The sequence below is a fragment of the Marmota monax genome, unplaced genomic scaffold, assembly GCF_021218885.2.
Source record: "Marmota monax isolate L192 unplaced genomic scaffold, Marmota_monax_Labrador192_F-V1.1 WCK01_AAM20220418_F8-fsc00105, whole genome shotgun sequence".
Lineage (NCBI taxonomy): Eukaryota > Metazoa > Chordata > Mammalia > Rodentia > Sciuridae > Marmota > Marmota monax.
The window spans coordinates 2,056,168-2,200,346 of record NW_026692947.1 but is presented as its reverse complement, the minus strand read 5'-3'; the positions used below and the strand labels follow the sequence as shown (position 1 = coordinate 2,200,346).

At 39.1% G+C, this 144,179-nt stretch overlaps 6 protein-coding genes across 21 annotated transcripts; 1 reads left to right on the top strand and 5 right to left on the bottom strand.

Moving 5' to 3' along the window:
* Positions 1-2,959: 2,959 nt before the first annotated feature.
* On the bottom strand, positions 2,960-8,319 carry LOC124097611 (apolipoprotein R). Its single transcript, XM_046452100.2, has 4 exons — positions 8,121-8,319; positions 4,933-5,103; positions 3,788-3,963; positions 2,960-3,272 (listed from the first exon to the last, which is right to left on the bottom strand). The coding sequence occupies exons 1-4, from the start codon at positions 8,203-8,205 to the stop codon at positions 3,099-3,101; spliced, it is 606 nt and encodes a 201-aa protein (XP_046308056.1). The 5' UTR covers positions 8,206-8,319; the 3' UTR covers positions 2,960-3,098.
* Positions 8,320-25,387: 17,068 nt separating this feature from the next.
* LOC124097610 (zona pellucida sperm-binding protein 3 receptor-like) lies at positions 25,388-47,684 on the bottom strand. The gene is given in 11 exon segments (XM_058581923.1): positions 25,388-25,712; positions 26,241-26,416; positions 29,982-30,182; positions 31,721-31,912; positions 33,229-33,435; positions 35,427-35,621; positions 35,803-35,888; positions 41,607-41,706; positions 42,295-42,474; positions 43,434-43,566; positions 47,560-47,684. Coding segments are annotated over 10 exon segments (1,656 nt in total). The 5' UTR covers positions 43,543-43,566; positions 47,560-47,684; the 3' UTR covers positions 25,388-25,502.
* Positions 47,685-54,829: 7,145 nt separating this feature from the next.
* On the bottom strand, positions 54,830-84,754 carry C4bpa (complement component 4 binding protein alpha). 2 transcript variants are annotated; one of them, XM_046452152.2, is made up of 11 exons: positions 84,576-84,754; positions 77,307-77,479; positions 75,899-76,081; positions 74,617-74,716; positions 69,496-69,581; positions 69,144-69,338; positions 66,417-66,599; positions 59,683-59,865; positions 58,043-58,222; positions 56,644-56,819; positions 54,830-55,248 (listed from the first exon to the last, which is right to left on the bottom strand). In XM_046452152.2, exons 2-11 carry the CDS (start codon positions 77,467-77,469, stop codon positions 55,075-55,077), a joined length of 1,623 nt encoding a protein of 540 aa, XP_046308108.1. In that variant the 5' UTR covers positions 77,470-77,479; positions 84,576-84,754; the 3' UTR covers positions 54,830-55,074. The 2 variants fall into 2 exon arrangements, with proteins under 2 accessions (XP_046308108.1, XP_046308109.1); XM_046452153.2 differs by having other exon boundaries at positions 77,307-77,476.
* Positions 84,755-88,864: 4,110 nt separating this feature from the next.
* On the bottom strand, positions 88,865-96,212 carry C4bpb (complement component 4 binding protein beta). The gene is made up of 6 exons (XM_046452151.2): positions 95,954-96,212; positions 95,204-95,374; positions 93,982-94,158; positions 90,959-91,049; positions 89,677-89,791; positions 88,865-89,062 (listed from the first exon to the last, which is right to left on the bottom strand). The coding sequence occupies exons 1-6, from the start codon at positions 96,012-96,014 to the stop codon at positions 88,931-88,933; spliced, it is 747 nt and encodes a 248-aa protein (XP_046308107.1). The 5' UTR covers positions 96,015-96,212; the 3' UTR covers positions 88,865-88,930.
* A 4,087-nt stretch (positions 96,213-100,299) lies between these two features.
* Positions 100,300-125,718, bottom strand: Pfkfb2 (6-phosphofructo-2-kinase/fructose-2,6-biphosphatase 2). 15 transcript variants are annotated; one of them, XR_009227485.1, is made up of 18 exons: positions 125,403-125,545; positions 124,292-124,402; positions 117,486-117,611; positions 116,861-116,957; positions 116,160-116,226; positions 115,966-116,040; positions 115,558-115,614; positions 114,539-114,663; positions 112,700-112,931; positions 112,112-112,258; positions 111,252-111,356; positions 110,335-110,464; positions 109,528-109,590; positions 109,213-109,277; positions 108,410-108,601; positions 107,727-107,799; positions 102,570-107,504; positions 100,300-102,274 (listed from the first exon to the last, which is right to left on the bottom strand). XR_009227485.1 is itself a non-coding variant. In XM_058581917.1 (17 exons), the coding sequence occupies exons 2-16, from the start codon at positions 124,380-124,382 to the stop codon at positions 107,728-107,730; spliced, it is 1,644 nt and encodes a 547-aa protein (XP_058437900.1). In that variant the 5' UTR covers positions 124,383-124,402; positions 125,403-125,545; the 3' UTR covers positions 100,300-102,274; position 107,727. The 15 variants fall into 15 exon arrangements, 6 of the variants coding, with proteins under 6 accessions (XP_058437900.1, XP_058437902.1, XP_058437899.1 ...); XR_009227487.1 differs by having other exon boundaries at positions 108,422-108,601; XR_009227484.1 differs by having other exon boundaries at positions 107,727-107,795; positions 108,422-108,601.
* A 1,516-nt stretch (positions 125,719-127,234) lies between these two features.
* On the top strand, positions 127,235-134,548 carry Yod1 (YOD1 deubiquitinase). The gene is made up of 2 exons (XM_046452150.2): positions 127,235-127,741; positions 128,828-134,548. The coding sequence occupies exons 1-2, from the start codon at positions 127,399-127,401 to the stop codon at positions 129,529-129,531; spliced, it is 1,047 nt and encodes a 348-aa protein (XP_046308106.1). The 5' UTR covers positions 127,235-127,398; the 3' UTR covers positions 129,532-134,548.
* The last annotated feature ends 9,631 nt before the right edge of the window (positions 134,549-144,179 follow it).

Here is a 144,179-nt window from a genome sequence, read left to right as displayed (position 1 = left end):
CCTCCTCTTCTTCTTCATCTTCTTCTTCCTCCTCCTCCTCCTCCTCTCCTCCTCCCTCCTCCTTCTCCTCCTCTTCCTCTTTCTTCTTCTTCCCCCACTTGATTAATCACATATCTGCAAAAAGTTTTGAATATATACACAACAATCCACCAAGGATGTCTGAATATATAACATGCTTAAAATATCAATTATTTTGTTACCTCACCTCAAGGAACTCAGTGAGTTTTTGCATGCAAAAGATAATGATATGGTAATATAAATTACAAATTAGGTTTTCATTCCACTCTTTGAAAAACATTTATTCTAATGTAAATGAGCATTGAAATACTTAAAGATTATTAAAGATATAAAACCAATTCTATTAGCACTTAAAAAGGAGGTAAAATAATAAGTTAATATTTAAAATTTTTATTTAATGAATGAAGACCTCTTGATGAGGTGTGGTTATAGAAGAGGGAGAAGAGGGGGTGGTCACTCTTGGTGGGAGAAGGTGAGTGAGAATTAGCAAGAGTGAATGAGGGGAACAACAACAGATTCCTATCCACATCTAACCCTGATTAACTGGCCAGTGTCTTCTCCTCCAGTCACTGGAAGCAGATAAGGACAAGCACTGCAGGAAGCCACAGACACAGGCACAGTGGACACACATTTTACTGCCTTTGTGTCCAACCATGCAGCTCCTGCTATGGGAAACCTGTGCTGGAAATTCAGTTTTTTGAAAGTAGCATATCTGCCCACCTCCTGGTGAAGCCAATGGTGATTATTTTTCTGTGCATTCTAAAATTTATTCAAAAATTTTAGTGTAAAATCTCCGGAATCACCTCCTTCCTTCTATTAATGAGCAATAAGATGAACAAGTTCCTCCACAGTTAATAGTTTCATCCACTCTTGTTTTTTCTTTAATTTTTTAAAATTGCAGATGGACATACCTTTATTTATTTATCTTTATGTGGTGCTGAGGATTGAACCCAGGACCTCACATATGCTAGGCAAGCACTCTACCACTGAGCCATAACCCCAGCCCTCCATTCACTTTTTTATATCATATTTTTGATATATAATGTTCAAAGGGTGAAAATTACACTACCCAAGGCATTTAAACATTGAGAAGAAATGAAGATCCTAATAAGAGAAAGTCTGAAGCCAGGTGTGATGGCGCAGGCCTGTAATCTCAGCAGCTTGGGAGGCTGAGAAAGGAGGATCAAGAGTTCAAAGCCAGCCTCGGCAACAGAGAGGCGCTAAGCAACTCAGTGAGACCCTGTCTCTAAGTAAAATACAAAATAGGGATGGGGATGTGGCTCAGCGGTCAAGGGCCCCTAGTTCAATCTTGGGGACTGCCCCCCCCAAAAAATAAGGAGGAAGTCTGAGGTGCCAAGGAGGCTCATGATACATACTCTTGCCCAGAAAAAAAAAAGGCAAAGATGGGGAATCAAGTTTGTTACAGTAGACTGTTGTCTTGCCAGTAAATTTTAATTAAGTTGTTTTGTAGGCCGCTTTGATAAATTTTTTATTTGGGCCCAGAACACAATGTGAGATGAGAAACTACATAGCTCACTCTACAAAGTGAAGCAATTGTGTCAGGGGAAAGAAAAGGCATAATGACCCCAGGATCTGACAAGGGAAATGAGATCTGTGCAGGGAGAGCGTGATGGGCAGGAACAGCATGTCCATCAACGAGACCATACAGAAAAGGCGACTGTAGAGGAGGCCGTCTCTGCCCTGCCCCTGTGCCCTTGGCCTACCCTGGAGGTCACTGCATATAGCCATGGGCGCCACTGGCTATCAGTGCCTCTGCCTGAGGGTGATCCCTGTCCCCAGAGCCTGCTCTGCTGGTGCACAGTGTGAGTCCCTTGTGCCTGTGGGTCAGGGCTGCTGGAGCAGCTCTTCTCCAGTCATGGGGGGAAACACCCAGGTCCTCAAGGTCAGGAGGGCAACTTGCGATGGATGCACACACTCCCTGAGGGCTGACAGCATGAGCGAGCCTCTGTTAGCAACAGCAGCAGCCCCCTCCATAGTGGTTTCTTGTTAGCTCTCCGCCTTTCCCTGCTATCCAGTCACTCAGGTACTTTCTAGAGCCACTTTCCAAAGAAACTAGTGGCCCATCCATCCTTGTCTCAGGAAAACCCAAAGATGAACATCAAAGGCATTCCTGCAGCCTCGTAGGTAGTGGCTCTTAAGATCAGGGGTTGATACCTTCCATGGTGGGTGGGATTCTCTAGCCCTTCAAGCCCAAGGTCACATCTGAAGTTCAGTGAAGCCTGCGAAACCATGGCCCCCTTTTATTATGCTTGGGGAAATTAAGTCAAAGAGGCTAATGATCTCCAGATTTCTGCATAAAGGAGAGAAGAAGCAGCAGGAGGTACTGGCACAGGAAGGCAAAAGAGAATTCAGAGGCAGCAAGAGGCCGAGGGAGTGATGCCTGAAAGAAATACAAGTCTCCAGGGTACCCAGAGACATGAAGGAGGTTGGCACCAGGTTGGGGTTTCTCCTCATGTGTGCAAAGGTTGCTCAAGAATACATTTTAATATTAAGTCAAGTGGTGACCAATTAGGATGGAGGATTTGGGAACAGGAGGTAGCTGACCTGTGGGCTTCACACCTATCTGTCCTTTGGAGTTCCCTCCCTGGGGTGGGAAGAAGGAAGTCAGACCCAGATGCAAATCCGCATTATGGAAGTTGAGATGTGATGGGAGTGAAAGAGATGGTGTGAGTTCAAGGAGGGTATGACTCTCTAAAGCGGGGAGGAGTGGACAGGGGTTAGGGTGCGTTGACATTCAATCTGTGTTCTGGAGGCCTGAGTGATGAGCACATGAGGAACTGTGGAGTCCAGGGTCACCTAGGTGTGACCCCAATTACATACTTCGTAGGTCTACACAGTAAATAAAAACATTAAGCTATGTAATGGGATTGTTTGGGATAATTATTTGTTGGGATCTTAAATGACCACAAAGATAAAGTAGTTCTGATATATGAATATTTAATTTCTTGAATATTGGTGTCAAAGACATAGTAGGATTGCTAAACTGAAGTGATTCACATTGAATTGACAGGCAGCAAGCCAGTCAGCCATCTTTTTTTTTCCTATTTATTTTGGGAAAATTACAGCGGTGTCTCCAGAATAGATTGTCTTGCTTTGTATCTCTGTAATTCCAGTAGTTCCGTCTCCAGAGACAGCTTATACATTTCCAGGGCCACTTTCACATCCTCTGGGCTCGGGAGACGCTGCATAAGTTTTCTGCCAGAAAGTACTTGCTCGCAGCCTTCAGGGACCTCCTGAAAGAGACAGAGATGGTGGCCGTGGTAAAGAATCATCTCACCAAACCATGAGGAGGTACATCCTGATGGTCAGAACCAAGACCAATCCCAGACTGGTGGTAGAGCAGGGAAAACCAGAAATCGTGTTGGGGCCCACCAAAGTCTTCCCAGAAAACACAGGTACATTCTGAGATTGCTGCCCAGACAAAAGGGGCAGAAGCTATTTCTGCTGATCATGCAGAGGGAGAACAATAGTATATTGTGTGGTCTCTAGAAAGTCCATAGGAATGGAGTCAGTACTCTTGGGTCCATGAGCCCTGCTCTCTATGGGGTTTAGTGTTTCCCACTCTCAAGGACTGGAAAACTTACCATTCCTAAATGTGCTTCAAGGAAAAAACAAAGAACTTTTTGAATGACTCAGAAAGGAATCCTGAAAAGCCAGATATTAGCATTACTGGCTGGGAGAGAGCTTGGCGGGAACCACCATTTCTATAGTTTGACAGCACAGAATTTCCTTGAATTGTGCCACTTACCCACTCACACTCAGGCACCTCTGGGTGCCAGGTTCTGTTTTGTGAGCAGGTGATCCTTTGGCTACCCACCACTCGAAAGCCAGAGTCACACTGGATGGTGACACTTTCCATTTCAAGAAACTGATTCTTATCCACAGACAGCTTCCCATTTTCAATCTCTGGTTTCAAACAGAGAGCTATAATGGAAACACATTTTTAGGCAATCTGTAAATCTAAGAAAAAAGATATAATAATAACAATGGTAGACAATAATAAGAATGAACTTTGTTTAGGTGCTAATTGTTCTTTTTTTCCATTTTTGTAACAATGATATTATTGTTATTAAGCATAGCTACCTATCAGATTCACGTTAAGTACCTTATGTGACTGTCTCATTTAGGTCTCACAATAACCCTATGAAATGAGTATTGTTATATTTCCATTTTTATCTAGGATAAAGTTGAGATACAGAGAGGGTAAGAAACTTGCCCTAGGTCATAGAGATTTTTAATAAAGGGATGGAAGGTAAATAAATGTATTTGACCCCAGGTTCTTAACTATCAAAGTAGCTCTCCCTCACAGCCTATGTTTCAAATTTCCCCTCTTGCTTCTTATTCCATGTGCAATGGAGACAATGCTGGCCAATAAGTGATGCCTGCAAAAGTCAGACTTCATCGTGACTCCTTCTGACCCCCAATAAGCTGTGAACCAGAAGTCCCTCTCTCACATACACACCTGCATCATAGCAGGTGGTATCCTGTATATAACTCTGATGGAAATATCTATCGCTTTATGAAATTTGGAATTATTCCAGGAGAGCCTACAATCATGTTTGAACAAGTTTCCTTGAAGATTCTTCTCAGGACCACAGGTACACTCGCATAAAAAGTGATGCTTCTGAAATCAGGAAATATATAAGAGAAACCAAGAGCAAGAGCCATCTGGAGGCTCAACTTTGTGACTTGGAGAAAAAAGTGGAGGGGAGGCATATTTGTGTAGGTTCTTTGTGCTTTGTGCATGGTGTACCGTATGCATATATTATTTTAAATAAATCAAATCAAATCAAATGTTTTCATAGCTGCCTTTCATAGGAAGGACTTTCATCTTGATTGTCTCACGACAGCTCCACCAGCATCTGTCATGGGCTGAGGAGACAGCTGAGTTACCTTTACACTGAGGGGCTTCAGGTGACCACTGAGAAGAACTGCAGGAGAGTTTTGCTGGTCCAACCAGTCGATATCCTTTATCACATTCATATGCAATCTCATATTTGAAGAAATTGTATGAAATAACTCGTTTGTGACGTCCGTGGGCAATGCTAGGTGGAAAATTGCAACCTGATGATGAGACATGAAAGTGAGAGAGTGTGAATTTCTAGAATGTGCAAAACAGCACATCCCAGGGTTTGTGTAATTCCTAGAAGGCTTCACTTTGTCCTTCCAACTTCCCCACCTATAAGATCACTTGGCCAAACCAGTACACTTGCGCTGCCCTCCTGTAAGCCTCGGGCTGAGGAACCAGCAAGGTTAGAGCTATGACCCCTAAGGCTCCCTTTTGTTCAGTTGGTTGATGTATTTACTCAACTTCACTTTGTTTAGGAACCATTTTTAGCATGAAGGCTGGATTCAGCCCTAAGTCATATCCTACCAGGGGCATGGTTAATCAGTTTCAGGAAAAGGTAAAGGTGCTCATCCATGAGAAACTGTAAAGACGTTAAATCAATCCACAATGCCTGAGACCTGGTTGCCCAATCAAAGCTGACCATGCACCTCCACCAAGAAGATACTGGCTTTTAAAGGACAGCTCATAAGAGGAATAAAAATGGCAACCTGAACATTGGAATAATAAAGAAGACAAGGTGCAGAGCACCTCTCTGAAAGGGACCACTGTCAGGAGCCACAAACACTGCATGAAGAAAGCTAAGAAAACACAGGAGTAGGAATGTCCGGTGAATTACTTTGCAAGATTCCCTCTTAGAGTTGACACCAAGTAATGATTATTTCAGAAGTATAAATTTAGTAGAAACAAAAATTTAAAAACATTTTCCAGCACATTAATATTTAGAAAAAGATTTTCTGGACTTTCTCATAGATACTTCAACCTTAAAGATCACTATTTTTATAGGTGTCTTTTTCCTAGGTTAATTGATTCATCTAGCCGTTGGTCCCAAGTATGTCATCAAATTCCCAAATCTCTACCTGTGCTCGTATCTTCTCTCCTACCTAGATGCCGTTCTTTCTTTATCTGCCCCTCAAGGCCCATTTGTTCTATGAAGGGTTCTCTAACTTCTCCAGTAAACAGTCATCATTTATTTCTCTGAGCTTCTACAGCAGTTATTAGAAAGAGATTACATATTGTATCCAACTACTTATTACATCTCATATCCAACTACAGGGAGAACAGGGAATATGTGTCCAGTCTCTGTATATCTTTGTTCTTGACATTGAAGGTCCAAAATAAGTGCTCACCTATGTACCAGTCTCAGGTTTACAAATGGAATTTCCTAAACATCAAATGAAACACATCCAACAGGAAAAGCCTTTTTTTTCTGAATTAATACAAAAAACATTCTGTAATTCATCCATATAAGTCTGTTCAGCAGTCAACAACTCATACGCTTGCCATAATGTAAGAAAATAAGTAATGACCACATGAATAGTAAAAACCACAATACAGGTCAGTTTACAATCCTGACCAAAGACAAGGGTGGCTAGCAAGAAAAGTGGAAGGAAGGAAGGAAGGAAGGAAGGAAGGAAGGAAGGAAGGAAGGAAGGAAGGAAGGAAGGAGAGAGAGAGAAATAATGCACAAAGGGAGAAAAGGATAAGATAACATTTCCTAGAGGAGTCTGGAAGTATATTCTGAGGTTTAGATAAAATTGCTTAAATGGGTGAGATATAGCAGGCATTCATGCCAAGGTAGTAGCCTGAGCAAAGGCTTAGAGGCCATAGAAAGTTGGTATTGGTGCAAGAAAAGGAAGCAAGCTCAGAAACCAGATGGACACTGATTTGGGGATAACTTACACTGGTTCGGGTTAAGGGCTGTGGACCAGGATAAGGTGGCACATTGAGGGAGTGGAAGGGTGAAGGATAAATGCAGAGAAACCTGAAGCAATCACGCCACTCTGTGACCTGTTGGATATTCTGCCTTCCCTGGCTTAGAAAGGAAGAGGAGTGCTGGAAGGTCAATGGGGTTGTTGCTCAGAGAAGACCATGAGGGTTAGACTGGATAAGGGCTTTGGAAGAATAGCAGATTCAGCCGTCTGAATTCCCAAGACAGCAGAATCATCCAGGGTAAAGGAATTATTTTACCTAACCTCAATTTTCCCTTAAAACAAAATTTATTTGGTTGTAAAAATCTTTCAAACTAAAATACTCTTATGCCACCCTTAGGAAAATAGCTCTGAAGTCACTCTGTGATATTAGAAAAGTTCAAAGTCTGGACAACATAGAATCATCCTGGGGCCCTAGAAATCCTGACAAATTGTCTCTATGACAACGAGACACAAAGAGACTCCAAAGGCTTGGCATTTAATTTTTGCATCATCAGAATTGGAAAATACCCTCTATTACTTGAATATGAATGGTAGTCTCCATAGGAACCAACACAGCTATTGATGCAATGTTTTCTTCTCTGTTGGGTGAGTTTGAAATCCAATATAAAATGATCTACTTTAAATGCTGTGATAGATAGCATTAGGGGTATGTATGTAAATATTTTTAATATGCTTAGTAATTTTTCTCTTAAAAAGAAATATCAGAAAAATAAGAAATACTACTTTTTCTTATCATACTTCTGTTTATAAATGAAAACAATTACATGTATTTATAACCAGTTCTATCCTAGTGGGACCTGTAGGTCCTCATAAACCCTTTCAGTATTTATCAGTTAGGGACAATTCTTCTCTAAATTATAACTCAATACCCCACACTTAAACAATATAATCAGTTTATGCAATGCCTTGTAATTTTACTCTAGCAAATGAACTCATTTTTCATAATAACTTAAAATTTTACTTTCTCAATGATGAATATGTTCTGCACAATTCTTAATGTAAAAGAAGTAGAGCCTACAGAAAAATTAACTTCTATATGTATGAGTATTCACTTAAATATCATACATTTACATAAAAATTAATTTTTTTCTGCTAGATCATTTCCTCAAGGATTTGTAAGCTTTTCAAGTAATTATAGCCAATATTGAAAGGAATAAAACTATTTAAATGCATTTCTTGATAATGTATTCATTGTATTTATCCAAAATTGTACTGATTTAGAGCCATTGGGTTAATTCTTAATCAGAATTCTCTAGATGTTGATTTAAACTATCTGCTCTTTCTCATTGTTCTGTACTCACCACACAGGACAGGTGGGCACCACAATAGAGACAGGACCCCAAGGAGCCATAGTGCTGAAAAAATTCTCTGGAATTTAGAGGGCATTATACAGAAACTCAGAGACAGAGCACCGGGGCTCAGCGTTCTCAGATGCCCTGAATCAGGCTAAAGTTGAAGCTGTAAACCACTAGCACATTGGCGCCTGAGTCAAGGAACTAAGTCCTGGCAAGGTCACAATAGTGAGTCACGGAAGAGGAGGGGCAGAATTGAGAAGACCAGGTACAAGACGGAACCCGATCCAAGCCATCCAATAAACCTGAGGGAGAATAATGTGAATCCGACATGAGGGCTCTCTGGGATTATGTGGCAATTTATACTCACACCCCCAAGATTTTCTCCCCTGGCAATATGAGCACTCATTGAGTTGTTATTTCTACATGTACCTCATTTCTCTCCAGGTAGTCAAGGCAGGGTGTGTGAGGCAGGTTCCACAGAGAGGAGGCTGAGATGCTGAGGGAGACAGTTCTGCACCATTTCCTAGAGGTGTCAGCTCTTCAGTTGTGTGTGAATTCCCAGTAGGAAAATGGGATAGGAAAAGGTTCATAGCTAAGTGTGGCCCCTAAACATTTCACAGCCTAATTAGATTAGAGAATGCATACAAATTTAAAATTATGAAAAGGCAAAAGTTCAGTAAAAACAATTATTCTCTCAATATGTATGTGTTTCCTGAAGTATTTATTGCACCAATAATGGGGCCACACTAGTTGGAAGGTAAAGGGAAATTTCTGAGAGTCAGATAAAGCATGCATGGAAAAGTAAGAGGTAGAGTATGGGGCATAATTAATGGAGAAAGTTTCATGACAAATTTAAGAAATTTTCAGTAGTGCTGGGTCAGAGGGAAGAACCTTCCATACCAGACTTATTCTTCTGGTAAAAGCATGAAGAGAGTTGTAGAAGACATATTTGTTAACCCCAAGTCTTAGTTCATTAATAACAATTTGTGTTAAAGCTGGTCTACTAAAGAGCTGGGTCTTATGCCCAGATTATTTTAGTCGCCATGAAGCAGGAGAGGGAGTTATCAACCTGCACTTCATGTTTTGCTCTTTGAACATGCTATAGATATTGGTTACTTGGAAATACACAGATGTTTATCCTGAGATGATGGTGAACACTAGAAAATGTCGGACAATGACCTTGACACCAAGTTGACCTGTCATGAGTGCAAAAGGGATATAACAACCAAATGCTTAGCTCTCAGAAATAAAGAGGAACATTCCCCATAAGTAAATGACTGGACTCCTCAGGAATATTGGTGACCATGCAAATAAATTTCAAACTGTCTAGAGAGAAAGAAAAGCAATTAAACACATCATGTGGTCCCTTCATTTTATAAGGAAGAACTAAAATAAATAAGAGTATGTCAGAGAAAAAATGACATTTAAATAATTGTACAGAAAATCATTTTAAAAACACAGCTTTTGCTTATTAATCATGTTCTAAATTTACTAAATTATTGCACTTAATTTCTTAAAACAAAATTATAGCATCGGAATTATTAGTCACATTTTACAGATGAGGAAACTAATTCAGAATGACTAAGTACACTTCCTAATATCTTTTTCATCAATGGCTAGCTAGGTCAGATTCTAAGTCTGGATCAAGTCCTAAATTCTTTCCATTATGAAAAACTGGTTTTCACTGAATCAGACTACAAAGGTTTCTTTTATGTGACCCTGAGCCTGTCACTTTGAGAGTATCTTCCTAGGAACATTCTGCTTCTAGTATGATGGGAAAGACTGTAGACTGTCTGCTCTATCAGGAAACCCAAACCACAAAACATCTATCAGGAACCGTGTGGCTTAACCAGCAGTCCCAATAACTCAGGCCCTAGTATCCCCATAAATTAAAGAGGGGTTTGAGACTACAGTGATCGTTGTGACATATTTACTTTAGAAATTCCTGCTCTGATACTTGAGTTGGAAACCTCCACAAAAAGAAATAATAATAATAGGTTTTGTTTTTTTTTCTTAAAGTGCAGAAGGACAGGAATGGGGTTAAGATCTTGAGGGATGAAATGCTCTTCCAATAGCCCAACTCACCATAAAGGACCATATCAGGACTCATCTAAGTGAGCAAAAGATATCAATGGAAAAGGTGCTGCTATTTGCTCTAGTATGCCATAAAGCAGCTCTTGAAATGACTTGAATTCAAGAAATTTATCTGAGAGGTAATCCCGGAATGCACCATTAAAAGAAAAGGGGTGAAAAAATGGAAGAGCAGAAAAATGAATGTGGTTTGGTAAGTTGCCTTTGCAGGAACTTATTGCTCAGGTAACCTCAGGCAGATAGTGTAAAAATGCCACTGAGATATCCTTCCTGCTGGAAAAAAGAGCAGGTATTTTAATCTGCCCAAATCCATTATGGCATCACATCCAAGGAGGCTGGTCAATCAGCTGATATCATGGCAGAGAGTGATTTGCCTTTGTAGAAGGAGGTTTTAGTCTGGATTTGGACTTACATCCTTGAGGCCAGGCTTCTTCCAGACATGCCATCTGTGAGCTTACAAATGCCTGTTCCCTGTCGTGGTAGAACATACAGCATTGCCTTTGATCAAGAAATTCACTTGACAAAAGCAAAAAGAAAGTCAATAGACAGGTGTTCAGGATCTTCACTGGTCTTACCTGCTATCCCATACCAAGGAAGGAACTGACCTTAGAAGAGAGTGGGATGGCCTATTGAATGACCAGGCAACGGAGAAAGGATACCATGTGGACTGGAGTTTCAACCTATATAGACACTATATCTTCTAAAATAGTACCTGGTAGTAGGAGATCCCTGAATTGGCCCAACTAGGGAGAACAAGGGCAGATGTCACATAAAGATGGAGATGGCTGTGGAGCCCTGGGGACTCTAGTCCACAGTTTGTGGAGTTTTCCAACTCAGGTATCAGACCTGCTAGTGAGTCAGCCCATCTCTAGAAGATTCCAGTCCCCAGTTTTGATAACACTGCAGATGATGCTGAGTAGAGCAAATTCATCACCCACCAGATGCTGCTCAAGTTTCATTTATGAACAAAGTAATAGTGTTACTATTTTAAGTCGTAGTTTTGGGATTTACTATATAGCAACAAATAACATTAAAGCATTCTCTCCATGACCTGAAAAATGTTTTTGATCAATAGATGCAGAAGAAGCATTTGATAAATCTCAACACACGTTCATGAGAAAAGAAAAATCCTTTGAAAATTATAAATGGAAGGGAACTTCTGCAATCTTATTAAGAGTTTCTACAAAGTACCTATAATAGACATCCTACATAAAGGTAAATGAGTAAAAGATTTCCTCATGAGATCAATAATAAGACAAGGACTACTACAATCACCAATTCTATTTCATATGGAACTGTAGGTTCTATCCATGGAAATAGAGTACCTATTGATAGGGAGAGATAGATAAAGAGACAGACAGATACATAGAAAGAAAGAGAAATGAAGAGCAGAAATGGATTCTTAAGAAAAATAAAAAATGTTATAATAGTAAAAATTGGTAGAAAAAGAGAATATACAACACAACTGTCATATACTATTCAGACGTCCCAGACCTCAAAATTCTAATTCACAAAAAGTACTTGGTTCCACATGTTGGAAATGTGAGGGCAGGAGAAAAGGGAATAAGAAGGGGGAAAAAAATCTCCAAGGAAGCAACAAGGATTGTTTTGGTTGGAGATCAGTATCTTTCCTGCTTCCCTTCTCATCCAGTAGGTGGGGTCCTCTGTTGTTAGCTGGTATCTCTGCCCTCACGATGGTGAAGGTAACCAGGATGTCACTGTGCCAGGTTGGTGGCTGCTGGGGAGAAGGGGGAGTTAGAAACTGGGTACCTGGCCAGCTGGAGTTCCAAACTGGGAGTGGCCCCCACCAAAGATGGTGATGAAAGTGGCCCCAAATGTAGGTGGCTGCTTTCAGCCATGGGGTGTCCTGTCAAGTGGTGGGGAGCTGGGTGATGGCATTGGACATGGACAATGTGTTCAGAGAGAGCTCTGTGGCATGCAGTGTGTGGTTTCGGCTGTCTTCAGAGCCTGTGTGAGGTTCCCAGGTGCAGGCGTGCTACCGCGCATAGGGGACTATCTCTGTTGCTGCAGAGTCCAAGATGGCAGCCACCAGGGGAGCCCCACATTGGTAGATGGGGGTCCACGTGGGAGTGGCGGCCAGGGTTCCTGTGCATGGGTAGCTGCTGGGTGTCCTGCATGGGAGCAGCAACCGGGATTTCTGCTCAGGTGGGTGGCCAGAAGTTCGGCAGGTGCTAATGGTCTCGCTTGGGCTCCTAAGTAGTCCTGTGTGGGCCAGTAGTTGGGAGACTTAGTCTCACACAGAGGCCTGGAGCCCTGCATGGGCACGGTGGCCATGATTCCTGCACAGGAGCAGGAATATCACTTGCAGAGAAACAATATTCTCACTGCTTAAGTCCCAGGTCTTGAAGTGACACAGAACGCTGCCTTCCACTGGCCCGCCATCTTTGGCATTGTGACATTTGTATAGCTAACCAAATTCATCAAGGATTGACAATGCAGAATCAAGTAACAAAACCCCAATATATGTCCTCAATTGACTTATGACAAAGTGACTCCACAGAGCAATGACAATGGAAGGCCAAATCAATTGCATATTTGTATGGAAGAAATGAATCTTGGTCCTTTGCTTCATACCATAGTAATTCCAGGTGGACCATAGACTGAAATGCAAAAGTGAAATTATGAAATAATCCTAAAAGAAAACATGGGTAAATGTATGTGTTACATTTGAGTAAGTATAGATTTCTTTAATAGAACCCACCAGAAAGTATTAATCAAAGGGGAAATACTTGGCATTTTGTACAACATTAAAACTGGGAATTTGTGTTTATAAAACACACATTATAAAAGTCGTATTGAAGTTAAAAGGCATGCTATAGAATTGTTAAAGGAATTTACAATGCACATCTCACAAAGGAATTTAATCTAGACTGTATTAAAATTATGACAACTGAATTTGAGCGAGACAGATGCTGCACAAGAAAAATGTAAAAGATTGGAACTAGAAATTCACAGCAAAGAAATCTCTAAACAGTCAACGAATCTATGAAATATCATTCAACCTCACTTGTCATGGTGGAAGAACAAATTTAAAATACTGTTTGAAAACACTTCAATCCTTTCTAAGGAAGGAAAAGCATGAACAACAGCAAGTGTTGTATAGAATGCTCACTTTCTGCTTGTGTCGCCACACTCGACTGAATCAGTCAGAGTCACTCCAGGAGAATTGGGCTAGCGAGGAAAACCTACACAGACACAGAAAATACCTTTTTGGAGTGCAGTGATGGCTCCTCTGCCTCAGCTCCCAAAAGGGAGGCGAGAGAGAGAGAGAGAGAGAGCACACTCCGAACCCTGGTTTTTACTGGGTAGAGCTGTTCAATAGAACATTCCATCCAAATAGGACAAAGGGTCGGTTTTGGAGGGTGGAGTCTTGCTTGGTGATGTCTTGTGGTTAGCAGTTTGACTGACATCTTGGAAAGTCACACCCATTTCAGGTGCTGTGTGGGGATCCTAGGCTGAGCGAGCAAAAAGGATACATATGTCGCACAGCCCAGTCAGAGCAGCAAGGTCAGTCCGGTCCCCTCTTGTGCTCAAATGCATATAGTTCACACACACAGCCCATGGATGGCTCGCGACATGCATGTGTGAGTGCAGTTTCCTGGAACCACTTTGCAATGTGCTGAAGACATACGAACACCACACACCTTATGACCCAGCCAGTTCATCCTTTATGTATGTAAATATATATGTTCAACAAAAGACATGTACAAAAATTTTCATAGAAGCACTATTAATAATATCCAAAACAACCCCCCAAATAACCCAAATGTCTATCACAATATTATAAGCAAGTAAATAGTGGCATATTCCAGATTGGAATGTTATATAAATAGAAATGGAGTGACTGCCTTTGAGTACATGCAATATGGATAAGTCTCACAAATATAAGATTTAGAAAAAAGATATGAGTGAAAGGATGCATAATGTATGATTCCTTTTATATAAAGTGCAATAACATGTAAAACTGCTACAAGTGAGAATTCAAGTCTTGTCAGGGGTGGAGTAGAGTGACCACAAGGGGGCACCAAGTACCAATGCAATTTCAATGAGGTTCTTTTTCTCTGGTTTTTAATTACAAAGGCGTGTTTACTTTGAAAATCCATTGAATTTTGGGACCTTTTCCCTGAAGGCACAGAGAGGCAGTTCTGGACGGAAGAGTTGTGCAGTAAAAGCACCAGGGGAAGGTGGTAGCTGGAACATTTTGAATTTTCTAGCTTTCATCCTTTCTGAAGGACATAAAGTTAATTACAGGCAATGTAAGCAGCAGATTTGTGAACTGGGTGTGCGATATTTATGTGACATGCTAAGATGACAACACAGGCAAACTGATATTTGATGGATGATTATTTAACCAGCACAGTGAGTTAAGTAGACATTGGAGCCACAGCTGCAAGATAGTCAATAATTACCCATTTTCAGTGATGATAAACAATTGAATTCTCCAAGCCCAGAAACATGGTGCTCAAGGAAGAGTAGAATTGCTGAATGAAGTTTCCGTATAATGATTTAGAGGCAAAAATGACTCCTATGCTTCCTCTTTCTTGGAAAATTTTGATTAGTATTCATCCACTTATTTTTTTCTTGTTCTAATTGTTCAATCTCTAGAGACAGTTTATATATTTCCAGGACTATTTTCATCTACTCTGGGTTTGGAGTTTTTGCATGAATTTTATGTTTATGACCACATGTTCACAGTCTTCTGAAAACTTCCTAAAGGTGACTTAAAGAAAGGAGTAGGGAGCCAGGCGCAGTGGCACAAGCCTATAATCCCGGTGACTTGGTAGGCTGAGGCAGGATGGTCACAAGTTCAAAGCCAGCCTAAGCAAAAGTGAGGCATTAAGCAACTCAGTGAGACCCTGTCTCTAAATAAAATACAAAATAGGGCTGGGGATATGGCTCAGCGGTCAAGTGCCCCTGAGTTCAATCACTGGTACCAAAAACAACAACAACAACAAAACCAAACAAAATCCCCAAAAACCTGGAGGAGGGGGTGCATTCTGAGAGGAATAATGGGCAAAAGTGAGATTGACCTGAGGATTGGTCTATGAAAAGGAATTGGGAGAGACTTTTCCTCTAGCAGGTGTTCACAGTCAGGCCAAACATTATGTCTTGGAATATGGCATCTCAGTGTTTGAATAGTAAGATTTTTAGACCAAGGACTATGTTTTCCTCTTTCACATGCCTTCTCATTGTCCCCAGAGGTCAATGAATATAGCAAGTGATCACCAAAAAATTAATGACTATATCAAAAGTAATAAAAAAGTCAAAGAAGATTATATCCATCATTCCCTGAATAAATGATAATATGTCAAAAAAATAGATGAATAGAACGGAATTTCATTATTCTCTGATTGCCCACATCTGCCTACGCAGAATCCAGATGTCTATGTCATGCCATTTAACTTGCCTTGGTCAAAACATTTGTTTTATTAATAAAAAGCATTATGTAAGATTAATTGCTCAGGAGTCTGAGACTAAAAGAAGCCATTTTATTTACATTTTTTGGACGTTTGGGGTTTGAATAGATCGCGTACTCAAAAATGAAGATTTTTTTTTCAAAAGCACCACATTGTGCCAAACTCTTGGGAAATAAAAATTTAATTTGACTTCCTTAGCAAGAATTAAAGTACTAAATTCCTTTTTAGAGGCCCCAGCAGATTATCCCCACCTGCCCTACATTCTGCATACCCACACAAGTACTGAGCATTCTTGATGGTCAGACTGGCAGGTAATATACAGTTATTCCAAGTCACGATTGCTTTGAGGTTGAATTGTTGGTAGATTGCTGGAGAGGAAACTCTTAAAGAGAAATATCAAGAACATCTATGAAGCGCCTATTTGTGGGATTATAGCAAATTTCCCTAAACTCCAGGTCATACATATGCCCCATGGTGTACATGAAGGGTATCTTTTAGGCATCTGTGAAAGTAGTTGTGCAATGAACTCATTGTGCTGTGACTGACTGGTGACTATCTGGCTTGTCACCCCACTACTCACCAAGAACAGAATCCAGCAGAGCAGCAACCAAGGTCATTTAGAAGAGAGTTGGGCCAGAGAACTTCCATAGCCCAGGGATGGGCCAGGCTGCCACTTTCCCTTTCTTGTGGAGAGCAGAGCTTTGGCGAAGCCCCCTTGGAGCTCCTGGGGGAGTGTGGGATCTGATGTCTATTCAATGTTTTTCTGTGAAAAGAACTCAGCTTAGTAGCACAATTCACAATAGCTAAACTGTGGAGCCAACCTAGAGGCCCTTCAGTGGATGAATGGATTAAAAAATGTGGCATATATACACAATGGAATTTTACTCAGCAATAAAAGAGAATGAAATCATGGAATTTGCATGTAAACGGATGGCGCTGGAGAAGATAATGTTAAGTGAAGTTAGCCAATCCCCAAAAAACAAATGCTGAATGTTTTCTCTGATATAAGGAGGCTGACTCATAGTGGGGTAGGGAGGGGGAGCATGGGAGGACTAGATGAATTCTAGATAAGGAAGAGGGGTGGGATGGAAAGGGAGGGGGCAAGGGATTAGCAAGTGTGGGAGACCAACCTTGCATGTGACTGGGTCACACTCCCAGGCTGGGTGCTGAGGCACCCAGTCACAGAAATGTGGCAGAGTTTTCCCCACACTTCTTGGGTTTGAGAGTTGATGTCTTGTGCATGGGTGTGTCTTGCTACAGCCCCATGGGTGAAGCTGTGCTCACCTGTCCCTTTGTAATATAACCCCTTGCCCTGTTTAGGGTAGAATCTTCCATGGAAATATGTGTATATATACATAAATATATGTATACACACACACACACACACACATGCACAACACGATGTAATATACTATTCATCCCCTTCTCTTACTGCGCCATTGGGTGTGACCTACCTAGATGTCTGTTTTTACCTTATAGGATTATAGTGCCCCTGTAGTGATCCAATACCTCTCCTTTGAGGTATAGAACAATGTTATCAGATCCCAATATAAACAGTATACACCCTAGAAACAAATGTTTACTAGTAAGACATTTATAGTTTGGTCACAATGTACAGAAATGGTAAACTCAATTATTATCTGCAATATATACAGTGGGTTTATAAAAGGGTTTACAATTTCTGACAGTAGACAAAGAACTGGGGGTGAGGAGTAGGATGATATGCTGAGGAGGCAGGAGGTGAGGATATGAGTTGTTATATCTTAGGTAGTGTGAAAGAGAAATCTAAAGAGGAAGATTAGTAGCAGGAGAAGGGAGAGGGAGTAATTTTGGGTAGACAAGTAAGTGGGAAGACAGTAGAGTACATAAAAAAACACACATATATATTGAGAAAAATAAAAAAATGTTAAAATAGTAGAAATTGGTGGGATAAAAGAAGAAAAAAAAAAAAAATATATATATATATATATATATATATATATTACCACACAACACAGCTGTAATATACTATTCCGACATCCCAGTCCTTAAAAACCTAATTCTTGCAAAGTACTTGGTTTCACATATGTTGTGGATGTGATGGTGCGAAAATAGAGAGGGAGAGGAGGAAAAAAATATCTTGAAGGAAGAAACAGGATTGTTTTGGTTGGAGATCAGTATCTTTCCTGCTTCCCTTCTCATCCAATAGGTGGGGTTGTCTGTTGTTAGCTGGTATCTTTGAAGCCAGAATTAGACAGGCAGTCATAGTAGATAGGTAAATCAAAGCAGGTCAGGTCAAGGAGGCCAATTTTAAGTGAGTCTGGGAAGTTGGAGACTGAGGATCTTATCAAGAACCTGCCCCAACCTGTAGCCAAGGTAACCTGTCCCAAGAATTTCCCTGCCCTACAGGGAGCTATAAGATTGTTACTGTGCCCATGTCTACTCCATCCTGCCCTTCCCCCTTCAGCCCACCTATTTCCCACCTTTTGGCCATCCCACTGAGCCTTCCTGGGCCTAGTCACCTTCTCACGAAGGAGAAAGATATGGGGAAAGGCAGGAGAACAAAGGAAGCCTAGGACATATAAAAAGGGCCGAACCCTCGCTTTGTGGGATACCAGGATACCAGCTATGGCCCCTTCTCCTTTCTTCATAGGGAGAAGTCTGTGTTACCCCCTTTTAAATAAACCCTGCTTCATATGCTTGCCTCGGTGTGCTTCTCTAATGTTCAAACTTCAACATGTGGGGAAGCAGGGCTCATCACCAATAACCAGCAATATCATCTTCAGCCTCTGGGTGGTGAAGTTAACCAGGGTGTCACTGTGCCAGGGTATGGGGGGAATGGGGGAATGGGAGAGTTAGAAACTGGGTACCTGGCCAGCCGGAGTTCTAAACTGGGAGTTACCCCCACCGAAGATGGTGATGAAGGTGGCCCCAGATGGAGGCGGCAGCTTTCAGCGATGGGGTGTTGGGTCGGGTGGGGGGAGCTGGGTGATGGCATTGGACATGGACAATGTGTTCAGAGAGAGCTCTGTGGCATGCAGTGTGTGGTTTCAGCTGTCTTCAGAGTGTGAGGTTCCCAGGTGCAGGCATGCTACTGCGCATAGGGGACTATCTGATGCTGTAGAGACCCAAGATGGCTGCGACCCAGGGAGGCCCATGTTGGTAGATGGGGCCCACGTGGGAGTGGTGGCCAAAATTCGTGTGTGTGTGGGAAGCTGCCAGATGTCCTGTGTGGGAGTAGTGTTGGTGATTTCTGCTTAGGTGGTTGGCTGAAAGTTCTGGGTGGGTGCTGATGGTCCTGCTGGGGCACCCAATAGTCCTGTGTGGGCAAGTAGTTGGGAGACCTACTCTGATGCTGAGACCTGGAGCCCTGGGCAGGCATGGTGGCCATGATTCCCACGTGGGAGCAGGAATTTTGCTCACAGAGAAGCAGCGTTCTCATAAATTGAGTCCCAGGTCACAGAGTGACACAGAATGCTGCCCCACTCTGGACCGCCATCTTGGATCCCCTTCTCCCATGTTTTGTTTTAATAGTTTTATGGAGTTGGCTCATTTAGTTTTAAACTTATTTAGGGTTAATTTTTGATGCTTCTGTTTCTTCTTTTTTATTTTCACTATCATTTTACTGCTAGTTTAGGTTCTGTTAAGGCTCAGAACACAATATACCAAAGAATGGCCTTGGCATGCTGAATACTTCCAACTGAAGGAAAGAGGCTCAGAAGCAAAATCTTTCTGGCCCTCCCCTGCCCTTCTTTCTCTTTTACCGTAAATCCTAGAAATGTTACTCTATCACCTGCCTTTCTTACAAGAGCTGTCCATAAAGTCGTTCTCTGACCTACCTTGTCAGATACTAAGTCATGAGACTCTTATTTCAAGAAATTTTTCCCCATACTTCAGAGGAATGAATGACACACAGAGAGACCACATTAACGCCCCTGTTAATCTCTCTGTGTTTTCTCTTTCAAACCTCCAGGAACCTCATAAGTGTTGAAGAAATTTTCCCTTCCCTACAGAAGTCAGTCGAAGACTGACAAAGACAAAATGATGATCAAAATATCCCTGTGCTATGCTCTATCAAGGGAGAAGGGAATTTTAGGAAGCAGCAACAGATTGCCAATTCTGGAAAGAGAAGGAGAGAAAAGAGGTGAAGAGGACTAATTTTATTGATTGAGAGAATGGGTACAGGTGACAGGTGTCCCTTTATCAAATCTAAAGATCTTTGCTCTCAAAGGCTGAGGGCTTGTGGATGGAGTCTACAAAGAGAAACTTTATAATATATTCTGCTCACTGGAGTCTCTGAAAACCAGGTCTCCTGCATCCCACTTCTAACTCCTCCACCACCCACCCTGGGATACTTCTTGTTTCTATTTCCAGCTATGGTAGGTGAGCTGAATACCAACCAACACATTTATATTTCAGGATGGTAGAAATAACAGCACCAACTTCTAATTCACTTTCCAACTGACTTCATTGGTAAGCATTATTATTTCCCCATTCACAAAAAACAAAAACATTAGGTCACACAATTCATTTTCTTTTTAGCAAGTGATGCAATAATCCCAAAAGGATTTCTGATGAACATAAACTTGAGGATATCTCTCAGTCTTACCCTTTGCATTTTGCCCTCCTCAAAATGACAGAAGACTATTTTCCCCACGAGGTAGTTTGAGTGTTTAGCAAATCACTGACCTTTAGGTGTCTGAGTGAGAAGATTCTGTAGAGCTGCCTTGGGTTCTTTCTCTCAGAATGAAAGAATTTATCATGACAACCTTTCATTTCAAGCTCTACTAAAAATCCCAAGTTCCAGCAGTGTGGTTGGTGCATGGCTGGTCAGGTGGGATGAGTGGGAGTAAAGAAAAATAGCAAGTCATTATCCCTGCAAATGATTAGCTACAGAAAAAAAAAGTCACAATGTGTGTAGTTATCTCCTTCTACTCCTTAGCTTGTCTTCAATTTCATTAAGATGCTATAGTGGGGGCTGGGGTTTGGCTCAGTGGTAGAGCGCTCAAGACCCTGGGTTCAATCCTCAGTACCACATATAAATAAATAAAATAAAAGGTATTATGTCCAGCTACAACTAAAAAATAAATATTTTTTAAAAAAGATGCTATAGTGCTTGTTTTCTCTTGTGACTCCCCTCATCCATGAGAGGCAACTGGAAGGAAGGATATTTCCACTGATATATCCAAAAAGGAACACAATATTTATTGCACAAAAATATGGAAATAGAGGCTGGAAAATTTAGGTTTTGAGATAGTCCTGTCCTGTGTCTCAACCTTTTGGCTGAAAAATGAGAGTGGATCAAGGCACCAGGAAGGAGGGCGGGGGGGGGGGGCGTGGAGAGAGAGAGAGAGAGAGAGACTAAGCTCAAGTTCACAAATACACTCCAAAGACAAGCTCCCAATGATCCACCTCCAGCCATACCCATTTGCCTACAGTTATCACCCAATTAATCCCTATTAGAGGATTAATGCACTAACTGATGCTAAAAGATATTCTGTTTGCAGAACTAGTACTTTTATTTAGAACTAGCATTTTTATTTACCAACATCCATTATGATACCACATCCAGATACAATATCCCAGCCAATCACTTGATTTCCCATCATGATGAATAATGTTGGCTTTTTTAGCAGTAGGTTCTTTCTGGATTTAGACTTGCATTCCTGTGGCCAGATTTCTTCCAGATATACCAAGTGTGAGCTTACTGAATGCCTGTTCCCTATCATGGTAGGACACACAGTATTGCCTCTGATTAAGAAATTTACTTTAATAACAGCAAAAAGAAAGTCAATGGGCATTTGTTCAGGAGCTTCACTGGTCTTACCTGCTATCCCATACCAAGGAAGGAACTGACCTTAGAAGAGAGTGGGATGGCCTATTGAATGACCAGGCAACTGAGAAAGGATACCATGTGGACTGGAGTTTCAACCTATATAGACACTATATCTTCTAAAATAGTACCTGATAGTAGGAGATCCCTGAAGTGGTCCAACTAGTGAGAACAAGGGCAGATGTCACATAAAGATGGAGATGGCTGTGGAGCCCTGGGGACTCTAGTCCACAGTTTGTGGAGTTTTCCAACTCAGGTATCAGACCTGCTAGTGAGTCAGCCCATCTCTAGAAGATTCCAGTCCCCAGTTTTGATAACACTGCAGATGATGCTGAGTAGAGCAAATTCATCACCCACCAGATGCTGCTCAAGTTTCATTTATGAACAAAGTAATAGTGTTACTATTTTAAGTTGTAGGTTTGGGATTTATTATACAACAATGAATAACATTAGAGCATTCTCTCCATGACCTAAAAAAAATGTTTTTGAACTATAGATCAAATGCAGAAAAAGCATTTGATAAATCTCTACATGTTTTATGATAAAAATGGAAAGCACTTAGAAAATTATAAATGGAAGGGAACTTCTGCAATCTCTCTCTCTCTCTCTCTCTCTCTCTCTCTCTCTCTCTCTCTCTCCCTCCCTCCCTCCCTCCCTCCCTCCCTCTCTTTGGTAGTGGGGATTGAACACAGGGGTACTTAATCACTGAGCAACATCCTCAGCCCTTTTTGTGTGTTTTATTTAGAGACAGGGTCCACTGAGTTGCTTAGGCCTCACTGAGTTGCTGAGGATGGCTTTGAACTGTGATTCTCTTGCCTCAGCCTCTAGATTACAGTGTGCAATCATTGCACCCAGCTTCTGCAATCTTATTAAAAGCTTCTACAAAATACCTACGACAGACACACTACATGATAGTGAATTAGTAAATAATTTCCTCCTGAGATCAATAACGGGACAAGGGCAACTATCAGCACTTCCATTTCACATGGATTCAGAGATCATATCCATGGGAATAGAGTACCAAATGATAAGCAGAGATATATAGACAAGCAAACAAACAACAACAACAAAACAGACAAATCAATAGCAGAGAGTGTGCCAAAAAATTCAAACTTTAGTTATTCACCAGTGGCATAATTAGGAACTTAAAATATCTAAAAACATGTAGAAAATTTATTAGATTTTTAAGAGCTAGCAAATAATAGATCAATGATAAAAAATAATTAATATACTTTTTAGAAATTTATATAAAAGAATAATAAAATACATAATTTTAAAGATGCCTAGGAATAAAACAAATTAAGATGTATAAGGCCTCTTCACTGAAAGCTAATAGTAAAATGCATCCTAATGAAAAATTTCAGTAGAATTTTGGTGGAAGTTGACAAACTATTCTATTGGTGTAATCAAATACACCAAGAATTAATAGCCAAGCATCAATTAGTAAAACCCAAATATATGTGGTCATTTGGTTTATGACAACATGACACTACAGAGCAATGACAGAAAGAATGATCTTTTTAATGAAAGATGCTACAGTTACTGAATATCCATATGGAAAAAAGATACTTGGTTCTTTACTTCACACCATAGCAAATTCATGTGGGTCATAAAAGTAAATATGAAAGTGAAAATCGTGTATCTCATAAAAGAAAACATGAGTAAATATATTTATGACCTTGGGGGAAGCATAGACTTCTCTAGTGGGGTACGAGAAAATATTAATTGAAAGGAAAACACTTGAAGTGCAGTTGTATCTTGATACCTGTGGGGAATTGGGTCTAGGATTCTGACAGATCTCCATATCTGTTTAAGTCCCTTTAATAAAATGACATAATGTTTGTTTTACCAATGCATATCCTCCTGTATATTTTAAATCAGTTCTACATAACGTATAGTATCTCTTACAATATAAATGCTATGTAAATAGTTGTTACACTATTTTGCTTTGGGAAGAATAACAAGAAAAATAAGTTTTCATGTGTTCAGAACAGATACAAGTTTGGGGGTGAAATATCTTTCACCCACAGCTGGTTGAATCCATGAATGTGGAACCCACAAATATAAAATGTTGACTGCATTGTACTATAATCAAATTAGGAATTTATGTTTATCAAGAGACCTTAGGAAAGTCTGATGAAAGAAAAATGGATATCAGAGGGTAAGAATAAATATTTTAATACAAAGAACTTTTATCCAAATCTCTACAACTACATTTTAATTAGCCAATGAAAAAATAGGTGACATGAACTAACACTTAACAAAATATCTAAATATTCAGTAAACATGTGAAATATAGTTTATTGATTATCAGGGAGGTAAGTATTAGAAGCACAATTTTGTAATACTTTACATCCATATTGTCCCTAAAGCAAAGGGGGACATTAAAACTTTCATGTCAGTGAATGCCTCCTTTCTGTTCCCCTAAACCTAGCCAAGTTAAGAAAACACTGAGAGCGAGCCTGGGCCCAAATGTTCAGATGTATATTACCTTGAAGGACACTGACTTTCTCCTATGCACACTGGGAATCAGGGCAAGTTAGTGTTGTCGCAGAAAGCTATTTTCTTGCATGTACGCTGGGAGAGTTGCTTCTTGGGATAATGGTCAGACAAGCCCATTAAGCCACTGATCTGACAATGTCACTGCTTCCACAGCCAAACGTATAAAACCCCTGAGTGGGGGTGGGTGCAGAACTGAGGGCACTGTGGGAAAAAAATACCTGTCACTCATCCAGCTAGCGGCCACTGGACACAGCACCTTGAGGAAGAGGAGGCACTGCTTGACAAAGCACCATGAGGGACAAAGGTACTATCTGTCAGCCTGTCACCACTAGGCTCCTCTTGGAGGAACCACTGACCTCTTATATATGTTTCTCAATAAATCATGTCTCCCATGATGTCTCCAGGCACTTTCTCTGGCCTCTCAAGAACCGGCCCCACAACTCTGGCACAACTGGCCTGTGGGTGAGACAACATCCAACAGAATTCTCTTAAAGAAGAAACATAATAAAAGGCAATTGTTGACTAGAAAGCTCCCTTTCCAAAGGTTCCCACTTGGAAACATGCAGGTTGGGGCGACCATTTTGGAAATCTGCTGAGCAAATACATAACCACTATGAGCCAGCAATTTCATCCTTAGATTCAAAATGCATACATGTAGCAGAAGGCACATGCAAAAATGTTCATTATAGCTCTATTCTTAATATTAAAAAACTGAAAATAACCCAAATGTCTATCAAAGAAAAAGCAGGTAAATTGTGATATGATCCTGGAATACTGGATATGATCCTGGAATACTAACTAGAAATGAAAATATATGAATCTTAACCTTATGCAACATGGATAAATCTCACAAATACAAGATTTAGGGGAAAAATAAGATTAAAAGAATGAATAATATAGATTCCATTTATATAAAGTGCTAATCTCTAATGGCAAAATTGAGAACACAAGTCTTGGCCAAGGTAGAGTCAAGTCAGTGCCTGGAAGGGGACAATTTCACCAAAGCACCTGGACAATTTCAGTAAGGTTTTTTTTTTCCTACTGTCACCTCTTTATTTTTTTATTTTTATTTTTCAGTAAGGTTTTTCTTCTCTCACTGGTTTTTAATTACCAAAGAGTGTCTACTTTGAAAATCTATTGGATTTGGACCATTTTTCCTGCAGTCAGAGAGGCAGGTTCTGGACATGGGAGATGTGCAGTAAAGGCACCAGGGAAAGGTAGTAGTATGAACAATTTGAGTTTCCTAGCTTCCATCCTTTCTAAGGGATGTAAAACTAATTACAGGCATTGTAAACAGCAGATCTGTGTACTGGGTGTGCGATATTTATGTGGCATGCTGACTAGGATGACAACACAAACTGATATTTGATGAGTGATTATTTATTTGACCAACACTGTGAGTTAAGAAAAGTAGACACAGTGAGATGATCAACAGTTAAATATATCTTTTTTTTATTTACAATAATCATATGAAATTTCCCAAGCCCAGAAACATTACTCTAAGTGATGTGCTCAAGAGTAGAGTTGTTGAGGAGATTCTTCATATTAATTTAAAGGCCAAACTAACTCCTCTGATTTCTCTTTTTCAAAAATATTCTCCCTTAGCTTTATGCATTTATCTTTCTCTTGTTCCAAACGTTCAATCTGCAGAGACAGTTTATATATCTGCAGGGCCATTTTCACCTCTTCCAGGTTTGGAAGACACTGCATGAGTTTTCTGCCTATGATCACTTGTTCACAGCCTTCTGGAACCTCCTAAAGGTGATTAAAAGAGAGAAATGAGGAGGGGGTGCATTCTGAGAGGAATAACTGGCAAAAGTGAGATTGACCTGAAGACTGGTCTACGAAAAGGAAGTCAGAAGAGACTTTGCCTCTGATCAGGTGTCAGCTGCTGGCCAAACCCCAATCTGCTCTTGAGCAGCAATCAGGCACAATCAAAGCCTAAAAGAGGCAAAGCAACCCAGAACACCTCCATCATGGCAGCTGTGGGATATTCTGCTGACCAACCAGAAATGGAGCAAACGCAGGACACTCACTGTAGAAGATGTGGAGTTAGGGGTCAGGGGATCTGGGCCTAGAGTGGAGTTTTGGCTCTAGCCCCAGAGTCAAAAAACTTGCTTCTCCTAGCTCACCATAGTACTTTGAGATTGAAATGGCTAATTTTGATACATTACTTAGGGATCCAGACAAAAGTCAGATCATTGTTGACAGGGACAGAACTTTGGGGAGGCTTCCATTTTCAGGGATTGAAAGCCCAGAACTCCTCTGAATTGTGCCACTTACCTTCTTACACTTGGGCACCTCTGGGTACCAGGTTTTGTTCACTGAGCAAGTGATACTTTGGGAACCAACCACATTATAGCCAAAGTCACACTGGATGGTGATGTTTTCCATTGCAACATAATGGTCCTTCTCCCTGGCCAGCCTGCCATTTTCTACCGTTGGTTTTGGACACAGAACTAAAAGGGAAACATATTTTGATTCTTGTGTTTTTTTCAGAAAAAGGCATCAAAACAGCATAAGACAAACTTTGATCATAATTATACTTAGGCTCCTCAAGTTGTTCTAAAGTCTTTCATTTTAGTACTTATAATAGCCATAAATATTTATTGAGTAATATATGCATCTATTTTCTAAGTTTTTGTTGGCCTTATCTCATTTAATCCTTGTTACAACCATATGAATTAATTACTATTATTATTTTATCTGTATATGTACTTTTCATTGTCTCAGCCTCATTAATCTTCCTAGGTACAGTAGAGACAGTGGCATTTGGTAGCACAATGTAGAGACAGACAGTATCTTGATTCATCTTGTTTCTGCATCAGTGACCAAACAGGATCATCATTGGGTCATCAAAAAAAAAAAAAAAAAGTGGAAATGGGAAGATCATGGGGAAAATGGTGGCCATCATGAGGTTTTAGTGGAGGTATTCAACACCTCATGACTTGGGGATTTACACTTGACATTCCTCTCTCTTGGATAGTTGGAAAGAACTCAAGATTCTCATGAGAATTTTACTAGCAACGCAAAGATATTCTCAAATAAAATACACTGTGTCTGGACATTCTGGAAAGATACAAAGCAACCTAGTTGTAGTGGCTGCCCCTAGAGATGGGATAATTGTACCCATAGGATTCTGGAGTGGGAAGTAAATTTCATTTTTTAATGTCTTTGTCAATGGATTTTAAAAATTACCAGTCATGATTTAAATAATCCAAATACATAATTAAAAGGTAAAATTTAGGAGTCTCTGATCAGCAGGAAACATTGCTCTCAATGTTTTGTAACTCTAACTTCAATGGACTATGAGTGGAACTGGAGTTACCTTTACTTTGGAAAGGTGAAGGAAGCCACCAAAAAGTTTTGCATGAGCTATAGCAAATCCAACTAAAATATATCCTTCAATACATTCATATGTAGCTTCAGGATAAGGAGGTGTCTAAGTTTATTTTCTGTTGCTATAATAGAATACTTCAGACTGGGTAATTTATAGAGAAAGAAGTTTATTTAGCTCATGGTTTTTGAGCCTGTGACATCCAAGAGAATGGGACCTGCATCCAGTGAGTAACTTTATACTACATCATACATAATTGAAGGTGAATAGGCAAGAGAGGGCAGAGCCCACTGAACCAAGTTTTATAAAACCCTCTCTTACAATTGATTCATTCACTTCCATGATTAGGGCATTAATCAGTCCATGAGGTCTCTCTTCTCATGCCCAATTACCTCATGAAGTCCTTACCTCATAATACTGTTGCACTGGTAATTGTTTTCAACACAAGACTGACTTTTGCTGTCCGTATTTCTAACAACATTTTCATCACAACCACTTAAGTAATCTCTAAGAAGCTCCAGACTTTCCCTAGTCTCTTATTTCTGGGCTCTCACCATAAACCCCCCTCAATGGTCAGTTCAAGACAATATAGGATTTTACCAGCATTTGTTTCAAAACTATTTCAATCTCCACCCATTAGCCAGTTCAAAAACCACTTCTACATTTTTATGTATTTGTTATAGCTACAACCCCATTTCTCTGTACTATCTTAATTCATTATCTGTTGCTCTAATGGAATGGCATATACTGGGTGATTTTATAAAGAAAAATTGTTACTTAACTATATATTTCTGGAGGCTAGGAAGTCCAAAAGCATGGCATCTACACCTGACAAGGGCCTTTATGCCATGTCACAATGGGGCATAAGATGAAAGAGTGTGAATAAGCCAATAAGAGAGAACAGACCTAGTTGAACTCACTTTTTTAACAACTCATTTGCCTGATAACTGAACCACTCACAAAATAATGGCACTAACTATTCATAAGGGCTTCATCCCTTGGACAATCACTTCTTAGAGGCCCCACGTCCCACTGCATACTAATGTTGGACTGCAGATTAAATTTCCAACAAAAAAACTTTTGAGACAGATACTCAGATACTCAGACTAAAACAGCAGTATTTAAAGACATTTCTTGTGGTGGTGTCTAGGGGAAATTCTGGAGGGTGAACTTCACATTTGGATGGTGAGAGAGAGGGAAGAGTTTGAGCTTATAGTTTTATATTAAGAAGACTCCTCCAAGTCTGACGATTTGGTTTTCATCCATATTGTTATTGTGTTATAATTAAACACAATGGTAGGATCCATTGGTACATATTTGTGCATGTTCATGGTTTAACAGTATAATTTGGCCAGTATCATACCCCAGTATTTTCCCTCCCCCCCAACCTCCCCTTGATCCCCCTTCTTCTACTCTAGAGATCTCTTTTCAATTTCCAGGAGATACTTGTCCACTCCTGCACACAAAGCTTTCTTTTCCTTTTTCCTCTCTAACTTTCACACATGAGAGAAAACATGGCCCTTGACTTTCTAAATTTGGCTTATTTCATTTAACATAATGTCTCCAGTTCCACTTATTTTCCTGCAAATGACATAATTTCATTCTTATTTATGATTGAATAAAACTCCATTGTGTATATATGCCATATTTTCTTTTTCCATCCATTTACTGATATAAAACAAGGCTGGTTTTATAGTTTGGCTATTGTGAACCATGTTGCTATACACATGGATAGGCACATGTCGTTATTGTATGATGACTTTAATTCTTCAGAATAAATACTGAGAAATGGTAGAGCTGGGTGGTCATGCTGTGGTTACATGCCTAGTGTTTTGAGGAAACTCCATACTGATTTCCATTGTAGTTGTACTAATTTACCATCCTACCAACAGTCTCATCCACATTCTCGGGGCCCAAGTCTGGTGATTTGTAGCAGGTTCCAGTGTTTCCATTCAAGTTCTATCCCCTTGGAGAACTTGGCAAAACTCAAACAATCCTGTTGCTTTCAATGTGAAATGCTTGGTGGATAAATACTTGGTGGGAGAAAAGCAACTTGAGTTGAGAGAATTCTCCCATTTTATAGGAAATATTTTTCAACATGGATCACAGGAGTTTTGGGATGAAAGGATGAGTTCAGCTACAGAGTCCTGGTTAAATCATTCTCAATAGACTTCAGGCTAAGTTCAGGAATGTTCATCTGTGGAAAGTGTAAAGACTTCAAATAGATGCAGGATCCCCAATCTATCTCTGGCTTCCCATAAACACAGCACCATAAGGACATGATTACTGAGTGTTAGAATTTAGACAATGGTTACAGTGTTGAACCAAAGACTGTGAAATAATAGAATAGTTCCACTGGAAGGGCACTGTCTCAGATTTCACAAAACTATATGAAAGTTTTCAATGAGTTGAATGCACTGGGGATGATAGTCCTATGTTGAAGGATGATTTCTGTAAAGGCCGAAACTCAACAATTTTGAAATGCTGTATTTTCTAAAAATGAAATAATTTAAAAATTATGAACATTTATTTAAAAAAAACTTTATAGAAGAACAATCCTTTATTTACCTGATTTTAAGAAGTTAACTCTTCTGCAGGAAGAAGGATGTGAAATGCTTGGTGGATAAATATTTGGTGGATAATATTTGAAGGATCCAAGGAAATAATAAGTTCTTTAAAATTCTTACCTGGTTTACATTCTGGAATTTGAGGCTTCCAGGTGCCATCTTCTTGGCATGTACTCTTTCCATCGGAAGAATCAGTGTAGTAGCCTTCTTCACACATATAGAAAATAAAGTCTCCAGAAACATAGGCACACACAGTAGTGAAATCCCTCTTTTCACGTACGAATTTGATTTTCTCCAGATTTGGTGTTGGGCAACACATTTCTGATAGATAAAAATGGATGTTCAAGTTTCATGAAATCACAAGGGAAATATGCCTTTGGCTAAAGCTCTGACTCTGATAATCCAACTCATTGAAGCAGAAGGTCAAATTTTGGTTTGGGGGATTTGAGGGAAAGAGAAACCTCTGAGAAGAGAATACTTTTCAGCCAAAATGGGATGAAGTTCTGTCATTTGCAGCAAGTGGATGGAAGTGGAGATCATTATATTAAGTGTGAACTGTAGAGCCCAACACTGAAAATTCAATACCTCAGTTTTAAATACTACTAATGAAGAATAAGGTCGAAGGAAAATTAGGTAATGGAGTGTTTTGGAGAAGCCAGGCACTGACATACAAATATTGCATGGTTTCACTCATAAATGGAATGTAAAAAGTTAGTCTCATAGAAGCTAAGAGTAGAATAGTAGTTACCTGAGGCAGGGAGAGTGGGGAGGTGGGAGAGATGGGGGAAAGTGGCTCAATAGGTGACCAAATTAAAGTTTACGGGAGAAATGAGTTCTAGTGTGCTACAGTAGAGAAGCATGGCTAGATAGCAATAATACACTGACTATTTCTTAAAAGCTTAAAGAAAGAATTTTGAGTGGTTTTACCATAAAAAAGTAATAAATGATATATTTATGCTTACTTGATTTAAATATTGCACAATTTATATGTATTAAAACATCACATGGTAACCCATAAATATTATTTTTTTTGGAATAATTTTTAAAAGGAAAGAAATTGAAGGAAAAGTTCTACCAAGGGGATCTTCTCCAAATTCATGAAAATTTTCAAGTAATATAAAAATATCAAGTAATATAACTGTTTGGTTAAAGTGCTACCACTTAATTTGCCTTTTACTTTACTTCTTCATTAAAAGTCTTTAAAACGAGGAATTGATTTTGCAGTTGTAGGAAATGTAGTTCACATTCTTCGCCTTTCCTTCAATGAGAAGTAGATAAACAGTGGGGGTGATGACATGAAGAATTAAAGAGCCTATTAGAAGAGGAAGTTGAGATGACCCATGCAAACACAAACTGAAATAAAGCTGTTAGAGGTAGACTAAATATAAAAGTAAAATTTAAAGATAACTGTAGTATAAAGAGGGTTATTACCAATACACTAGTAAAAAGTTAAATTCATCAGGGAAACAAATCATTCTAAATAAGTATTCATTTAATAATGCCGTCTCAAAAAAAGAGTTTATTTCTTTTAAAAAAACTAAAAAGTTAAAAAACAAATCCATAATTAAATAAATCTTCAGTGACAGAGAGACAAGTAAATAGGTATAAATTTGAACAGCAACATAAAAAAAATTTAGAAATAACTGACATACATAAAAATCACAAAACCAACAACTACAAAATACGTATATTTTAAAGAGCACACAAAACATTTACAAAAACTGGATATATCCTATGCAATGAATCCAAACCTGGAAAATTTCAAGGATCATGCTTAACATTTTTAATAGAGAAGTAGACACACAAGCACATACACGGGGGGGGGGGGGGGGGAACAAAACAAAACCAAATTCACTTACTCTCACATCATCTGGAAGTTGTCCATATCAAATTTTGCTGACAAGTCACAGTCAGCTCATCTGCTGCGTGATAGCCAGGCTTACACTGATATTTCAACTTTGTCCCAATTTCAAATAATTCCTGAGTTTTCTGAGCATAGATATGTTTCTCCAAGAAAGCACCAGGAATTTCTGGTAAGTCTGAACAACCATCTGATCATAAAGGAAACACAAATGTAAAAGAAAACTGTTATAGGGATTTCATGTCACACATGCAAAAAATAAAAGATCACATACTTATTAATAAAAAAACAGATGGCAAGATTAATGGGAATACCAGAAAGAGACTCCACAGCATTACTGCCTGATAGATTGATGTCAAGCATTAAATGCACATAATCCTGATGTGGCTATTACTGAGGGGTTAGTACTTCCTGCCACTGTACAAAAGGGAGACAGTTCTAGGTGTTGGTCCAACTCTATGGGACCTTATGTCTCCTTCCAATTCATTATCATTCAGGATGACCCATGTTCAGGAGAGGCATTAGGCTTGCTCAGAATGCACAGCAGACGTTTGCTCTAAGGAAAGTCTAACTTTCACTGGTATCTTTGCCTAATGGGAAATGAAAATAAGAGGCATTTCCCTTGACAATTTGACTGTCACCTGGAATTTCAGAACTGGCCTCAAATCAAGCCCCATATACATATGTACACCTGAGCCTATGACCTTGTCCTTCTTCTACTCAACCTTGCGCCAATGGTTCATGGGGTTTGATGAGGGGATGGGTATCTGTCAAGTTACATATTCATTGAATTTCATTGCTGCACATTTTGAATGATGACTAACTTCTTGTGGTGGCAGAAGGGAATAGATAAGCCTCAATACAATGGAGACTTCCACCACTGATAACCATGTGAACTTGGACCAGTTCCTTAATGTCTCTCTCCGTTTTCTCCTCTTTGAAACAGGATTAAAAATGGTAACTCCTTTTTAGGACTGTTATAAATTCATAGCTATTAAGCACTGAGATACTGTGTGTATGTAGGAAGTGCTAAGTCAGTGTTAGCAAAGAGTGTCCCTAATGTTACCAGCGATCTGTAGATATTCACAGTGTCCAGATCTCAAGGCAAATGCTAGTCCATAGAGCACCTCTGTGACATTAAGAAAGAAAATGTTAGATGGAATTTTATTTCCATCTTTCAAGAAATACTCATATTTTGTTCATTTGAGGGGAATGGGAAATTTTTCTATCACCTCCTGTAAAACGTTTACAATACATATATAATCTACAGTATGAACAAAGTCATTGGCGTGTCAACTATATGATATATATTAAATCTTACAAATAATATCAAGAGATTATTAAGAAGAAAATCTTCCTTCTAACAAGAAAACTGGGGGAAAATATATTTAACTTATATGATTATTGGGATTTTAGTAGCCTTGAGCCCAGAAGGATGCCCCCACACTCATGCTTCTGGTAACTTCACATGACAAATATTACAGTCCCTTCATAGTTTATACTCACTGAGTTCACAGGTGGGAACAGAGGGGTACCACTCATTATGAGCTTCACAGTGGATTAAATTACTCCCTCGGAGGACGTAACCTTTCTTGCAGCTTATCACAATAGAGTCTTTGTGAATATAGAAGGGTTTGAATCCAGAGATAAAGATTCCCTGTGGAATCTGTGGCTGATGGCAGAATATTTCAACAGGAGTATAGAAAAAGATATCTGAGAGAGAGAGAGAGAGAGAGAGAGAGAGAGAGAGAGAGAGAGAGAGAAAGATGTGATGGTGAGTTTTGGTATATCTCCAAGGAAGGTCTTATACAACTTTCTATTGAGTAGGTACACATAAAATATTTTAAAGCTTTATATATTCCTTCAGTCTCTCAAGGAAGCTCAGATAACTGAGAAGTCATTGTGTTGGTCATTGTAGATAAAGTGCTCTAACTTTCTCATTGATAACAACTAGCAATATCTAAACTTGCAGCTTGAATCTCCAAGTTCCCAGATCTTCCCATTATCATGGCCTAATTTCCAGATTGATCACTACGGAAAGCAGTATGGAGATTCCTTAGAAAACTCGGAATGGAACCACCATTTGACCCAGTTATTCCATCCCTCAGTTTATATCCAAAGGACTTAAAATCAGCATGCTACAGTGATGCATCCACATCAATGTTTACAGCAGCTCCAATTCACTAATAGCCATGTTATGAAACCAACCTAGGTGCCCTTCAACAAATAAATGGATAAAGAAAATGTGGTATATATACACAATGGAATATTAGTCAGAAAGAAGAATGAAATTATGGCATTTGCTGGCAAATGGATGGAACTGGAGAATATTATGCTAAGTTAAATAAGCCAGTTCCAAAAAAACCAAAGGCCGAATATTCTTTCTGACATGTAAATGACAACCCATGATAAAGGAGGGTGGGGAGAGGAAGAATAAAATTCTATTGAATTAGACAAAAGGGAATGAAGGGAATGGAGCAGGGAGAGGAGTAGGAAGGAGAGTCGAATTAATTGGACATAATTTTCCTATCCTTGCATTTGAATACATGACCAGGGTAATGCCACATCATGTACAACCACAAAAGGATCCTAATTAGTATAAGTCATACTCTATGTATGTATAATAAGCCAAAATACATTCTACTGTCATGTGTATCTAAAAAGAACCAATAAAAAAAATTTCCAGGTTGATTTTGGTTGTGGATGAGTGGCCCATAGTAATGACATGGTGATCACGAAGAGGCAACTAGGGCACCTGAGAGCTGCCTCCCAAACAGAAAAAAATGTCACCCATGTTCCAATCCCCAACCAGCCAGGCATCGAGTCCTGGCAATCCTGCCCCGTGGATTTCTTTTGACTTCTTTCCAGGTCCACTGCCCTCGCTATAGTTGAAGCCCCCTTTACTTCTTGGCTGGATGGTAGCAACAAGACGTACCTGTCAGTTGTGTTGGCCCCACTTAAATTACCACGTATTCAATGCCTCCCCTTCACCTTACTCTGAACTCCTGAGTGGCACACAGGCTGTTCATTGCAAGACCTTTGCCAGCCTTTCCAGCTTCAGCTCCTGCCTTACTACCTCCCACAGACCTGACTCCAAGCATTTTCTACTCTTTTCACGAGGAAGCTGTCCTGTTCTAGTGTTGGTGGATCCTGTACTGAGCCAGGAAGGAGTAAATGATACAGAGTTTTTAAAGCACTTTGTCAAAAAGAAAGATGGCTAAACTAGCAAGTTGAGTTATTACTGAAACTGGCTGGACATCTCTTTTCGCTTCCCTTGACAGTTTGGAGTCAGGTATATTCTTTGTCCTTTCCTATTAACCTGCTGAAATTGATACGGTTCTGTTAGCTCCATAGGCATGAGTGGTTGATATTACTAGCGTCACCCTGTATCTCCATTTCATCCAGGATCAACAGAATTTCTTGGCATGAGGCACAAACAAGTTTCCCAGACTAGCAGTGCAAAGAAGAAAGAGCTTGAGAAACTTTTGCTATAAAAAGTGCAGGAGATATTGCTATGACATCTTATCACAGCATAGTCTATGCAACCCCGACTAACATAGCATGTAAGAAGGCTGAACCCGAGTCATTTTATCACTGAAACATTTAACTCTGTCTGTAAGACCTTCTATTTCCCCCTGGAAATACATTTCCCTTTTTTCTTTTAAACAAGAGAACAGAGAATTCAAATGCATTATGTGTCTTACTTTTACATACAGGAGGGTTTGGTCTCCAGACACCTAATGTTTTATTCTCCACCATGCAGTAAATGGTGGCATTGCCTGTGAGTGAGAAGTTGGGATCACAGCTGTAGGTGACAGAGGATCCAAACGTGTAGAGGTCTTCGTCTCCACCATCGTGCTTCCCATTACTGATTTCTGGAGGGGACTCACACTTGACAACTGAGAAGAGTGAGTGAAGAGAAAGAAATATCAAAAAAGCATCACGACAAATCTAATGTTTCTGAAAATGAAAACAGAGAGAGGGCCCAAGGGGAATTGGAGGTTCAGAGAGTGATAGACCCAATAAGGTTTAGATTTGTATTGAATAGGAAAGAAATCTCTACTTAAAATCTTTACTTACTTACACATTCTGGGAGAGGGTCACTCCACTCAACCTCGCTACCTTGGACCTCACACTGACTATTCGTTGAACCAATGAGGACATACCTGAAAGAGGTCAAAGATTCCAGTGGAATTTATCTTACTACAAACAGTAAGATAAACTGCCAACGGGCTTCAGACAAGTGGGAGTTTTATCCACGATTAAAAAAATAAAAACAATGCCGTCTTCTTGATTATTTGGGGCAACTTGCAGTTCAGTTTCATCGTATCAGTCAGAGAGCACATTTACTCATTTTAAAAACTTTTCTTAGTCATTTAAATATTATTACTAATTTTTTCCCAAACATCAGATAGTACCAATCCCTAACCACGCTGTACATCCCCAGATCTTCATACTCAAATATTATACATGTTTCTTAGTAAGCTAAAAAACAAAGAGTGCATAGCAGGAAAATGGTTCACTTGAGCTTCTTATATAATTTCTTTGGAATTAAACGATCAAGACACATTACAGATAAAAACTACTTTGACATCTGATTCAGAGCTTCCTTCTGATTTCTGAAGCTCAGCTTACTCTCCTAAACCATTAGCTGCCTGATTATCATCTCATAGTTCTTGCTCTTGACAAGTCCCAGTCTTTCTTCAGGCTGTTTTCATAAAAAAATATCAGTTTGCCCTGAATATCAATGAAAATTTTATGAATAAAATATTAATCAAAAAACAAACACTCTAAAAGAAAAACATACCATGGTCAAATGAATTTGTTTTGATAAGGAAAGGATGCTTTAAAATGAGGAATGATATCTTATACATTTTTATAAACCAAATATATGTGCTTGCCTCTTAAATTCACATGTTGAAGCCTTAATATGAATGTATTTGCATATGGAAATAATTAAGGTGTAGGAGCATGGGACTCTGATCCCAAAATATTAATTAATGTCCTTATAAGAAAAGACATCACTGAGCTCTCTCGCTTGTGCTCTCCCTCCACCTCCATCCTGTTACAGGGCACAGGCCCGTTGACCAGCTGAGGCAGCCACAGCAGTCCTTTCTCATCCGGGTTCTTGCCCAGAAATATTTCAGACATGTTGCTCAAAATAACAAGGATATTTATTAGAAGGGATAGGGAAAAACCATGGGGGTACATGCCTATAATCCCAGCAGCTTGGGAGGCTGACGCTGGAGGATCCCAAATTCAAAGCCAGCCACAGCAACTTAGGGAGGTCCTGAGCAATTTAGGGAGACCCTGTCTCTAAATAAAACATAAAAAGGGCTGGGGATGTGGCTCAGTGGTTAAGTGCCCCGGGGTTCAATCGCTGGTACAGAGGAGGAGGAGGAGGAGAAGATAAGGACAGCATGCTCCTCCTGGCCTTCAGTTTTATTGGAGGTCCCAGGGAAGTTTCCACAGAGTCCTGCCCAGGTCCACATTTTGACTTTTGACTGACAATGTAGAATCTGCTTGGACTGCCTCAAAGAGAGAATGATGTGGTGCTCACAAAGTTGAAGTTTTTGAGGAAATTGAGTTCCTCTATTTTTTGCCTCAATTTCCTGTCCCCTTTATCATAGTTTATTACCTTTTGAATAGCTCCCAGAGAACTTTCTTTGTGAGGTCTTGATGTTGTGGTTGCCAGGGTGATTGGAGATTGTGACAGAGTTTAGGTGATAAGGGAGACTTCAGGCTACCTGAGGGAGTGTGACATGATCTTGAAATGTCTGGGGGAGATCTTAACATACCAGACCCCCCATCTTCCTCATCTTCCAGGTGCTTGTCTCTCAGCTAGGGTCCCCTGTGGTTCTCAGTCACCTGTAAGTGTCCTTTCCATCGTACCCTTTATGGCTGACTAGCTATCTAACAATCCCCATCTTCACACCACACACCAAGGAAGGGCCATGTGAACCAGGCATGATGGTGCACACCTATAATCCCAGCGATTTGGGAGCCTGAAGCAGGAGGATCACAAGTTCGAGAACAGCCTCAGCAACTTAGTGAAGCCCTGAGCAACTTAGCAAGAATCTGTCTCAAAATAAAAAATAAAAAGGCCAGGGATGTGGCTAAGTGGTTAAGTACCCCTGGGGTCAATACCTAGTATTAAAAAAAAAAAAAAAGCCATGTGAAGTCAGAAAGATGTCTGCCATCTGAGAGCTCTCACCTGGGACTAAACTTTGACACACCTTGACTAAGAGAAGCTATGAAAAAGAAATCTCTATTGTTTAAGTACTCAGCCTGTATTTTGTTAGGGTAGCCTGAGAAATAAATATATAACATGATATTATTATATCTAAGACAGTCAATCTCTTGATAGACATAAAAATGATATTGAGAAAGAAATTGACAATTAGCCTTGTCAAAAATATTCAATAAAATAGATTAGGCAGAGATATAGCACAACCAAAGTTAAATTAAAAAATGCTAAAATTAAGAATAATAAAACAATGTCCAGTGTATCAGTATATTATTTGAGATAATTGCTAGCACAATTAATATGAAATTTAAAAAATAAAATTGGGAAAAGAGAAAGTAACAAAATCATGTTCACATTACACAATTATATACGTGAAAAACACAAGAAATTCCAACTAAAAACTAGTGCAAATAATTAAGAGAATGCAGAATTATCTTGTATATGAGATTAATATAGAAATCAATATTAATAAAATAATTAATATAGAAATCAATAGTTTATACATATACACATAAAATTTGTTAGTAGGTATAAAAAGGACACCATTTGCAATATCACAAATAAGATAAAAATAATATGAGATACCAAAGAGTAAACATGAAAATTGAAAAATGTGTGTTGGGAAATCTTTAAAACTATCCTGAAACTCACTCTCCTCTCTGTCTCTCTCTCTCTGTCTCTCTCTGTCTCTCTGTCTGTCTCTCTCTTTCTCTCTCTCTCTCTCTCTCTCACACACACACACACACACACACACACACACACACACTCACTCACATTACTCCCCACATATACATGCACACAAAAGACTAGAACTGACATATAGGCATAATAAAGCTTTGGTTTTGAAGCTTCAGCATCATACTATGTCTGTTTTTCCAAAGGCCATTTAAAACTTAATCCAATTTATTAAAAGTAAAAATCAAATAATTGAAAAGTTTGTATAGGAAAATAAATAAGTAAATATAGTCAGAAATACTAGTAAAAGCAGAAAGAAAGAGGGTATACTTTTAAGTGATGTTACATACTATAAAATTCAGAAGAGAGAGGAATTCATTGTGTGAATTTAGAGACAGACTAGAATCATGAAATAGAAAGTCCAAAACAGAATCACATAACACTTGAGAATTAAATATATTGTTTTAAAAAAAATTAACCCATATCAATGGATTAAATATGTACTTTTAAATAAATGATGCTGAAATGATCTGAAAACCATCCAGAGAAAGAAAATTGACAAAATTCCACAGACATTCTTTATAAATACCTCTTAGCAAACTAGGGATACAGGAACATTTTCTCAACTTGATAAGGGGCATCTATAAAATCTTACAGCTAAGGTATATAATGGTGGGAGATTGAAGTTTTCTCTCAAAGTTTGGGTATAAGGCAAGGATGTCAACTCTTAACGATGCAATTCAACATAGGGAAAATATGAACAGATATTTCACATAAAAGAACATAAAATAACAAATAAGCACATATAAACATACTCAATCCGACATCATTAACTATTACAGAAATGCAAATTAAAAGCATAGGGCCATATAATTATATTTGTGAGAACAGTTAAAGCTAAAAATTTTGAAACTACCAAATGCTGGAGTTGAGTAATATGGATGCACTAATATATTTTCTGGTGGGAATGTAAAATGGTACATCCTCTCTAGAAAACAGACATGTAACTATATAATGGTTACTAGACTTGAACCACTGTGTCTCATAAATTGCATTTCTTGACTTTAATCCAGACAAATGAAGACCTAAGTTCAGATAAAAAAAAATCTGCAGATGAACATTTACAGCTGCTTTATTCATAATAGACACAAAGGAAAGAATTCAAGTTTCCTTCAATGGATGAATGATGAAGAAAATTCCATAGGATGGAATTGTTTCAACAATAAAATGTAAAAACTTGATGCACATAACACCACAGGTGCATATCAAGAGAACTGTGCTGAGTAATAAAGAGCCGATCACAAAAGGTTACATTCTGTGTGATTTTGTGTATATAGCACAATTGAAATGACATAATCATAGACAGAGGGAATGGATTAGAAGATTCTCAAGGTCAGAGAAGAAGGAGGGATGGTGTTTTCTATGAAAAGACAACATCTGTATCTTGACCGTGGCTGCGGTCACACAAATACACAAATATGTTTAAATTACATAGAATGAAACACACTCACAAACGAGTGTGTGTAAAACGAGTGAAATCTTAATAAGTTTGATGGATTCTATTAACATCGATTTTCTTTTCTCCATATTTTTATTGGTGCATTATAATTACTCATAATAGAGCAACCCATAGCAGGTCCCTTCATCTCTACTCTTTTATACTCACTCTTCCTTGTCCATGGATTTCGTTCTTCAAATTTCTGAGACAAGAGAGGCATGGCAGGTGGCTGGGATCCGCAGCAACACTACAGCAGCTGAAAATCTAGTTTCATCTTTTGGGGCTCCTTCAGGGTCCTTTGGAAGGCATGATCCCTGCCCTAAGTACCTTGTCTAATCATCCACCAACTGCCACACTGAGGATCTCTGGACTTCCCTCATATGCAAGATGCCCAAACTACAAATGGAATCCAAAATGAAATCCCCACCTACCAGGGGCTCCTAGATAGACCTCCATCAGAGGATCCTGTGCTTGTTCAATACCCATTTTCAGCCTGAAACTGCCAGAGTGGTCATCACCCCTTTTCTTCAAGAAGGGGGGATTGAATAGGATGGTACAGGTAATCCCCAATAAAATACCTTTTAAAATGTAAAGACCATTCCATGAAGTTAACCTGTAGAAAGATTCCAAAGATTCCAGCCAATTCCCTTGTTCTGTGGTGAGGCAGGGAAAGGTAGGAAGGGATAGACCTGAGCGAAGGCTACAGAATCCTGGGCTAGCCAGTAGCCTTAACTCTTTTTCAATACCTGTTTAGCGTATATTTTTGACCACTAGCCTTGGTACTTTCCCAAGACTTGATTAGCATAGGTATTGACCAATGTCCCTGCTCAGTAGCTATATAAGCCCCCCTAAACTAGTACAGCTAAGTGGCAACCCCTATCTGGTTCCCTCTTGCCCTGTGAGAGTTGCCTTTTCTCCTCACTGGAATAAATCCTAATCTTTTACACTCAAAGAACATTAATTATTATTATACACAATAGTGTATAATTATTACCTACTTCAAAGGACACAAAACCCTTCGTGAGAGCTCTAGCCTCATGACCTAATTGCTTACCAAAGTCCCCATCTCCAAAAATGATCACATTAGAAATCAAGATGTGAATTTGGGGGGAATATGGTGTTCAGTTTATAGCAATATTATTAAGAGAAAAAAAGTAACAGTAAGATTCAAAATAATGCATGCAGTCAGATATCTTATATGTAAAAAAGGAGGCAAAATATTGACAAAAATATTTGTACTTGGTTGTATATATATAAATAAATCCCAAGAAGATAAGTCAGAAAATAACCAAAGTCACTTACTGTCAGAAGGCAGAGAGAAACAGGATGAATGGGATTGGGGAGAAGTAAAAATTCTTGATGTAGACATTAATACACAAGTTTTATTCTTGAAACACAAATGAATTAACTCCTTATGAAAATTAATTAATAAGAAGAATTGCTTCTAGTCTACCTTACACTTACCCCTTTGAGCAGCTGAATTGTATGGTTGAACCAAAAAGAAAATCAGTCATAACGTCCACTTTACCATTGGTTAACTCTCCTGGGTTCCTGCATTGTTTCTCTAGTAAGCAAATTAAATTAATGATTAGTGATTCCAAATGTTCACAAGAAATAACATCAGAAAAAACTCTGGTGGATTAACTTTAACTCCTGCTTCCAGATACATCCAGAGATATGCTTCAATGCTTATTTCTGATTGTGGCTCATTGAATTTGTAATATGAGGGGAAATAAAAGTAAACACATTCTGATACATTTTCAAAGAAAAACTCTGTGCTTAATTATATTGGCTTAATTAAATCTCTGTGATTACACAATATAGGCTGTGACATATTGACCTGATGTACACATAGTTGTATTTTCTCGAACTTGCATGCCCTTGGCCATAGGGAAATAGAAGAAAAAAGAAAATTCTATATCCTTACTGTTAGAAAAATATCTCATAAATAAATTGTTTTTAAAAGAAAAAGAGAAAAACATCTCACGGTGTATCCTCAAATGACTTCTTCCATGTAGTATAGGTGTTGTTAATTTTCAACACTACGTACAGATTTTCACATGACTTTTACTTTGACTTTTTTATGACTTGACTTTGTCAAGTTCCTGTTCAACTTTCTGGAAACAAAGTAAGAAGAAATGTTGATATTTACTGATACAAAAGTTACTGTAAATCCATGCACCATAAGCACCGCAAGTGACGCGACTGGAATTGACTCTCCTGTAGCCAGAGTGGCAGGCGTATTTCAGAACAGTTCCAGCTTTGAAGTTGGACTCATACAACTGGCTGAGTGGAGAAGCAAACTGCAACTTGGGTGGAAGACCACAATCACCTAGACACCAAAAAGACAAGGAGCACCAACCGGAAGTTATATCTTGCAACATAGCATCTCAGGGTTTGAATAGTTAAGACTTTTAGACCAGGTACTGGATTTTTTTATCATGCCTCCCCCATTGTTCCAAAGGTCAATAAACACAGAGAGTAATCACCAATGTATGCTTTTTAATTAATGACAATATCAAAAGTAATTTAAAAAAGGCAAATAAAATGACATTCATCCTTTCCTGATCAAATGATAAACTGTCAAAACTATAGGAGAATAGAACTGAATTTCCTTATTCTCTCAGATTGCCCACATCTGCCTACTCAGAATACAGGTAGGTGCCTATGTCATGCCATGTAACACTGCCTCTTGCCTTCGTAGAAACACTTGTTTTATTAATAAAAACCATCATAGAAGATTAGTTACCTCAGGTGCTGAGATAAGAAGCAACCCTTCATTTGTGTTCTTTTGGACTTTGGGGTTTTGACTAGATTGCCTACTCAAAAATGAAAATGTTTTTCAAAAGCATCACAATGTGGAGAATGTATGAAGCCCTTGGAAAATAAAAATTTTAATTCTACTTCCCCAGCAAGAATTAAGTAAATTACTATATTATCTTCTAAAGGCCTCAGCAGAATTATCTCCATGGGCCCTACATTTTGAATATCCACACAAGCAGTGAGAGTTCTTCATGATAGTCTGGTAGGTAATAATATATGTTTATTCTAACTCATGTTTATTTGAAATTAGATTGTTTACAGATTTCTGGAGAGAAAATTCTAAAAGGGAGTATCAAAAACATGTATGAAACAATCCCTTTGTGGGTTTATAACAAATATCCCTAAACTCCAAGGTCATACATATGCCCCACAACATATCTGAAGAATATCTGTGAGGCATCTTGGAAAGTAGGGTGTGTGATGAACTCATTATATGGTGACGATCTGGCCTGTCCCCCTACTACTCACCAAGGACAGTATCCAGCAGAGCAGTAACCAAAGTCATTTGGACAAGAATTGAGCCGAAGACCTTCCGAATCCCAAGCCTGTGGGGCGTGGTGCTCTGGTGGGAGCGCATGATCTGAGCCTCTTTGATATTTTTCTGTTGAAAGATCTCAAGTAAAAAAGCAGTCAGTGAACTTCCACTTGTCATAATGTACTAGGAAACATCATCTTCAAAGAGATTATAATAAAAGCGTAATAAAAAAAGTAAGAAAACATGTAAGAAAAGACACTAAATAACACTATTTTCAACAAATAGCACTTAATATTATCTGCCTTAGGGGCCCCTCATCAGATGACTAGTTAATTCTGGATGGAGAAATGACAATGGTTTTCTGGTGGTGTTCTTCATCTATGGTAGATGTTGTGAAACTTGAATTGTTAGGTGAAGGACATTCTATACCAGATACAAAAGTCAAGTAAAGACAGAGCCTTGAGGTGGGGGTTCACGTCTGGAAAACAGTAGCTAGCACTTCATTTGCCTAGAAGGAATGTCAATGGGAGGTGACAGTTAAAGATGGGGAAAAGTGAGTTACAAGTGGGTTTGATTTGGTTCTCAGTACCAAGATTAGAACTTTGAATTGAGGAAATGGAGAGCCATTTTGTTTACCGATTGATTGATTTATGTACTTATTTTTGAGTGACATAATGACTACACTGTCAGAGGAATTCGACAAAAGGAGTAAATGTGAAAATGGAAAGAAAGGGATGAGACAGGAATGAAGTTGGAGATGTGTCTACAGTATCTGCCTATATGAGTATTCTATAGCAAGGGTCAACCAAAGCACAATTAATGGGGCCGATTCAGAACTTTCAAAGCATGGTTTAGCCATGAGATAAGGAAACATTACTATTACTATTATCTCCCTTGGTTCTGATCATTTATTAATCAGAGATTTCTTCAAAACAATATCTCTGCAATCTCATTCTTATTCCTATGTGGGAAATTCCTCAGACATTAAAACTTGACTTAAGAAATAGTTCTTGTACCCAAAGTGACACATAAATAGAACTTCCAATGAAATGCAAAATTTTATCTTTTACTCAAACTTTATGCAGATGGAGATGGTTCTCTATTCACATCTATCTTTATTTGCATTAATTGACATCATATGTCTTTTTAGCTCAAGACAGTTTTCTCTCTTTCTCACAAAACTGTCACTGCTATTCTCTGTGGGAGGTGGGGAGGGAAGCCTATGATTCCCTTCACACTCACCATATGCAAGGGCTTAACCCATTCATTGAGCAAAAACTCATGTCAGATTCTTCTTAAAATTTCTGATCATGTCACCGCTACTCTACTGCCTGCACACGCAAGTGGCCTCATCCCACGTGCCCTAGTTGTGTCTTCAAGTCCAATTCTGCCAACAAAATCAATTGATTTTATAAGTAATACCTAACTTACATTAAGTGGTCAGCCTGGCATAGAAGTGTTGTGAAGAAACAGTAATTGAAGAAAATGAAGCATTCACGCTGCCCTTATTTCTCCATCGCAGTGTGAGTAGTTGTACCAATTTTCTCATCATTGAAGGGCTTCCCAGGATGTAGGACTTACAGGACTAACCCCAGAAGACCCCCAAGGTAAATGAGATGGTGGGCAACCCTACTTCTGGCTCCCATTCTATTTAATTCATGATAAAATGCATGTGGTAAACACATGAGGAGCTGGGCACTGTGGTGCACGCCTGTAATCCCAGTGTTCTGGGAGGCCGAGGCAGAAGTATTGCAAGTTCAAAGCCAACCTCAGCAACTTAGTGAGGCCCTAAGCAACTCACCGAGACCCTGACTCTAAATAAAATGTAAAAAAAGGCTGGGGATGTTGCTCAGTGGTTAAGCATCCCTGGGTTCAATCCCTAATACCCCCCCCAAAATTTTTTTTTGAGGAAGAAAATCATTATAAGAGTCATTAAAAAAAAATAAAACCATGAGAACTCCAAATTCCATCTGGCAAACAGATTGAACATTCTTAAAATGTTGCTTAGAAAGTACAAATTCATGGCTCTCTTCAAGATGAATACATTTATACTTCGATTGTGTTTAAAAGAATATTTCTGAAAACAATACAAAGTAAATTAATGAATTTGATAAATTCAGCAAATTCACTTTAGGGCTCTGATCCTTTGGGATTTCACATTTGTACAGTAGATTGATTGCTTTTTGTCAAGTCTGTTTCTGTAGTTTGATAGCCATCCCTGTGCTCTGGCTGCCCCAGAGAGTTTGACATTCTGGAGAGCTCCACTTCCCTACCCTCCTCATCTCCGCTCCCTCCCTCTGCCCTCCAGCCCCCTCCTCCACCAATCCCAATTCATTTTTTACCCAGACAATTCTCCAGTGTCCCTTCTGTACTTCAGCAAAAACTCCATATTCCAATTCCAATTCTTTTTTTCTAACTCTGTTTTTATTATGATTTGGATTATAGCCAAAGTCTGCAGTCTGTCTTTCCACCTGTCCACAAGATCCTGAAGTCTGAGGTTGAATTATTCATCTCTGCCTTGCTGGTACATTCTGCCTTATACAGAAGAAGTAGTAACTTCCCACTCTTACTTTCCCCAACCCTGAGAACCATTGTCTGACTTTCTGTGTCTATGTATTTGCCTGTTTTAGATATTTTATATAAATGGTATCATAAAATTGTGACCTATTGTGGCTGGCTTCTTTAACTTAGCATAATATTTAAACATATATCAGTATCTCATTTTTGTGAAAAAAAATTATATATAATATATAAATATAATACACACATTCACTCCACATATTGTTATATTATTTATCCATCTTCATCTGATTTACCTTTAGGTTGTTCGTAGATTTAAACTTTACATTTAAACCAATAGCATATGATGATTTCAATTTCTCTACATTTTACCTCAACACTTGTATTTAACTACTTTTTTTTAAAATTTAGACATCCTGTTTGGTATGCGATAGTATCTTATTATAGGGTTGATTTATATTTCTCTAATTTGACAAATAATATTCAACATCTTTCATGTGCTTGCTAACTACTTGTGTATGTCCTTTGGAGAAATGTGTATTCAAATCTTGCTCATTTTTAAACTGATTAGTTGCTTTTTACCTTGAGTTTTTTTATATACTCTAGATACAAATTACTTTTTCACTGTATGCTTTCTATTTGCTCTTGATAGTATCCCCTGAAGCACCGAAGTGTTTCATTTTAATGAAGTTTAACTGGTTTATTTTTTCCACTTTTTTTTTTTTAACTAGGAATTGAATTCAGGGGCACTCGGCCACTGAGTCACATGCCCAGCCCTTTTTTATATTTTATTTAGAGACAGATTCTCACTGAGTTTCTTAGCGCCTTGCTTTTTTCTGTTGCTGGTTTTGAACTCAGGATCCTCTTGCCTCAGGCTCTTGAGCCACTGAGATTACAGGTGTGTGCCACTGTGCCCTGTTATGTTTTCTACTTTTTAGTATCATATCTAAAAAAACCCATTGCTTAATTCAAGGCATAGATTTATTCTTATGATTTCTTAAAAAAATTTACAGTTACCACTCTCCTACAGAGTAAGCCCTAAATATAACTCAAATCCTTTAAGAAGCAGAGACATATTGCCAATTCTGAAAAGAGAAGGCGAGAAAAGAGGTGAAGAAGACAAAGTTTTTTGATTGTTAAAATAGGTAGAGGTGATGGGTTTCCTTTAATCAAATCTGAAGATCTTTGCTCTCAAAGGCCAATGGCTCGGGATGGAGTCTCCTAAGAGAAACTTCATAATTTTGCTCTCGGTAGACTTTGAAAACCAGGTCACCTGCTTTCTAACTACTCCACCCACCCTGGGAAGCCTGGTTTACTTTCTGTTTCTATTACCAGATATGGGAGGTGGGTAGAGAAACCAACCAACACACTTATATTTCAGGAGCCGGAGAAATAACCGCATAAATATCTAATCTACTTGACAACGGGCTTCACTGATAAACATTATTAATTTCCCCACTCACAAGTAAATAATTAAGTCTTCAAGAACTAATATTTAGCCTCCCATATCACACAACTCATTCGCTTTTTACCACAAAATACAATAGCCCTGGAAGGATTTCCAATAAGCATACACTTGAAGATATCTTTCCATCTTACCCTTGAATTCAGCCCTCCTCAAAGTGACAGAAGACTCTGCTTTCCCTCAGGTAGGCTGTTTAGTAAGTGGCTGACCAGCAGGTATCTAAGCAAGGAATAGAAGACCTCTGGAGAGTTGCCTTGGGTGGTTCCCTCAGAATGAAGTGCCTTTGATGGCTAACATTCTTAGCTCCTCCCTAGAACAGAATTCACCGCGACATTCTTTTCTTTTGGCTTAATGCTTTACCCCCAAATCCCAAATTCCAGCAGGGTGGCTTGGGTAGGCTGGTTAGGTGGGATGGGTGAAATTTAGACTACAGATTAAAGCTACAGTGTGTAACTAACCTCCTCATTCCCTTTAGCTAGTCTTCAAATTTGATAAAATGTCATCGTTTTTATTTTCTCCTTTGCCTCCCCTGACCCATGAAGGGCAACTGACCTCTCTAAAAATAACAAGACAGTTCAGTCTTCCACTTACATGAATTCAACCAACTGCCATTGGTATTCTGGGGTAGTCAGGCCTACAGTAGTTGTATATACTGAACAGGTGCAGATGTTTTTCCCTTGCCATATTCCCTAGATGATACAGCTTAGCAACTATTTACATGGTACTAATATTGTGTAAGTATTATAAGTAATTTAGAGATGAGGTACTCTGTGCCATTTTATATAAGGAAATTGAACATCTTCATATTTTTCCCCCAAATCCCACAAATGTAGCATTGGAAGCTCAGAAAACTGAATATCCTATGGTCTCCACTTTTTTTTTTTTATGAAGAATGAAAATATTCGAATCTGCCACTCCTAACTAATCAGAACATGGCAGATCTGAAAGGCTAGCCCTTATAATTGAGTGTGAACAACCCATAAACAATCCTCACATTAAATCCAATCTCATCAGCCGTGATTTAAATGTTCTTCTTGACCACAATTTTAGGGAATAATGAAACAACCCTTTTGTAACCCTTACCTTTTATAAGTGGGTACCTCTGGGCACAAGTTTTGTTTATCAAATAATACCCTGGAATCCAAATATTTGATTGCAGTGATTGGTGACAGTTTCCAGATCAACATCTTGGTTTGAGACACAGAGATACATTGAAAAATTATTTATAAGCATCTTGAGAAGAACAGGAAAAAATGTCAGAGGAATGTAGGCCATTTAAGAGAGAGGAAAACTAAAATTGTACTTGGGTACCAAGGACTATTATTGTCATCCATTTTTACAATGATGACAATCATTATTATAGTCATTGACCATGTCTATGTGTTAACTTGTCTGTACAAGATTAACTTGTTAACTCTATGAAGTAGGTAGGTATCATGATTCTCTCCATTTTTTCAGAAAGAAAATTCTTAGAGAATTTAAGCAATTGTTAACGATCAGGCTTTTGAAGTGGTGTAGGCAGGATGCAAACGTAGGTTTTAAATTTATCTTTGGAAGTTGAATATGTGCACTCTACAGCTCGCAGGTGCATTAAAAGACGAGTGAAGGAATATTTAAGTTGTGAAATAACTGAAGAACTGAAACAATCCAAATTTTATCCCTAAGGGAAATAAATAAATCATAGTATGTTCACACAGTCGAATAATAGAAGAGTACGTAGTGGTATAAATGAATGAACCACAGCTCTACACGACATGAATAAGTCTCATAACCTCAGCAAAAGAAATCGGAAACAATACTTATCTTCTATCACTACATTTTGTGCAACGTAGGACTTCCTTAGCATCTGCAGTGGGTGGGATTTTGGATACCAAAAACTCATGTTGGATACCAAATGCTCTTGTTCCTTAAATAAAATGGCACAGTGTACTTAGATTATTTATAATATCTACACCATGTAAGTAGTTTTTAAAACCATCATATAGAGAACAATGACAATGAGGAGAGTGTGTTCAGTATAGACCCAACAGCTGTAGGCCCAACTACATAGTGTATCACTGGCATGATCCCATTTCTTTCACTAGCTCCTTTTCTGGAACTCCTGTAGATCTAACTCTGGGCAATCCCTGAGGATCTGTTTTCACCTGCTGATTTCATTTTTTAATTTTTTAACATTGCATCAGCCAATCAGTGGAAGAGATGGCCACTTTGAGTGAGGCAGCTCCCAAATGCCTTGTGCTTATTTAAAAATGCAGCATCTTGGGCCCCATCTCCAAATCAAATACATCTAGTAAGACTTCAAGATGATTCTTAAATGCAGCCAAGAGGGGAAACACTAATTGCTAATTGGATAGCATTTATGTTATCCAATCGTTTTTCTATGTATTTCAGCCTCTCTCTGTTTCAAAATGAAGCTTTGGTACCTGTGTCCGGACATCAATAGTTGCTTATTTCTTGCAAAAGCATCAACCAATCTTTACATGTTTAAACGAATCAATTCAGTTCATAGGTGAGGATGAGATATTTGATTATTTAGATCAAAAATAGATTTGTTATTGTTATTGGCATTGGCCTTTAACAATTCCCTGTTTCTTACAAAGTAATCTATGAGATGAATTTTGACTTTCCATTTTTATTTTTCTATTGTAATAAGAGCAAATAAATTCCTCTTTTCAGAACTGTGTTTCTTTTTATTTATCAGAAGAAAATATATAACCATTGTATTTCCCTTTTTTCCTTGACTCAAACTCAAGCAAAAATTACTATATAAATCTAAATTTTTAATAAATTTGCTGCTATTTCAGTGCACTATTAAACTTTAAGTGGTTGTTGAGTTGTTTTGACTTTGCATTTTTACTTTAGCAGCTTTCAGTTATGCATGCGGCGCTAGTTATCACTGAATTGCCTCTCAGCTCCAAATTGACCAAGCTCTGGGTAATGGAAGCACTTCTTTAGGCATTACTTCATCACCAATCATTCTTTAGAGTGATTACAACGTTACGCTTTCTCAGTTGAGGGTGCTAAAGGGACATTGCATGTAGAAGGGACTATCCCTCAAAGATCCATGTGGCATAGGCTTTTTTTCCAGCTTGGCACTTTTGGAAAGTAGAGGAAATTTTAAGAGGTGGAGACTAGTGGGAGATCTTCAGGTCACGGGGAGTGTGCCCTTGAGTGGATAATGGGGTCCCAGCCCCTTCCTCTTTCTCTTTCTTGCCTCCAGCCATGAGGTGAATGATTTTGCTCCACCACCTGCTCTTGTCATGATGTGCCATCACAGGCCCAAAGCAATGGAGCCAATGGATCATGGACTAAGACCTCAAAAACTCTGGAACAAAATAAACCTTTTTTCTTTCTAAGTTGATCATCACAGGTATCTGTTACAGTGATGGAAAGCTGACTAACACAATGTGTTAGCAGGATGTCCCGTGGTGTTGTGCCCCAGCCATACACCCAGAATGCATTGCCCATTGGTAACCTTTCCACCCTGGGCAGGCCTGGCTATCACTTTCCTGTGGTTCCCCTGACAGGGGTCCTGCTCTAGGCCTCTCACCACACCAGGATTCCTTTCACTGTAGGCAAGCACACCTGGCCACCATCTGGATTTCACCTCACAGACTCTGAATGCCCCAGTGCTCCTATTGTATCTGCAGGCCCATGTTTGTCATCACCAGTTGCAAGTCCCCTGTACCCTGCCTGAATGTTCAAGGGCTGATTTCTGCTTGCCTAGTGACTGCAGGCCAGCTCTGTTTCAGACAGCGAGTGAACTTCTCTAGTATCTAGTGGATTGCAGCTACATCTTTTTGAATGAGTTTAAAGACCAGCCTCAGGAAGGTCTCCTTTGAAACTTGTCTCCTTTAAGTACCTTCCCTCAGCTTTAGGATATCTCATACACTTTTCTCACATCCTACAATATTCTTTTATCAGAGTTTAATAATTCTTTATATTAAACTTCTCCTCTTTAAATCATCATGTGGCTTCCATCTCCTGACCTAGACAGACATAACTACATTATGATATAATCTAAAACTTATAATAATTAAGCTTTTATTTGGCACTTAGCAAGATGACATATGTAGTGTCTAGGCAAATGTGTTTGATAGAAATAATTTTTTTAATTACATGAATCCATTCACATCATTTCTATTTTAATAAAGGATAAATTCATCATAACTTTAAATCTGAAAACAGGTTCATTATCACTATCAGAAAGTCAGTAATTTGGTTAAAACGGATGGAAACATGATACTAGGAACAGTAATTCCTGGATTCAGAAGAATTTTAGAAAAGCCCCCCGCCCCCGACTTTTGCTTCCATAAATACAAAATAGCAGTACAATCATATAGTTTCTTTTTAGTTATAGCTTTTTACAGAGCCTCTGGTTTACCAATGTCTTTCTCCCCAGGTTTATAAAACCTTGTGTGAAAATAATTCACTTAGTTCTCAATTCTTTTCCTGTGGTCAGAGAATGGAATTTAGTAACACATGGTTTAGAGCTGATTTCTCTTAAGCTGAACTACACTTTAGAATCAAATCAATATTTCATATAGTAATAGCAGATTTTAGTTAATTTGTTTTACAGGAAGTTTGGGCAAATTTCCAACTGAAGCCCAAAGCACAATGTGAGATGTACACAGTTCACTCTCTAAGATAGTGAGACAATTGTATCAGGGGTGACAAAAGGTGCAATCACCCGGGGATCTGACAAGGGAAATGAGATCTGTGCAGGGAGAGCGTGGTGGTCAGGAACAGCATGTCCATCAACGAGACCACACAGAAAAGGTGACTTTAGAAGAGGCTCTCTGTGCCCTGTCCCTGTACCTTGGCCTACCCTGGAGGTAACTACAAACAGCCCATGGGCACGACTGACCACAAGTACCTCTGCCTGAGGGTGATCCCTGTCCCCAGAGCCTGCTCTGCTGGCACACAGTGTGAGTCCCCTGTGCCTGTGGGTCAGGGCTGCTGGAGTAGCTCTCTACCAGTCAGGGAGGGAAACACCCAGGTCCTCAAGGTCAGGAGGGCAAGTTGCCATGGATGCACACACTCCCTGAGGGCTGACAGCATGAGGGAGCCTCTGTTAGCAACAGCAGCAGCCCCCTCCATAGTAGTTCCTTGTTAGCTTTCCGTCTTTCCCTGTCTTGCTAGCCAGTCACCCAGGGTGCTTTCCAGAGCCACCTTCCAAGGAAACTATTGGCCCATCCTTGTCTTGGGGAAGCCTCTCATGAGCAAGCTATGCCAATAACATAGACCAAACATGTTTGTGTCTTTCCAAAAAGTCAGAATTTATTGAACACCAATAAATTCACAAGTTACACCAAGTTCATTGTTGGCATTCACCACTTGTGGGTCACCTGGGAGTCATAAGATGAGAAATCACCTGTTCTTTTATTCCAGTCTTAATTTTTAATGTCTATAACACTCAAGTATTATAGTCATATAAATCATACTACAAAAATGTGTGTGTGTTACAGGATTGCTAAGGGTAAAAGCAGCCTTAGGGGTTCAGGATGCTGAGCTGAGAGCATATGTAGAGAGCAGATAGCAAAGAGTCACTGTATGTGGTCAGATATAATTACAGACCAGCCAAAGAACTTGTTCAGGGTGCAGAAGTGTCAAAGTGCAGGAACTTATTCTAGGCCAAGGTTCAGACAAATGGCACTTTCAGAGTGTCCGCTTGAGATGTCGGTTTGGAGTGGGCCATGCGTGGCCATGGAGGGCAGAAGAAAGGGCACTCTGCTGGAGCCCAAGGACAGAAATTTGGAGGCTTGTTGCTGTGGTGATCTTCTTGGGCAAAGCTCTTGATAAGGAATGACTAGATGACAAGGTCAGGATGCCACCTGTCCAGACACAGGTGCGCCTCCTTTTATGGACCTCAAGTGAGGGGTTTGCTTCATTTGGTGGCCTAGTGTGTTCAACAAGTTCATGGGTCTGGTTTTTCTGGCAGGAGGGTGATTCGTCCATATGTCCATGTGCTTAATTAATTCAATATGTTCACAGCTGGTCATTTTTATTAGTATGAACAATTTATCAGTTTGTGCCTTATGATAGATGGCTGCATTTACGTGTACAAACAAGGTGGGGAATCATTCTACTTCAGCACCTAAACTCAAAATGGCATAGCTATGGTAAACTATTGTTTTATCAAATGGAGTAACAGGTTTAGGCACAGCCTGGAAACTGCTGTTCTATCCAGGGAGTCACTCATAGCAGGGCACAGACTGCTCTCCACAAAACCCAAAGATGAACATCAAAGACACTCCTGTAACCTGGTAGGTAATGTCTCTTAAGATCATGGATTGATACTCTCCCTGGTGGGTGGGACTCTCTAGAAGTTCAAGCCCCTTGAACATACCTGAGGTTCAGTGAAAGCCTGCGAAACCATGGCCTCCTTATAGTGTGTTGGGGGTGATTAAATCAAAGATGTCAGTGTTCCCCAGAGATTTCTTTTTAAAGGAGACAAGCAGCAGCAGGGGGTGCTGGGACAGGAGTACAAAAGAGACTTCAGAGGAAAAAAAAAAAGATTAAGAAAGCAGTTCATGGAAGGAATAAACCTTTCCAGGGTACCCAAAGACATAAAGGAGAGATTGGCACAGGGTTGGGGTTTCTCCTCATGTGTGCAATGGTTGCTCAAGAAACCATCTTATTATTAAGGCAAGTGGTGACCAAATAGGATGGAAGACTTGGGAACAGGAGGTGGCTGACCTGTGGGCTTCATACCTATCTGTCCTTTGGAGTTCCTTCCTGAGGTGGGAAGAAGGAGGTCAGACCTAGATGTAAATCCCCATTATGGCAGGAAATAGTTGAGATGTGGTGGGAGTGAAAGAGGCCACATGAGTTCAAGAAGAGTATGATTCCGTAAAGTGGTGGGGAGTAGACAAGGTCTTGAATGAATCCTGAATGTCAGATGTCACCATTATTGGCTGGGACAAGGACAAATGTGCATTGACATTTAATCCGTGCTCTGGAGGCCTGAGTGGAGCTGTGGAGTTCAAGGTCATGTGGGTGTGAACCCAACTACATATTTCTTATATCTACACAGTAAATGAAAACATTAAGTTGTGTAATTGTATTGTTTGGGACCCTCATTTATTATTATTGTAAATGACCACCAAGACAAAGTAGTTTTGATATATGAATATTTGTTTTCACGAATATTGGTGTCAAAGACATAGTAGGATTGCTAAGCTGAAGTGATCCACACTGAATTGAAAGGCAGCAAGTAAGCCAGGCACCTTTTTCAATCTCTTTTGGGAAAGATGTGCACATGTGGAGTCCAGGGACATATGGGTATCAACCCAAGTGCATCTTTTTTACAGTCCATACAGTAAAAATAAATGTATTAATTTTATGTAAAGGTTTGTTTACGATCTTCATTTCATGGAGCACTAAATGACCACAAAGACAAAATGGATTTTGACATGAAACTTTTTAATTGAAAATAAAATGTACTTTACATCCAGAAAAGCAAAATTATAAGCTACAAGATGATGAATAATTCTGTAATCTCAAAGCAGTAAACTATCCCTTCTAGATGTTTATTACCATGAATATTGTTGCCAAAGTGACAAAAGAGTTGCTAAACTGAAAGGATCTGTGTGGCATTGAAGGCAGCGAGCCGGGTAGACATATTCTTCTCCCTCCTCTGGGAAACATTATGGTGATGTTTCTATACTAGTTTGTCTTTCCTTGTTTAGTTGTAGTTCTAGTAATTCAATCTCAAGGGATAGCTTAGATACTTCCAGGGCCATTTTCACATCTGCCGGGTTTGGGAGACACTGCAAGAGTTTTTTTCCTGTGTATACTTGATTGCACCCTTCCTGGAATTCCTGAAAGAGAGAGAGGTAGTGGGTGTGGTGGAGCCTCTTCTCTCCAAATCATGGAGGAGGTGCACCCTGAAGATGGAGTGCTCCAGATAAGGACCAAGACCAGCTTCAGATTTGTGGTTGACCAGAGAAAACCAGAAATCTGAAGCCCCCCAAAGTTTTCCTCAGATCAGTGTCTGTTCTGAGATAGCTGCTCAGAAGACTTCCATGAGGGTTAGGGTACCCTGTTGACCACTCAGCAATAGAAGAGTATATTATATGATGTATAATATAGAAGAATATATTATATGATGTAGAAATAGAAGAGTATATTATATGATGTAGAAAAGTAAGCATCAGTACGAGACCAAACTAGATTTTCCACTTTTGCTGGTAGACTGGATATGCTTAAGGGGTAGTCTTCTGTGGTCAGTAAAAGCCCATTTTAGTGTTAGCAGCTAATCATCGCAGGGGATGCTGGGCAGCATCAGCCTGAGGGTCACAGCCAGCAAAACTGGATTCTTTTCTGCTATTACCAAGTGGCACAGTTGCAGTTCTTTGTGGCAGGCTATGCCTCCAGAGTCTCAGCAGACTACATCAGCTAACTACAGGTTTCTTTCCAGGTTCTTGTCTCACAAATTTGAAGACTGAAATCCACAGACAACAGAGGAAGGCAAGAGGGAAAGGAGTAGGATTTGTTTAAGAAGAAAAGAGAGAGCAGGACAAGAGAGGCCTCCATACCAGGCTGCCATTTAAATGTACTGGGTTAGGGATTTATATAGCTACTGGGGAGGAGCATTGATCAATACCTATACTAATCAGGTCTTGGAAAAGTACCAACACTACTGGTTTGCTCCAAGATCTTCTAATTGGCTGTGCCCTTTCAGCCCTTAAGTTTGAACTTTCCTGTAACCTCCATTTGGGTTCACCCCTACTTCTATGCATCGGGCCTTCATGGGCTGTGTAGTAATTTCTGTAGGGCTAAGTCTAGGACCAAGCTCCTTGACCAACTTAAAAGTAGAAAAACCCAGACAGATAGAAAAAAAAAACACACTTAATTGGGGCCCATTAATTATTCTACTTTTTTCAGTACTATGCCACCCTGGCCTTCTTGCAGTGCATTTGGGGAGATTAAGTCAAAGAGGCTAGTTTCCCCCACAGAATTCTGTGGAAAGGCTAGAAGAGGCAGCAGGAGATAGCAGTTCTCTCATGGGCTCTGTTTATGTTGCTCTCAAGGAAGAACAGGAAAACTTACCACCTCTAAGCGTGCTTTAAGGAAAAAAGATAGAGTTTGGTTGAAAGACTGAGAAATGAATCCTGAAAATCAGATGTCACCATCATTGTCTGGGAGAGAGCTTGGTGGGGACCACCATTTTTACAGTTTGATGGCACAGAATTTCCTTGAATTATGCCACTTACCCACTCACACTTGGGCACTGCTGGGTGCCAGGCTGTGTCCTCTGAGCAAGTGATCATTTGGCTACCCACCACTCTAAAGCCAGAGTCACAGTGGACAGTGATACTTTCCATTTCAAGATACTGATACTTATTCACAGACAGAGTCCCATTTTTAATCTCTGGTTTCCGACAGATAGCTATAATGGAAACATATTTTTAGGCAATCTGTAAATCTAAGAAAAAGCATAGCAATAGTCTAAGACAATAAGAATGAATTACATTTAGGAGCTGCTAATTGTTCTATATTTCATTTTGATAACAAAAATATTGGGCCAGGCGCAGTAGTATACGCCTGTAATCCCAGTGGCTCAGGAGGCTGAGGCAGGAGGATTTTGAGTTCAAAGCCAACCTCAGCAAAAGTGAGGTGCTGAGCAACTCAGTGAGACCCTGTCTCTAAACAAAATAAAAAATAGGACTGGGGATGTGGCTCAGTGGTCAAGTGCCTCTGAGTTCAAACCCTGGTAACAAAAAGAAAAAAAAATTATATATATTGGTTAACAGCTTTATTGAGCATGGTCTAAGTACTTTATGTGGCTATCTCACCTCTCACAATAACCCTCTAAAGTGAGTACTGTTATCTGGGAGAAAGTTTAGATACTGAGAGGGTAAGGAACTTGTCCATGGTCATCACATTTTAAATAACATGACAGGATATTTTTTTAAAGGGGATGTGACTCCAGATTCTCAGCTAGCAGAGTAACTCTCACCCACAGACAAGATTGCTGCAAGATGCTAGGCATGGAGTTTTTCTTCTTTTATCCTGTGCCTCCTGTGTGCTATGGAGACAATGGTGCAAAATACATTCTAAATTATTATAAATATAGTATTATTATTGTTGTATACATGTAAAAATCAGACCCAATCTTGATTTCTCCTGTTCCAGATGGGTTGGCATGAGGAATCCCCTCCATACACACCATTTAATTATAGCAGGCAGCACTCTGCACATGACTCTGATGGAAATATCTGTCCATCCATTCAATTTGAAATTACCCTAGGAGAGCCTACATTTATGCTAAAACAAGTTTCCTTGAAGATCTTATAGAGCCTGCAGGTAATACTCCTTAAAATGTGATGCTCCTAGGACAGTTGTGAAAATGTTTACAAGAAACCAGGAATAGGGGCTACCTTAAGAAGGCTGAATTTTGTGACTGGGAGAAAGAAGTAGAGGGCAGGAATTTTTGTGTCCATTTTTTAATGCTTTTTGTATGGTGTACCACCTGCATATATTAATTATTTAAAATAAATGAAGTCAGATCAAGTGTTTTAGTGCTGCCTCTGAAGGGAACATCTTTGCTCTTGATCTTCTCCTAACAGTTCCACCAGCATTTGTCATGGGTCGAGGAGGGAGCTGAATTACCTTTGCACTGAGGAGGTTCAGGTGACCACTGAGAATAGGAGCAGGAGAGTTTTGCTTCTCCAACCAGTTGGTATCCTGCATCGCATTCATACACAATCTCAGTTTTATATAAATGAAAAGATGGTTTATGATGTCCGTGGGCAATGGTAGGTGGGAAATTGCAATTTTGATGGTGAGACACTAAAGTAAGAGAGAATAAGTGTGTGAGAGAGTACGTCCCGGGATATGTGTGGTTTGTAGAAGGATTCACTCTGTCCTTCCGTCTTCTCTGACACACTTCCTTTGAGGAACACGCCTTCCCCATACCAGCACAAGGGAATAATCTTTATCACCAGAAAATAAAATTTGTTGCTGCAATGAATCTGTACAATGAACTCTCAAACATAAACCTAATCTTCTACTAGCTTTAAACCCCTACGTAGCTCCTAACAACTTCCCTAGAATTTACTACCCCTAGTCCAGATGGCTCTGTAATGTCATTTCTTCACAAACCTATTGATCTGTTTCTAAAAATTGTAAAATTCCCTGCATCGGATATTCTTCCAAGTCTTCACTTTTGTGAAGGCAAAAATAAAATGAAAATGTTTTTCTTCAGGTCTCATGTCAATTTGGCTCCTAGATCCCATTTAAGAACTAAAAGGGTAGAGATGTATAGTGGGGTCTACACATAGGATTCTCTACATCCAACTAGAAGACCCATTCATGGCAATTAAAAGAGAAAAAAGGTGTGGCATTAGTACCGTGGTCATGGAATCACTACTCCAAACACATAGTATATCACCCAGAACCTGCTGGCTTGTTAGAACATTGGGATGGCCTGAAAGGCAACACTGAACAGGGATAGGCACCATCTTCCAGAATTCACTTTGAACCAAAGATCCATCTTTATATAGCGCTGGGTCCCCAGTTAAATAAATGCATGGGGTCCAGAAGCCAAGGGAGGGATGGCATCAGTGGCCCAGCTTACTATTGCTCTAAATGACCCACTTGCTTGAACATGTCTAACAGGGGAGAAAGTAATTTTCTCATTGATTTATAAGCTTTAACTAATGTCCGGCGTCTTTGGGGTTTCTTTAACCCTCTTGCTCAGGAGGAAAGAAAAAGAATCACAATCCTGACTGAGGTCATCGTTCCTAAGCATCAATAGTTAAGGCTATCAAACACAATGAGGGAAAGGAGGAATGTGTTTAGCACAGTGAGTGCCCCTTGATCAGGGAGAAGAAGGCATCTCACAGGGGGTGACAGAGTGACAGGAGAGCTTAGCCAGAGGATGGCTGTTGAGGCAGAAGAAAAAAGGAAGTTCAGGAAGGTTTAGGCAAGTCTTATTTTACAGATTAAGATATATACATCAGAAATGAAGAACAGGGAATGTAAACAAAGAAACAAAAAACAGTCATTGAGAAGTTCAATTTATCTATTAGATGTGATCTATTTTTACTGAATCAAAAAAGAAAAGGAAATTGAGAAGGCCAAGAGCACTGGAACAAAACAGGAGGGTCAGAGAGAAAGGGAAACCTGGATCCACTTCATGAAATGTGGGGTATATGATTCTTTTACCTAATTTTAAACCTTCTCATAATAATCTCCATCATATTGATATAAAGGCACTCCCTAAATAACATGACTCTTTACGTTCTTACCGTGGTCACATGATGGTGTTCGGGGACTCCATGTGCCATCTGATCCACATGTAGCTGAAAATTGTCGCCCATAACACGTGTATGAAATTAGGTCTTTGTAGCTATAAGAACACTTGTTGGTAGGGTGGTATCTTTTAGGGTGAATGATTTTACCATTCGTCAGCTCTGGTACTGGGCAACATACTTATAAAAAATAAAAAGTGAAGATAACAGTTAATAAAAGCACCGTGAAGAAGCTCCTATGGCTAACCACCTCATTTCTACCTTTGAAGGATATTAGTACTGAAGAGATGCTGGGGAAACAATAGAGACTCAAAATGTTCCAAGTATGTGTTCCCTGTCCCTGATTGCTAAAGAATTCTAATCCAGTCATTTTCCTCCAACAAAACATTCTCATTAGGAGCCTCCAAAGGAGAAGTTGTAACAAACCTGTGTGAAAAATATAAATTTTCAAAATTATTCAAGAACAACGACAAATAACATCCACTTACTGACTTCCCTGGGGTTACGTCATAATTAAGTTCTCCGCTTAACACTTCTCCAGACGCAAAGAAGAAAGTTCTCAACAGTTTATATCCACCAGACAGTTCATACATAGATATAAATTGATATTATTGCTTTTGGCAACAAAAAAAGAAGTTTTTCTTTTCTGATGTAAAATTTAAAAAAAAATAGCTATTCAGATTCTTTCCTTTTGGAAATAATAATAACTGATACAGAGTTATAATTTTTCATTAATTAGTAGAAATAAGGACTTTAAATGGAACTGGAGCCAGGCACAGGTGCACACCTGTAATTCCAGCACCTCTAAAATAGCCTAATGCTATTAGATGGGTAGAAGGAGACATTTTCTCCATTTTTTTTTTGTCAATTTCACTGAGATGCATAAAATAGCATCTACCTAACCTATCTGTGGGCCCCTCCCTGGTTCCCACAAGTAGAGGCGGCACCTCTCCTACTAATGAAACTGGACAAAGTCTCCTTTGTATCCTCCTGAGGTAAGAATATTGGGCAAGGAATCAGGATATGTCTTCTAGAGGCAGGTGAGGAGATCCAACTCTGTCTGCCTGCTGTCTTTTAAAATTAAAAGCAACTTCTCATTTCCCATTAACTGTTTTTCTGCATCTTGCATTTCCTCATATTGAGAGTAAAAACTGGAGGGAATCTTACTCTGGGGATGCCAAGGAAGCTAAGAAGGGAGATGCCCCCTATCCTGGCCTGATTCACTGATGTGTTCTTTGTCTCATCACCTAAGTAAATCTGCATATGAATCTGCCTTTTGTCCAACTTTGCTGCCTTTTCCCCTTTAAATTTTTTTTATTTGTTCTAATTAGTTATACATGATAGCAAAATGAATTTCAATTCATTGTACACAAATGAGCACAGCTTTTCATTTCTCTGGTAGTATATGATGTAGGATTGTTGCACCATATGTGCAGTCATCCATGTACCTAGGGTAATGATATCCATCTCATTCCACCATCTTTCCTACCCTCATATCCCCTCCCCTCTCCTCCCTCCCTTTTGCCCAATCAAATTTCTTCCATTCTTCTCATAGCCCCTCACACCCCATTATGGATCAGCATCCACTTATCAGGGAGAGCATTTGGCCTTTGTTTTTTTGGGGGGAGGGGGATTGGTTTACTTCATTTAACATGATATTCTCCACCTCCATCCATTTACCTTCAAATGCCATAATTTTATTCTCTTTTAATGCTGAGTAATATTCCATTGTGTATACATACCACAGTTTCTTTACCTATTCATCTGTTGAAGGGCATCTAGGTTGGTTCTGCAGTTTAGCTATTGTGAATTGAGCTGCTATGAACATTGATGTGGCTGTGTCCACTTTCCTGGCCCTTAAGTTTTCCAAAGAGGGAAATTTGAAACAAAGGTATCTTCTGTTTTCATTCAAAGCCAGCTTTCAATAAAACCGCTTTTCCTGCCAATGTGACTCCAAATTTTGTGGAGGCATGAATGGAGGAGCAGTTCTACAGAATAACAGAATGGACACTGAAAGTATTGAGCGTGCCCATCGGCCTCCATTGTAGTGTCAGGCAATCTCTTAATGTGCAGACATGTTTTATTCTGTTCTGATGTTTTGTCTCATATCAGGCAATATCATCACAAACCATCTTTGTGTGTGTGTTTTACTGGGGACAGGTTGCTTCCAAACCCTCTCAGACTGCACAGTGCTACTAACTAAGCACAGATTAAGAAGCCACAGGGAAAATATGATATGAAGTACATTTGGAATTAAACTCAACACTACACAACAAGCCAACATCCCAGGTCACATCATCAAGGGAAAGTTGCTCACTAATAAGATTCTCATATAAAAGTGGAAAAGATATTCATCCCAACAGATGCATAAATCTCAACCCAGAAATACAAGAAATATGAAAACACAAGGCAATATTACTATTCCAAAAGTTCCCTAGTAACTGAATCCAAAGATTGAAGTGGATGAAATGTCACATAATTTGGAAGACTGATTGATAAAATGATCAGTGATTTTAAAATACAAATTAATAGCAGAATGAATTAAGGAAGACAATGCAAGATATGAAAGAATAATTCAATAAAGAGACAGATTCTGAAAAAGAACCAAATAGAAATCTTGGAAATGAAAAGCTCAAAAATCTCAACTGAGGAGCTGGGGATGTGGCTTAGTAGTAAAATGCTTGCCTGGCATGCATGAAGCCCTGGGTTCAAATCCCCAAGCACACACACACACACACACACACACACAAAAAACCCCGTCAACTGAAAGTCTTACAATAGACTAGATGAAGTAGAAAAAAGACTATCAGGGTTTAAAGACAAAGTAAATACACTGGCAAATTCAGATAAAAGTAAAGAAAAAATAAGAAACAGTGAATAGAACATATAAGGTCCTGGGACAAAATTAAGACACCAAATATTCAAATCACAAGTTTAAAGGGAGAGAGTAAAATTATAGGCTAATTGCATAGAAGACATAGTAGGTGAATTAACAGCATAAAATTTCTCAAATATAGGCAATATTGTTGACATCCAACTACTGGAAGCATTTAGAACCTCATATAGAAAAGACATTCATCCCAACAGATGCATAATGATAGGAACTAGTACACATTTTTCAATAATAACCCTGAACATAATTGGTCTGAATTCTCCAATTAAAAGACACAGACTAAACAAATGGATTTAAAAACAAGACCCAACTGTTTAATTTCTTAAAGAAACTCAACTAACTACCAAAAACATACAGACTGAAAGTGAGAGGATGAAGAATGGTATTTCAATCAAATAGAATCCAAAAGCAAACAGAAATAGCTACACTCATAGCTGAAAAAAAATAGACATCAAACCAAAATACGTCAGAAGAGACAAAGGAGTTCATTACATGTTGATAAAGATTATAATTCATCAAGAAGATAAAATGGTTTTAAATATATATGCATCAAATGTTAGAACATCTAATTTTCTGAAACAAATTAATGAGCAATAAACAAACAAACTAGAGTCATTCCCTCATTCAGACAACACCAGGAACTTGTCATTAAGGGACTTACCACTAGACATTTTTTGAGCCTGAGCCCTGAATCCTAGCCTCTTCCCTTTCCTGACATTGCTGATTCAAATGATATGGACAGATAATCCAAGTATCTACCAAGTTAGGTGTTTATTACATTTTATCTTCAAACATTTGAAATGGCATGTAGACTAAAGTCCTTTAGAAAGAATAATTCAATGTATTTTTAGTATATTCAGAGAATTGTGCACCATCATTACTATCTAATATCAGGATATTTTTACCAAAAAAAAAAAACCCATCTTAATTAGCAGCCACTTTCAAGTCCCACCTTTCACCAGGTTCTGTCAAACATGACTCTACTTTTCCTCTCAATGGATTTCCCTATTCTGAACATTTCAAATAAATGGTTCATACAATGTGGTGTGTGTGTGTGTGTGTGTGTGTGTCTTATTTTACTTTGAATAAAGTTTTTAGTGTTCATCTATGTTGTGGCATGTGTCAGCCCTTCATTTTTATTGTCAAATAATATTCCATTGTATGAATGTGCCACTATTTATTCAGTTGAGGAACACTTGGGTTGATTTGCTATGTTGAATAATGTTGTTCTGAACCTTCTTATAAAATTTTTTTGTTATGTATGAACATCTGTTTTCATTTCTCTTGGGTAGATACCCAAGAAAGTAATTTCTGGATCACATGGCAACTATATACTTAAAATTTTGGAGGAATTGTCAAAACTGTTTTCTAAAATGGCTGCACCAATTTGCACTCACACCAGTAGTATATGAGAGTTCTAATTCTTCCACAAATGTTAGTGAGAATGCCTATTTGTTTCCTGTAGCCATTCTAATGGATGTGAAGTGATACTGTTGTTGCTAGAGAGAGGACCATTCTTACAAAAATAATAGAGAAAATTCTTTAGACTGAAAGCAAATGATACCAGACAGTAATCTAAATCCATGCAGGAAAACAATGAGCACCCAAAAAGTTCAACAAAAATTGTGTTGGTAATTATAAAGAACATATGAATCATCTCTTGGTGTCCAAGGAGATTGGTTCTAAGACTCCCCATGGGTACCAAAATCTGCAGATGCTCAAATCCCTAATATAAAATATTGTCCTATTTACATAAAACCTATTAATTTCTTCACATGTACTTTAAATCATTTTATCTCTTTCCTAGTTATATACCTAGTACAATGTAAATACTGTTATATTGTATTGTTTAGGGAATACTAATAAGGAAAAAGGTCTGTACATGTTCAGTGCAGACAATTTTTTCTTCCAAATACTTTCAAGCCACAGTTTGTTGAATCCCTAGCTATGGAACCTGTAGATACAAAGGGTCAATTGTAATTGCATATTTCATCTCCTTTATTCTTTTAACTGATTTAAATGGCACTTGCATAAAATAATATATAAATAAGTGCATTATTAAGTCTATAACATATAGAAATGTAGTACATTATACAATAACCCAAGGGTGGTAGGTGTGAACAAAGCTGCATTGGAGAATAAAAACAATACCAAGTGGTAACTTAAAGCCATAGGAAGAAAAGAAGAAATCCAAAAATGGCAAAGAAGATTAATGTAATAAATTCTATAAATATATACTTGTGTTCCTTTATTTTTCTCCACTATCATCAAAAATATGAAGCGCAAAAAATTTTAATCAATAATTATAACAGTGTACTATAGGAATTCTACCAAATATAGGCATGAAATATTTTGCTAGATTCTTGGCTGATGATTTTCTCTTTCTACATTTTGAATATATATCTCACTGTCATTTAGCCTTCACTATTCCTGATGAGAAGTCAGATGTAAATCTTACTGGGGTCATTGTACATGACGTGTTTGTTTCTTCTATTTTGCTATTTTCAATATTTTCTCTTTATCTTTGACTTCAACATTTTGACTATGACGTGTGGATGCTGGAGCCTATTTAAGATAAACCTTTCCCAGCATAGGACTTTGGAAAATGCACAATGTTGAAGAGCTGCTAAATCTAGTCCACTCCAAATACCCCTTCTACCTCCAGGACGCTGGAAGAGATGGGAATTGCCATTGTCAGCCCACCAAAGCAGTTCTCCAAAGTGGTGATTTAGGGAGCTGAGAGCCGTTCTCAGCTCTAATGCAATGGCCTACCACTGTTTGTATCAAGTCTGTTTGTACAGAGTTGCTGAATAAATGATTCTCAATTGGTTGTAAATCCTTTGAACAATCTCTAAGAGACCTTGAGTGGTTTTCTTTGCTAATTTTTACTAGCTTAATAAATACCACTCTGAGGAGTAGTCCAACTCCTAACACCACTGTTTCAGCAGTCCCCAGAGTAAGGCTTTTGACGTTTCAGTAAAACAAAACTAACAGCACAACGCATTAACGACTTTCTTACCAGTTTTATGATCTTTGGGCAAGTCATTTAATCTGTTTCCTTCTGTAAAATGAGGATAAGAGTGCCCATAACTGTTGGGAGGATTCATTAAACATAACTCTTATTATGCACTAAGACTACTACTTACTCTTATCACTATTTTTAAAATATATGTTTAATTAGTGTATTATAAGTACACACAATAGTGGGATTTGTGAATATATATTTCTATAGATGCACATATATAACAATATAATTTAGTCAATTTCATTCCCCTGTACCTCTCATCCTCCTTTCTCCTGGTCCTTTTCCTCTGTGCTACTGGTCTCCCTCCTATTTCAGGATATCACTATTTATAATGATCCACATGAATTTAGAATTTCACAGAATCAGAATCAGCTCATTCATACAACACCTTTTTTTTGCAAGTTAGAAAAGGTATCTTTCCTCAGGATACTTTATTGCTTATCTTTCAAAGTAATGATCATAATATAATGACTTTGCTAAAATAAGACAAGTTTTCTACCAACTTAAAGAAAAGTGTTGAAATATATATAACCAATCCATCATGTTTACAATGTGAATGCTTCCCCTTCAGACTAGAATAGTCATGACCTGCACAAATATCTATGGCAGCCTTCTCTGGTGATGTAGGCATTGCAGAGTATACTATAATCATTCTTCTTTCCAACAAGAAAAAAAATGAAGAAAATTATTAATCTAAATTTAATTTTTTTTCTGGGATTCAAAATGAGTCTAGATATACAAGTATGCTCACAATGACATTTCTGGGTACCTTTAGATGCCAAACACTGAAATTCCTTCATGGTCCATACTTACTGGGCTCACAGATGGGAGGAGAAGTATTCCATTGTTTATTAGCTTCACAATGGATTGAACTGCTGCCTTTAAGGTTAAAACCTTTCTGGCAACCAAACACTATAGAGTCTTTGTAAGAATAGGTCGGTCCAAATCCAGAGATGATGATTCCATGTGGAACAACTGGTGCAGGACAGTTGATATCTAAAAAAAAATCACGAGAAAAAAAATCAAGCAGATTTTAAAAGATAAATGGCAATAAGAATGTTACTACTACCACTAATCCAGTTAGTAACACAAATACCTAATATATGTTACTGCTACCACTAATCCAGTTAGTAACACAAATACCTAATATGTCATATAGATACAAAGGAAATATTTTTAAATGAGTGTGTGTGTGCGCACATGCATGTAATTTCAGCTTTTCAAAGTCTCAGTAAAATGAAGACCCATCATACTAGTCCTTCTATGAGATGATCATGAATAAGTCCTTCAATTTACTAATAAAGATTAGTTATAGGTAACTCAGAAGACCTATATCTGTGAGGCCTAATTTTCTCAGATAATTTGGGTTGTAGGTCAGTGTAATGATCTGTAGGTCAGTGTAATAATCACCATAGTAATGATCTGGTGATGGTCATGAAGAGGTGGCCAGAGCTCCATGCCCCAACAAGCACAGTAAAAATCATCCCCCCCATTCCTCACCCTATCTCCAGTCAGTTATCAAACCCTATCAATACAGACACATTTACTCCTCTATAATCCCTCAACTTCTCTCCAGGGCTGCAGCCACTGCTATAGTTGAAGCCACATTGACTGGATGGTTAAGCAGTCTTAGTTCAAAACACCACAGACTGAGTTATTCCTAAACAATAAAAATTCCTCATATCTGGAGACTAGGAAGTCCAAGACCTGGGCACTGACAGCCTTAGTGTCTGATAAGGGTTTTCGGTGTATTTCCAAAATGGTGACTTTTGTGCTGCATCCTCTCATGAAGAAAAGGATGAGGGTTGAGTCCTCCTGTGACAAAAGATCTAAAAGGACCAAGGAGCTTCCTTTCCTCTCTTTTAAAAGGGCACTAATCAGTTCCCAAAAGGCCCCATCTCTTAGTACCACTGGGGCCTAAATTCCAATATGAAGTTGGATGAACACATGCAAACCATAATAAGTGCTTGTTGGTCAACTTATATCTCACTTCAAGTTATTGTCCATCCTTCAGGTAACAGTTATCTTTCTAAAATATAGAATACTTACTCTCCTTGTTCAAACCTTTTATCTCCCCTTCACCTTCATTCTGAATTCTTTTTTATTTTTATGAAGAGTATATTGAAAGATGTGGGGAAAAGGAGCTTCCAGAAGATGGATTCAACATGTCTGAAAATATTTCAGTTATGTAAAGGGAAAACTTCAAGAGCAAGAATATATTATAAATAAGAGTCTTTCAACTAGGTGGACAGATGAGTAAATCTTGTATCATTTGTACCCATGGGAGAGGTCTTCTTGAAAAATGCTTGTTTATAGAATATTCTGTAAAATAGAGTTGGCAACCTCCAGTGATTCTTCTTTTACCAAAACAATATCATAAGAGCCCATGTATTTTCTAAAAGTTCATCTACTCTATCATTTAGATAACCAGTCTTCAGAATGTGTTCGACATTGACTACCCCATCTGCCATTTTTAAATCTCCTTCAGAGTCTCCCAGCAGAATTATGTTGCTGTTGTCTTTGAGTTGACTGAAATAGTCAAGGCACCATCATTTTGTCAAATACATGAATTAGTTCTTCTTTAAATCCTTTGATGACACATTTTCATCAAAATCCATAAAGTTGGTCACTACTTTGACATTCTTTAGAGCAAGACACAAGCTCCTTTATAATGTGACCCCTGCTGACTTTTTCAGCCTCAGCTCCTGCCTTCTATGTATCTTACAGTCCTGACTCAGACATTTGAACTCTCTGTACTATCCTGCTCTCTCATCCCCCAGGATTGATTGCATCTCATACTGAGTAAGAATAATAAGTGATACTGTATAAGCACTGAATGGTTATGGAAGATGTCTTTGGTCAGCAAACTAACAATACCATATGATAACTCCCAGCTTGATTATCATTTGCTTTGTCTTGTTATACTGTCTGTATTTAGTAGGGTTTTTTTTTTGTTGTTGTTGTTCTATAGGCACATATTGTTGACATTGTAGGTGCTAACCAATATTTCTTGTTATATTTCCTGAAAAGACAAAAAGACTTCATGCCCTACTCTTCTGAGGCCAGGTAGTATTTGCACAACACCAGTTCTAAGGCCAAGATGGAAAGTGATATGTGGTCACTTTGAGGCCAAAGCTCTCATAACCAGAATACAACTATATTCTTTCTTCCTTGGCTTAAGCGATTGTGAAAGCACATTTTGATAGGGGGTGCCATTGGATTAAAGTAACCAGAACTGCTGAGCTGGTTACTAAGCTAATGTATGGGCTACAGTGATCCTGAGGAGCCTCCTGGACATGCAATGGATTCCTAATGAATGAAGAGAAACTTTTACTTTACCAAACCAATGAGATACTGGTGTTGTTTGCTGCTATATCCTAGTAGAGCATGCAGCAAGTATCTATTGATCACATAAAGGACTGCCTCAGTGCAATCATTAGTTTCTTTGAGTCATTTCATTTCCCCAATAAATTCAGCTTCCTTTTTCTTTAGGAAAAATAAAACAAACAATTTAAGGCTAAATTCATGATTGTGACTTACTTTCACAAGTAGGAGGACTTGGGCTCCAGACGCCTACTGTTTTATTCTCTACTGTGCAGGAAATGGAAGCATTCCCTATGAGTGAGAAGTTGGGGTCACAGGTGTAGGTGACAGAGGAGCCATAAGTAAAGAGGTCTTCATCACTACCACTGTGCTTCCCATTGCTGATGTCTGGAGGGGGTTCACACTTGACAACTGGGACAAGGGAATGAAGAGAAAGGAATATTCAGCAAGGCATCAGGACAAAGCTAAAATTCCTGCCAATTCAAACCTCCCAAGAGGCAGTAAAAATGCATTATTATTCCATAACATAATTTAAGCTTATAGTCAAGTCAGAAATATCTTTACTTACTTAAACATACAGGGAAAGGGTTACTCCAGGCAACTCTCTTATCTTGGATGTCACAATAACTAGTGGTTGGACCCTTTAAGACAAATCTAGATAAGAAAAGATCGAAGATTTTAATGGAATTCTTCCTATATGAAATTAAATTAGATAAAGGGATTTGAACAGAGAGAATCTGTTACTTAATATTAAAATAAATAAATAAAGTTTTCTTGGATATTCCCAGAGAATACTCCACTTGGTAAAATTTCATCACTGTGATGAGATGTGTGTGTTTGTTCATTTGTCCTTTGATTCTTTAGTATTGAGTATTTAGTATCTACTAGGTGTCAGGTCTGCAGTTCATCCAGAGCTCAAGTAGAACAACAAAAATAATCATCTGAGTGAGTTCTATGGTTTTCTTTGAGAGTAAAACTCATGATCTCTGGTTTGCAGGATGCCTCTGACTTCAGATGTGTGGCTTTCTTTTCACACACCATCAACTCACTGCACACTACCCCCATTTTTATGGCTCTTGACAAGTCCTAATCTTTCTTCAATTTGACTTTCCTCTATGTCTTATGATAACAGGGGGGAAAGGCATTTTTAGTGTGATTTTACATTGTAACATCATCAAGAAATAAACCTCCAGTGTGATGGAACCTTGAGGTCAATTCTTTAGCAGCCTAAGAGCCCCTGGAATGGACTGAATAATAACTTAAAATAAAATGTATCTTTTAATAGAAACAAAATATAGCTAGAATTTAGCAATTACTTTAGAATTGCTTTTAAATGTAGTTTTTCTAATCAAGCGAAAACAACTGTTTCTGGTTATTTTGATAGGAACAGCTTAGTATTTCAATAGCACCTTAGTTCTCAAGGTGCTATTGAAATACAATACAACTAAATACACTAAATACAACTTTCTCTCTTGGGAGCCATATACAATAGGGGAAGCAGAAAGCAGGATAGAAATGAAACACTAACCAAAGTGAAATAACCACAGAAAGAAGATTAGAGAAAAATAATAAATAGAGGTGACAAGCAAAGGAGAATCATTGCATGCTTTATTGGAGAGTAAAATAGTTATTTTAAAATGCATTTCAAGTAAATAATATTAAAATAACACTCTGATCTACATAGTAAAATTTCAAATCACATAGCAGCAAAAAAAAAAAAATTTGAACCAATGGTCTTTATCAAAACAGCTAAGAACAAAATTATTAGATTTCAAAGTTTAAGAATACCTTTGTATAGTAAAATTGCAAGGTATGTAGAAGAGAAAGAAACTGAGGTCAGCATCTGAGTTTTCTACAGCAATATTTGCCACTAAAAAATATTGCTGCAATACCTACAGGATATCCAAGAAATGAAAATATTTTAGTGCTAGGGATTGAACCTAGAGACACTCCCACTGAGCTAAGTCCCCAGCTCTGTAGTGTTGTTGTCCCCCCCGCCCCCCGTGGTGTGTGTGTGTGTGTGTGTGTGTGTGTGTGTGTGTGTTTGGTTGAGTTTCTGTTTGCTTGCTTGTTTTGGTTTGGTTTTTGAGAGAGGGGCTCACCAAGTTACAGAGACTTGGCCTTGAACTTTCCATCTTCCCACCTCAACCTCCCTAATTGCTGGGATTACAGATTGCAAGCCACTGTGCCTGGTTGGAAAGTACTTATATCCAGCCACACTATCTCTGCAGTGTCCATTCTTCTGATACACTAAAACCTACAATAGCTCAAGGAATAATTTACACTTTTTGGTGGGAGGTGGTGGGGCACAGGTTATTTTGTTTCAGTTTTTAGGAAACCACTACAGGACCAACTCTAGACAATCAAGAGACAACAGGGGCAACTTTAGCCAAAAAATGGAAACAAATCAAAACAAAATGGTAGTGAACATTGGATCAAAGACAAAATCCAAGATGGGGCTAAGAGTTATTGAGTGAAATATAAATGTTATATGCTGAGACAGCAGTGGAATGCTAAAACTATCAAAAATAAGAGATGAGGAAGAGAGTAGAAGAAAAACACATTTCCTCATGGCCTCATTTCCAAGAGTTAGGAGTGAAATCAACCTGTAGACATATAATTATATTTGACTCTAATGTTAAATACAAAATAAATAATAAGATATATGAATAACAAATTTACTGGTAAAGACAGAAGGGGTAGGAAGGGAGGAGAGAATGCAAATTTATTGTTGCTTTCAAGTAATAAATTTAAACTGCCTCAAGATAAACTGGAATAATGATACATAAATATAAATTTATAAAGATAGCCACTAGATCCAAATTTCAAACCTTCCTAAATCTCATATCTATATCTTTCCATATTTTAAATAACAAATAAATGTACATATGCCTACATACATATATCACCATACATGAAATAGTATGACAAAACCAAGTTTATAGGCATCACTCATATCAATAAATGTAACTGGGCTTTAGTATCTTACTGAAAGATAAAATAGGTTTTAGTTGGAACTAAATTCAACTCTATGTTGCATACAGGAGACAAACCTATAATATATTTCAAACATATTAAGGAAGGGCAAAGTAAATGCAAACCAAAAAAAAGAGATAATGATTTTTAACATCCCATGGAACAGACATCAGAACTAAAATGATTAAATCATACAAAGACAGGTACTTTATAATTTTGAAGATCTTTTTCCTCATGTAGAGCAACATGAGCCAGCAGTTCAGGAAGCTGAGGAAAGAGGATCTTGAGTTCAAAGCCAGTCTCAGCAAAAGCAAGGTGCTAAGCAACTCAGTGAGATCCTGTCTCTAAATAAAATATAAAATTAGTCTGGGGATGTGGCTCAGTGGTTGAATGCCCATAAGTCCAATCCCTGACCCCGCCCCCCACAAAAAAAACCTCTATGTACCAAAATATATGGTATCCATTTTAATAAACAAAAAAAACATGGGCTATAAGCAAAACAGTCAAGCTATGCTATCAATTATCATTAATTTATTTATACTATTATTTTATAATATAGTTATAAAAGTTATTATTTTACTTTAATTCCTATATTTCTGTTTAAAGTATATAAAGAGCCTAGTGTAGAGTGGTGTATGCCTATAATCCCAGCTATTCAGTAGGCTGAGACAGAGGATTGTGAGTTTAAGACCACCCTGGGCTATATAAGGAGATCATTTCTCCAAAAAAAAAGAAAGAAAGAAAAGAAAAGAAAAGAAAAAAGCAAATCAATAATAAAGATAATAAGGCATATAAAAAGAAGGCCTAACAAAAGATTCAAAAAAGCCATTATCAAAAAAGTAGATCTGAGATGGGCGTTGTGGCACATGCCGGTAATGCTAGTGACTTTGGAGGCTGAGGTACAAGTTCAAGAATAGCCTCAGCAAATTAGCAAAACCCTAAGCAACTTAGCAAGAGCCTGTCTCAAAATAAAAGGACTGGTGATATATCTCAGTGGTTAAGCACCCTGGGTTCAATCCCTGCTACCAAACAAAAAAAGTAGATCTGAAATATGTATATTTCAGATATATGAATATATATAATAAAAATATGCCTTCATTTGAAGTGCCTATGGACTATTGATGAAAAACAACCATATATTCATGATGTACCCTAAAACCTCAGTAAATTCTGAAATAGAAATAGGCAAAATTCTCTATGGGGGTAGAAGTACCATGGTAGACAGCAAGAGTTCCAATAAAAGAGTTGTCAGGATTCAGTAAATAAAAAGATAGGATAGCTAGACAGGTGGCACATGCCTGTAATCCTAGCTACTTGGTAGGCTGAGGCAGGAAGATCACAAGTTCAAGGCCAACTTGGGCAACTTAATAGGACACTATCTCAAAATCAAAAATAAAAGGAAAAAGGACTAGGGATGTAGCTCAGTGGGAGAGTACCCCTGGGTTCAATTCCCAGTAACAAAGAAAAGAAAGATAGGATGTTTACTTTTCAAGTTAAACTTGAGTGCCATGTAAACAGCAGTTTTTTTAGTGTGTGATCCAAATATTGCATGGAGCATACTTATAATAAAATCATTTGTCTGAAATTTAACTGGGCATCCTGGGTTTTACCTGGCAATTCCAAACTAAAAGTTTTCACCTGTCAATTCTGGCTCCTCATGCAAGTGAATAAATAGGAAAGGAGGAGGTTATGATGGTTGGGGTTATTCATCCTGACCACTGAGAGGAAACTGGATTGCTTCTGCACAATGGTGTTGTGTAACTACATTTGTACAAATTTATATACGCATAAGTAAATGCATCAGAGCATTGTTCAGAATAGCAAAATACTAGAAACACCCATGGATCCATCAAAGGGGTTAACTCTTGACACATCTACACAATAAAATTCTGTACTGTTGTAAGCAAAAATTAATGCAGAAACTCTCTATATATAAACATGAAATTTTTCCAATATATACTGATCAGTGCAATAGTGAAGTAAGATGCAAAACTACATTTGTGGTTGAAAAGAGGGAAAAGAAGAATATATGCTAATTTCTTAGCTTGCAGTAGAATAAGAAAACACTAGAAAGATGCAGGAGAAACCAATAAAAGGAAATCCTTGCTTGAAGAAAGGAAGAAATGGAGTATATGGAGATAGAATAAGAGACTTCTTACTGCATACCTTTTCATGTCATTTTAAAATTTGGAATATATGAACACATTAGCTATTTTAATTAGCTATTCTAATTTAAAAATTAGACAGTGTAATATTACTCAGCATTAAAAGAAAAGAAAATCATGGCATTTGCAGGTAAATGAATGGAGTTAGAGAATATTATGCTAAGTGAAGTAAACCAATCCCAAATGCAGAATGTTTTCTCTGGTATGAGGATACTGATCCATAATAGCAATGGGGGAGGGGGAGCATAGGAGGAATGCAGGAACTTTAGATAGGGCAAAGGGGAGGAAGGGCAAGCGAGGGGGCAGGAGAGCAGGAAAGAAGTGAAATGAGATGAACACCATTACCCCAAGTACATGTATGAAGACATGAGTAGTATCATTCTACTTTGTGTATAACCAGAGACATGAAAAATTGTGCTCTATAAGTGTACTATGAATTGAAATGCATTCTGCTGTCATATATAACAAATTAGAATAAATAGATAAAATTTAAAAGAAAAGAAAAAAATAGTAATTTGAAGTATTGTTTTCAGACTACTCTTACTCACCCCTCTGAACAGCTGAATTCTATTTGTGATCCAAAAGCGAGATCTGTCTTAATTTCCACACGCCCATTAGGTAAATCTCCTGGATTACTGCATCGTTTTTCTGAGAGAAAATTTAAAATGATAATTAGTGACTCTAAGATCTCGCATTAGAAAACAAAATTGAATGATCAAATTCTACCTCTGCATCCAGAAAAATCCAAATGTTAAGATTCATACTTATTTCTGAACCCAACTTACTTTAATTTGGAGGAACAATGCCATGAAATTTTATCTCATTTTTTTATGGTACATTTTACCAAGAACCATGTGTCCTTGTGTAACAAAGGCTTAGATACTTCACTTTTGCCTGAAAATATCCTAGAGGGGGCTAAAAGCAGAATTACAGAGTTGGCATCTCTGTTTCCATTTTGCATCTTTCTCCTTTGATCTGAGTCAACTTGGATTCCAAAAGCAACAAACAGGTCTGATGGATAAACATCTCATGATGCCTCAGAGCTATGGCTCCACTGACGAATCCTGAGAAAATGATGGTCCAGAGCACACATGGTCAATATCACCTGGTTAGCTGTGAAAAACCTCCAGCTCTTCAGACACCCAACCTTTGCCCTTATTTCCTTTCTATAAAACCTCAAAGTCATTGTCAGCCCCTTGAGAACAGGGCTGAGGACATGAGTGCCCCATCTCTTCCCAGTATGGCTACACTCCTGAAAGTTCCTCGCCTGTCTTTCACCTTTACTTTCTGGAGAGAGTGGCCTGACCTGATTTATTGGTTCCCTGGAGTCAGGTTTCTGGCCTTGGACTCTAGTAACCCTTGGTTACAAAAGGAAACCAAAAGACAAGGTATTAATTCATATGCCCTTTCTTTTGGAAAACATCACAGAGGCATCACCCACTGACAGGGAATCATCTCCATAGACCCAGCAGATATGTTGGGTGAGAATACTTTGGCAATTGCATTACCACTTTCTAGCCACTTAATTTTTTATAACTTTTCAAAACAGTTTTGAACTTTTCAACATATCAAAGCAAGGTTGGTGGTTCATTTCTTAAAAGAAGGGCTTGTTGAATCACTTCCTATAAATTGGAATTCTTTTTCAATGTAAACAGCCAACTCCTAAGGTTTCTGCTTTATTATGTTCTGTTTTTCAAACGTGGTTACATGAATCCCATTGAAACCAATAGTTGACAAATTGGATGTTTTCTAAGCCAGAAGTTTTGATCCTGAGACAATTTTGCAAAGCTGGAAAAAAGCAAAACAAGAAGAATAAACATTGATACTTACTGACACAGAAGACATCATAGTTCCATTTGCCAGTATATGCACAGGAAACTTGGGAACTTGAACTTGTCTTACTGTAGCCAGGGCGGCAGGCATAGCTCAGACTATAACCAGTTCTGAATTCTGTCTGGTTCGGTGCACTTATTGGAGAAGCAAAGCTTAGATTGGGTGGGGGACCACATTTGCCTGAACATCAAAATGACAAGAAGCACCAAATATTATATCTTGAGACACATCATCTCAGGGTTCTAGTGGTATGATTGTAGAGCAAAGACAATCGAGAAATATCGGGCGCTGGGGATGTGGCTCAAGCGGTAGCACGCTTGCCTGGCATGTGTGCGGCCCAGGTTCGATCCTCAGCACCACATAAAAATAAAATAAAGATGTTGTGTCCACCGAAAACTGAAAAATAAATATTAAAAAATCTCTCTCTCTCTCTCTCTCTCTCTCTCTCTCTCTCCCCCTCTCCCTCTCTCTTTAAAAAAAAAAAAAGAGAAATATTGGAACTCCCACGAGGCTCTCTGTTCAATGAATCCAGTGAGTGATCAGTACTATGCTTGCTGATAACGATAATAATTAAAGGCATAAATTTGTCCTTTCTCTACAATATATCAGATAATTTATCTAAAAAGGACGACAGCCATGAATTTTACAAGCCTATTGGATTCTTCATCTGTACTGACTCAATGTACCTAAGCTAAGCCAGAAATCCCCACAAGTCAGCCTCAACAGAAATGTATTATTTCATTAAAAATAACATGACATAAGGTCAGCAACCTCATGAAAAGAAAACTGGGTGGCTGGAAGATGTGTATGAATAACACGTTTTAAAATAAATATTCTCTGTGTCTTTTGGATTTTGAATGATATGGAGGAGGAGGCTTAGTGTCCTTGAAACATAAAAATCTTAATCCTACTTAATGAGAGAAGTGTTAGGGAGTTATGTTGGTCAAATTACATTGTGTGCATGTACAAATATGAAACAACAATTCCCATGATGATGTACAACTATAATGCACCAATGAAAAATGTGGAAAGAGAATAAAATGGGACTGATTTACCTTTTTAGAGACACAATAGAAGTATAATCTTCAGTTTTCCTTTCTGAATAAAACCACAGACAGTGGAATTGTTCAGCTGGACTGACAGACAATATAAATTTGTTTCAAGTCATGGTGGGAGACTGATTGTTTTGGAAACTCCTAGAAAAGAAATTCTAGGAGAAAATATCTAGAAAATTGTCTCTTTCATGTATAAAGCAAATTCCTCTGAATTCCAGTTGGACAAATAAATTCTGTGGCTGAAACTGAATTGCTGCTGGAAGTTTAGTCAGTTCTCTTTCAGTCTACTTGAACATGTAGATGATCTCGATTTTCTTGTTGCCCATCTGAACCTGTCTCCCACTACTCACCATGAACAGTAACCAACAGAGCAGCGACCAAGGTCATTTGGAACAGAATTGGATCAGAGACTCTCCACAGATTACAGAAGGCCCAGGTTGCCATTTCCCCCTTTCTATGATGGGTTCTACTTGGTGGTCTTGGGGGGCACATGACCTGCCGCTTCTCTGGCATTTTTGTTCTGCTGAAAGAATTCAATTTAATAAGTACTCATTAAATTCCTACTTGTCATAAAGCAGTAGAATAAATACCATGGGATCCCTGTCTTCAAGGAAATTGCAGCCTAAATTGAAAGAAAAAAGAGCATAAACATCATACCAAGACAAGACAGTGGGGGATGGCCTGTGCAGAAGTATCCTCTTAGAAGACAGATGAATTGCAAGTGGAGAGAGGAAGAGAGAGAGGGGGCCACATCTGAGCTAGGTATGCTGTGAAGTTAGAGGATAAATGCAGGTCATACTAGGGGAATAGCAGATAATTCTTCTGTTTGGGATGTTAGTAGTGTCTGTGATAAGGGGATAGGAGGGGGAAACTTTTAGCTATGTCTGAAGGGGCTGTGAGAGTCAAGTTTAAGAATTCATAGATTTTACTCTTTGGGGAATAAAGAGTCATTGTTTTTCATTTTTGTTTTAGTTTTTGATTTGTGCATTTGTTTTTAGCTAAGGTGTAACACAATTGTGTGGTTTAAGATCGCTATGGCAGAAGGAGACAGAAAAGAAACAGAGAGGTTGATTAAGACGACATTGCAAACTACCAGCTGAGCCATGCAAATAATCTGAACAAGGAAATAGCACCAGAGTTTCAGCACTCTCTTGTGTTTATAATTCATACTAAGCTCATGGCCATTTAAGAAGAGGGAGTTCAGCTGGATGTAGTGGTATATGCCTGTAATACTAGCTACTCAGGAGGCTGAGGCAGGAGAATTGCAAGTTCAAAACCAGCCTGGGCAACTTAAATAAACCCTGTCTCACAAAGAAAAAGTAAACAGGACTAGGGATGTAGCTCAGTGTTAGAGATCCTAAGAGTTCAATCCCTAGTATTGAAAGAAAAGGGGCTTCCCTCAATATTTCTCTAGAAGATGTTTCTCTCCCACATTATGGGGGTGGTAGTAGTTTGTAGTGGGTTCCTTCACACAATGTGGAGGGACCAAGGTTCTGCATGGAGTAAAGATACCTGGAAACTAAAACTCAGTTGTGAAGTCATTCCTTCACCTGTTGTAAGGCATGGGCACACATTCTTTCCCATGAGCTTTATAGGCAGCCACCAGGACATCTGTCAATGCATGTACACACCTACTGAAGAATTTACCTGATGAATTTGTTGACTGAAATATGCTTGCAGAATTTATACTACATGAATCCATGTGGTCTAATGAGGTTGGGAAGAGTCTCTCCCTCTTTCTCTGGCTCGTACTCTCTCTCTACCTCCATTCCCCCACTCATTCCCTAGCAGCCCCTCCCCGTCTCTAGTCTCTCTTTTCTCTGCCCTTGCAATCTGGTGAAGCTCAAGACAGTAGAGAGAAAGGCAAGTTGCATAACATGAAGGCTAGCCCACTAAATCATCTGTGAAATTTACAAAATATGATAAATTTCTCCTACCCAATAAATACTTCTATGAGCTATGAAGCCAATAATTTTCTTTAAATTTGATATGTCAGTAGATTTGATATCGTATTGAATTTCCATGAAACTGATGATATTAAAAATACAGATGTGTTGACAAAAGAATTTGATGATGAAAAGTCAAAAGGATAATATAAAGTGAAAATTTCCCATATGAATTATTGCAATTGTTATATTCATGAGAAAAATATATATGTGGACTATCTTCAGAAAAAATATTTATGACTACAGTTATAGCTTAAATCCTTAGCTTTAAGAAATTGAACTCAGATAGCTAAAATGCTGCAAAAATATTCATTAGCTGTATTTTAAAAGAATATATTTGTAATCATTAAATTTATTCTAAATATTTCCTAAGCAATGTTATGTAAAATGAAATTTTGATATATTCAGCAAATTGGTTCCATTGAATCGACCTTTAGGAAGTAGTAGTCACTCAATCAGCTTTGGTGACTAACTTGTCAGTAGTTTGGACTGAGTCACTGGGTTCCATATGACCTGTTCTAGTCAACCAGGATTCTTGACTTTCCTACCTCCTACCCCTCCCCACATCACCCACCCTCTCTCTTTCCTCTTTAGCTTCTACTTATTCTGCCAGTCCTTTCTCCAATGTCCCCTTGTTTTCCAGGTCAGCCTCCATGTACCAAGTACAGTTTTGTATTTATAACTCTCCACTGACTTGGCTTGCAACAAACATCTCAGGTCTATCATCCCCACTAGATTATAAATGCCTTAAGTCAGAAGGTGGCCATCTATTCATTGCTGCCCTACACAGTACCTAGCAATGTGGCACACAAAGTCAAATTCCTCAGTGTATGTTTGATTAATGCACACCCCAAAGCACCTAGTGCTGAAATATGTCTCAAAGAGAAATGATACTTGTTTTGGTTTGGTTATGAGGTGTCCCCCCAAAGCTCCTGTGTTAAAGCAGGAATGTTCAGAGTGAAATGATTGGATTGTGAGAGCTGTAACCTAATCAGTCCATCCTAGTTTGAATGTACTGACCTGGTGGTAACTGTAGGCAGACTGAGGGTGGTTGAAAGAGGTGGTCACTGGGGGTGTGCCCTGGAAGGGGCCATCTTCCCTCAACTTTCTCCTTTCTGCTTCCTGACCACCATGAACAGAGCAGCTTCCCTCTGCCACACTTTTCTGCCATAATGTTCTGCCTCACCTCAGACCAGAGCAATGGAGTCAGCCTACCATGGACTGAATCTCTAAAACCTTGAGCTAAAATTAACTTCTTTTCCTCTTCGTTGTTCTTATTGGGTATTTTGGTCACCGTGGTAAAAAGCTAACATAATACTGTTTGATATCCACACTATTTGTTTTTTAATTTTGAGTTTGTTTCAGGGGTTTTATACGATGGTTTGTTTGTTGGGACCAGGGATTGAATCAGGGGTGCTAAACCACGGAGCCATATTCCCAGCCCTTCTTTATTTTTTATTTTGAGACAACACTAAGTTGCTTAGGGTCTCACTAAGTTGCTGAGGCAGGCTTTGAACTTGTGATCCTCCTGCCTCAGCCTCCTGAACTGCTACATGTTCCAACATACCTGTCACACATCTGTATTTTAAAGAAAATTGACCAATTTTATGCTAAGCCCTTTTACATCACTAACCTTAAGTCATCAAATCATCAACCGATTGTAAGGGAGGGGCAATGAAAGAGGGAAAGAATAAACAAAAACTAATTCTCCTCCCTCCATGGGTTATGAAACAGACACACAGACATGACACCATGATGAGGAAGTTATTTCACTCCCTTTATCTCAGTCTCACTCTGAGGCCACAGCCACAGAGCTAGGGACAGAGGAGGGCAGTGTTCCCAGTACCTTGGGACTATATCTGGATTCAGACCCAGATGCTGTGAGTTTAAATTCTGGTTCCACCATGTAGGAACCAAGTGCCTGTGGGCAAGACATTGAGCCCCTCCACACCCATTTCCTCTGTTATGAGAATGATCGAAATGCACTCTACTGTCATGTGTAACTAATTAGAACAAATGAAAAAAAATGAGAGTAATAATCATACATGTCTTTAGGAATTGCTGAGAGGGACTTGATGGTGTTTGGGTGGCACATAATAAACATTCAGAAGAGATGTTAGAATTGGCGTGGGATGTTACTCTGCCAAGAAGAAGAGTGCCTAGAATTCAAAAACATCATCTTCAGAATGATCTGAATAATGGATTGCATCACCAGGGGGAACTTTACACTCCAGTGCAGAGTGAAAGCCACCAACATGGGGACAGAAGCCCTCGGTCTGATATCCTCTGTGGCTCTTGGCACACTGAGACCCAATGTGACACCCAGAGCAGAGAGACGCTGGTGTCCCAAGGGCTACCTTGAGTTTATTTCTGTCTTACTCTCAACCTTCTTCCGGGAGGAATTCACACATACCTATGACCCTCATCATCAGACATGCGTCACTTATAGACCTCTGGGCCCAAATGCGTCTACAGATATAAAAACGTATGAGCTCCTTAAATTTAATTATTAATAATTACCTTATTCTGCCCCATTTGAATCTTCTTACATGTAAGTTTTAAGTCATTCAGGCCTGTCTTCTTTATTCTGGTTGCTAATTAGTGAAATATCTGTGCTAAACCTTAAAACTATGTCTTTCCTAAGTTGGTGAAAGAAATTTTAGCAAAGTTAGGAGGAAATATTTCCTCTTCCCCTGCAACTGCAGAAGAGCAGATAATATCTGCATGGTAAAACTGACTTTGCAAATGTTATTTCCCACAAAAGCGTTTTCTAGACTTTAGAGATGGTTGTTCTGCTGCTTGAAAGTAACCTTTAACTTTAGGAAATACGTACTTCTTACTAGTTATCTTAACAAATTATTTTTTGTCTGGGATAATATTTAAATAATTTCTCTTTCCCAAAAGTTACAAACATTTATGAGTTTTCTTTGTATATCCAGAAATACATAATTATACTTTCCTCTTCACCTGAAACCCTGAATGTAAACCAAAACTTGGGACCCTGTTAGATTTCTTATTTAAGCAAAAAAACTCCTTTTTAAAATTTAAGTTTCTATTATCAAAGTTCAGATTTTTCAACCACGTCATTTGTATCTCCTAGGCACTTTGAATCCAACATATCTCAAATTAAATTTCCTGCTTTACCTCTGTTTTCTGTTTGGGCTGAAGTAACAAGATACCACCCATCTCCCAGATGAGAACCCTGAGTCAGGCATATCATCTCTCGTCTTGTGCCAGCTTTGCATGTTCAGAATGACCGAGTCCTGTCAAGATGGCCAGAGCAGGAGCCCTAGAATCTGTCACTCTGTCCTATGTTCTACTTCCAAGTTTAAGTTCTCATAATTCCCTTCACCCCACCCCAGACTTCTGCAAAAACCTCCAAACATTTGTAGCTAGCTTCTATATTGATAAATAATGTCTCTAAAAAGCAATTGACATTGTCACTCTGCTTAAACATTTATGTGGTCCCCAATCCTTGTAGGTCCCCATTTGTCTCCAAACTTCCTACTTGCCTCTTTTGCAAATAGAATAATGCTTCTACCTAATGAAGGTATTCATCTTTCTCAAAACACATTCTGAATTAAAAACAAACAAGTCTGAAAACACCTTGGAAGCATTTGTACAAATGTTCTTACCTTTGGTGCCTCCTTTTTTCACTACCTAGATCAAATGTCACCTCCTTGAAGAATTGCCTGCCTCCATCAAGAAAAGTCAATGTCTTCCCTGTATCCCTACTACTTTCCTAATACCTTACTTGAACACCACTTTATATTGTAACTGTGTATTTACTATTGTTTCTTAAAATATATTGTGATACCCTAAAGTCAAGGAAGGCATTTATTCAACTTCCTATCTCTAACCTGGTATTGTAACTGATGTATTATAGCTATCCAATAATTGTAAAATGAAGCTCAATTTAGTTTTACCTTCAGAGTGAGAAAAGTTAACTATCTCACTGAGGACCAAAGGAAAGAATGTGTGTGATGTGCCTTGTCAACTTGGCAGAGAGAAGAACCAGGCTTTAGACTTTCCTCATGAACTCTCAAGATGTCCTGGTTTACTTCCTCAGCTGCTCTTTGGGTAACTCAGCAGAACTTGCAAAGAGATCAGCAAACCACAGAGCGTGGGGATGGAGGACTTGTGAGTTGAGGAGAACTGAGCTTGAGTTCTAGAGATGCCACAATCTAATTCTGTGATCTTCAGGAAGCTACAATCAGCTTCTTAGAACTCAGATTCATCATCTCTAAAAGGTGACTTAAACTTAGGTATCTATTATATTGCCTACCAATTCTGTAACTGCCCGCTAAAAAGCTGAGATGACTCTAGCAAATGCCGCAGAGTTCAGTGATATTGTCCTCTGTTTGTTCCCTAAGGAAATGAAACCAACTCAAGAACTATGGTCAACATAGTGGGTGTCTCGTAAAAAGCAATGTCAGCACTTAACAATGCAGTACAATTTGAGAGACATTGTGAAAATCTTCCATCCCTAAATTTTTCCTTCTTTAGTGATTCTCTTTTAAGTTAATGTATTTCTTTTGTCTGAATTCCCCTTTTTAAATTTCTGATTGCCTGGGAGCTTTGGCTGTGGCTCAGCGGTAGAGCGCTCCCCTCACACATTGGATACACTGGGTTCGATCCTCAGCACCACATAGAAATAAATGAATAAAATAAGGGTATTGTGTCCAACTACAACTAAAAAATAAATATTAAAAAAAGAATTCATTAAAATAAATAAATAAATAAATTCAGATTGCCTCTGGAGAAAGATAATATTTGTCCCTAGTCTCAGGCAGAGTCTCCTTCCTTACACTGGGCTCTCACATTGTTTACAAACTTCAGAAAGAACTTGCTTCCACACCCCACCATTCCTGGAACCTCTTTATCTCTCTGTCAACGTCTTCCTTCTTTGCTCATATTACAGTCAAAGGTACCTCTAAGTTGAATGCAGACCTTATTGGATGCTTCTGTCACTTCCGTATGCTCTACTTTTCATTCTCCTAGTAGCACCATATTTAGGGACAGTATAAGAGTCAGCAAAGACATAAGTAAAATGAGGACCAAAACAGTATGGTGCCCTGTCCAACCAAGGGAGAAGAGACTTACAAGAAGGAAGGCTAATCAACATTGCCAAATTTGGAAAGTGAGGGAGAAAACTAGCTGGGAGGCTGACCAATGTCTTCCATTACCAAATCTAAAGGACTTTACTGTCAGCAATGGAAATTTGAAGAAGTTAATAAAATCTAATTTCATTCTAATGAAATTGCACCAATTTTCAGAGTACGGACGATAAAAACCAGGTCTCTTACAGTTCCACTTGGGAAGTCAGATTGGCTTCTTGCCTCCACTCCTCTTTGTGAGGAGATGATGAAGAATCAACAGACAAACCCAGCTCTTAGATAAAATAGCATGAGCAATATTGTCTTACACTACTTTTTTGCTTTATTAACATACATTATTACTATTCCCCCATTTATAATTTTAAAAATCTAGGCTCAGAACAGGTTAAAGGTACTTTTCAAATCAAACACCCTTCATGCAATACTTTTGCAAAGATTTCTGCTGAAAACACTGTTGAGTTTTTATCTGTCTTATTGTTCCAGTCCTGCACTCTCTACAGGGTCAAACCATCAACCTTACTCCCTAGATCCCCCAAGTGTTCAGTAGTCCACTCACCTTTAATAGCAGAGGAAGAAGAAGGCTCTGATGGAGTCTTGATCTCTATAGTCCTAGATCTTTCCAAGATTAGGGTCTATCATAATATCCCAAAGTTGACTAGCAATTGCTTCACCAAAAAGTCCCTGAATTCCAGACATGTAGCTGGCTGGTCAGGGATTGTTGAATGAAGATGGATGAGCAGAAATTCTCCCCTGGCCCTGTGAATGATTAACAGCAGAAATAGAGCAGCAATATTTACCTAAACTCCCTCCTCTTTACTAGCCCTCATTCTCGATACCGTGTTGCAATCATTTATTTTCTCCTTTGCCAACCATTTCCCCTAAGTGAAGAAGGTAATTTGAATATGATGCCAGAATTCCTTCTCTCTCTTTTCATAAACACAAGGTTATGCAAGATGCAATCCAGCTATCTGGAAACCTTGGATACAGCAGGGTTCAGACAAGCTTCATCAAAATGATCTAGTTTCCATGACATGAAATCAAGAGGCTCTCTGGGGACTGAGGGTCTTGCCTTGCACTGTCCTCCATCCTATCCCAAGGCAAAGTGAAAGGTGGAGAATTTCTCAAACATTCATTGAGTTCTTGCTATGTGCTAAATGCCTGGAACATACTGGAACATACTTGGAGCTCAACAAATGTCAACTACCACCCCCACCACCATTACTATGATATATTGGACACCTAAAGACCAGAAGCTGGTCTGTCACTGATGGCTATTCAGAAGAATGCAATCAGGGGCTAGCTATGTTTACTATCACTTAGATCTAGGAAGCTACCCCAAGCTCTGACTTTGTCCAGTTACTCTATTCACCCTAAAGCTTCAGAGTTGTGTCCACAAAGGACAGCTTTTGTAAGTAGTTTTTCTAAGAGTGCAAAATTTTCCATAAAAAATACTGAAAGTGCCACAAAGACTTCTGAAAAGGAGTAGTTAACCACAGAGGTTGAGTTCATCAAGGAGGTGTTGATGGAAGACATGAGATTTAGAACAGACTTGGTGAGGTAGAAGGTATTAGAGGAAGATGAGAAGGATATTAGAGGGAAAGAAGACCCTGCTCTATCACAGAGGTGAGAGATGACAAGCACGAGTGTAGAGGGAGAATATGGTCTGTGCAACAGGAGGGTGAAATTGGAGAAAATGGCATCTTTTAAGTTGGGTCTCCAAAATACCATTGTCCAACACATCCTGCTTTCCACTGTAATGGCTGCAAATTTTTCTATCCAGGTCACCAAATTGTCGTGTTCTCAGCAGATCATCTTGCTTCCCACTTTACTAAAATCATTCTACATTAGCCCCATCCATGTCCAATTTTCTCTCCTAGTCACTCCTGATTCAGAGAATGACTTCTTCTTTTCTTCTCATTTTTACTGTGTCTCTCATCCTACTCCCGCCATCTTGCCCAAACCTCCAATTCCATTTTCCTTCTTTAGTGTGATGCTGCACTTCTCAGAAGTGGGACCTGTACCTTCTGCCTACTCTTTCTCATCAATCACTCCCCATTTTGCCTTCCCATCTGACTTCCACCCACCCTCAGACCCACACACTTCTCTGGGGCATGTCCTTATCTCCAAATCCAAAATTTCTTTATTTTATTTCTTATAATTTCTCTGTAGCTCTGACAGTGGTGACAGTTTCCTTTCTAAACCTTTCTTCTCTTTTGACCTCTACTACCCCAAATTTTCCTGATTCTCTTATCTTACTAATATCCTTTTCTCAGTTATTGTTATTTCCTTTTCCTCCTCTTCATTTCTAAGTGTGGAAACATTCCATGCCCCTTTAATTTTTTTTTCTTTCCACCATTTGAATAAATTTACCTACTCTCACAACTCTATTTCCAATGAGAGAATTATCCCATCCTACACCTTTATCTTTGATTCCTCTGCTAAACTCCATACTTTTATTGTTTTTTTTGTTGTTGCCCATTGAACATATTCCAATATACCTCACACTCAGCACATCCAAAATATCTTGTTTACTGTCCATCAGTTTCACCTTGTGATCCCAACTTTAATCTAGATTCTTGCACAGAATTTCAAGTTCAACTTTGAACTCCTTTTTTTTCCCTTAATGCTCCAACGTTCCATCAATTAACAAGCTGAATGATATGAGTTTCAAAATGCTTCTCGTTTCTGCTACTTCCTTTTCACTTCTGCTACTGTCAAACCAGTTCAGGTTATCATTGTCTCTTTGTGGATATCTTAGTCTGCTTTCTGTTGCTATAACAGAATGCCTTAGAAAGGGTACTTTATTAAGAAGAGATATTTATGTCTTACAGTTTGGGAGGCACCTGACAAGGGCCTTCTTGTTACATCATCTCATGGAGGAAGGTGGAAGGCAAGAGAGCACAGGGATAGAGGAAAAGGAAAAGGGGAAGAACTCATTCTTCTATCAGGAAACCACCCCTGCAATAAGTAATTCAATAATATCAATCCATTCATTAGGGCTCTGCTTTCATAACCTAATCACCTCTTAGAGATTCCACCTCTCATCACTGCCACACTGGGGGTTGATTAAGTTTCTAACATATGAACTTTGGGGCATACTCAAACCATAACTGGTGACCATTGCAGTAGCACATTTTTTGGTTTCTCAGTCTCAATTTTTTTTTCTGCTTCAATCAATACTATATACAATTGTGAGAAAAATCTTCTTCTATGCTCTGTCCTTATTATTTCCTTACTTGAAAGTCTTCTATGTCTACTCATTGCCTAAAAAAAATAAATTCTTTAATGTGCCATTCAAAACCTTCTGAACTATCTTTAACTGATCTTTCCAGTCTTTTCTCTTACCACTTCCCATGCTTAATTCAGGCCAACTTAGACTGCGTAGTGTTTCCTAATCATCTTTCCTGCCTCTGTACAGTGCTTTTAATATATAATATATTATAAAAAATTCATTTTAAAACATTAAAGTACTTTAAGAGAATAAATGCCTATAATTTCAACATTTTAAGACAATAGTTTTCATCTATGTATATTATAGTCCAGTCCTTTGCCACAAGAATGGAGGTCTTACATAAATATAATCATGTTATTTATTATTATTATTCTATTTTTACTTGAGATTACATTTTCAAGATTTTCTACTACTTTATAATTATAACTGTAAAATGATACATAACATTGGATCTATTATACATTGTGAAATATTTTCCTAAAATTGGACAAATACTTACAAGGTCTTGCTAGTATAGTTATTAGAGACAATAATATAATAAATACCTTCGAATGAAAATCATTTGCTACAGTTAGATTAATCCTAACGGTGTACTTACTTGATTTAAAAACTTATGGCTCTCTTGCTCCATTTTAAAAAACTTATTTCCACTCAAAACATCCTCCTCCTTACTTTTTGTCTCTCTTACTTTTAAAGGCCGAAATAACTATAATATATTCCTTAACAATTTTCTTCCCAGACAGAAATGATCTTTTTCTGTACTCTCACAGCACAGTGATCTCTGAAAAGTATTTACTTCATTTTTACTAGCCTGAAATATTGTCTTAAATCCACTGGTCTTGTGTCTACTAAAATACTCTAAGATACTTAAGAGTCCTTATTCTCCTTTGTAACTTCACCTGGAGATTTTCCATTATTTCAAGCTCTCTCAAGTATTTTGGCTTTAATTTATCCAGATTTCTTGTGTGCTACAGTGGGGGTCAGGCTGAGGGATGGGAGAAGGCTATAGTGTCAGCTCAATATGACATTGTGATGGAAAGCCTCAGGATTCTTATTTCTTCTATCCTCTAAAAAAGAAGAAAATATATTCACTTGTGTTGCATTGTCTCAAACCTCCTGGTAATGCAAGACTGGGTTCCATCCAAAAGGCAGTAAGCAATATTATTGAAGAAGATCAAGAAATCTGGCTTCATAAAACTGATGTAGCATAGAGCTGGGGTCCTAACTCTACATCTGTCTGAATGGGTCATTTTAAGGATATAACTGTTCTGACCCTATGTTTTCAGAATAAGAGGTTAATTTTTGCCTCATAAATTTTGGGTTATTTGAGGTTAATTTTTGGCTCATAATTCATGTCTCATATGAAGCCCAGTCTTAGTTGAGATCCCAGCTTCCTCTTTCTCCTTGCAGACAGGAAATTAAATTCTCCACAGTCCATCAAAGTGGTGCCAAATGTTGTCTTAAACAGATAACAACCACACTTGGTCTTTTCACATTCTAAGTATGACAATTTGCACAGACAAACACACAGAGACACATGCAGTATATTATACATTTGCAGTTGCCTTCTATGAAGTTGCATTTCAACCCAATAAGAGACAAACTGATACCAGTTTCAGAACCAAGAGGAAAATTTATTCATAAGTAAATTTGTATTACCAGTCTACTCAGCTATTGCATTACAACAATAGTTTTGCCTCCAACTCAGCTTTTTTCATCTCCAGAGAAGATTTTAATTCTTCTATTGTTAAACCACTTTCCTTCAATCTTTTCATAAATTTCTCTATGGCACTGCAAGGGTTCTTATTCTCCTGAAAGGCAAGGTGAAAAAACAAATTATTTTGAAGTTTTAATTGATAGAGTGAGATCCAGCTCTACACCCTGAAGTCAGGAAGCAACAAGAAGGTCCCTGAATGGGGATAGGAGTCAAAACCATGGAGCTCAGGTGGGATCTGGGCCTTCAACATGATGAATAATTTACACTTTCTGTCCTAATAAAAATATTTTAATATTTCCACAGTAATAAATATGGTCTAACAGAAGAATCTCAAGGAAAACAAATTGTTCAGCGTTTGTTGCAGTCTAGAAGAAGTTTAGAGCCTCTTCAGAGTAGTACTTACAAATCTCAGGCATTAAGTTTAAGAACCTTGTTCTATAAAGCACATGAGACAATAATGCCTACCATTATTATGAGGTATTTATGAGGGCTTTATGAGGTATTTGTGATGAAGGTGGTAAATGGAAATGTCCTTATATTGAAATGTGAATCAGTGGTTTATGAGGCCCCTTCTATAGTCAGGCCAAGGCCCACCCATTCAAAAACATTATACCAAATTGAAAAGATATTAACTGAACATGAACCAGAAACAATGGCCAAGCCCCAGAGACACAACTGTGAATAAGACAAACAACGGCCCCCACTTACCAATGCCTTCTCAAACCCAGTCTGTAAACATGGTTTGTGGATCCTCTCATAGGTAAGTACACTTCCCGGGTCCCCATCAATGCCCAGCTGCTTCTGTGGGCCCTCTGGGTGGTTCCTGAACCGAAGTTAGAACATTTAGCCCTTTCACCTTCAAAATAGAGTAACTGAGGCTACCTGGGTAGTTGTATTTCAGGCTGTGATAGAATCCACCTCCCTGCCCCATTACGGCCCCAAGCCTTAATGCATGCTTATCTCATTATTACAAAACAGTTTATAAAGTAAAACCATTCTCCTGGGGGTGGTGGTGGTGGAAGCAGAGTGGGAGGATCCATGGGATGAGTTGACACCCATAAAACAGAGAGGTGAGAAATTCTGAATTAGTGTATTCCTGCACAGAGTTTTTGGGTAAGGAGAGTGAGGGAAGAAGTAGCTAATCATTCTATAAACTAATAAGGCATCTGCCATGTAAGCTCTGGAAAGCAGTAGAAAGTTAGAGATACTCCTCAAAAAAATCTTAGTGAATGGGCTAATGAGTAGCGGTAGCTTTTAATCAGAAAAATATAAAAGTAGACTTCAAAGTCCAAGGAAGTCCAATGGAACTGAATTGCCAGTGAAGCCACGTGACTCATTAAGAATAAAACAAGGAAAAGAAAAGGCTAGGCAACCCATCAGGTGGGAGTCTGGCAGTGTAAACTGAGGCTAGACTGCAATTAGGAATGCTTCAAGGTCTATCCCCTAAATATTTATATTTTTGAACTTCTGTGGTTTTTTTTTTTAATTTCTTTTTTTGTTCTTTGATTCCTTAGAAAAACATACTTTTGCGGGGGGTGGGGGCAGTGTGGGGATTGAACTCAGGGTACTCAACTACTGAGCCACATCCCCAGCCCAATTTTGTATTTTATTTGGAGACAGGGTCTCACTGAGTTGCTTAGTGCCTCACTGTTGCTGAGGCTGACTTTGAACTCACGATCCGAATAGCTCAGGCTCTTGAGCTGCTGGGATTATAGGCATACACCATGGCTCTCTGCCCAAAACATTTAAAAAACTGAGATGGAAAAAATGGTACTTTCAAGAGGATACATAAGATATTCTAACAGGATCAGTTTGCTTTCCAGGGGTTGGAGAAGGACCACAATGAGCTAACGCAGTTCTCAAAATCGGAATGAGCCCAGAATCCTAAAGCAGGAGGTTGTCAGGGGTCTAGCTGGACACAGACTGGGTCATTCCTCAAACAATTCTGCCCAAGAGCAAGATTTCATATTCAAAGGCTGTCCGCGCTTACCTCTCCCCACAGGAAGAACTGGTAGACCCTGAGTCGGAATTTCCTCCTTCACAATATCCGTGAGATATATCCCCATGAGGGCCACTGTCTCCTGAGGAAAAGGAGTCCCAGAGGACAGTGGTGAGATTCAGTGATGCTGAGTGCAAACCACCCCGCACAAGCGGCCTAGGCCAGCACCTGCCATCTCCAGAGCAGTACAGAGGGACCTGGGGACTTGCTCTCCATTCACTCCCTTCTCATCAAAGTCAGATTTCTCAGCCAGCCCGTAGCACACCTGTCATCCCCATGTCTCAGAAGGGAGGCTGCGGCAGGACTGTCAGTTCATGGGAAATTTAGGAAGACCCTGTCTCAAATGTTTTAAAAAGGTAGTAGTGGGGAAGTGGGGGAACAAGGGTTGAGTGCCCCTGGGGTCAATGCCTGTGCCACAAAGAAACAAGATCAGATCTGTACATGGGGAAAAGCCCTCCCCAGGTTCATCCCCTGAATTGTGAGGGATTCTGGAGTACTTTCTAACTGGCAGGAGCTCAAGGAAAAGAAATTTAAGTTGTAGAGATGCTATTTGTTAATGCACAAGAAAATAAAAATTAGACCCTAGGTGAGGGCAGAAGTAACTTGAGACAGGAGATGAAGGATGTGAGCTCCATGGGGCTGACACCTGCTGAAGAGGACAGGTCTATAGAACTGGAAATGACACATTAGGAGTGGTGAAATTCGATTCGATTCTGTCTCTTTCAGTGGCAGAAAAGAAACTCCCTGGCATGAAAAAAATCATTTTGGCCCTCTCCATTTCTAATATTTTATTTATTTGTTTGTTTGTTTATCGATCTATCTTTCTGTTGGTACTGGGGATGGAGCCCAGGGGTTCTTTACTACTGAACTACATCCCAGGCCCCTTTTATTTTATTTATTTTTCATTTTGATACAGGGTCTCACTAGGTTGGCTTCAAGCTTGGGATCCTCCTATCTCAGTCTCCCAAGTCACTGATATTACAGACATGGGACATAAGGCTGGGCTCAGCCTCTAATATAACAAGATAATTTCGAATTATCTTAAACTTCTAATATTTTAAGATAATTAGGTTAAATATTATTATGTATAAGGTTATTTATAATGTCTTTTTCAGTTCTGAGATTGCATGAGGCTAAACTTGGTGATCAAAATTAAAGGCTGAACAAAAGGTATATTAAAGGTCTTGAAAATAAACAGCTTGAGTAAAATCAGAAAATTATTTAAAAAGCATGTATAATATAAACCGGTTTTGAAAATCAGGATAGGTCCTTGTTCCCTCATGTTGAAGATTAAACACCCAAGAAATGCCTAGGCAAGAGCAAAAATTAAAATTTACTTAAGAAACAGAACAGAGAGAGAGAGACTCCTCTGGCGAGGAGGGTGTCCAGGGCTGGTACTCAAGGGAGTAGGGGTGTCTTGCCTCTCTTATAGATTTCAGGTTTTCTTTCCTCATGTCCCCTCCTCCCACTCTGCCTACGTGACCACAAGTGGCCAAAAGGGCAGGAAGAGAGTCACCCAAGAGGTGACTGCTTGTGTTGGAAAGTATGATTCTTTCCCTCCCCCAGAGGCTGTTAGCAATAGGGTGATGGGGAGTGCTATCTACCCATTTCCTTTTCTTTGATAATCAGCTACCTGTCCTTTGCCCTGGTCTCAATATAACACAATTTTTGTAAAACAGTCACACACAAACATGCACAGACAAAAAAAAAAAAAAAAAAAAACGGTCTGTAAATAATATATCAAGATTTTCCTAATGCTTATCTCCAACCTCCCCTACGCCATAGGCTTGTAGGTAATGATTTTTTTCCTTCTATTTTCTATATTGTATTACTTGAAGTTTTTAAAAGAATTTGTAAAAACTAAAAGACTGAGTTCAAAGACTGTACAGAGAAAATAAAAAAGGATTCCCATGAGTTGATGGAGGAATTCCAGTTTAGAGAGGGTTCTGGTAACTTTTAAAAAGTTCAGTTTTGAACCGAAGGAGATGATGTTGATCTGAGATCTAAACACAAAATAATGTGCTTTACAGGGACCTAAGGAGCTCCTCCAAGATCTGAGCAATTAAGTAACACAAAAAACGATGCTATATGTGGGAGCCAGGGCAGAAACTTCTAAATTAAAAGAGTAAAAGATTTGGAAGAAATGAGGAAATACTACAAACCCATGTCAAGCTATATTACATACATGATGTGGTACAAAAGCATGTTCTGGGTACTCCCAAGTGCCCGCATAAGATAGCTCATGAAGTATGTGCTTTAAGCTCTTCTCCATTTATTATCTTAGTAGATACAGAAGTCACATACGAAGAGTGTAATATTACATCTCACTGACATAAGTGGCCATTACTCATATTGTGAGTAATATTAGATGAAATTAACTTTTTCTTTTTTGCTAATATGATTAGTAAGATATTTGTATCTAATTTTAATTTCCAGTTCCCTGAGGTTCAAGAGAAAGAGGCAAGGAGGATCCAGGCCAGCCTGGGCAATTCAGAAAAAAATAATCATGGTGGGGTGTGGCTCTGCAGTAGAGTCCCCTGGAGCCCAATCCCTAGTACTACATAAAAGAAAAGAAAGGAAGGAAGGGGGCGGGGGGGGGGGAGGGAGAAAGAACAAGACATGGAATAAATACATCCAACTTAATACCTCTGAGAGGTTTGAATTTTGCTGATACAAAGCGGGACTTTCACCTGTTATATATAATTTTGCAATGAATGACTCATGGTCTTTTCCCTGTCTGTTTTGTGTAGTTTTTTCAAATAAAAACACTAAATCATACTTGATCTTAGAAAGAGCCCTTGTTTGGATGCCATTCATTTCATTGGAATATCACTTGAGATTTGTTTCTGTGAGCTCAGTTTATTTCTTGACTGTTGGCTAGATCTAATCCTATTCCCAGATGCAAAAAAAAAAAAAAAAAAAAGAGGAAATCATTGCAGGGATATGGGAATGACTAGGGTGACAGTGTGCTAATCAGGATGTTTGGGATTCCCGGTGATTTCTCTGGTACTTACTACTCTTGCAGATGGGAAAGGGAGGTGACCAGGTGTGGTTCTCTAAGCACTGGCTCCAACTGCTGCCCTGGAGGATGTAGTGGTCATTGCACTTAAATGTGATTTTGTCTCTTATATTCACAGGCCTGAAGAACTGAATTTCACCATTCACCAGCACAGGGTCAGGACAGTGGCCCACTGAAGAAGAAAACTGACAGTGATCTAAATAGCCTGTCCCAGCAAATTCTTGACCTTCTCAGACACCAGTGAAAAAAAACAGCAAATCATATCAATACAGGTTTTGATAAATAGGGCAGAAATGGTCTTGGCTAAGCATAAGAATGACATGAATCAGCAATTGAATTTGCTAAACACAATGAAGCACATAACTAGAAATCACCAATAGTATATTCATTATCCTGTTAAGCGTTCCTCAAAATTCTTGGGCCTATGTTTTAAGCAAATCTTGCCTTCCCTTTCATCCAGCCAGCACTAGGCTCATTTTTTTGTTTGTTTGTTTTATTTTTTTTCTTCCCATGGTGTGGAAAAACAGGAGAAAGTGCAGAGGGATGTGAATTTCTTCATGTAAATGAAGGATAAAAATATTGGTATAGGTATACAGACAGCATAAATTTTTCCCAGTTCAAAACATATGAGGAGTGAAATATAAAATATGATGTTTTTACTTCAAAATAATAAAGTAAGTATATAAATGAAAAAGGTGTGGCCATGTATTGGTAACTGATGAAGCTGTGAATGAGTATCTATGTTAACTTGACCTTTCTGACTTTGTATATATTTTCCTATATTATTTTTTAAAGCAGTTTTTAAAGCAGTACAATATTAAATACATTACAATGAAAAACAAAGTAGTTTTAGTGTATGAAAAAAAATTTCAAGGGCTGAGGGTGTTGCTCAGTGGTGAAGCATTTACTTAGCATGTGCTATGCCCTGGATTTTATCCTCAGCACCAAGAAGATAAAACAAAATAAAAATGAAGAGAAAACCTTTTTCCTAGCTGTAGGAATAATTGATTCTATTAATGCAACTAAATTAATACCCAGCAAGAGTTGATCTTGTGTCTTCCCAGAGACATTCCACCACTATGCTACTTTAAAAGGGCATACCTAGAAATTGAGATTTTTTTTAAAAAATAAAGTTTTAGCTAGACAACAGGAATGAGAATGTAAAAGAATATAGCCAGATGACAATATGGGCAAAGAAGCAGAGTCAGCCAACTCACAGCGACACTCAGTGGTGGAGGCATTCCATCCCTCAGAGGCATTGCAAAGAAAGGTTTTCTTTCCTACCAGGTGGTAGCCCTTGATACAAACGTAAGTCCCCAGCATCTGTCCTTCCACCTCCTTTACAATAAATATGCTGTTGTTCACTGGGGGAAGTTCTAGACAGCTCTCTGTTGAAAGAAAAAACAAATTGGCATATCACGCACTACGAGGAAGCCCCTCTAGATCCCTGTGTCCGTGTCTTTTTGCAGGATTATTGGTCCTGATAGCTTGTACTCTTCCATATCCACATACATGCCTGCCCCTCCCTTTCTCAAGATTTCCAAAGTTATATTTCCAAAAGGATATCAGGCATTCCACTCAAATTCAGCCATAAGTTATCTACTACACAAACAATTCCCTTCCCAAGTAGAAATTCTGGAGTTTATAACAAATATAACCTCTCAGAATTTTGACATTGGTACTAGTTTTGCTCCCAGAATAGGAGAGGAAAGTCAAGGGTAACCACCCACTTCAGAAAGCAGAGTCATCCTTAAATACACAGTAAGCTCACATGAATATGGAGCATTAGGTGAAGTAACTTGATATTTTTTGATATCATAAATGTAAATTTTATTTTTCAAACAAATATTATTTTGGAAACAAATCTCACAAGTGTAAATTTCGCCAAAACCCTAGACAGAATGCCTTATAACCCTAAATCTGAGATTAAGTGCCTTGTAAGCTGAGTTTAAAGAAAGCATACATACCATCTAAGGCAGAAATCAACCACATGACTGGTACAAGACAGCACACGAGCCGATAAAACATCTGGCGATCAATTACTCGACAAATATGTACATATATATATCCCCTGCCACAGGAAATAAGAGCAGTAAGAAAGTTGGTATGGGTAGGGGCCTTGCAAAAACACAAAGCTGGTTAAAGAGCTGCCAGTTTTAGCAGCCAGTTTCAGAGATGTTCCAGTCCTTTTCAACTGAGGTTTATTCCTCCCCAACAGATGTGGGCCAAATAATCTTGCCATGACCTTGATGTCTCAATATTTGCCAGTGTTTACAGTCCACCTTCTGCAACTCTCTAGCACTGGGGGTGGAGACTGGGTGCCAATCAATGATACATTCCCAGATAGGAGCCAATGTTCTGTGCCACTTCCTCCCCTTCTCCCAAACACCAGATTTTCAAAGGCTGTAAAGCAACACTGAAGACAAAGCTCAAGAAAGCAAACTGACCTTACCTGTCTCTATCCCTCCACGATAGTCCTAATTCCAAATCTGAGAGCTCCTAAATCCTGCATTGACAGCTTTGCCTCCTTTGCCAAGACTATTCCCACTCTGTGGCTCTTCCTGGGGCAGGATATGGCCTGAGATCAGTTAACCAAATGAATGAAGAGAGGTGAGAGGAATGTTTTGGTTTCTTTCTTTAGGAAAGAAAAGCACAATACATTGCTTTGCGATTCTTTAGCATCTTGTTCACAACTGTTGTAACACTAGTTGGTTCTCTGTGCTCTAATTATAAAATTGGGATAAAATTCCTATGAAATTCTACCAAATTTTAGGTTTTAATAAAATAATAAACATAAAGCATCTAAGGACACAGTAACGTCTTGAATGTTATTCTCCATACATTATTATTACTCTGTAATGATCTGTTTATATTCTTCTCTTGAAGGAGTTTAGAATTGCCACTCCCAAATATGCCACTTCAGTATAAAGTTATTTTAAGCTGAAGACGTTTCAGATTCAACATATGCAGGGGAAATTAACCTTTCTTGGAGTTTCCCCTTATCCCACTAAAAGCAGCAACTTCTGGAAAATGAGGTAGACGTAAATTCCTCCTAAATGTAGATCTACTCCCAGAAGAGAGAATGCAAATAAAGTCTATCCCAAATTCTTCTCTAAGGGAGTTTTATGGCCTTGAAGCATACAGACCACTCATACCTACATGGACAAACATTATTACAAAATTTCTTATCTCTTGTTTGTTCTCCTGAAAACCCATTTATCATTACAAAAGGTTATCTGTAATTACTTTTCCTGTAAGTACTTTTCTCTTCCACCACTTTACCTATTAAGATGACATATAAACCCCCAATTCTAACCACTCCTTTGAGCTACTTAGCTCTCCCACACATATTTGAGTTGCATAAATTCTTATTCTTTTCTTTCTGCTAATCAGTCTTTTTTCAGTTTAATTCTCAGTTCACAGCTACTGAGTTTAAGAGGGTAGAGGTTTTTTCCTTCATCTACACTTCAACACTAAACTGTTAACCATTCTAGAAAAGGGTTTGTGCCTCATTTGTATTGTATACCTTTGTACCCCATATTGCAAAGCAGAATTGTCTGCTAAATGAATAAAATCAATGCAGGGCTGGGTGTGGTGGTGCATGCCTATAATCTTAGCTGCTCAGGAGCTGAGGCAAAAGAATCTCAAGTTTGAGGCCTCAGCAATTAAGCAAGATCCTGTCTCAAAAAAAAAATGAAATAAGCAATGTTGGAATAAATATAAAGAATATAGTTATCTAGAAACTCTACTGAGCCATCAAATCAAATGCATACTGATTATCATGTACTGTATTTTGCTTATTTAATTCATCTTATCTTTTCTCAATTATTATGTAAAAGCACTTTGAATGATTTTCAAAGTTAAAAATGACACTTGTACAATATAAAATGAATTCACTAATTCATTAACATGTCATTGCAGATGATGTATTAATGTCATTAAAGATGCTTTAACTGGTTCAGAGAAGAATTTGAGAAATAGAGATTTATATAGTCAAAAGCATTCTATTTCAATAGATGTAAAACTAGTTAATGTCCTATAGAACAATACAATTTTGAATTGACTTTTGTACACTGATGGAAATTAATTGAAACAAAATGGACAAAACTCACTTGCTTTGTTCTGATCATGAATCATTTGCATTGTTCTCAGATAAGAGTAATTCACATTTTCATCCATGCTACAAACTAACTTCTTAGAGGGTTGTAAAAGAATAATAAAAAAATCAAACTTGCATATCCTAAGGAATTGATAATCCCTAGGGGGTCTGCTAAAAAAAAAGTGCCCAGTAACTCACTGAAATTTTATTCTAGAGATCTCTTTTTTGCCTAAGTCCAAGTTTTGAATAGTTTTTAACATACCACATATTCTCCTTCTCGAGGAATACATGTTCTTCAGTGTCTTACATAGAGTTTTATATATACATATGTGTGAGTTTGTACAATAAAAGATTAAAAAGGGAAAGAAAATCTGGCTTAGTCCTACATAAATACGAACATAAAATAGAGCACATACTACAGAAAATAATTGTAAATACCTTTTCATCTTAATGGCTTACTTTAGATGCATGACTCTGAGGACCTTATAGAGTTCATATTGCTTATACTATTGTCTTACTCTAATATTACTTCATGAAATATAATATTCACACTAAATGGGATATATAGAGACTGTAAATATCCTCACAAAGTTCAAGTCTAATTTTACTGTCACATGGGTTAGAAGAAAACTTGGTTTTCAAAGCTTTCTGGAACTTAGAATTAGAGATAAATGGATGCCATCTGAGTACACGTATTTTACCATGTCAAAGGAGAGCAAACTCTTGGTTTCCTACCCTGAGACCCAAGGATGGGTTTCAGGTCATGACCCCTCTAAACTGTAAGCAAAACCCGTAAGTGTCTACCTTTTTCTGGGAACTGTATGTAAAACCTGTAAGTGTCTACCTTTTTACTTGGCTTGTTAAATTCTCAAATGAACTGAAGAGAATGAATGTAGGTCAATGGTGCAGACTATGCTTAGAGAACATAAAGTTTGGGAATGGGCTATTGCCAGACTGCCACAAGAAGAGCCAGTGGAGTTTTGTCACCAACAAAGGCAAGCTAGTAGCCTCAAAGTTGAGCCTCCTTACAGTTGGGTCCCTAGTAAAATCCCTGGAAAGGTTTAACATGGTATAATAAAGCAACATGAGAAAGCAACCAATAGCCATCATACAACGCAGAGCACTCTCTGAAGTCATTTTCTAATCCTGATATCTGTGTTACTGGTGACATATAAAAATAGTAAAAATAGTATGGTATATTTCTTGTGCCTTCACTGTTACAAATCTTACCTTTTACCTTGCTCTGAGATACTGGCTTTGACAAACATTTCAACAGTACCAAGGGATGTCTTTTAATAGGGTGTTCAATGACCTATCTGTAAATGGAAGAGAATGATTGCAGCCTTTGACCAAGGATGGCTTGACGGCTGATTAAATTACAAGTGACTAAAGATCTTTCCAAGGAAATTATACCCTTGAGAGCACACCCATATCAAAGTCCAACACATTTATCAAAGCTTACAACCACTATCTCTCACTTAGTTCCAAACTTGGAAAATTCATAAATAATTTTCATTCTGTCCAAAGAATCTTTGAATTAAGAGAATTTGGAAATGCTTTCTGAGTCTGGCTTATTTCACTTAGTGTGATATTCTCTGGGTCCATCCATTTATCATCAAATGCTATAATTTTATTCTTCTTATGAATTTTTTTTGTCTGATACTACTTATCCCAAGAACAATGCACCAAGTTCTTTTACCATACCAATTTACTTAACTATTATCTAATAATGGTTTTACTCAAGGTTATTCATGAAGGGGAAATAATTCCCAGAGGGAGGGATGAGCTACAGACTTGCTGTTAACTTTTTACTTTTCAATAATAAATTTTAGAAAAAAAGCAGGCACTTTGATCCATGGCCTATCAACCAACAGGCAGTCATGAAATATTTGTTGAATAAATAAATGCCTAGAATACCAACAATGCCTGGCTGTAACAATCCCATTGATATCCCTCTGAAATGCTAGTGGAACTTGATAAAGATAGTAGTCACTGATTAAAAACACTACTTGGAAATATATACACTATAATAATTTGAGAAAATTTTTAAAGAATTTAGTTTCAAATACATTTGAACAATGGTATTAATATTTTATGTATGTATAATATTCCAAATGTTATCTTCTTTTGTGTATGATTTAAAAAATTAATGTATTTTAATTAAAATAACTTTTATTGTGTTTTCTTATTGCACAAAAATACATATTACTCACATATTTTAGCATGATTTTATTTATCCAGGAGATGAACATTTCTCCAGAGAAATGCATCTCTTGGTTTATACTAAAAATCAATGAGGAAAAAAGTGCTCAAAAAAAGTCCACTGTGCTTTTACATAGTTACTATCCTTTTACAGATATCCACATTCTGAAAACTTAAGGAACACTATGGACATTAGACTTAAAAGTTCAAACCATCTAGGCCTCTACCAAAAAGCTGACAACACAAATTATATTACATTCTGATTAAATACATGCAAATGCTGATATAAAAATGCTTTGTATGGATAAATAAATAACTAAATAAAACATTAATAATCAGAAAACAGTATATTTAGATGCAGAAAGAAATCTGCATCAGAAGAACAAATCAATACAGTACAGCATGCTACAAGCAGCCAGATGAAAACCATCTGCTACAGAGCAGAGTAAGGAGCCTTCTGAAGGCAGCTTTGTGCATATAAAATAAGCTCCCAGTTGCCAGATGCTGAGCTGCCTCCAGCCCAGCTCTTCACATAGTCAGTAACAGTCTCCTGCACCATCCACAGTATAAAAGAACCATTTAGGAAAAGCTGAATCTCATTATTTTTCTTGCTACCCAGACTTTTGCCCAGTGAGCATTTGAGTGAAAAAAAAAGTAATAATTAAAGCCCAAACTCTATTCTTAAAATTAAAAAAAAAAAATAGATTTTGTTTGTAAGATATAATGTCCTGTGAGGATTTCACATTCTTTTTCCATGAGAGCAGCAACATATTAAAGTCACATTCACAGAGACATATTTGCACATTTGACAATCACTGATCTGGGTATGGTGATCTGGTTTCTCTGGAAGGTAAGCAAGTGACAAATGCACTGAAGTCTTGGTTCTTCTCTTCTCCAGTGGTGTGACATGGGAGACCAGTTGATCAAGATAGTGGACTGGATCAGAGACAGACATCAATAGACTGCTTTCTTGAAAAGACAGTCACAGCTTTCTTAGAGACCAGGTCACCATGACAGATCCCATCAAAGGATAGGTCTGTCTTTACCTGTTTCAAAGCAAAAAAAAAAAAAAAAAAAAAAATCCCAATAGAGTTAATGCCCAAGAGCTGTTTTCATTCCTTCATGGGGTTATAAATGAAATGGCACTCTCTTTTTCCAGCCCTCATTCCAGTCACCCAGGAGAACTACCTCGGTTCTCTTCAGCTATGAGAGGCACATGCATCAGGTAGAATACAGCTGTATAAAAGAGAACTTAAAGACGAGTAACCTTTGGGGAAGTCTTCTAGTCAGACTCACCCCTGAAGGGCCTAAAATGAGAAAAACTTTTCTAAATGAAAAGGGTGCTATTGACATTGACTTCTATCACTTTAGAAGAGACATTCTAGGTACTGAATTTCTCAGATACCTTCCATTTACCTGGTGATTTTGTCTCACTTCCAATAATATATCAAGAGGTGGCTGTTAGCATATGTATATTGTACTCTAGCCAGCTGGCTTGAGGTGGATGCCAAGACCAGTTCTTATTACACAGAAATGGCTTCCTGGAGCTCATCCCTCTCACTCAGAAACCAAATTTGAAGAAGTACATGTGCACCTTGGGCAAACAGACAGCTAGGGTTGCAGTCACAGGTAGGATGCTAAATGCCTAAACAGAATGATATCCACAAACCTGGACCAAACCCAACAAAGAGTTGATGAAAACTAATTGGTTCCGGCTGTTAAATGTTTTGAGGCACAGTATAACTGATATTCCCATTAGGCATGGGGAAAGAAATGTGGTGACTTTTGCCAGGACTCATTTTGGTAGCCATGAATTTGCAGTCCCCACTTAACCTCCATTTCTAGCCTCAGGGGAGCTGACATCCCAAGTTTTTCAGAAGATCCAGTCCCTTGGAGAGGTCTGGCCTCAGCCTCCACACCATCAGGAGTGCAATGTGAAGGACGTCACAGAGGCAGGTTTATGCTCAGTCGGCACAGTATTCACTTCCTAGGAGTCAAAGAGGAAGAGAAGCGAAGCCATTATACCACAACCAGAAGATGAATGAAGAAAAACAGAACAGAATTCAGCCCCAGCCCTTCCATTGTGTCCCCTACCCTTCAGCCCCCATCCCCTCCACACACATACATGCAAGGACACACTGGTGTGCTTGCACACACACCTGCACTCTGAGGAGTCAGACAAACTCTAATGGCATAGGCAAGGGCTTCTTTCCCTGAGAAGCTGACCTTGTAACCATGTTGGGCCAGGTGCTCCTTGCAGACCTGGACCATAAGCTACATACCTAAGATATGAAGCAGAAGTGGTCAGGATTCCTGTGGCAAAAAAAGAGAATATGCAGCCTACTTCAGCCAAAGACCATGCCAAAAAAGTGACATTGCAGTCAGAGGCTACTTGGCTTCTGAGGAGGTTCCCTACCATTGTAGTTACTCCAGGCCATTCTGAAGTCAGTGATCAGAGCAGATCAACTTTTTCCCCTAAGTTTGGATTCAATGTTTTACCTTGTGAGGAGTTCTTCCCCTTAGAACAATGTTTCTCAAATGTTAAATGTGCCTGGTGATCCTGTAAAAATGAAGGTCTGATTTGGGGGCCTGAGACTCTGCATTTCTAAAGAGCTTGTGGCCCTTCTTAGAGTAATAAGGAATAAGGCATGAGAATAGCAAAAACAATTTCAGCTCTAGTTCCTGTTTCAGAAGTTGTTAAATAACCATTTTTTACCATTGGCTGTTAATCTCTTTAAAAATAGGTGGGGTATATTTTAAAAGCAACAGACACTAAATTGTAAAAGATCTCAAGTTTTTTTTTTTTTTAAATAGGTAATATGAGCTACATGTTGTTAGTAGGAGTCACAGCACCATAGGGTCGAGAGTAATTTTCTCTTAATTCTTGCATAGGTACAACAGGTGTACATGACTACCCAAGTTTATGCGCTTCCCATGTCTTTCCCATCCTCCCTAAAAGGTAGTGAAAGAGAGTCTTGTCTATAGTCGCACTGAGAACCCACATTGGTCTGCCCAATTCTTCTCAGCATGCAATGAAGTTTTAGAGGGTGTGGGTGGGGACATAGCCCAAAACACAAAACAAAATTCCAGAAGCCTTTTGATAGGTTCAAGTTACTCAACAATTTTATTTACCCATTCCACACACACACACACACACACACACACACACACACACAAGCACATTTCCAATACAGTTATATACACCTTTAGTGCATCTAAGTAAAAACTCATGTCATCATGTCACCAGATTAAATCAGAATGGTGCTAGAGATTAATGCTCCCATGTTCAACAGAAGCTGTGCCTGGGAAGTCCACGGTAGAACTCTGTTCCTGGGTTTCCCAGCCCAGCCCATTTCCATTCAAACCCATGGGGCTCAGCCCCACTCCTAGTCCCCTCCAAAGAGGGTGGCATTCAGTTCTTTGCTTTTGCAAAGAAAACCATCACTGTATTACAATGAGTTGATTTTGTTACTTCAACAACAATAAAAATGTATACAAGCAATTCAGATACAAAAATAGTAAGTAAATGTTGGCCACAGATACCCAGTGAAAGACTTATGGGAAAGAATACTTTTGCCCATTTAAAATCAGTTTCTGAATGCAAATTTCCTTTGCATTTATTATATTAGGAATAAAAGCCAAATGCATGGCAGATTAAAAACAATAACACTCTTCAATAGAATGCTACATTCCTTAATAGGATAAGCTGAGGACAGAAGATTCAGGAATGGATAGTGAAAGAAAAGTCTTACTCTGAAGCAGGGGACTGGACAAGATGACTTCAAGTAGAAATCACAACTTCAGATTCTGACTAGGCATTCCCTTATCTGAGTTCACAAAACACCATACAACCATCATCTTTATAAACACTGTGAGAATTTGACCACTATTACATAAGAAATGTCTTTGAAAAATTATAGCACACAGAACTTCCCCATAAAGAAAATGTACAGTGTTTAGTTCCTTTCTTTGCAGGACATGTGCCACAGATAGACAATTATAATAACTTACCATACTGAAAAACAGTACAATGAGAAAACCGAGAAGACTGTCAGCCTGCAGACCCTATCAGAGCCCAAAGTCAGTCGGCACAGACCCCTTTAGAAATAGTCTTAGGGACACCAAGAGTCTAAACAAAATTCCTGGACACACTTCTGATGTCTATGTCATCTTTAGGGAAAGGCAAGGATCTACCATGACAATGTGACTATATATTTTAAAAATAAAACATTTTAAAACACACACAAAAAGTCAAAATACATATAAGAAAAGCTGGGTACGTCTATCAAACCTCTTGACAACAGATACAGTGGTTTCTGGGCTTGGCTAGGATAGTGGAATGTGCATGAGATTTCATCACCCAGGACGTGTTTCCCTTTGTCCACTGGCCACCCCAAGCACCAATGGGAACTCTAGAATTCAGATCTCCTGCTCCCAGAAAACCCCAAAGATGGATTTATTTGCAAACAGGTATATATCATGTTTCTTCAAATACCAGTGCATCCGAAGATCAAATGTGGATTGTAAGGTCTATCAGATCTTCACAAGAAACACTCAACCATTCCATCCAGGAGTACAAATACATCTTATCCTCTACTCCAATTTTTTGGGAAACAAAAATAAAACCCAGACACAATGACATAGGGCAATTCCCTAGCACACTGCATATAAAAGATTTTTAAAAGATTTAAAATCTTAAGATTAAAAAGACTTTTAAAAGGTTTTCTTATTTGAAAAAGATTTTTTATTCTACTTTCCAATTCGATGTAAAACCAGCCCATTACCAAAACAAAAAGGACACTATTGATAATAAATAAGAACTAAATTCCAATTTGGAAATTAGGAAGTAGGAACAGAAGAGAAGTGGGTTCTCTGAATCTGCAACAAAATCCTTTCAAAAATCTGTTACAGACATCCTCATTCAGCTTGGAACTAACAAAAACAAAATATGGTTTTCATTTCCCGGTTTTATACCAGTAGATCAAATGTCAAAGTCTCACCTATTTCCCCCATGGCAACAATTAAAACCTCAGCAAAGGGTTCCCTGGAGTCCATCCTTTTTTTGTAGAACTTGTGATATAGACATAAGCAGAGTAACAGGTATCTACTACCAATATACATTTCAAGTAACAAGGGGAAGAAGAATAGAAAAAAAAGATGGGAAGTAGAACTTCCCTAAAATCCCGAAGAGCTCTATTCAATTCTATATTCTCTTGACTTCTTTCGTGAACATCTCTGAAGGGATCAGAAATCAAAGGATGTTGAAACTGGTGCTGTTTTCAAATTCTAACTTCCCCTGTCCTATGTGAGGATAAGGTCACCTCCATTACTCATCTGGGAATAGGAAACTAACACAGGGGAAGATTAGAAGTATTATCAGCAGAATGAGTGCCAAAACGAACATCCAGTGACCTGTCTCTAATGACAGTGTTTATAACAGGCTAACACAATGCTAGTCAGTCAGAGAAGGCCCCTGAACCTAAGAGGAGGTGCCATCTAAATCTCTCATCTTTGGATCAAAGTTCTCCCTCTTCTCATTTATTATCTCTAAATTACTGTCACCTCGCAGCAGGAAAATAGATCGAATAACCATTTGGGCTAGAGTTGCCATCATCCCAACCAAATTAGAAAAGGCAACCCTGTAAAAGAGCCACACATACCTCCCAGGCTTTCCTTCTCACACTGGGGAGACGGAGCCTTTCTATCCCCTAACATTTTTGGTCTCACAGCCATTGGAAAAGGGAACAGTCACAAGCAATCTGTAGTCCACAGCACATCAGCACTTCTAGACTCAGTGTGTGGCTCTTTTGTGAATGTTCATTTGCTGTAAATTACATGCCCTGTCTCTTAAAGTAACCTCCTTGAGGTCAAGGACCTTTCTTTTTCTATTTCTGTTCTTTCTTCCCCCATCCAGCTCCAAGCCCCACAAAGACACTACTACAGACCTTGTGCAACAGCTTGACAGGAAGAGCAGGTAATTTTATGTCTTAGACACAATTTTGAGAAGACGCTAGGCCAGCAGCCTTTGGAAAGCAGCTGTGGTATTCTACTTGGAATGTAAAAGTGAAGGGCTCAAGGTGGAGACAACCTTCCTCATCTTACAGACTGTACCTCAGGACCTCTCTCCAGGGTGCTTGGAAACCCAGCTTTTATTCAAGGTCATTTAGAGGTTTGTTCCACATCACTGCACAACGTGAAGGGTGAAAGGTGAAACTAGAACCCACAGTAAGTCTCTAAAGCACAGCAGCCTGACTGAGAGGCCTGCTTCACTTACTTCGGTGATCGGCTCCAATACTGAACTCCAAAGAACTGACTTTTAGAATTAAGAGGAATTCAGAATGCCAAGGTTGATCCTTTGTCCAAGAAACTACTATCTAGTATGTTTCCACTTACTTCATAAGGTGGAACACCCTGGGTATGAATCAGAATCATCAGGGAAGCTATTTAAACACACATGTGTCCAGACTTCAACTGCAGTTTCTGAGTCAGCATTCAGCCTGACTCAGATGGACCCAGGCCTGTGTATGTCTCCAAAGCTATAAAGGAGACCCCAAGGAAGGTTCCTGGGTGAGAACCATGATGAAAGGTTTTCTATTACAAAACGAAAACCCTTGGGAAATAGTTAACTTGTTCCCACCGCTAACTCTAAAATGTAAATGGATAGGCAGGGGATCACCTATTTTAAAAATCCCACGAGAACTCTAGATTTGTCTCTCAGAAAAATGTACATATATACATTCATCTATTTTGTATACAAAATTGAGATAGAAGGAAAACAATTATATGCTATCAAGGGGCTTCTTTAAACAATTCCTTTCAAACCCTACAAAGAAAATGAGATGACAAAAATGAATAGATAAATTAGAATGGTCAAGAAAGAGCTAGACTGCATGAAATTCTCAAAATGTCAAGGTAATTTCTCCTTATGAACAAAAGAATGCCCCAAGAAGAGAGATTAAGTTCATCATCAAGCTTTTCCACACTTGGAAAAAAAAATTTCTCCTGCTAAAATAATAATAATAATAATAACTTTAGGGGTATGCTGGAAATCACTGGAAAATAATAAGCAGCTTTGGTGAACTGGAGTGAGCTCTTCTCTGCCTTTTGTTTTGAGTGATTCAGACATCAGTGGTGACTCCAGAATCTAACTCCATCCTTCTAAAAAGCCCCAGAGGTCACTGGCTGTGGCAGGAAAGTTGCTGTGATTGGCAAAGAACCTGAAAGCCACAGGAAAAAAGATCTGGCTGAACTGAGAGGCCCACAAGGATTAGAGACCACCCTGTTCTCCTGAACCCCACTCCACAGCCAGCAAAGGACTACCCCTGGCTCTTCTAGGTAAAAATACAAACCAAGATGTGTCCCACATCCCCAGGGCCAGGTTCCCCCAGGGCATCAAAAACATAGGATTGTTTCTCGTGAAAAGAGATAAGAACTCTCACCCTATGTCCACTTGCAAGCTCCAGAGCATTCTGTGGATGTTCTGTAACCTGGGCTGGCCCTTTCAGGACCTGGCTAGAGAGGAAGGAGAAGGGAAAGGAGAGACTCCTCCAGTCCAGATCCACTTAGACCCACTAGAAAACACCACTGGGGCCTGGACTTCTCCCACACCAACTGCCCCTTCCCTCTTTGACAGACACTACAATGTCATGCATTACACTAGACAATCCAGAGGGGAGATGAAAATGAGAGATAGTTAAGTAAGGACTGTGAGTTAAATACACATTAAAGAGACAAGGTGAAGGAAAACTGGGCCTTCCTGGTTCCCTTCACTCACCACCATCCCCACTTCACCAATGCTAGGATATGAGTGAGGTTAGACACCAGAGAACAAAGAACCAAGTTATGAGGCATGCTTAGCCCCCAGGGAGAATGTGTCCTTTTTCTCCTTCTCCAGACCATCCCATCCTAAAAGACCCAACTTGCCATCCTGCCCCTGGATGAGGAGCTATTTCCAACTGGAGAACGACTAGAGTTGGCCTGTACATGTGTGACCTCATATTCTGGGTTAAGAATAATGGTGAGGTGTTGAGGGAAGGGGTGGCGGTGGAAGTTAAATGACTCCTTGGAGATTAGTGACAAGGGCAGGAGGCCAGGGCTAAAGGGAAACACACGGTTACACCACCGGAATGCTGACTTGGGTCTTCGGCTGGTCGGCCCCTTCTTGCATGTCCAAGGCACGGAGAGGGCTGAGGGGCTTGAGGGGCCGGCTCCCAACACTGTAATTTCTCGGACGCCTTATTGTATTCGAACTGGACAGAGGCGTAAAGCTGTTCCTTCTCATCCTTACAGGGGTTTGGTTCTTGGGGAGGTTGTTCTGATTGGAAATGGAGGGACACCACACAAATGAAAGCCACGCCAGAAGCTCACTCACAAAGGTTAAATAACGCTCGAAACCACAGCAGCTTCCTTCCTCCTGTTCCTCTGGCCTCACACAGGACGTGGCCTGGTCTCCTGGCCCCAGGGGAATCAAAGGGTCACAGCGGAGGACAGCTCCCTGATCATCAGATCCCAGAACCAGAAAGGGGTCCACCAAAAAAAGGGGTTTACTTAAGGCCACACAAATCACAGGGGCATAGCAGGAACCCACCTCAACCTGCTGACCCCACCTTCCAGCTCCTCTGAACCCTGCTCTTTAAAGGGAGCCTTCCTGGGGCAGGGAGTCTGGATTTCACTTCAGCCAAGCACTTCCCATATTTAACTGAATTTCTAGGAGCCAACTTTCAAGGTTAAGATTCATGAAAGAGGTACCAATTTAAAAATTCATAGTTCCCATATGGTTGCCTTTTAGAAGCAGACTATGGAGGCCATGAATTCTGGATTAGCTTTTCTTTTGTACATAAAAGAAACCCCAATCTCTTTATGTCAAAGGTTCAAGGACTCAGGGAGGTGGGAACCTGGCAGGTATGTCCACGGGAAAATACTTACAGCCGGTTTTTCACGGTGAGTGTTCACAGCCTCCACTCCGAGCGTAATCGTTTCCACTTTGCACCCTGAGAAACAAGGGAAAGAAAGGCGCTCAGGAGAAAGCTCAAAGGAGAATTCCTCAGTTTCCACACAGGAAAACAAACTCTCCAACACACACACTTATACATACATCCCCTTAAAAATGCAAAATGTTAATGCTATGTCCCTGACATATGGACGTGATGCATTCAAATTTCTGGACAATCTTCAGAGAAAACCCAAACATCTGACCTTCTTCAATCCCCACCTCTTGCCAGTCCCTGAGCTCATAGTTACCATAGGCCACAGGAGTGAGTTTGAGGATGATATGGAGAGGACACCTCAAGTATGGTAGCTCATCTGAAAGCAGAAAGATTGGATGAGGGAAGTGTCTTACATCATGGAGTAATTGTGACTTTTTTCTGAACTCATTAGTCTTCAACCCTGACCACCACCTAGAGTAGTACAGCTCCTTCCCTAAGCCCCACACAGTGATCAGGACTAAGAAGCCACCCAGTTCTTCTGAGTGGTAAAGAAGGAAATAAGGCCATTTCAGCTTCTTCCATGCAGGCAAAACAGGAGTAAGTGCCATGCCCAAAGCCCCATGGGAAGGAAGACTATGGTCCATTTGGATACCCAAAGGCCAATCTGCAGACTTCTGGTGACTCAAAGGGATTGACAAGGGAAGGATCAGAAAAGGAAACAGCACTTCCTTACTATTCTTACCTGGAAAGAGCTGCCCACCCCCAACCCAAAGGATGAAGATACTTCTAAGATACCACCTTCCTAGTAGCCAGAGTGACAAGCTGGGACTATTCAGTCACTTTCCTGATGCTGCCAGGAGTGTTAGCAGGACACTGGCCCCTTAGCAGTTAGAATCAAGCAGCACCAGCAGCAGCCACCTTCCACCAGGGCTTTTGTAATAGTGGAGTGAATTCAGCCACAGTTGACCCAGTGGCTGCTGGGAGCCCCACACCACTGCCTGAAGAATGTACTCTAGTTTGAGTGGAAGAGGGGGAGGCCCAGTTGCCAGGAATCCTGGTGCCACTATGAGCCAGGCTCTCTCCCCATAGATGTGTCCCCAGCCTTTCCCTCAAATAGCACCTGCGCCCTTATCCAAGAAGTAGGCCAGGAGGCATCGCATGACAGCCTGGTGGGAGATGACAAGGACATTGCCCTGACGTTCCAGCTCCATGATGACAGGCTCCAGCCGCTGTACCAGGTCCTGGTATGACTGTGGGGGCAAGTGGAGCAGGCTGGTAAGAGGCCAGGTGCAAGCTGGCAGCCAGGCCAGCGGCTGAATCCCAGAGTCAAGAGGCCACTTCTTGCCCAGGCTGGCTCTCCTCCTGGAGGCTCAGTGACTCCATGTTGCTTACTAAATGCCACTGCCCACCTCCACCCCTGCCCGAATCTTAAGAATACTTCTTGGATCTTTAAATAGCAATATTGAGACAAAGAAAATCACAGGTTACGAAAAGTTTGAATTCAACTTGCATGTGTGTGTTTTGTTGTTGTAGTTCCCATGACTAATAGGCAGAGTGTAAGGCAATGAGAGTCTTCTAGAAGTTTCCTGGACCTCTGCCATTCTGGTTTATTTATTTTCGCCTTGAACGTTCTAGAGTATGAAGCCACTTAGAAAAAGAAACAGTCTAATACACTAAAGATGACAGAGAAGTAATTCATGCCCCATATATTTACTTGGTGACTAGACCCACTTGGGTAGTGGTGAGATTGAGAGAGCAGAATGGAAAAAAAAAAGGAGTAAAAAAGATCAGATTGATTCCATAGTATTCTCGACTCAGGGGACATCTTTGACTCTTTTCTCTAGAGATCTTAACAAATTAATGAGGCATTGGACTGCCTGAGCTGAATTAAACACAGGATGGCTCAAAGGTTAGAAGGTAAATGATGGCTAGGCTACCTTTGTACATTCCCTACGATCACATCAATCCATTCTCCAAATTAAAGCTATCCCCCCACCAGCAAAGGGCTGGGTCGTTACTCCACATGAGAAGTCTCACCTCCCCGCCAGGATAGCGATATAGATACTTGTCTTGATCTCGAAGAGCAAACTCCTCTGGGTACTGCTTCTCGATCTCTTCGTATGTCATCTCCTCACACACGCCCTGCAAGAAGCCACACTGGCTGAGGAGGTGGACTGGCCCACATTGTCCTATCCCACAGAAAGAAGACGCCACTGAAGAACACCGATTGCTTACTATGTGTCAGGCCCTATGCTGGGTCCTTTCATGGACCGCAGCTGACTGTAACCAGGGTGTCACGGGCACCATGGATGGGAGCCACAGCAGAGAGAAAGCTGTCACTTTCTCCTACTTCTGTGGGGAATGTAAAGGTCAAGAAGCGTCAACAGATTAAAAGGAATAGGAAGCAGGGAAAGAGGGACACTGATGAGATTGAAGAACTTGAAGGAGGAATAAATTAGTAGAGAGGAGGGAAGGAAAAATTAATGTTTACTTCTGTGTTCAGGGTTAGAAAAAGCCAAGAAAAATCTGGGGAAGGACTTTCCCAGAATAGCTGACCAAATGATCAAAGTAGAAATTAAAAATAAAAACTGGGTTATTAGCTACTTCTTTTTCCCAGGAGGAAATCACACAAGAGAACAAAACAAGTCCTATTAGCCCCCGTCTCCCCAGGTACCAGAATGGTTGGGTCAAACATTGGTTTGGGTCCCATCGTTGGCACTGATCTTTAAGTAGGCAGGAAGCACTGAGGGGTGTTCCACATTTCCTCCCCCAATCCCCCCCAAATGGCTACAGATTCAGCTTCCTCAAAGTTTTTACTTGGTGGTTCTAGTTTCTAGACAAAACTGCCCAAATCATGACTCCTGAGAATTTCCACCTCAATGAGAGACTCCACTCACAGCATCAATCTCATTCAGAATCTTCCACTGCTCATAGGTCACTCCAAGAGACTCAGCAGTCTGGATAGTCCTCTTCAACTGGCTTGTCCACACTTTAAGGTCTTTTATTTCCTGCTCCTCTAGAAACTTCTTTAGAGCCTGGGAAAACTGGGGTTTAAAAATAAAAATAAAAAAAAGAAAACATACACATACTCAATATACTCACCCACATACACACACACATTCATACAAAGCACACACGCACTGCTAACTCAGCCTATAAAGGGGCAATTTGTTGAACCACGATCAAAATATAAACCCAAGAGGAAATGAACCTGAACTGGAGCACCCTGTACTGTGCTAAGTATACAAGTCATGCCCAATAGTTATTCAATGGCTGAATGATCACAGTGGAGATAGTTCCAAATTAACCATACTTTAACATGAAGCTGGAGCCATGAGCAAGAAAACATCTTGAGCATTTGCCTGACCATCTGAAACCACAGCCTAAGCCCAAATGGGATTTAATACAGGGATAAAATAGATGACCTCCACCATGCCCTTCTAATTCTAAGCCTAGGAAATCTAGCTAGCTAGCTAATGACTCACCTGCTTTCCCCGCACAGAGAGGCCAGAGTCACCCCCAATCCTTCCTAAGAGATTGTACTCGCTCTCTCCATGCCGGCAAAGGTAAATGGTGCGAGGCTGGACATGAATATTCATGAGGTAGTAGACAATCTTGCTCTGGATATAGTCCTGGACTTTGTTGACTAAAAAACGCTGGCCCACATTTATCACTTTGATGAAAGAAAGATCCCTGGGACAGGGAAGGAAAACAAAACTTCTAGGGTAAAACAATCTGAGAATAAGTAAGGTTGGGGAGGGGAACTGGGCAGGGTGGTACACACCTGAACTGTGCCATACAATGGGTAAGGCAAACAGAACTCAGGCTTCCCATAAGGCACTAGACCAGGTGACCTAAAGAGTTTGTTAAGCCTCAAAGTTGTTGAGAAGCACAGTCCCCCTCTGGGGTGGTAAGAATATGGTGCCACCAAAAATGAGAGGAGGGGAGGAGAGCAGAATCACAGGCAGAGAAACCTACCCACGCCTTCCATCTACCTAATCAAGCCTCTCTCAGAGCCACTGCTGAAAATGGCCTGCTTTGTGGCCATCATAAGATTTTTCTCAATATAAAAGTAATAGGGCTTATTTTAAAAATTAAGAAAAAAATAGAGTGATGTGGGGCATGGCAGTGCTTATCTATAATCCCAGGGACTCAGGAGGCTGAGGCAAGAGGATCCCATGTTCAAGGTCAGCCTCAGCAACTTAGTGAAGCCCCAAGCAACTAAATAAGACTCTGTCTCAAAATAAAAAAATAGAAAGGACCAAGGATGTAGCTCAGTGGTAGAGTGTCCCCGGGTTCAAACCCTAGTGCCAAAAATGATAGAAATCACCCAATATCCTACGACCAGAGATAAAATCTATAAATATGTACACTTGTTCAAAACATTAAACAGACCACTGCAGCAATTTAATGGTGTCCCAGGCACACTGGTCTCATCATTTGCTTGGCTGCAAGGCTGTATCCTTATTTGAATAGAGCCCGTTAACTGCCCTGAATGCACACTCTTTCACAAGGAAACATTCCCCCAGGTTTCCATGTGTACACTATTTTTCTTCAACATGAACTTGACATTTCGCTATGGCTCCCATACTTTACATTTGGTGAATTCATCTATATTCTTTATCACCTCACCAATAGACATTGCTATAGTAATGATGGTTAGTATCAGTCAGATATTTCTAAATCAGGAACGTTCTGAGGGCTTTACATGCATTTTATATGTGCGAAATATAATGTGTACAATATTATATATGTGTTATATTACATGTGATATTAGCATATGTATTAACATACATATTACATATTTCACATTACATAATTCATATAATAAACATTTAAAATTGATAAAAAATGATGACACATGTCCCAGGATGTCCTGTAACACCCCAGTTCAGAACTACTGATATGGAGTTGTTCTTAAGTGGGTTTGTCTCCCAGGGGACATTTCACAATGTCTTTATACATTTTTGGTTGTCACAGCTCAAAGATGTTACTGGCATCTAGTCAGCAGAGGCCCAGGATGTAGCTAAATATCTTACAATGGATAGGACAGACCCCACAACAAAAAATTATCCCATTCACAATGTCAGTAATGCCGAGATGCAAAAAATTTTGCTCTAGAGAATAGAGAGGAAAAATTAATGATAAAAAAATGTCAGTGTTTAAAATGCAACTCACATAAAAGCCACAATCTACACCTTGTTTCTTAGGAATAATATAACATTTACAAGTCTAGGAGGAAGTTAGGGGGCAGAGGGAGAAAGGCTCTTTTCCTAATGAGACCCCTTCTTCAGGGCCTTCTAACCATGGCCTTAAAACCTCACTTGTCATAGTTGTCTGGGTCAAGGGGTTGGTAGGTGACTTTGTAGCACTCAATCCTCTTCAGGAAGTCCTCCATCACATTCTCCCTATTCCTTTCAGGGTAGTCAGGGCTTGACACCTTTACCTCCTGAAATCAAAGGAATAGTAAGGGTCTTGTCAGAGGTCTGCCCTTAACAGCCCTCCTACAAATAGCCACTGTTAAGAAAAGAAAAAGAGGTCCATAAAAGTAGCCTTTCACTGGAGTGGTGGCACTCTCCATTCATTGAGCATTCCCTCCCTAGTCCTGTGACCCTGGCAACCAAGAAGGGAAAGACAACTGGGGAGTCATGTGCCTGCCCTTGGCTGAAGGACAGAGGCAGTCACGCAGCTGACACTGCTCCTGGGCCCAATCCCTTATGTACTTTCCTGGGAAAACAGAATGGACTCCAATTTTTTCCCACTGCCACTCAGAAGAGGCCCAGTGTGGCCCAGTGCCTGACTTGGGACCCAGTGCCTCTCCCTCAGATGACCCCAGTTCTGACATTGCTGGGAGAGCATGTCAGATGATGACTTGGCACAGCACGACACAACCCATTGGATAAGGACTGTCTTGTGCTGTGACCCCACAGGGCACAGGGCACGAGGAGCTAGGTGTATGGAATGCTGACCAGAATATTAGATAATTTCGGGGCAGATGACATTCCTGTAAGGTAGCCCTAACAGATAATGAAAAGTCTGATCCAGGATAATATCTAGGTCTCAGAACCCAGATAATAACAGAACACAAGCCAGGACTCGCACAGTCTAAGACTAGGTCTCTTTTCAGCAGCTAATTCTTATTTTATTTCACAAAGCCTATTTTTTCTCCCTAAGGAACAATATGGAAATACAAAATGGCACTTCTCTCTGAGAGAGAAAAGAGATCATTCTGTGACATTTAACACTTCTATTTCTCTCTATCACTACCCTTCCTCATACATACACACATATATACACAAGCCACAAAGGTGAGAAAGAGGTGAAACATAGGGGTGTCACCCACCAGGATATTGGCAGCGATGACATCAGGATCATCACAAACAGATTCCACAAAGAATACCTGGCCATGGAGAGAAGGCAGTTATAAACAAGCCAAAAATACCAAGCTGTTAATTAAGAGCACATGCTCCTACCCCACCCAGCCACCACATCTTCCAGGATTTTCTTCATGAAAATCCTTCAAGGCCTCCTCATTTTAAAATAGCTCTTACCACATCCCCTGGGACTCAAACATACAGGCTAAAGGTCTGAGAAAGGACCTGAAAGAAAACACTCAAGGATCGGGGGTATACCCCAAGAGAAGAGAATCAGATATCCAATCCCATCCTCACCAGAGTCAAACAGATCCACACACCATCCTAATGCCCCGCCTCTACTCATCCCTTTAATCTACCATGGAGTCAGATCCTACCTTGAAGGAATTCTCCTCGGCAAAGTTCAAAATCATTTTTCTCCTCTCCCGGGTAGTATTGGTGGCATCAAATACCTGGGCAGAAAACACATGAGGTAAATGAATGGAGACAGAGAAATGGAGCCCCACACCAAGGCAGACCCAAGGTGGGACTGAGAGCTCAGCTGCCGACAGGGTGGAAACACAGAGCTCACCGCAATCTGCCCGTTCTCCTCAGTCAGATAGGTCTTAACGTCTTCCAGGGCCACCATGGCACAATGTCTGCCATGAGAGCAAAGAAAATCAGCAAGAAGAGCTAAGCTCAAACACAGTGGAGGACACAAACAGTGGGATTGCTGCAGGAATCTCATCTCCTCCCACTTAGTTTCCCTCTGGTCAAATTGTTTCCTTAATTTGATCTTTTTCCTCCACTTAAGTTGTTTTTTTTTTCTTTTTGGTGGGGGGTATTGGGGATTGAATCAAGGCGTGCTTTACCACTGGGCTAAGTTCCCAGCCCTTTTTTAAATGTTGAGCCAGGGTCTTGCTAAGTTGCTTAGGGCCCAGGGCTTTGCTAAATTGATGAAGCTGGCTTTCAATTTGCCATCCTCCTGCCTGGGCCTCGAGTCCCAGGTATGACAGGCATGTGACACCATGCCTGGCTCCTTTTAAATTTTTATATCATCTTATACCTTCCTTTGTGCCCCAACACATGTATCTTCTCTTGCTAAGCAAGCCTACAACCATCTCCCTGAGACCTGTTTTTCTACCCAACAAGCCCAAGGTTATCTGCCTATCAGATAACTTCCACTTAAAATACCCACAAGATACTTTTTGAGAAAAAACAAGCCCCATTACATTCAGTCTCATGATGGCCGCAAGAGTTGACCTGGGAGTCAGTTCTTAAAAAAAGACTCACTTGCGGATCTTCATGGCCTCTTTGTTGTCATGCCGAAAGAAGTCGTAGGACTTATAGGACTTGACTGCTTGACGTCGATAAACCCCAAGATTGAACACTGCAGAAGACATCCAAATCCTTCAGCAGCAAATCAGTATCATTGCCCCACCAAAGAGGACATTGGCCTAATGTCAGAGTAGCCAAGGAGTTGAAAATAAAAAGTACCATGGTATGTTGGAGACAATATGATATTAAGAGTCAAAACAGTTGGGTTCAGGTCCTGATTTAGGAGATCTTGGGACAAGTCTTAAGCTGTCTGAATTTCAGCTTTCTGTGTTTCTCTATTTCACAAAGATACTTCTAGGGTTAGACAACAATGCATGTGCAAGGATTTCACAAAAGGAAAGTCCTATTCTCACTGAATTCTTAATAAACCTATCAAAGGCTTTCTCTCAAAACTGGGCCAATTCATCCAGGCCAGGAGGAGACAAGTCCAGGGAAAGAGAATCCAATAAATGAGAAAGCAACCACTATTTCTCCCAGAAGCACCTAATAACCTTAATGCCTTAAGAGAGCCTAAGTCTCCCAGAAGTGAGTGGGGCCCAGGAACTAATCATTCACTTCCCAAGGAATGACTTGCACCTACCTTTGGTAGGTACCCCAATCCAGTTGAGGTAGCGTGTAAGCTTCTTAGACACATAGGTTTTACCCCGGGCTGGCAAACCAATCATAACAATAAGAGTCGGGGAGTTGGTCATGTAGGAGGCCCATGCTAGAAGGAAATGAGAAAAACATAAAACATAAGGTTTATGCACTGGTCTAGAAAAATTCAGTCATACTCTTTGTTTGTTTGTTTGTTTTGGTAATAGGGATTGAACCCAGGAGTGTTTTTTATCACAGAGCTATATCCCCAGTTCTTTTTTATTTTGAGATAGGTCTTGCTAAGTTGATCAGAGTCTCACTAAATTGCTGAGGCTGGCCTCAAACTTGTGACCCTTCTGCCTCAATCTCCAGAGTGGGTGGGATTACAGGTATGTGCCACCATGCCCAGCTCATAATCTTATTTAATCATCCTAAACTTGTGGAGCAAAGGTCCAGCAGGAGTGGGAAGGCAAAGTAAGAATGTATTGAGCAGATCCTCCTGAAATAAAGTTAAAGGTCACACAGATTTCCAGAAAGTACCCAAACCAAGGAATTTCTTTCCCATATTCTTAAGGTTTTCATAGAAATATGTAAAGTGGAGAGTAACCACAGCACCCTTCTTAACATGAGACTGCCTAGCAACATAAAAATGATAGAGCTGTGATTTTATCAATGCCCAACTGGCAGGCTTTTAGGACAGAGTTTCTATCTTGAGGATCCCATCCATTCCCTCAAAGCCACAGGCAAAACATTACCCTGCCAACTGCTCGCCTGTCTGTTTTGTCCTCCTTAAACTGAAATTTCTAAGTGAGATCTGGTAGGAAAAGCCTACTTGATACAAGTTTGAAGAGATCTCTGGAAGCTTCATGCTAGAGCCAATTCACTAGGGCATCTGGGTCAGCCTGACTCAGATGCAAGACAATTGAAAAGCAGGAACAATCCTTTCTTAGTAAATTAACTTATTTCATGAATGAACTTATGTTCACTTAGAGAAAAGTCTCACTATATAGGTGGGGCATTTTAAATGCTCAGAGGTCAGGTGACTTGCCTAAGGACACATAATGAGTCAAGGGTAGAGCTGGCACTGGAATCCAGATCCTGTGCTCTCTCTTCAGCTTTTCTCCATAAAAAGAGGCCCATCCTTACCTTGCTCACAGGTCATACTCTTCCCCGCCCATCCTGCCACAGAGGAGAGCTGGGAGGAACCTGTACTGCTGCAGCCCCTTTCCTGGGGCCAAGACCCAATCTGAGGTCTTGGGGAGGGGGAGGCCTCAAGCTCTTCCAGCTCAGATGGGAAAAGACTCTGAACCAACGGTGGCAGGAAATGGAAATTTCTGCTTCCCAGCACGACTTTCCAGAAGGGTCTCTGCAAATTGTGGCTGCTTCTTTGCAAGAACAAGATGATCCTATCAGGCTAAGAAACTATTCAGTAAAATAGGGGTACTTGCTCAGGAATTGCATCTTTCACCTTTGGAGAAAGAACTGGTAAAAGATTTCAACTGAGAAGTAGGTAGAAGGACCCAGCAAAAGAAATGACCATGGACTCTGCACCCACAGGTTGGGTTTTTAGCCCTTTCTCTTCTGGGTGTGTCGAAATTCCTGACTCTAGGCAGGAGTATCCCTCCAGGTAGGTAATGGAGCAGCTAAGGCGATTTTCATCTCTGTCCAAACAGGGAGCCCAAAGGTAAGCAAACAGCTGACCCCTAACAAGCATATGTACTCTGGCTGGCATTAGCTACCTCAGGTTCAAGTAGTCAAATCCCCTGGGTCTTCACTTTCTCCAGCTGAGTGCACACTCTTCTCAATCCCCCCTGACTTGGTTCATTAGCTGCGTTTCCAGAATTGCTTCGTCCACACCTTCCAGCCCATTAGGCTCTTCCCCCAAAGGTCCTGTTAGCCTCCCCAAAGCTTAAAGTGGTCTGATACTTACCAGCGACTCAGAAGGCAACCAGGGAGCCAGCTGCTCATTGTTTATCAGGCTGGACAGAAAATACTAAGAACAAAAGAACACAGTCCCCCAGGGACTCTACACCCTGCCCTCAGCACCTCCCCTTCTGCCTTGGCTCAGAACACACTCACACACCTACTATAACCTGGACTTCTCCCTTCCAGACTAAAATATAAAACCACACTTCCTAGCTCAGACTGCCACATTGGCAGGAGGAGAAACATTCTGTTCTGTATGTTAAAAAAACAAAATCACCCCACACAACTTTAAATTTGAATGGAAGTTACTTCACATTGCAGGGACACTGTAATGCCATCTCTTGACAGACAGTGGAAACCTGTCTCATTCCTGAAATTCTCATCTGTCTCCATTATACAGTTTAACTTGGTTTTTTAATTGTAAACTCATTTTCTCTTCCTAAGCATGCTTAGAAAAGATGAAGGTTATCTTGATGACTTCCCTCATATACAAAGAAAAACTCAAGCCCAGAGAAGTTGAAGCATTGCCCACAGTTCCACAATACAGAGTCAAGGTCAAGGCTCTTGACCAGACTCAAGGTCTCACAACTTCCCATTTAGTCCCAGCTCCTGGGCCTCCTGTCAGTACTTAACCCAGCATGGTAACCATAACTATTCTTTTCATCCTAACCTAGAAGAATGATCTGGAGAGCAAGGGTTCCTATCCTTTCCATGGTCAAGGTCTTCTTCCAGCATTCACTCTAAATGGGTCCATAAAGCTTGCTTCATTAGTAATATCTAATTTTTATTCATCAGAAGTAAAAAAAAAAAAAAAAAACCTGATTATCTCCTGTAATTTTACTGATGGGCACAAAAAAGCCAAGTTACATGCAGCCAAATAATAAGGAAACTGATATTTTAGTCAACCAGTGCAGCTATAGATGATCGTGTCCAACTTCCATTAAGTATCTTGAAATACTGGAAGCAGCTTACAAAACTGAATTTCCTTGGAGAGCAAATTAGTAACACTTATCAATAATAGCTACATTGTGACTGCCATTTCTCCTATTATTTTAGCAGGAAAAGTTTCTGACACAAATGCACAAAGGTATAAGGATGCCCACTGCAGCATTCTTTGTGATAGTAGAAAAGTTGAAGATAATTTACATACCCTACAATGGTGAATGAGGCGAATCTGGACTTAACAACATGGAAAAGATTCTGCAATATAGTAATTTTTATTTATTAAAAGGAAATGGCAGCAGAACAGAATATATACAGTATGAACCTATTTTAATAGGATGTGCCAGAATAAGATGTCTACAAGAATCAAGCTTAGCAGGGATGGGAGCGATTCTAAAAGACTTTTACTTTTCACTTTCTTTCTGTGTTGTCTGGATTATTCATGAACATGGACTGCTTTTTTACTTAGGGAAAGGTTCATATATGAATTTTTCTGCTCCAGATCTACTCAAGATATCAAAAACCTAAAAGAATCAACAACAACAAATGTAGATTCCCCTATTCCTGTTTTCAGAAAACCCTAAAATTGCGGGGAGGGGCATAGGAAAGCAGCTATTAAACATTTTAAAAGGATCTCAACCAGCAGTCCCTTTGAATCGCCATTCCTGGAGCAGCCGAAGTCCCAATAATGCTCCTTTGGAGGTTCTGGCTCCCTGAAGTCATTCTTCAGCCCCAATTTCAGTCCTCAAGACCAGTCACTTCCCAGACTCAAGTTCAGCCAGCACAAGTGTAATTAACAGCAAGGGGACAACAGTGGACACAGTGATAAAGCAACTGCTGGTACGAATGCTAAGCAGCCAGGGAACCTGAAGCAAGGTACATTCTGCATCTGAATTTACCAACATGGAAAGATGTCCATAATATAGTAAGTTTGTTAAAAAGGATGTGGATGGGCTGGGGATGTGGCTCAAGCGGTAGCGCGCTCGCCTGGCATGCGTGCGGCCCGGGTTCGATCCTCAGCACCACATACAAAGATGTTGTGTCCGCTGAGAACTAAAAAAAATATTTAAAAAAAAAAAAAAAAAGGATGTGGTGGCAGAACAGAATACTTATGATATGAACTTACTTTCATTAATAGAATACACCAGAATAAGATGTCTAAAAGAATCAAACTTACATATGTCTCTGTACATAGCAAAGGAAAAGGAAAAAAAAAAAAACTAATGCATAGTCTCATAACGGTGTATTCTACTCTCTTGATTGTGAGTGCCACAGTCTCACAGTCCAACTGAGAGGTAAAGAACATGGTATACAACATGAATGACCATGGCTTTAGGACAACCCAGAGACCTCTACTTGGGGAGAAAAAGCAGTTTGGAGAAGAAAATGGAGCTTGAAAAGAGAAATTAAGAACCCAGAGCAGGAATGAGAACCTAAAAATCATAAAAGAAATCTGGGATTACTGCTTCCTTAATTAAAAGCCCTTAAAGCAGAAAAATTGCAGAAAAGGTAGGAAAGCCTGCTCCTGTGAAGAATCAGGCAAAGCCAGGAATGACACTGGGTGTTCTATGTAGGCAAAAATACCCATGATTTCCGGGCACAGTGGTCCATGCCTGTAATCCCAGCAGCTCGGGAGGCTGAGGCAGGAGGATGAAGAGTTCAGGCCAGCCTCAACAATTTAGGAAGGCCTTAAGCAACTCAGTAAGACTTCATCTCTAAATAAAATACAAAAACGAGCTGAGGATGTTAAGGGGTGGGGATATAACTCAGTGCTCCTGAGTTCAATCCCTGGTACTGGAAAAGAAAGGAAGGAAGGAAGGAAGAAAGGAAGGAAGGAAGGAAGGAAGGAAGGAAGGGAGGGAGGGAGGGAGGAAGAAAGGAAGACCCACAGTAATTAGCTCCGAATTCAGCTCTCTACTCCCATCCTAGCTCTCTAATGAGGAGTGAACCCAGAGGTGCTTTACACTGAGCTACATCTCTAGCCCTTTTTATTTTGACCAGGGTCTCACTAAATTGCTAAGGCTGGGATTATAGGCATGCAAAACCACAACTGGTTTCCACTCTCCTTTGAATCAAACATCACAGTAACACGAGTGTACTCCCTTTAAGAAGTATATCCTAAACCAGGCATGGTGGTGCATGCTTGTAATCCCAGCTGCTCGGGAGGCTGAGGCAGGAAGATTGCAAGTTCAAAACTAGCTTCAGCAACTTAGCAAGGCCCTAAGCAACTTTGCAAGACCCTGTCTCTAATAAAATACAAAAAGAGGGTGGAGATGTGGCTCAGTGGTTAAGTGCCCTGGGTTCAACCTCTGGTACAAGAAAAAGAAAAAGTGCATCCTAGATCACCAAATCTGAATTACAATATTGTCAAACAAGATAAGAAAGCATTCTTTCTGAAAAAAATAATTCTTCACAGGGCTGTTTTTAAATGGTGAGCCCCCAGCTCACCATTTGAATATAATTTTATTTATACACAATGTTTCAAAAGAATAAATCCAGGGGCTGGGCTGTAGCTCACTGGCAGAATGCTTGACTAGCACCTGTGAGGCACTGGGTTCCATCCTTAGCACCACACAAAAATAAACAAATGAAATTAAGGCATTCTGTCCATGCAAAACTATAAATTTTTTTTTAAAGAGTAAGTCCAAGAGGATGATAGTTACCTGTGAAAAATAATACATTAGCTATGTCCAAAATTCTTCTATATTTGTGCTTTCCTAAATTTGCTCATTTAATCCTCACATCACTCTTCGGGAGGATATTATTGATATTCCCATTTTGAAAAGGAGTAAACTGAGGCATGGAAAGAGAAAGCAACTTATTCAAGGACACACAGCTAAGAAAGAATAAAACCAGTGTTCAAACTCAGGCAGTATGACATTGACACTAGAGGTTACACTTAAGAACCATGCTATATTAGTTATCTCTCCTGGGGCATTTTGCCCTTGGCACATGGCTTCCTGCCCTGGCAGAGAAAGGAGACCCTAATCACAGAGGTGTGCCAACCTCAGTGTCACATCCAAACCAGCTGCTTCTGTCCAGCAGGCCTCACAGGTGACTGGGGAAGAGACAGTATCATTTTAATCATGAAACTGACAAGAGCTTGACATCAAAGTCAAGGCTCTAGGGAAAGCATTGAACAAGAGACAAGTCCCTGGTCTCCTGCTGGTCGGCTGTTTCCACCTGCTGACATATATAACCACTGAAGTGAGAAAAACTGACTGATAGGGTTCCAAAGGAAAGGTGCAATCTGGAAGCAGAGAATAGAGTTAGCATTCCTTGAGGTTTCCAGAAACATCTTGTGACTTAAAGTTCCAGACTTCTGAGCAGCTATGCAGTCTATAAAATCCTAAGGAATATAGATGACAAGGGACAGGAAGTGGTACTTCATCCCCCTGAAGCCCCTCCTGCTATCTCTATCTAAAAGACTGACATGGAAATGCTCCTGTGTAATAGTTTGCAAAGTACAATAGCTAAACCTGGAAGAAGGTAAAGTGCCCAAGACACCATGAGAAATCACTTGTCAGGGCTCATTTCCCGGAGGCCTGTAGGAGTGACACAAGGTAACACTGGCTCCTACCTGCAGTTTCTATAGTGAGCAGCACCTGCTTGGAACTTAGCCCAACAGATGAAAGGAAACTGAGATGGTAGCAGCCCCAAGTAATTCCTACAACTTACCACTCTTATTCACTGTTTGTACAATGCTTGCTCCAACTTCCAGCATTAAGCAAGTGTACAGATGTTCAAAAAGAAAGAAGAAACCACTGGGCCACACCAGCAATCTAGCTGGAAGGTGAGAGTCTACTTGTTTCAGACAGGAAATTGCTCTCTGAAAATTTTGTTTTAAATTTCCAGCATCAAAGAATTATTTCTCACTCTCACTAAGCAGCAGAGTCTAATATTACAACTATATTCCCAAGAACTATATTTTTTAGAACTCACAACATTTCTTATCTGTCATTCGAAGATTAGCAGTCTTGGGTTCATATCTGTTCTTGTTCTGTACTGGGGAAGATGAAGAATTCTCAGACATGGTAGCTCTTCAGGAGGCACCTGAAAGGGAGAAAAAGAATGCAAAGGAAGGGAAGGAAGAACATGTCCCTCAAAACACTCAGTGCAGTGGAGCAGTGTGGAATAAGTAAAAGAACACTAGGCCAAGAACCAAGTCTATTCCTGTTTCTCCCAGTTAACAGTTACCTGTCACAAATATCTTCCATCTTCTGTTTCCTGTTCTATAAGAGATAAACTGGAGCTTTGTATTTATTTGCTGAGTGAGGAGCTTACATTTACATACCTTATTTCCTGAAATGCTTCCCAAAAAACCCTCTAATAAGGCAGATTTTATTACCACTATTGCTTCTTTCCATTTTATAGATTGAAAAAATGAGGTAAAAATCAAATTAAGTGGCTTGTGCAAGCTTCCTCCTGGCCTCAGATTCTAGTTTTAATACTAGGGAGAAAAGTAGTGGGAATCGGGAGTAGATGGGAATGAGAATAGATCAAACTCATTATCAAGAAAGTAATTCCACTCCAAAGGTAAGACTCTGACTTGGGGGGTGAGGGGAAGGGATGAGCATGAGGGAAAATCTCATGTAACTGGACCCTGAGACAGCCATAGCATATCCCAAGTTCTCCTCTGGTGTTCTTCTCAAGCCTTGCTCGGTACTGTCTCCCTATTTATCTCCTGGGACTCAATGTAAAGATGAAACCTGACGTGCAAAGGTGGTAAATGACTTCCCCAAGGTTACCTGCAAAATAAAATTTAAATCCTGATATGAACTAGGGTGGGAGAGCCCAAATCCAGAAACTAAGGGGGCTCGTGATACATGGGGTCCTATGCCCTTGCGCTATTCCTTCACTGAAGGCAAAAATCCTCAACCCAACAGCAGCTGGGGCCGCTCGGGATCCTTATAGATCTGCACTCCAGACGTGCCCTGCGGCCGGCACTTCCCGAAAGGGCGAGGCATCTCTACCCAGCACCGCATCCCGGCGCACTCAGACCCCTCATCCCGCCCGCTTAGACACTTGCAGGTGTTGCGTAGCTGTCGCTCACCCTACGATCTCTTCTAAGATCCCCTCCCGGCTGCGACACTGGCGCTTCCCTAGTAACGTTGCAGACCCGAGCTGACAGACTGTGGCTAGGGGCCCGGCACCCCAGTCTCCGACAAATCACGTGGCTCGGCCTGGCTCCGCCCACTAGCGCGTCAACGCTCACCTGGAGAGAATCATCAGCCAATCGAGAATTTGCAGGACCTAGTGGGCGGGGCTCCAGGCGGAATCGCGGTCCCTGGCTCCAGAAGGAAGATGGATCTGTGAAGGAGAAAGACCGCAGCTCCTAAGTCTCCCAGCACTGCGGAGGTTGGTTGCGTCGTTGCTTGGTAACTAATTAAGGCTGGGGGCGGGGCTAATTAAAAGACTTTTTTTTCATATTATCGCGAGAGCGGAGTACTAAGGAGACGTCTTGAGAGGGTGTGACTTTATGGTGGAAACGTTGAGAATATTAACGCTTTCATTCCTGAATCCTCGTTAAAATCCATGAATTGGGACGTAAGCTTTAAAAGGTGCTTCGCTAGCTGCCACAGGTACTTGAGCTGATTACACGTAGTGTTTGTATGACCTTCCCACCCATAGGTCAGACACTAAAGTCAACTGCGCTCTTAATCAATAGCTCACCCTCCTTTTCTCCCCACCCTATATCATCTGCGATGGTAAGTAATCTTGAAGAACAAAGGAGAAAACTGCACTAGCAAAAAACTGGAGAGGGAAGTTGGGGATATAGCTCAGAGATAGAGCGCTTGCCTAGCATGCTCAAAGCCCTGGGTGCCATCCCCAGAACTGCAGAAAAAGGAAACTGAGTCGTGAAAGATATGAAAAGACGCAAAGATTTCGTGAAATTTATTCACAGATGGAAGCTTTTAATGGAGTTTGCACATTCCAAGTGAACTACACTTTTCATAGTTTCCCCAGCGGGCCTTTTGATGTTTGATTCTACCTATAAATCCCCTCTAAAAAGGGTGGGACTTTTGCTGTGGATCCAGGATGGAAAAAGAACAATGATTTCTTGAAAAATGGATACATTCAGGTACTTATTTATTTCTCCTTTGCAGAGAATTTTTCATCATTCAAAACAGTTCAAATATGTAGTTACAGACTCTCTGAGGTGTTCTACAACTCTCAGCGTGTTATTGTTGCCCTACAAACTGTCTTTATCCATCCAGAGAGTAGTTATTGAACACTTTATATTTTCAAGGCACAGTCTTAGGTTCCAGGCACACAAGGTTGAAAATGGCCATATAACTAGCATTAACCACGTTGCTATGAAATTCAGCGGTTATGTTTCTTATGCCTTTTCTTCTCTCTGGACTACAGTAAGTACTTATACTGAAGGCAGGAATGAAGTCTTCATATTTGTACACCCAGGAATTGAACTGGAATTCGGATGACAAGCCTTAGTCTTCTGCATTCCTCCTTATACTGCCACTACCTGAATGAGGCAATCGCCCTAGGCTCAGATGCTGACCTCATACTGCGCTTTCTGAGGTGGCAAATAGACGTTTTCAAGTTTCAGTCCCACGGAGGTGGAAAGGCCACTGGTCCAGCCCCCTTAACCCCAATGAGTCAATGTTTGGTGTAGCCACGAGTCTAGTCACGAGTCTCATTGTTTTTGACAGAGCCTTTGACTCATTGACCAATCTTGTCATTCATTTGCGTTCTTATCATTCTGTTTCTCCTGGTGTAGTTTGAGAGTCCCTATTTAATAATTTCCGACCTGGGTGCAAGGTTACATTCCACTCTACTGGATTCAGGAACTCCTTCCCCCGCCCTCTTCGCTTGAGCATATATGCTACCGACGCGGACGGCAGCTCACTCTCTGTACAGGTAGCAAGAACAGCTGTACTTTAGGAATACCGACAAATTTATCCTTCGGCTCCTGAGGGTGGGCGGAGAAATTAGTTATCGCTTTAAGAGAGTTAGCTCTTTAATAGGAGTACTAAGGTAGAGGCCGAACCAAAGTGTCGCGAGAACTGTAACACCGGCAACATCTCGCGATGTTTGGCCCCTCAAAAGGTGGCCATTTTGGAGTCCACTCCGCGGCTGGTTGCCCTGGCGGCGTCTCCCAACCGGCTGGCGGGACCAAAACTGGCCCTGCGGGTGTCTGGCCTGTGGGCGGCCGCGCCGACACAATGTGGCGGCTCCGCTGCAAGGCCAAGGATGGCACCCATGTTTTGCAGGGACTGTCCAGCCGAACCCGGTTGCGAGAACTCCAGGGCCAAATTGCCGCCATCACCGGGATCGCTCCCGGCGATCAGCGAATCCTTGTCGGATACCCGCCCGAATGCCTGGATCTCAGCAACGGGGATACCACTCTGGGGGACTTGCCCATCCAGTCAGGTAAGGGAATCGGGGCAGGGGCCTGGGGAAGTCCTGGAAGGACGTTGAGGGGAGAAGTGAGAACCAGCAAGGCTAGGCAGCAGTGGGTCAGCTGGGGGCTTTGAGGCCAGGGGAGAGGCTAGATCAAAGAAGAGAGAACTTGACAGAGGCAGGGCAAGTGTCTAGCAACTCCTTTGTTTACACACGCTTGAGAGAAAAGCCAAAAGCCTAGGAGTCCCTCTTCCCCAACCTGCTTTCAGATCAACCTGGAAACAATCTCGTTCATTTTGTTTTCTTTGCATTCACAAAATTATAAAAATATAGGACCTATTTTCTTTGCCTAATGCGTTTCCCCCCTCCATCCCCAGTGTCTGAAAGTTGCGTCATACTTTTTTTTTTCCTGATTTCTTCTTGCAGTCCCCTTCTTATATAGTTCGACAGATATATTATTCATTTTAGAATTAACTTTTAAAAATATTCACTAAAAGCCCTTTCAAGTTCTAACCAACAGCAGTTAATTTTTGCTCAGTATTAAAACTTGAACATCAACATTGACAATTAAAAGCTTTCCGACGTTCTGTCAAGAACTCTGTAAACACTAAATAGGGTAGATATGTTAAGTTTCAGAAGGAGGAGAACCCCCTAGTGGCCTAGTCTAGTGTGAACATCTTCTGGAATGTTTGTGCTTTTAAATGCAGACAGCAAGTAAGAAAAGTTTGTTTTCAAAATGTATCTTTTTAAGTATATATAAAGGGATATACTCCAAGCCAATTCACTAAATTGGGATGCAATCTGAAGTGTTTTGTGTTCTCTTGTTCTCATCTTTATGAAGAGACAGTGAACAAATGTTTATAAAGTTGTATTCTTCTTTGGGGGGTAGGTACTGTGGATTGAATTTGGGAGCCACATCCCCAGCCCTATTTTGTATTTTTAATTTTAGAGACAGGGTCTCACTGAGTTGCTCAGTGCCTGACTGTTGCTGAGGCTGGCTTTGAATTCCCAGTCTTCCTGCCTCAGCCTCCCTCCACTATATGCTTTAACTTCTGTTTGTAATTTAATTTTGTCTATAATTTCACTGCAGTTCTGGATTTGTTTTATTTTTAACAGGCGACATGCTGATCGTTGAAGAAGACCAAACCAGACCCCAAACTTCACCTTCATATACAAAACATGGTGCTCCTAGTTATGTCAGGGAAACTTTGCCTGTGCTTACCAGAACTGTGGTCCCAGCTGACAACTCTTGCCTCTTTACCAGTGTATACTATGTCGTTGAAGGTGGAGTCTTGAATCCAGCTTGTGCCCCTGAGATGAGACGTCTTATAGCACAAATTGTAGCAAGTGATCCAGACTTATATAGTGAGGCAATACTGGGAAAAACAAATCAAGAGTACTGTGACTGGATCAAAAGGGATGATACTTGGGGGGGAGCAATTGAGATATCAATTTTGTCTAAGTTTTATCAATGTGAAATATGTGTAGTAGATACACAAACAGTAAGAATTGATCGTTTTGGAGAAGATGCAGGATATACCAAAAGGGTTCTACTGATCTATGATGGCATCCACTATGATCCGCTTCAGCGAAACTTCCCTGATCCAGATACCCCTCCTTTGACCATTTTCTCCTCTAATGATGATATTGTCCTTGTACAAGCACTGGAACTAGCAGATGAAGCTAGAAGAATGAGACAATTTACTGATGTAAACCGCTTTACCCTGAGATGTATGGTGTGTCAGAAAGGATTAACTGGACAAGCAGAAGCAAGGGACCATGCCAAGGAGACAGGCCATACCAACTTTGGAGAAGTGTGATCTATGCATGATGAGGGTTGAAGCCTACTACCTCACAGATCCAGAAAGCTCTGGGTTTTCTAATAAGCTATTCTTAACCCTGAAGAACAAAGGACACAATGCTTGAACCATCCTTTTAACTTAAACCACTAAGACACTGAAATTCCTTGTTAAGATTAAAATTAGTGTGCAAGTTTACAGATGTGTGTCTACAGTGGTGATACATGCCCTCTTTCTGCTGGGGTGACAGAATAGGTGGTCCTCAGCCACTTGCTGATACTAACCTGAAGATTGGATTTTAGTATTACAAACTAGCATCCAGGAGCTTTAACTTGTAGAAGAAAACATCATATTTGGGGTAATGTGGAAGGCCTCGTGTTAAGGCCACTGGACATGAACCACAGTGTCTCCAGTAATTGCTTCCTTTTAAAACTGAGTTAATAGTTTCTAAATTAAGAATTCATCAAATGAAGATACAATTGTCGAAACTAATTTTATACTGCAATTTGTTAGACTTTGTAAGTGTGTACTTAACCACTTATAAGTACATAGCAAGCAATTTTTGCAGGGATAAGTCTATTCCTTGAGAATGTTATCTAAACAGGAATTGATTGGGTCCTGTTTAAGATTTCTAGTGTATAAAAGCAGAATGTATGAGGGAAAAGGTGCCTGAAGCAGCTTATTGAAGCTTTAAAAGACCATTGGCCTCATGTTTTAATGCAATTTATGTATTAGTGTTTGTCAAATTGGACAAAATTTTAAAATTAAGCAGGGTATGCTATTTCAGTTAAAGTTCCTTAAAATTTGAGTGCTCAATTTTTGCTTTTTAAAAAAAAAAAATACACATTTGCCTGAAGGGCTTTAATTTCCTCAGCCTTTTTGTTAAGAGCACTTCCTCCAAGAAAAAGTCTTCATCTAAAGTGATAATGCTATGCCTTGGTTTGGTTTTTATAAGATCTTTTGCATACCTACCTAGTGTTTTTGTGCTGCCAGTATCCCTCCACTAATGCTCTTTAGAATATTCCATGTTACAAATTAGCACTTGGCTTATCTTTCATATTTTACTTTGACTTTTGAACAGTTTTAAAGTAATTGGTATAATACTATTGAATGAATTTGTTTCACTTCCAAAATATGAAAGTTTTTAAATCCTTGCCTTATTCAGCTTTCTAAATTCTGCTTCTTCCTAATATCAGATGTGTAGCCATTTGCTTGGTGGACTGATCCTCAAGGCACACCCTTTAAAACTTAGCTTCACCACAAGATCTTCCAGATAAAGTTTCCTACCTCTTAATTCTTATGAAGATCAGGGATGCTAAATTATAATTTGTTATGTATTTACACAATGTAAAGAGGCCTAATGTTGTGAAGTTTTGTTATCTTGTTTTCATTATTTATTATCTCATAGAGAACCAGTGGATACTTTAAAGCACTTATAACTCCACATATCTTCTTGGCAGATGTTTTAAACTTGAGATTTACCTATAGCGCTTTTATGGTGACAGTGGCCATGTAAAATAAAGGAACATAAAGGTGAACGATTTAGGAGGACAGTTCCTTGAAGGAACAATTCACAAAGTGTGCTTTAAATCATCAGATGACATTTCCTGAGTACCTTTTGTGTGCACTGCTGTTTTAGGCATTATAAGTTATTATGATCAGTGTAAGTTGAATGTTTCATTTTCTTTTTTAACTGAGCCTTAAAAAATAATGCTCCTGAGCTTATGATACTTATATGTTCAGCAATCATCATATGAACAGATGAATATGATATGAAAATCTCTTCATACCTGTCTGTCATTGGGTCTAGATGGTTTTTGTAGCTCCTTTATTTTCCCCAGAAAATATTAAATTGAAAACTATAAATTAAGATTATACTACTGGGTAGCATCCATCAAATTGAGCATTATTCATAAAATTTGCCTTCCTTTCTGTGCCACTTCAGGAGCCAAATTTGACCTTTGCTACTGAAATTTTAGATTTAGAAGTTTATTTGTGTGGCAAATATTGAGTAATTTATAATGTGCCTGGCATGTTTTGATGTTTCCCAGCATGCATTATTGTCACTTTAAAATTGAGTATATGTTATCTACAGTGGATTAATTTAAAACATGGAAGACATAGAACACTCATTTTAAAATTAAGCCCCTTCATTATAATTGTTGTTTACATATTGTCAGGTATTTATTTGGGGGTCTTATTCTATTTTATCTTTTACCTAGGTTGTCCATTGACCACGTAGACATTGATATTCAAATTGCTTTCAGAATTCACTTCTTAAGTTAATATTTGCTGAAATTCAGCACTAGTACTTTAGTGCTCTGATCATGGAAAAATTCAAGATGAGACACTATTTGCTGACAATAATTAAGAATTAAAAACTTAAACTGCGTATTCTAAACTAAAGCCTGAAAGCCTCACAGAATTTAAAGCGTTTTTTTCCTCCTACTGCACTTAGTAAACTTTTTTTTCTTGTGTGTGTGTGTGGTGCTGGGGATTGAACCCATGGTCTTGTGCATGTGAGGCAAGTACTCTACCAACTGAGCTACATCCCAGCCCTTATCTTGAGAATTTTGAAAGCTCTATGGATTTAGTACTTACAGCAGTATTAAAAGAAACTGTGTCCCAAGTTTGCACTGGAGGAGCAGAATGAAATCCTTCTTCCTATTCAGTTTTTGCCTGTCATACAAGATTTTTTTTTTAAAATAAAATGAGAGTCATTCTGCCACAGTTAATGGCAGAATGAATAGACTGCTTTCCCAACCTATCGCCTGTTCTTTCTTACTCTTCTGATTAAAGATCAGGTGTAGTACTATGAAGATTCACTCATAAGAGTGACTTCAGAAGTTGAAATTAATATCCACGAGAATTTTGTGTTAGTCATATGAAGACATTGGTATGTTACATGTTTTGCTAATTATTATTTCCCATGAATGAGAAATGGGCATAGTCAAGTGTTACCCTTGAAGCTTTGTCTGCTGGTCAGCTTTAACCTGTTACAAGCTATAAAGTCATTCCATTGTTTCAAGAAGTTCAAGTCCCAGCAAAATCATTATCAGGAATTAATTTATTTATTTATGCCCCTAAGTGCCCACACCTAACTTTTTAGGTTATTTCTTCTGTCCTGTGTAGAGATTAAAACAAGGGTGTTTCAATGTACCCTGGCTAATCATAGTTTTTTATCTTTTTGAAAAAATTACAGTGGGGGAGTATGTACACTTAAGCAACAGAGTGATTTTTTTTTCTTTTGATAAATCAGGTGGCCTTCTTAAACTTGCGTATATTTAAGAGTTATGTTCTTTCATGTGTTGAGACACATTTATTGTTTGCAGCACTTTAAAAAAATGAAATAAAAGTTTACATGTTAGCTCTATAGGGATCTTGTTGAGGACATTAAAATTTCTGAGCTGCTAACCATCAGCTCTTCATAATCAACTATTGCTGTAAATGTTTAGTGTATCAAGTGGTAAACATTCTGGTGTTTTGATAACAGTAGAACCCAATTTCAGTAACTATTAGGAGCATGATCTGTGCCCTAGCATAAAATATGTTATTGCTATGAAGTGATTATGATTTATCATTTGTTATGCAGTGCAGTATTGAAATTTGTCCTTATAGCATAAAGATGACTAACAATTTCTGAAAGATGTGGATTCTTAAAGCTCTTCATTTGTTTCTAAGTAAACTTATTTTAAGGAAGCTGATTTTTTAAGTCAAAAGCCTTAAAAATGTCACATAGAGCCAACATCATTTAAGTCTAAAGCAAAACACAATTTGAGTAAGTTAGTTTATTAACTAAAGATGTTTTCTGATTAAGCATTTAATATTTTAGCCATATTTCATCCAACATGAAAAGAAACTTCCCTGATTTGGGGGAAATGTTTTATCTTCTCCAAACGCTAGCTAGCACTTTGTTATAGTGCTTTGAATATTTGACTTGGAAAAAGATATTACATTGATACTGAATTATGAGGTGCTGACTTAATTCTTGATTCACATGCATTTAATGGAGGTTGATAACCTGTGGTATTTTAGAGTGAAAAAGGGGTAGGAGAATAAAGTCCCACTAAAAAGGAAGAGATTGTCAAATGAATGCATTACTTGTCATAAATTATGAGTTTCAGAAAAATTTCCAAGCAATGCCTTTGTGTTGCCCCAATCTTTTTCTTCCATTTTTTTTTTTTTTTTGGCATAGAATGTAGCAGGGCCATAGATGAAAAGGAGTGATATTAAAGTATAAGACCATGAATTTCGCTGATTCCCTTTTATACTTTTGTTTTCTAAAATAGTAACCTACATCTAGGAGTTTAGTGATAGTGAAGAGACATGATTTGGTTAAGTTAAAGATAAGCAGAAAGGTTAACATCAGAAAGACTTAGAATTAGATTCTGTGAGTCTGACTTTATGTCAGGTGTAGAATATGTAGTTAATTATAATCCATAAATTAAGTAAAGGACCAGGGGACCTAATTCATGCCAATTTTCCAGTTCACATTGGTGCCATCCAGGACTCAAGCTGTTTACAGGAAATATACTCAGCAAAGTTATATTTTCCTTTAAAATTTTTGAATTTAGCTTAAACTGCAGAATAAGTATGTATAATTTGTTCAAAGGAATAAAGAATAACAATAGTTCTGCAATTCCTGCATTAATACAGTAAAGGCAGATGTTCCTAAAGCAAGAAGAAAATCACAAGGCTGTCAAACTTAGAGCTTTAGAATATAGCTTGAAAAAGTAGTAGAGAAAGGCAAAACAAAACAAATCTGTTTTTCTTAACATAAGATATTTTTTCCTATGAAGAATAATGAACAGTGTTGTTTTCAAAATCTTACTTTGTCTATTTGCCAGCTTTTTTTTTTCTTTTTCAAAGTTAATGCACTGCTGCTACCTGGAAGATACCTAATTTCATTTTGTAAAATTCATGTGAATTTGCCATTGTCATTAAGATGCATTGATTTTATTTATGAGGTGTATGACTTTAAATATATAAATGCTGTATGAAGTGACTTGTTTTAAAAGAATAAATGAATGAAAACCTTGTTGTTTGAGCATATTTTGGGATCAGGGTGGAAAGCCAATGGACAGCCACGACACTCAAGTTAGATATTATCAAACAGACGACTGCTTTGATTATATTTAGGTGGACTCAACAGGAGAATGTGTTTCTCCTTTTTAACACCAGAGAATATTTGAAATTAACCTTCACTATTTTTTTCCCCTAAATCTGTTCCCCAAAGCTCAAATTCAGTATCATTTCTGTCAAGTTGGAAGACTGAATGCTCCTGTTCATTTTATTTATTTATTTATTTTTTATTTATTAGGTACTGGGAATTGAACCTAGGGGGCTTTACCACTGAGCTAGATACCCAGCCCTTTTAAATTTTGAGACAGGGCCCTGCGAAGTTGCCAAGGCTGGCCTCAAACTTGGCGATCCTCCTCTTTCAGCCTCCCTGAGATGCTGGGATTACAGGTGTGCACCACTGTGCCCAGGGTTGCTGTGATAATAGACAAATCTGTATGAATTTACATCTGTTTGAAAATGGAAATATTTCTGAAAGAACTTATTTTGTCTTTGATGTCAACATTTAAATACTTTTTTGAAACAATACTAGGGTTATTAGAATTGATCAGAATTTAGGCCCTCTAAATTGAACTATTTTAACTCTCATTGCAATAAGTTTTTAAAAGTAAGGAAGTAGAACCATAATAATGCAATCTAATCTGTACCAGGACAAAATACATCCTGGGCTCAGTATAAATTGAACATAAGTAAGCCAATCCACATTAAAAGTTTATATGTAGTCTCGGCTCTGTGATGGTAGTTTGTTGAAAATTAACTGCCCATAAGCAATGCTTCTCGAAGTGCTTCTCAACACATTTCCTAGGAACTTGTTAAGAAATGAAAATTCTCAGAAGTTGATGGGGCCCAATAATTAGTTTTAAATCATTGTTCAGCTTTAGAGATACCTCTGACTTCTATCGGTAGTATTTATCTTCACTCACTACCAGTTAATGAAATTTACAGGTTAATGTAAATCCCGAGAAAAGTGAAGACTGGTAGTACAATGAATGACAATTCAAAATTCTACAGGCTAAAAAAACATTAAATGTTTAACTCTTCGCATTGGGGTGGATAAGTCTTTTCTAAATTTTGTTGGTTTACATTATTTCCGCTGGAGCTTGAAAAGGGAAGGTATGAGTTCTAGATAATCCAACCAAAAAAAAAGGTGAAAGGTTTTTCTCAGAAATATGATAAAGACAGTAAACTGATCAAATCACACTTTAAAAAATACAAAATAAGGAACAGATTGAATTATGTTGACCTACAAAATGATCCCCCCATTGGATTCATCCTTTTTTTTTCCTTTTTAATTTTTTTTTTAATTTTTTATTGTTGTTCAAAACATTACAAATTTCTTGATATATCATATTTCACACTTTGATTCAAGTGGGTTATGAACTCCCATTTTTACCCCATATACAGATTGCAGAATTACATCAGTTACACATGGATTCATCCTTTAACATCAAAAGACCCAGTTTTCTTTTTCTTACTCTTGAATGAAGGCTGAGAAGATGACTTTAAATTTGGCTTAGAGAAGATAAGTAATAATTAGATAAGCTGTTAAAACAACAAACCCTTACTGAACTTCTACTTATTGCAAGATATAGTGTCAAATGCCTCAGGATTACATGGATACCAATTTATTCAGTATTTTTTAATGATCTGATGTGCCAGGAACTGCCCTGGGTGCTGGGTATATATTGGAGTGAGAAATAAAAACACCTACCAATGTAAAGGAATAAAAAATTAGGGGTTGAAGAGATAATGGGTGGGAGAACCAAATTAAAATTGGAGAATCCGGGAAAGCCTTTTTGAGAAAGTGACATCTAAGCCGAAAAAAGAAGCATGAATGGGAACTAGTTGAAAAGTAAGAACATTCTAAGTAGGAGGTATAGCATTTGAAAACACAATATTGCAGGAGGAAATGAAGTATTTTTCAGATCAATCTGTCCACAGTGTGTTAAACAAGGAGAGGGACTCAAAATGAAGTGGTAGGTTCCCAGATAAGAGTGCCTTTAGTTCTATTAAGCACCTACCCCATTTAATATTTACCAGGTTGTATTTGATTGTTTATATTTGTGTCCCAAAATAGTTTGTATACTCCAACCAGTTCTGTCCTTTTATCATTATATATTGTATTCCCAGGACCTAATGAAGTACTGGATGCATAATAGACATTCAATATATATTTGATGAGTTAAACATGAATAAATGAAGTTAAGGTATAAGGAAATACACATTAACCTTGATATTTATCATAAAATCATTAAGAGGACATTAGAGCATTTTAAGGAAAGCATCAGATTAAGGCTTCTCAAAGGAATTTTATTAGCTCTTGTAATTGGGAATTCTACGGGGTTTTGACCGAACTAGAAAAAGAGGTTCAAATAAAGACTTTTAAGAGTTAGCACATCACCATCATCATCATTATCATCATCATCACCATCATGGAAATATCAGAATACTGGCGATAAAGAGGAGGACCTAAAATTTAGGATCAGAAATGCTTTGGGCTTTTCAACAACACTTGAAGCTAGCAGACATTAACCCCAAACACTATCTAGCCATTCCATCAATCACACCTATGGATAGAATAATGGTATTGTTTCAGTCAAACAAGGCCTTATGCATTTATTCTCAGGAAGTTGTTGGAGAATGTGTTGTAGCAAAAGAAGAGAGATAACCCAAGAAAGAGGAAGAAATGAATTCTATGGATAATCCAACAAAAGAGCAAAGTGAAATGATTTTTCTAATGATGACATATCAAAACAATAGTCATTGAATTCCCTAGTGAACAACCTAGCCAAATGAAAACAGGTCAGAATTCTCTGGGAAATTTTTTTCCCCCATGAGATTAATAGAATACCTAATGTCCTTGAAAGTGCTGAGAAGATATTTACATAATGGGTGGGAGGGGCGTGTAAAGCAACATGGAAAAGAAAGAGTAACTATAGTATATCTCATTGCACAACTGTGGAAAGCACTTATTAAATCATGAAAGGAAATAATATATATGCAGTACATATTAAGTATTAAAATGCAAAAATGTATAGGGGTGAGGATGTAGGTGTAGATGCCATAAGGAGGGACAAAGAACAGTACAAGAGAGAGCAAAGTCCTTATCTTGCATAGTAGAAAGGAGAAAATATGAAGATATAGCATAAACATATGGACTGGAATCTCAAAAGAATTTGGAGAACAGGAAATTATGTATCTAGTATTGTTTTCTAGTAAGTCTTTTAGAACTATTTGTCTATATTTGTGTAAGTATAACTTTGGTGAAATTAAAAAAGTAAATAAAAATTTTAAAAGTGTAAATGAAAGATAAGGAAAGATATGTAAACAACCCAAGAAGTATGGCTGTGAAGGGGAGCCAACGGACATAGAACAGCAGAGAGAAATGTAGGACCATGGGAGCAAAGATTTAAGCTTTAAACTACCAGCAACTCATATAAAGTGTTTACTATGCACCAGGCACTCCTAAGTGCTATATACACGTATTAACTAATCTATTACTAGTGGGAGCATCAACCCAATTTTCTAAATAGGGTAACTGAGGCTTAGAAAAGTTAAATAACTTTCCCAAAGCCACACAACTAGTAAATGAAAAACTAGGGAATCTCAGCTGGCTGTATGGTCCCCAGGCACTATGCTACACCATGGGGGAATGCTGGTGGGAATTTTTTCAGTAGAAAGGTTAAAGTGACATAGGAGAAAAGGCTGCAGAGACTGAGTTCACGATATGAGATCCAGAGCACATGTACATGATAGAATTTTACAGGAAGAACATGTGCTCTATTGTACCAAAAAGAAGAAAATGAATATAATGGAAGGTAGGTTTGTAAATTTGGTGACGGAAACAGCCTGGCTGCTGTTTTCTTACTAAATATTTTTAAAACTTTGGCAAAATGATTATCTGAAAGTGAAAAGGGTAAAAGAGAGGTGGAAGGTTTGAGGAAAGAGGAGAAAGAGTGGCCTCAGACTTAGGAAGTTCGGCTTCCTAAAGAATCGTGGCAATTGTCAGGCAGTTACTTGTGAATCTTACTGGTACCAATCTACTGTCATGTGATCAACACAGAGGTGTTGGTGGCTCAGGGGAACCCAATAATATCAAATCAAAAGTGAGAGCAGGAAATGCTGGTATATGGAGCAGAAAGTTAAAGATGATGTTTCTGGTAACCATGGCAACAGCAAGTAGAAGATAGTCACAGTTTCATTAGTTATTTTTTTCTTCTTGTTTTTTTTTTTCAGAGACAGTTTCATGTAGAAAAGCAGATACATATTCAAGAGAGAACAAAGGCTAGCTCAAGGGAGAGATGTCTTTTGGAGTCAAGTAAAAAATATATATTCAAGGGAATATGCCAGTCATCTTAACAGCAAGAGGCTTTAGGGGTGAAGCAAGGGAGAATGTGGGCCAACTCTAGAGAAAGAGACAGCCGTGGTCTCATCAGTTCACCTCTGTTATGGCTATTGCCTTGTTGATTCTGTCCTGTGACCCTGTCTACTGCTAAGATGAGTCATTATAGCAAATAAATATTAATAAATTCACACTGATGGAGTATTTTATGCAAACTATATATAAAGAGTGGTTCAAGAAATAACAAATTTAGGAAGCGAAAGATTTATTAGATTGGCAATTTCAATAAGCAGTTCTGTATAGAGCCTTAGACACTTGCTAGGAGACCAGTGGTGTTTCCGGGGATTTCCACTCTTTGAATACTTGCTATAAGCTAAGCTTCTTTGCAAGTACTATTAAACATATTTCTTATGTACTAATCAATTTTTAGATATCCATAACAATGAAGAACATAAAGCATGCTAGAAGCCCATTAAGAAAGATAAAATCAGTCAACTTCTTACAGGATATGTGTTGTAAATCATTATGATGTACAGCATCATCAGCTAAAGGCCTTTCTTTGTAAGTATCTCAGACTCACAGGGATTGTTATGATTTGAATATGGAGGATATGGATCAAAACATTGCCCTAGAGGATATGAAATGGTTCAACCACTTTGGAAAAGAGTTTAGTGATTTCTTATAAAGTTAAAAATATACATACAATGCACTCTCACACTTCCAGTTATTTCCTCAGGTGGAATGCAGCATGTACATACACAAAGACCTCTATGCTTTATTCAAATTTAGGGAAAAAACAATAAAATTCTAGTAGTACATGGATAATCTACCATTACAATCTCAAAAGAATGGATTTTTAAAAGGCAAGTTTGTTAAAGACTTAAATTGCCAAAAAGCTATCATTGTTTTTGGCCTTATATATAATTATTAGAAGAATTATACATACAAAAACATAGTGCCCTTCATGAGTTCAAAATTTACAGGAAGAGAGAGGACAGTTATATCCTAGAGGGTTAAACCTAGAAATACGTCCTTGTGTTAAGAGATTACAGCATATTACAGGGACACAGCCACATCAATGTTTATAGCAGCACACTTTACAATAGCTAAACTGTGGAGCCAACCTAGATGCCCTTCAGTGGATGAATGGATTAAAAAAATGTAGTATATATATATATATATATATATATATATACATGATGGAATTTTACTCAGCAATAAAAGAGAATAAATCATGGCATTTGCAGGTAAATGGATGGCGCTGGAGAAGATAATGCTAAGTGAAGTTAGCCAACCCAAAAAAAACAAATGCTGAATGTTTTCTCTGATATAAGGAGGCTGACTCATGGTGGGGTAGGGAGGGGGAACATGGGAGGAATAGATGAATTCTAGATAGGACAGAGGGGTAGGAGGGAAAGGGAGGGGGCAGGGGATTAGCAAGGATGGTGGAATGTGATAGACATCATCATCCAAAGTACATGTATGAAGACATGAATTGGTGTCAACATATTTTATATACAATCAGAGATATGAAAAATTGTGCTGAATATGTGTAATAAGAATTGTAATACATTCCACTGTCATTTCTTTTTTAAAAAATTAATTAAAAATTTTAAAGAGAGATTATAGTGAAATAATACCTAATATCCTATTCCAAAAGAAGGTGGTGCTTGAGCTGAACTTTGAAGGAAGGATAGACAAAGCTAGAAGGATAAGGATGGGAAACAAAGGATATAGCATGTTGGAGGTCCAAAAGCATGAAATCATGGGAGTTTCAGAAAAATTGGGTGTGGACATAGTAAAGAATACAAACGAAAAAAATGTGATAGGACACACATGTAGGGCAAGCTCACGAAAAATCCCTTTATGCCATAATTGGGACTTGGAATTTCCTACTGAATGCTCTGAAGACTCATGAAAGTATTTTAAGGAGAGGAATAACTGATGTGTATCTACAAAAATGGAAGATGCGTAGCAAGCGATTTCTCTTCCATCTTTAATGGTCCATGATCCTACAAATAGTGAAGTCCTGAACCAGAGTAGAGAGAATGAAGGTTGGAAACAGACTTGAGAGCTATCTCACAGGAGATACTCAAGGATGGCTGTGAATTGTCACACCTAGTTGAGAACAGGTATGATGCAGTTAGCTGACATTGGAGAGAGAACAAAGGACACTTTTCAGTGGTTTGGACATGGAAGACACAAGTTCAATTTTGAACATATTAAGGTTCGATGTTCCTAACCAACTCTTTGATGCTAATGGGTTATCTCAGCCCTCAAACTTTCACATGCTTTGGGAAGAAAAGGACATCCTCCAAATTTCTGTAGTAGGTAGGTCAAAGAAATACTACTTTTAAAAAGAAATAGAAAAAATGAAGCACGCCTCAGAAATTACTTAATGAGTAAGTAATGTCTGAACTTCTTCATCCAACTCTACTTAATTATATCCTTTAGTTCCTATTTAATTACTTTAGGCTTAGTATTAATATTACTCTGGTGAAAGCTGGGTGATCTATTGTATGAGTTAATCTGGTCTATCAAACCTTTGATATATAGCCAAGTTATAATTACCCTCATCTGAATCCTTATCTAGTCATGTTCTCTTTAAAGCCAGCTCTTGGTTTCCTAGTCCCTACTTGGATAATAAACCTTTTGTCCTCAGTATTTTAAGAGGTTACCCTCTGAGCCCCAGTACATAGTACCCTAAACAGAGAAGCCACTAAGTGTTTTCTAAGGATGGTGACTGCATGCATTCAAAGTAATTTCATTTTTCCTTTGGAGAGGAAAGGGAGAAGACACTAATAGATGTGACTATAATAGGAATAAGAATCATGGATGGTTTGAATGCTGGTCCACAACTATTTCTCCCAGTTCAACTTTGTAAGGAACCCAAAGAGGCAAGATTGAACAATTACTGTCTGTGGTGTATTTTGGTTTTGAAGTGGTGTGTATATGTGTGTGTTTGCACACATGCATACACTTGGATGGGGAAGTGAGAGCCACACTGGGGAGGCCATGCTGAGGATGGAATCAGAAAGGAGCTTCTGACAACAAAGGAGATGACTGCACAGCAGAGGCCCTCAAGGGTGGAGGAGGGGTGTGGAAATCGCTGACTCAGGTGAGCTGAGCTGTAATTAGACTTCAGAGTCGGGTCATCAAATGTGAATTCATACACATAGAGCAATAACTCAAATTGCTCCTCAAATGATGACCTACATCGGGAGGGAGTCATTCTTCCAGATATTTCTGACTTTGAAAGTCCTCCCTCTTCTGTAGTTCAGGCCACCTTCCCAATTCTCTTGAAACCTTAAGAGACTTCATCTTTTTCCAAGTCAAAATAAAGCAAAGCAAAAACAAGATCAATTCCAAGGAAAACATTTAAGAACATGAAGTGTGGGAAGCACTAAGGCAGGACTGGGATTTCTTTCAGTTAAGATGTATGTGTGCTTTGAAGGACAGAGGGAGGAGCTAAGGTTGTTAAGTATCTTTGGCTTTGGCTTGAACAGAGTTAAGTACAGTGGCTTTGTGTTATGGTATCTGAAATATTTCATAATTATTGAAAGGAAATTTCTGAAGGGAAAAAGAAAAAAGAAGGGTTATTCTGTTTGTGTCCCTGCTTCTACCTGGGAAAAGATGGAAGGCCCTATTATTATCCTAATTTTATTATAAACTGCAAAACTATGTCTGTTCACAGACGGTGCCTACTCTCCTCTTTTAAGTTAATGCTCACAAGTCAATTTTTTTTTTCTTTTAGCAAATGTTCAAATCACACACCTATGAAGCTGGATCAACTTCAGTGACTCCATCCTTGGGTGTAACTCTAGTGGTATTTAAATTCTGATTTGGAGATGCCCTTCCTGTTTTGCTAGTATTATGACATCACACATGTTTGAATGACATATCAGGAAGCAAACCACAGCCCTGGAGTGCTCAGGCAGCTCTGCTGTCCCGTCTGCTGCAAAGGTGTTGAGTATCCCAGGCTTCCTCCACCTTCCTTCCTACTCAAAGTCTTGCCTGCCTCTCCTTCACCTTGGCCCAGGATCATTGCACATCTTATTTCCTACCCAACTATGATCACAGGAAGAGAAAAGATGAAAGCCATGTGTCATCTTCTTATTAAACATGTGAATAGTTAAATCATAAATGAAATAGGAAAGGATAAATTTAAGTGGTAGTATTAGATCAGAAAACTGTATATTTTATGTTTACCACTTGGGTTTTCTCCAAAATAGAGACAGATTGGCACCATACTGATAAATAGCAACCCTGAGGTCATATTGCCTGAATTAAAATCCCTGCTCCAACACTTCTTAGCAACATGGCCTTGGGCAAGTTATTTAACCTCCCTGTGAAATCTACATAGTAATAAATAGTGCCTACCTTTTGAGGTTGAAACAAAAATTAAAAGAAATTATTCATGAGAATACTTTGCATGATATTTAGCATACAAGAGCTGACAATTATCATGTGCATCAATCTTAATTTTTCTTCCAGCCCTTGTAATGCTAGTAAGCAAAATACCTTAAAAACTCATGGGTATTTGAGATGACCTACACCTAGGAAAGATCAGCTCTGGGCAAAAACCACATCTGGGAGAGTGGCCTCCACACCTGGAGGAAGAGTTCCTCCTGAAAGCAGTGGATTCTCCTAGCTACTCTCTTCACCCTACAGGTGCCAAAAACCTGCCCATGAAGTGAGACAGGAGTTGCTAAAAAGGTTGGTAGCTTAGTTTGTTTTTATTTAATATCCATTTCCATCTTCCGTGAGCAGCCCAAAGAAACCAGGGACCCAAATAACAGAGTTCCAGTTCTCTCCTCTTAAGCTGCCAGGACACTTTTTCATCAGCACAGGGACCTCAAGGGAGAAAAATGGTTCCATTTCCCCCAGAAAGAAAGGAGGCCAAGGGGGTTGTTGGCAAGTGTGGGGGCATTGGTGGCTCAACTACAGCATCCCTGCTCAGTGGACCCGGAGTTGCTAACTTTATGGGCTGCTAGGAAAAGGCTTGAGACAAAAGTGATCATGAGCAGTTCTGAAAGCTAGTAGCAAAACTAGTCATTAAGAGTTTTATCCTGAAGAATTCAGGGGAATACTTCTCCAGGTGAAAGTTGGGAGGAAGGACAGGAAACCAAGAGTTAAACAGGACCACAGAAAGCACACTGGCCAGGGGGACGGCCCGTGTTTCTTTATATCAAGATTAAAAGTTATAGTTCTTCAGCCTCCCTGCCAACTCTCTTTTCTCTACTTTCCT

What these genes read in the sequence shown, in the direction of transcription:
- LOC124097611 (XM_046452100.2), bottom strand. Translation starts at nt 8,205, where the DNA reads ATGCCCTCTAAATTCCAGAGAATTTTTTCAGCACTATGGCTCCTTGGG. An exon ending in GTGCCCACCTGTCCTGTGTG is followed by an intron (nt 5,104 to 8,120) that starts GTGAGTACAGAA and finishes TCTCATCATCAG; the next exon opens with GTTGCAATTTTCCACCTAGC. An exon ending in TGAAGCCCCTCAGTGTAAAG is followed by an intron (nt 3,964 to 4,932) that starts GTAACTCAGCTG and finishes TTTCCATTATAG; the next exon opens with CTCTCTGTTTGAAACCAGAG.
- C4bpa (XM_046452152.2), bottom strand. Translation starts at nt 77,469, where the DNA reads ATGCCAGAGAAGCGGCAGGTCATGTGCCCCCCAAGACCACCAAGTAGA. An exon ending in CTATGATGTCTTCTGTGTCA is followed by an intron (nt 74,717 to 75,898) that starts GTAAGTATCAAT and finishes ATTTTCTCTCAG; the next exon opens with AAAAACGATGCAGTAATCCA. An exon ending in AACACCATCATGTGACCACG is followed by an intron (nt 58,223 to 59,682) that starts GTAAGAACGTAA and finishes CTCTTACTTTAG; the next exon opens with TGTCTCACCATCAAAATTGC.
- C4bpb (XM_046452151.2), bottom strand. Translation starts at nt 96,014, where the DNA reads ATGTTTTATCGGCTCGTGTGCTGTCTTGTACCAGTCATGTGGTTGATT. An exon ending in GTTGATTTCTGCCTTAGATG is followed by an intron (nt 95,375 to 95,953) that starts GTATGTATGCTT and finishes TTCTTTCAACAG; the next exon opens with AGAGCTGTCTAGAACTTCCC. An exon ending in CTCCACCACTGAGTGTCGCT is followed by an intron (nt 94,159 to 95,203) that starts GTGAGTTGGCTG and finishes TTTCTTCTTCAG; the next exon opens with TGGGCCACTGTCCTGACCCT.
- Pfkfb2 (XM_058581916.1), bottom strand. Translation starts at nt 124,382, where the DNA reads ATGTCTGAGAATTCTTCATCTTCCCCAGTACAGAACAAGAACAGATAT. An exon ending in GAGGCCATGAAGATCCGCAA is followed by an intron (nt 116,227 to 116,860) that starts GTGAGTCTTTTT and finishes CTCTCATGGCAG; the next exon opens with ACATTGTGCCATGGTGGCCC. An exon ending in GACCCAGACAACTATGACAA is followed by an intron (nt 112,932 to 114,538) that starts GTGAGGTTTTAA and finishes TTACCCTAGAAG; the next exon opens with TTTTGTTTTCCTTCCCTGTC.
- Yod1 (XM_046452150.2), top strand. Translation starts at nt 127,399, where the DNA reads ATGTTTGGCCCCTCAAAAGGTGGCCATTTTGGAGTCCACTCCGCGGCT. An exon ending in GGACTTGCCCATCCAGTCAG is followed by an intron (nt 127,742 to 128,827) that starts GTAAGGGAATCG and finishes TATTTTTAACAG; the next exon opens with GCGACATGCTGATCGTTGAA.